This window comes from Haemaphysalis longicornis, unplaced genomic scaffold (assembly GCF_048455015.1).
Source record: "Haemaphysalis longicornis isolate Haplotype H1 unplaced genomic scaffold, Haemaphysalis longicornis Haplotype H1 scaffold_7, whole genome shotgun sequence".
Taxonomy (NCBI): domain Eukaryota; kingdom Metazoa; phylum Arthropoda; class Arachnida; order Ixodida; family Ixodidae; genus Haemaphysalis; species Haemaphysalis longicornis.
Window position 1 is genome coordinate 35,103,288 of NW_027526422.1, and position 144,179 is coordinate 35,247,466.

The window sequence follows — 144,179 nt, forward strand, 5'->3', positions numbered from 1 at the left end:
AATCGGTTGTCTGTCCCTTTAAGCAGCCATGGGTGTGTCTGACCCTTGTAGCCGAACTAAAAACACCTAATGATACGTATACTTTTTGGGAAGTAGACTGCGTGGAATTGAGGGGAAGGAGAGGAATGGGGGGTGGGGGTGGGGGTGGAAGGGGGGCTGTACAGGTGGTACGGGCTTGTATACTGTGGGGACGACGCGAGCTTATTAAAGCTACCAGACGAGCACAAATCTTCCACTAGACCTTTCTAATGAGTGATACATTAGATGCGTGCAAAAGCTACATTGCTTAGAAGGCTGTTAACGTATATATAAAAGACAAGACCAGGGAAAAGCAAGAGATGTCAAGATAATTAATTGACTCTCGCGAGTTTCGAGGTGCCTTTGTGGCTTGTCATTTAAATGTAGGCCAGTTTCTTTATTTCTTGAACACGCGCCTCATTCGCGCCTTTCACTCGGGAAAGGTAAAACTTACTAATGCCGAATAGAAATTCCCCACAAGTTCTTGATGACGTTGCCTACTGGGGAAAAAAGTGACATCCACGCAGAATCTAATTTTGTACCGAAACGTCGTGTTCACACTTATGTCATAATCAAACATTTTTCTACTAGCTTTCCCCCACGTGCTCCACTGTATCTCAAGAACAATGCGTTGAAACGAGAAGAGGCTAAACAAGTCCACACCTAGCACATCACTTACTATGCTGAGGGAAAGTTGCTAGTACGACGACAACGTAGCGCAACCAGCTACAAGTGAAGCGTGAACATGAAAGCCTGAATCAGCGTACAATATCCTGGAGACATCAAATTATGCCGACAAGTGCGATCATTGCACTTCGCGCATCAAAAAGAAGGAGGACGGGAGTAAAAAGAACATATCGGGGTTTGCTTTGACGCGGTGCCCCTGAATTGCCTGTGCTTGAGAAATGAGTAAAGAATTTGAAGAGTAAGCAGGTTCGACGAATACGGTGTGACTAAAAAAAATTACAGAAATTTTCAGATTATTCCGCTAATGCGCAAGTATTTTAACGGCGCCTCTCTGTTTCAGTAATTGGTGGCATTGAAGAAACACGTTTGGTCGCATCCGACCCCTTCAAAGCGATCGTATCAGCCATCTGATCGTCTCTTTCGTTTCTTTTCTCGAGGCGCAGTGCTCTTTTTTAACCTTTTTTTCGTTTTCTATTTTCCCCGTTTTGTTACGACCTTGACACAAAGATGGCGGCGTCACCTTTCTTTACCGCATACAGTCATATATTGTTACACAATTACCGTATCTACGGCTGAGTTATTTACGTACTCAGCAGCCCCACAGCAGGCTTCTTTGCACACAGACACGTACAGCGGGAAAGTGAGCTTTCAAGGTGCCTACTGATGATGATTGTATTTTTTTTTGCTTCAATTGTTCTTTATAGCTGGTAAAGCTGCCAATCGCCTATTTTTACACTATTTTATCTACTAAATGCGTGAACTTATCCGATTACGCAATTTTCTATAGATATAAGGCGTTACACTTTTCGCGTTACGGACAGATTTTTCTTGAATACTCCCTAAAGAATGGTTACGCATCAAAATCTGGTCTGCGCGGGGAAATCACGACACCCTAAGCATTGTGCCTGCAGTGCAGGAAGTCACTACGCAGAGCACGTTTCTAGAGTCAATTTTAATGTTGTGCCTTGACAGTGGTATTTTTATCATATGGATTATTGATTCAGGAGCGTTAATATTGCGAGCCAGTGTACTCGAGTCTTCATATTCTCCGAAGAAAGGAGCGAGTCTTAGCTTCCTTGCCCATTATAAACTGTCCAGCACAGTACAAAATTCCCAGAATAACTTCAGTATGTTTTTTTTACTTACGCAACTATTTTTGGTACCGAACAACAACAACGGCTTTTTTTTTTTTTTGCACAGTGGGTAAGGACTCCGCCTTAAAACTGTAACCGAGTCACGCCTCGTCTTTTTCTGTTGTTGTTGCGGCTGTGCTGTTTCTCGCGTTGCCGATATTCGTGAAGGGTTCACGTTTAACTGTTTTCTGTGATACGTTTCCGTCTGGCACATGCCACGATGAGATTTTACTGCGTATTACGCGCTGTCGAATCGGTGGATTGTGTCGGGAAAATGTTATCTCGGCGCGCATCCGGCACGCAGCGCAGTCATAGATTTCTTGTATGTCCGGATCCTCGCAATTCATTTTCGTTGCAACGGCAGCGGATGTAGCCTTTCCCCCCCTCAAGACAGGAAACGCATTGGGATCCGAAACTATGCAGCAAAAACACGCGCGCGTTTTTGCAGGACTTCGCATTCAACTTTAGCGCGACGCGTGGGCCTAGCCTAAAATTGTGTACGTATTGCCGCCATGGCAAATAAAAGCTGCGCTAAGAAGCTAGCTTTGCCGGTTGTAAAGACCCATTATCGATGTCACAAGTACGGTACTCTGCAAAAGAGCGTATCCTTCCCTCAGCTGTCTTTGACGATGGGGTTACCCTTTGATCTCCCTATTCTCCCGGTAGCAGCGCAGACAATGAGACAGAGCCTCGAATTCAACGGCGAAGCAATGCTTGTAATACACGACGGGCGAAATGCAAGGCAGAGTACAAGTCAAATACAATGAAGGTTAATTATAACTCTAGACTCGCACGGCTAGCTACGTCGCAAAATACCTTGCACAGTGAATGTCATCATATACAATTATGAATACAATCAGGGTTAACTAAAAGTTTCTGAGATGTTTTTTTGAGAAAACAAGTTTGGTACCCCGTGCCAAAAGGAGTAGGCAGGAGAGAGAAAAAGTCGGTTCGTGACGATTTTTTTCTTCATTTTACCGTGGGAGCTGTCAAGGTGTCCAAAGACCGAGAAACCGAACTGGATTTAGGGAAGGGTACTCAACAGTTGATCACATTCATGTCGCCGATCAGGTAATAGACGTATCTGCGGAGTATAATAAACACCTTTACATTGCATTTATAGATTACAAAAAAAAACACTTGATCATCTAAATTAACGTTCTTAATTTAGAGGCCGGTGCAGTATTGGAAGCACGGAAGGACCAGGGAATAGAGGAGGTGCACATGGGTCTATTGGAGGACCTACGCAGGGGATGCAGGGGTAGGGGATGTAACCCTCCACAAGAAGAGCGAGGAGTTGCCGATACGAGAGGCAGCCAGACAAGTAGACACAACGTCGGCAAAATTGCTTACAGCCTGTCGCGAGAGGGTATTTAGGAAGCTTGGAGGAGAGAAGGCGAGGGTACGAGCGGAAGTGAATGAAGATTACTTGAACCTCTTGAGATTTGCAGACGACGTTATCTTGTCCAGCGAATCAAGAAAATAACTGCAAAAATGCTTAATTAAGGCGCTGTACTCAAACAGCCCCCTAACAGGCCTAAACACGAACATAAAGAAATCACAAGCAATATTCATCAAAATCGAAAGTAGCTACCGAGGGACGGGACCAGACGTAGAGGAAGAGAAATAACCCGATAGAGGCGTGAGATAAGGAGATTTAGTGGCAGTTAACGGACTCAGGTATTACAAGATAGGAGTAGTCGGAAGTCTATGGAGGGAGGCCTTCGTCTAGTAGTGGACAGAAACAGACCGATGATTAGGACGACGATGACGATGAGGATGACAATAAATGAGTGAGTGAATGAATGAATGAATGAATGAATGAATGAATGAATGAATGAATGTGAATCAATCAATCAATCAATCCATGAATCTATCAATACTTCGTTACAGTGCCCATGAACAAGTAGGTGGCCCTGGCACTGGCCCACTTTAGTGATCAATCAATCAATCAATCAATCAATCAATCAATCAATCAATCAATCAATCAATCAATCAATCAATCAATCAATCAATCAATCAATCAATCAATCAATCAATCAATCATACTTATTTATTGTGCCCAGGAACAGCCGTGAGGCCTTAGTACTGTCGCACGGAGGGATTATAACTCCAGATTATAACTGTTGACTCTAGATTATAACTGTTATAGCTCTAGATTAATACTTCAGAAGATAAAAGCTCAAAAGATTGCAGTGTTAACGAAGACAAGACACCACAAGATAAAAGAGAAAACGATAAAGAGAGAAAAAAAAAACTACAACAGAACTTTGACAACGTATATAGATGACATAAAAAACATAAGTGTTACGAGGAAGGCACAACGAAGGGCGGTGTATTGACAGGTATTTACAGTAGGCGCCGCTTAAGTAGGAGGAGTCACAAGTCAGGCAAGGCGGCCGCTGTAAGAGCGAGACCGATTCCTCATCCTCCTGATCGTTTCCCGTAAGCGCTGAGTGCATAGGGGGCGGGGCCCAGGCACATAGCCCCATGGTATTTCATGCGTGCAGCATGTGGTTGCGCTGAATCTCCCCGTCTCTTGCCTCCAAGCGCCTCGGAACAACACTCCCGCGGCGAAAAGTGCTAGGAAGCAGGAAGAGCAGTGGGCGAGTGGTAGGGCTTAAAAGCCGCGCAAGATGAACTATGTCTGTTTGACGGCAACTTGGTGAATCTGTTGGCGGTACTGGAAAATCTCGTATGTCACATCTGTGACCTGGCGCAAAACACGGTACGGACCGGTGTAACATCAAAGTTTTTTAGGCAGCCCCAGTCGACCACTGGGGGCCCATAACAGAACGAGTTTTACAGGGGAATAGCTAACTCTCCCGTGGCAGTGATCGTAACGGATCTTTTGCGACGTTTGGGACGCCGATAGTTTTGCACGATCGACTTGCCGTGCCATATGTGGACCCGTGTGATGGCTTCGTTAGCGTATTCTGTTGCAGCTGGGCGGGAAGGAAGCACTGTGGCCATCGGCAATGTCGGCTCGCGCCTGTAAAGAAGATGAATAGGGGAAATACAGTCGTGTCATATGCCAAAAAAAAAAAAGCCTTGGCACTTTATATGAACGATGTACACAGTAGAAACACTACAAAACATTGGATGATATACGCTACACACAATGAATACAAGTAAAACTGTCATGATACAATAGAACAGAGAATTATAACCAGCAGAATAAAAAGAACGTTTTAATAACACAGATGGACATGTAAAGTTACACAATCTTCTTTAACATGAACAAAATAAAATTCTGTGGGCAGAATACTCTGCAGAGAGCACGGCAACATATGACGCAAGCAGTGTAATAAAGTCCAACTACACAAAAAAAAGATGAATTGCATGCTACGGAACAAAGAAATACGCAATAGGGTTCTATGTAGGAGATTAAATGTGAGTGTCTGAGTGAGTGATAGTTCCGCTAGTGCCTGAGCTGAACAGATGGAGTGAGCTGTTAAAAAATAGTATATAGATCAGCAGAATAGAAGTTGTATGTGCTCTGTAGCCGGAACAGCGCACAGTGCCTGTTACAGGCGCTGAGAGTACGAAAAGGATGACATTTTGTCGGGGGATTAAGAGGAACTGTTAGTTGTAGCTCAGAAAGAAGATCCGCACTATTAATTTGTCAATGTATAAGCTTAAAAAGGATTAAGAGGTCAGCTGTATCGCGCCTGTAGAATTCAGATCAGGCAGCACTCCCGAAGGGAAGATATATCCAAGTATACGGCAAAAAATTTAAACCCAGTTTCACGCCTATGAAACCTTCTGAAACAGCGTAACTGACTTCGGCAAGCTGGCGGCCTCCTCCCTCCTCTCACAATGCCGCTAACCGCGGTATGTACGCACTAGAGATATGAGCGGTTGAAAAAAAAAAAACTAGAAAAGAAACGTTTTTCTTTTCGTTTTTTTTTCTTCCATCCAGGGTAACGTTGAAGAAAACAAACAGAGCTTCTCCGGGGAAATCTGTTGTGAAATCTATAGGGAGGGAAACGCTTTGAGAAACGCTTTCTGAAATCAATGATTTGACGTGAAATCGGGCGCAGATTTTGAGAGCGGAAGCTCTGCCGGAACTTTTGCGATGCAGCATGAAACAATTTATATTCTTTTCAGTGTAAACGGGAAAATTCATCGGGTACTTCAGTTTTTTAAGTGATTTGAAGGTGAAAGCCAATTTATCCAAGGCTTCTTCACTGCTGCATCGTGTTTGCGGGGCCGTCACGTTCACCTGTAATGCGGCACAATAGGTGACCGGTAAAAAGCGCAGAGGCTCATGGCTACGTCGCCTGCTACGGCGACTTCCGGTTCGAGAGCTCTCCTGGCCTCCCGTACCTTTCACACGCGTGCACGCGTGTTTTGTGAAAGTCGCCCCCGGTTGCTCCCGGTTGCTCCCGCATTTTCACGTGCCGTTCCAGACAACGGAGGCATATTCCAACACGGGGCGACACACAGCGGAGTACAGTTTAAGGACGGATGTTGAGCAACGGAACTCTCTAGACATCCTACAAACCATGCCCAAGCGCCGGGGAGATCGCTGTTTGATGAATCTAACATAGGGTCTAAAGGTAAGCTGGCTGTCAAAGAGCACGTCGAGATCAGTTGTAGAAATTCCAGGCAAATGAACATCATGAACAGAGTACTGAAAAAGCAGGCAGTCTGTATACTTACGTGTGTAAGACAACACTTTGCGTTTCGCCGGGTTCACTATCAATTCGTTCTCCTTGCACCAATGAGCAAATGCGTCGAGGTCTCTTTGAAAAATCCCACAGTCGCCGAGACACAAAACTTCCTTAAAAATCTTGATGTCATGCGCGTAAAGTAAAAATGATGAATACTTTATAGCGGCCGAAATATCATTGAAAATAAAGATAACAAAAGAGGGCCCAGAACAGGCCCCTGCGGCACTCCACTCGAGGCACAGTAGCGATATGATTACTGACCGTTAATATTTACGTAGCAGGTTCGCCCACGCACATAACTGATTAACAGGTTAAGAAATGAGTTATCTATGCTCAGGAGGGGGAGTTTAGTAATTAACAAGTGGTGACTGACGACATCAAAAGCCTTGCTTAGGTAAAGTACACAGTGTCGAGCTGCCTTCCACAGTGAACCGCTTCGGACGCTTTCTGCCCAAAAGAAAGATGGTTAGTAGTTGTGGAGCGATCGGACATAAATACGTTCTGTCCGGAACGTAGTGTGTTTTTAACGCTTGACGACAAAACATCACGCGAAACAGTCTCAAAAAGCTTAGACCCCGCGCACAGAAACGAAATAGGCCGGTAGTTACTGGCATTAGCTTTATCGCCAGTGTCGAAGACCGGGACCACGCATGCTCTCTTCCGGGCTCCTGGAAAAGTAGCAGATTGAATTGAATGATTCAATATAGAAATGTGTAGAAAACAGGAGCCCGCCAATTTTTTTAGATATTACGGGTGGAATGCCGTCAGCGCTGCAGAAAAATGACGGTTTGAGGCTCTTGAGGGCTTTGCGAACGTAATCCTCAGTAATTGTGGGATCGCAGAAATTAGACGACGCAGAAGTTTAGTTGGACAAAAGGCCCACATGCCACTTCAGCAATGCAGAGCTGAATTGTTCTGCAAATGCATTCGCAATTTCTTCGCTCTGGTTTACATCGTCGTCTAAAAGATGCGCTGTTTCTGTCGCCTTGACGGCAGTTTGGGAGCGAACGTACTGCCAGAAACTTTTCCGGTCACGCGTAGCACTGACTTTTACCCTGGCTATGTGGTTGGACCGATTACGAGCCTACACAGCTATTTACAGACGGTTCTGTAATTCCTAAACTTCTATCTCGAAGCTTGAGATTGTGCGCCGCGAGTTTGTGGGCTGGTGAACGCGGGTTTTACGTTTTAGAGGCTTTCGCACTTCTGTAGTCAGGAAATTTTGATTTCTTGCCGGACTTTTTTGGTATGAGTATGCGCATTCCTTGCGGAGTAATTGAAGAAAATTTATGTAGAATTGTTCATCAATGGAGGGAAGTTTTACCAGGAGAGGCCAGCAAATGTTGCACAGATAGTTGTAAAAAAGGGAATGTAATCTCCAGCAAAGTTGTACGTAGGAGGGCCAGAATGGTCGTAACCTCTTTCAGAACCTCCCAGAAGGCCCCACTGGCCGCTCACATCCGCCATCCAAGGGATTACGTTTGCTTGGTATCCGCGTGCAAGCAAATTAAGATGTCTTCCGTGGCCTTCCTGTAGCTTATTAGTATTTCCCGATGCGAACGAGAGGAGCTTGCGTGAACGGCTGCGGATCATCACAGTTTGAGCCACGTCGCGTGCTTTCTGCCAGAGACCACCATTGGGCAACCTTGCCCGAGCCTATAAATGCATTCTCCGCGTGGTCGTGCGACTGCTTATTAACCGAAGCGAACAATACCGCATACAATTTTCCCGATGGTCGAGCCGCCGCGCGCTTTGCCTGGCCGCAGTAGCGACGAACGGCTGCAGGATCTGCGCAAGCGTGCGCAGCGACGATGACGTCACCTGGCAATGACAAGCAGCGCGCGTTGTTCCCATCGCCCTGTCAGCCGCGTCCCGTTGCGCCATCGTGTCTCGTTCCTTCTTGTTTATTATACACTTCCCGCATTCACCTCGTGGCCCCGTCTTTTCAAACGCGCGCGCGGATTTGTAGATTCGAAGACAAGAAGACGAGATGAAAGGAGTCAGGAAAGTGCGGTTGATAGCGAGAGAAATACAAGGCAAAAAACGGAAGAGATGGATAGGAGGAGAAAGGGGGCTTTCGGGGGTTTAGTACGCAGCTCAGCGCGCCTGCAGCCGTCGAGGCCGAGGCCAGCACCGTTTCCCTTTCAATATGCGCTGGACTGCCGCCGGTGACATCCGCCCGTAAGCTTGATGGGCGCCTGGAGATGAGCGGGAAAGTGTGTTGCCGCCATTATATAGCTGGGAGTGGACGGTATTCGCTTGCCCCCGCCCGAGGCAGAGTCACGGCCTTACGCGGCTGTAGTCGGAAGGTTGAGACGTCGCAGTTAGAAAAAAAAAGGGGGGGGGGGACACGTAAAGTACTTAAGAAATGAAAATATGTACCTAATGCATGTAATGCTGAGCGAGGATTATGTAATGCAGCAATTCGTGCTAAAAATCACTTAAAGGAAAGAAGCGATGCGGGCGATGGTAATGCCACGTAGAAATTTATGCTGACCATAAAGCAAACCTCGGCTTCTGTCTAACACACCGTTGGGAATGCGTGGAGATAAATCATGGGGTAAAATTGTTGATAGAACTTTGCTAGTTTTGAAATCTTCCAAGTGAAATGTGGCGATGAAAGCTACGCAGACGGGTGAATGATATTAGGTTGATGCCTTGGGCAGGAAACTTGTTCGTTTGATGTTCTGTGCGGAAAACGCCCTTTTAATACATTCCAACGTACGAGCAAGTGACACCATAGAGTTTCGCACTGGCGTACGCGGGAGGGGGAGGGGGTGGGGGGTGGAACGAAAGGCGAAGACAACTGTGCCTGACAACCAATAACGACTACTGATAATGGTTTTTGTGTGGATAAGCTGCGCACCAACCACATGCAGCTTCGATTTATGTTCTCACCCCGAAGGTCAGCCATTTTGCAGTCTCAGTTGGGGAACAAAATGAACAAAACAATCAGAAAGTTATATGAAGCTCGATGTCATATCGATATCGTTGTATTTTTGTACTTATGTAAATTCCTGTTTTTACTTTTTATTTTTTATTGTTTTGTTTACTTTTCCGCGTTTTATGTTTTCCCTTTCCTTTTTTGCTCCGTCTCCAGCGAAATTATATCCTGCGTATGCCACTGGAGTTTCTCATAACGCCCTTCGAAAGAAACTCCATGATGGGTTCTGCTGCGTTCTTGTATGCTGGGCGATGATGTTGCCCTAGGCCCGTTTTGGCCGGTACCCGAGGCCGCTGGTGTGGGGCAGTTCATGACACAGAATGGAAAGAAAGAGTGTACAACAAACATCCAAAGGAATAAAGTGATCCCCGTGATTTTATAGATGATCAACAGGACCCGCAATAAACTTTCGGCTGCAAAAGTCGGCGTCTTGGCGGTAACTCGATTACGTTCGAGGCAGCACGCTAGCGCCTCTGCTTGACCTTACTGCTCACTCATTTTGCGTGCGCAACGCCCTTCTCGAACGAATGCTATCTGGGTGTTTTCTGATGGCGGAGAACGATACACCAGCTCGCCAAGCGCAAAACCGAAAAAAGAAAGCGGAAGAGAAGGAGTTAATAGAGGCAAATAAGTACGGCTACACGATCTCGTGTAAGCCCTCTCCTCGAAGGGAGTGGAGAGAAAAAAAGGGGCGAGGAGGGCCCCGCGTAGAGGAAGGGTCAAGGGAAGAATGAGAGCGAAAGCGAAACCCAGCGCGCAGGGCGGAACAGCGTCGTCTGCTTTCGCCGCCTGCGCCGTTCTGTCGTCTGCTGCTCCGACACTACTTCGGCCGCTCGCCGGTGGCTGGCCGGTTGCTCCCGCAGCTTTTTCGCGCGTGGTTTCGGCGCTGCCAACGGAAACTTGAACGTCATCACACTTGGGACCGCGCTTCTACGAAAGTGTGGTGGAAGGAGTTTGACGGAAGAATAGTGGGCGCTCTGATAAAGCTCAAACCGGCGCCAGTATTCGCAACGCAACTCGCCCAGCGCGCGTGTCCAGTGGTGCCGCGACTGCAACGGACCGAAACCGGGGAGAGTGGTTCCTCGACATGGTGCGCCTGCCTTCCTTTTGACGGGTGAGTACTCTGAGAAGTTTTTCTTCTTTTCTTGTTGAGGGAGGAAAATGAAAACGAAAGTTACTTCCCTCTTTTCACGCGCGGCACAGTTTTTGAGCCGCGGCGTTATTGAAACGAAATAGGTGTGCTTGTTGTTGCGGGCGATGAAAGCAGACTAGCGCTTTTTGTTCGGACCAGCGGCTGCTCCTTAAGCGTCCGTTGCCTTTGAGGTTATTATATTCGTATTTTATGTGGGATTAGTTTCAAGTACATTGCAGTAGCTTATGCAGCGGGTCCTGCCACGGGGGAAAGATCTAAAACACAAATGGGAACACACGTGGCTGTTGTTTAGCCCGGAAAATAGCAACACGATGCTTAAACGGGGAAGCTTGCGTATGGAGCAGATTATAGTTGCACGCAAACAAATTTACGCCTCCACCGGTTTCAACGATTGATCTCAAATCTTAAGACCTTCCCTCCATGAGTATTTAAACAAGGAGTGCCCAAATTTTTTGATGCAATGTTACAAGTCTGAGAAAATATACTTTTTGTTTCTACGAACACAACAATTTGCTGTTATTTCAGCGTACGCGTAGAAAACATATACCGACAGTGTTCTTTAGCGTAGGGTAATTACGCGTATGTGTCAAAGTGAAGCTCTTGTACCTATTTGCCTTGTAGGTTACGTTCGGACGCCCATGGCATCATATGTGCCATTTGTTCTGATGCGAAAAACTGTAAAGAACATCTTTTTGCCGATATTTTTTATTTTCGGTGCAAATGTTACACGGGCTGGTTGCGTACACTTTAGGTACAGTTATCTTGAAATAATAGCTCAAACCAAGTATTAGAGCCTTATATAATAATAAAATAGCGGAACAAATGCGAAAGAACTCGGTAAATTGAAATATTAAATTAGTGGTTTTAGAGGGGCTTTGCAATTGTAAAACAAATGTTTCCGAAATTCGAAACTTTACAGAATTTAAAAATGTTGCTTTCCCACGTCATGTTTTATTGTGAACCGCGAGCACTATTAATTACATATATACATTGCAGCTATTAAAGCACTTAAAACGCGCAGAACTACGGCCAACGTTCAATCGCTCTCAACTAAAAAAAAAGAAACAATCTTTTTTTCTTTACCCGCAGTCGACATGTGACTCGAAGTAGAAAGACAAAGGCAAAGGAGCGCAGGACAGATGGCTACGTCCTGCGTGACAACTGTTTCTTAGTTATATTGCCTTCGACTCCTTCGGGCGACGATATTTTATTGAGATATTTATTGGGCTATTAGCGAGGGCACATTTTCACGTTAAGAAAAGAAAACAAAACGAAACGAGAAAACGGAACAAGAAATAGCACTTTTAATTTTTTTGCTCGAGTCGACCTTACAGCTCAAATCTACAGTAAGTTAATTGTCGTCTTGTTATGTGGGATATAACGTTGCAGGGTTGAAGTTATGAGTATTCCCCGTTTTATGCTTTGGGACAGTTTATTTTTAAAACGGGGGCCTAACGCAATCTTCTGACCATTTCTGGATTTCCGCATTCTATTCAAAATTATCCAAGTTTCATCGGATAGGATCGATGGCTGGCTAAAAAGTCTTTCCTTTTTGGGGGGAGGGGGGGAGTATCTGTGTGTATGGGCGCCGACAGTCATTGCAATGGAAGGAAGAAAGACACAAAACAAACAAAAAACCACAAGAAAACCCTTCGAAACACTGCCCACGTGGCCATCAGCGTAACAGTGTAGAGAAAAAAAGCTATATATATATATATATATATATATATATATATATATATATATATATATATATATATATATATATATATATATATATGAAGGTGAAAAATCCTCATCGTCCTATTTAATCGCGACGGCGAAACTTGTTTCATTCTGATACGAGCATCCATGAATTTTTCCCCTGTGTCTTAACAGGGGCAGAAGCAGGTGACAGGGTAAATCTTTCCCGGAAAAGAAAAAAAGTGACACAACTGACAGACTCTAAACTATACTTGTCAAGGCGTATATCTAGGGCAGCGACATAATTGCCTTTCTTCCTTTTTATTGTCCAACAAATGCCGCAGGTGGTACCGTAAGAGGAGTGTATTACACCGCACTGAAAGTGAATCTCGAAAGCATTTCCTTCTGACAGGCAGCTCGTTTTGCAGACACTTGTTATATGAACCAGATCGTATTTCTGAAACGGTAACCACCAGCTACTGTTGGCTTTTAAATATTCCCTCGTTGGAAGTGTCGTTGTCCTTGCTTGTTTTTATACCGAGATTTAGGGATCTGTAAAAAGGGAAACTGGCGCACACATTTTACGACTTGGCGACATGACAACACATTCGTCGTTATGTTTTAGGACCTTACAGCCAGGTATGGGACTTTATCGAAATATAAGTGTATTTTGTTATCGGCCACAAGGAATGTTGCCAATCTTGGGTAATTATAATGACGAATGCACAAAACAGAGAAGGTAACGTTGGAATGAGGTAGCAAGGGCAAAGTGATAAAAAAAATATCTCAAGAAAAAAAATCGCAAAGAAAAAAGAAAAAAATAACGTCGTAATATAAATGGGTGACTGCGCCATACACAAGAAGAAAAAAAAATGTGAATGAAAAAAGCAAGTGCAAACAATTTCAGAACAACAGCAAGAATGAGGCTTAATAAAGTTACTTTAAATTAACCCTTAATAAAGCGTTTAAAACGGGAACCAACCAATGTCTTAACGCATCCTTTGAAAGAGCCTACGTAATCACGTAAATATAACAGGCTGAAGTACGCAAAAAGAGGATCTGTCCTCTTGTTAGGAGGAAATTAAGGAAACTTGCTAGCCGTGGTTGTTCATGAAATAAGGAGTTTTAAACTAGCCACACGTTTTTTTGTAACTTCGCTGTTTACAACGCCTACTTCAAAGAAAATAACCCAGCACGAAGTCCTAGATATAAGTATTTTTCCCGGGTTTCCTTCACCACATCTGCACGCGAACGACCAATCACGACGCACGGTTTGACGCAAAAAAAAAACGTGATTTGCGCTGTAATGTCACGCAATACAAAGCGCATAGCGTAACGACACGCAGGGCAACATGTTTTTGAAAGAGTTTGCGTGCTAAAAGACCCGCCCTTGAGCCACTTTGCAGCTGATAGCTATGGCTGGTTATGTAGCTGCTTTAAGCTGAAGCCGACACACAAGTGTATTTCAAATGTACGACCGCCATTCCCTAGATGTCAACATTGTCAAAGCGAAGGCTTTATTAGCGGGACTGATTGCGTCCTTTCAGAAAACTAATGCATTTCCCCATAGACCGGTTGGTCGACCGAAAAGCTCCGTTGGGTTAATAGGGTTACTTGAAAATTGCGAAAAAGGAACGGTTCTAGACAAGACAATACACGCATCAATTATGAAAAAGGAGCGAAGTAGTATACTTTTATCTTGTAAACCACCTATCGGTATACATTTACATCGTTCGTAGATGCGTTCACTTAGTGCGCGACAAATCGTCGCATGGGTTCGTTCTTCGTTTGCAATTTGGGCCCTTAACCCTTTGTGGTCAGTTGTCGGGTCATTCCCGACAAGGTCGTTGATTTGATTATAAGGTTTAACGCGGCGACGCGACGCAGGCGATGAGGCGCGCTTTAGTGGAGGGCTCCGCAGTAATTTTGACCACCTGGGTATCTTTAACGTGCGCCGAAATCTCGTAGCCACGGGCGTTTTTGCTTTTCGCCTCCATCAGAACAGCGGCCGCCGCGGCCGGAATCGAACCCGCATCCTTGTGCTCAGCAGTACGACGCCTAAACCACTGAGCCACCGCAGCGGGTGCCACACGGTCGTACACGGCTACACTGCCGTAGCTGGCCGTTGTCGGGCTACGCCCGATTTGGGGGTTCAAGGTTAAATTTCGCGGTTTCTCTTTTTTTTTTTTCCTTCACAATTGGGAAATGGTCCGGCTGTTCCGGTCCGGGCTTTTACCCATTTTCCGAGCCGGAACGGCTGGAAAGTGGGTAAAAGGTTCGTTCCGGGAAGGGCGTTCGACTATCGATTGGACTTTTTGGCGCACTTTTAGCTTTCGCGCTTTTCTCAACTTTCGTCAGGAAGGGATGGTAAATTTTTCATTCATGAGACTTATAGCATTTGCATCGCCTCCGTTTTGCTTCAGGAGAAGCTAAGTCGACGACAAACTCTGGCACACCCTGTGCGCTTATCTCTGCTGACCGTTCCACGGCGGCAGCTAGGTACCTATAGGCCCCCATATACCGATTCCCCAGGGTACAACATGGAGAGGAGGGGGAACAAAACGCTCTCTTCAAGCAGCTGACCATGAATCGGCACATTCCTGTCCCAATAATTAAATTCTTAATTCGGGTTACGCACCTCTTCTGTCTGTTGGTCCCTGCGTCATAGTCTGGTAAACTGAATGTAAGAACTCTCGAGCACAGGGAACTTCTCTGGCGCCAGTCCGGCCCTGTATGCAGCTGTATACGCTCCCACCGTTTTGAGGTGACGGGCGGCAATGCTTGCCAACGGCTTAGTCACTACAGGAGATGTCGATATGCACGCGGATCGTCAGCCTCAGTGTTCGACTCTCCCTGGGTCCGTTTAAGCCTGAAGGGTTTTTGGCGCAATCGTACGTCGCGAAGCCTTTTTCTAAGCCGCCTATGAGTTTTAACGGCGGCGATGAATTCGGGCACTGTGACAGCCTCGTTTATAGAGTACTCGTTTGACAGTGCGAACTGTATATAGGACGGGGCAGGGGGCAGTGCACAGAGAAGGCCAGACAAGCGCCTGCCTCTGTCGCTGCGTGTCTCCACGAATGCCGAGTCTGTGTCTCCGAGAACGCACCAACTAGCTCGCACCGACGTGCTTCTAGGCCCGGTCACCCGTAAGTAACCCCGGAAGAAATACTGCCATAACCAACCGGACCTAAGGAACACGCCCGGCTCATTGCATAGCCGGCCCTGTCCACATCTCGCCAGGCGCACTATAGCTAAGCCCGTGCTCGTGGTTCATGGCGGCTGCATGCGGAGGAATCCCGCCGTACGTACGAGGTTTTCGCACGCGTTTACAAAGTCCTGTAGGTAGGGTTAATTAACCTTCCGTTGGGGGCCCATAATAGCTCAGTCGTCCCTTCGGCAGGTAAACCTTCGACTTGGCCATTTTTTTTTTCTGTACGCGGGGAATTTCCCAGTATGTACCAAAGACGTACACCACCTAGCGTATACCGCTGTATAACATTTCTTTGTTCCTTTCCTTCTCCTTTTTCTCCTCTCGCTCCCGTCTGCCGTACCCGTCCTCTTGATTTTTTCCATCATCCTTCTACTCCTCCTCCCCATTCCCCTGGTTCACGTGACCCACTGGTTCGACAGGTCACTGTAGGGAGTACCCGGTCGGTTCACTGGTAGAGATTAAACGTTTATTTGAAATTAAAGGTCTGGATTGAACTAGGGTAGGTTCCGTCCTTCCAGGGCCCCTGTTTCCTCTGCCCAGTCTTGGCCCTAAAGATTAGATACTTCTGAACCCCAGGGTCAGAGATGGCCAGAACTGCCTCCCATAGCTCATATAACTTGGTGTTGGTGTTTACTGAGGGCCATATAGTACGACAACCCCAGGATGCATGGAATAGGGTGGATATTTCACCGCACTTATTACATGCGTTTGAGAATTTCTCGGGGAACATCTTCGATAGCCTGAGGATGTTGGGATAGGTGTTCGTATTTTTCTGAGAGACTGATGCTCTGCAGCTGTTAAGCTTTTATCTGGTGGAGGAAAGAGAGCTCTGGCTTTTCTTTGTACTTTCACCCACTTATAGGTCACCGATGGCTGGGTGCTGGAGTTATCAGCAATGAATCTCGGGTGACCCACGGGACGCTCACTGATTGGTCACCACTGGCTAATAGGTCAGCCGTGACTCACCAATGCCGTAGCGAGCAGACTCAACAGAAATTTACTGGCTGCATCTGGCAACAGGCGGACCGATGGGCGGACGGACGGACGGACCTAGCCCAAGAAAGACTATATAGCTAGTGTCACTGGATCAGAGTATAGGCACTCTCTTCTATAGTTCTGTGCCGCCGCCGTGATCATTGGTCAGTTCGCATCGCGTGTCATTAGTTTAGAATAAAGCGGTTCATGAGTGCCACCAATTTGTTTTTTATGCGTTTTAGTCGTTCGACTGTTGTAGACGTAGCTTGTCTACCCTGCTCTGCGGCTGTGCGCGACTGACGATGTTGCAAACGCGAATCAAAGATAACGCGTGTAGCAACATTTCAGCAGCAAAAGTGTGTTCGAAGATGCCGTTTTGCTGCGTCTTCTGCAGTGTGGTTTACAAATGACCTCGTCAAAGTTAGCGGTGAGGCCGCAGAAGCGGCAATCTGGCAACACTGATAAAAACCAAAGCGGCCGCCGTTGCTCCTTTGTGTGCCCCTATGGTGTGCCCCAGTTACGGTCAGCACTGATACTCTGTATTTTATCTAGTGACACAAACTATAGCCGTTTTCGCTTCCGAGTGCGGCGCGCGCTCCTTCCGTACGCACACAAGGCCTGCCTCCTCGCGCAAGACGGTGCATCTTTCTGCGAGGCGGCGAGTTTTTTGATGGGGGCCGCGCGCTCGACCAGCAGCTGAATGCTCGCGACGGGAAACACCTGGCGAAGGACGTGCCGAAGGCTCGGGGGGCTGCGAACAAACGCGCGGTGTCGGGTTTGCAAACAGGCCACTGAGCTTCGGCGCCGTTTCTACGCGGAGGGGGGAACGTCGCCGCTGCGCCCAAAGTGTTTGCCGATGTTGGTCCCCGAAAAGCGAACCGGAAGCGATCGTTAAAATGGAACTGTGCTCGCCGGGCTATTTCGAAAAGGGCGTTTCATTCATGGTTCGGCCGAAATGGGGTAAGAAAGGAGCTACTGTCAAAAGCAGCCGAGCGGTTCAACGCCTCCTCGAACCTTTTGAAGGCGGCGACATTTGAGTAAGCACATCAAGGCCCACTTGAATAGACAGAAAGAGATATTTATTCTATTGGAAGGTTGACCCCTGTCCCATAAAGGCTAGTTAGAATATGTGAAATATTATGTAAGGAATGACATATCAATGCATTTAACGAAGTAATTAATAGTCCCGAAGACGGCGCCAAGTTTAGTGCTAGGTAAGATTTAGTGTATCATGTGTTCAAAAATAAATTAAAAAAAAAAGCATGCACCAATGTCATGCAAATTCATCCTACGTTAACTGGTTGACTCGAATGCCACAATCTCTGGTCGGGGTGCATTTTATAATTCAGCGTGGTTCTTCCAGAATTGTGCAATAGGACTGCGCAGTACCTCTATAGAACTAGAATTATCCAGACAATTAGCCGGGATCAAATCACATCAAAGTTTATTTCAACGTTGCTTACTTAATACGGTGGTCTCTCTGGCAAAAAAGCTGTAACAGCAGGTTGAAGGTGCTTGAAAGCCGTAATTAATGTTCGATCAAACAGCAACAGATGACGGCGCATTGAACTTATCATAAAGGGATTGCAGTACAACAGTCGAAGAATAAAAAAAAAAAACTGCATTCCGGTACGAAGAACAGATTCTGTGTTTCGCTTTCGTACAAGATAGCTGCCTGCGGCTTGAGCCGGCAACAAGCAGACTGTGCGACGTAACAAGACAAGAGTGCGTGATGAGGCAGCGGCAACAAAACACAAACCGTTAAAAAGACGATCTTCGCGGCAACGAACAAGGATACGTCTCCCACGCTCAAGAAAAAAACGCACAAAGAAAAATGTTGGTTAATTTTTTAGTTTAATCCATTCTGCGGCACACTAAAGGTAGCTCAACTGTTTTTTTTTTTTTTTTCTAGGCCTATCGTGGTGAATTCCATCGTTTACTTGTATATCTCATTTTAACGCTGCGAACACAATAGCGCGCACCTACTGCCCGCTAAAACGAAGTTTGGCGGGCAGTTGGTGCGCGCGGACCAAAAGAAAAAAAAATGAAACGCCTCGAAAACTCTAACCCCATGGCTTCCCTGCGCCTCTACTGAAACTCTGCCCTCTCTGGCGAAGTCTTCAATAATGAATACATCGCCAACGCGCGCTATACACCCCTAAAACTTTCGGACAACGGTACGCCCCTCTATCGACACCAAAATGCTCTCATTACTTCAATACCACCAAACTCGGTCTCCACCACCGCATATGGATCTGCCCCGAATTTACATGTTCTCGCGCGTTCAAACCGTCTACAAATGACCGCTAAGTTCACATCAGCCCTCAGACTGTCGATGAGCCTGCCCTCACTCACGTTGAATAGCAGTTTTGCACGAGTAGTCGAGAGCGGCGAGTCCGCTCCCCACGCCAGCATATAGCTCCGATAACTATAGTCCATTTGAACATCCATCGGCTCAAGTGGAATTCGGCGAAAACATGTTACGTGAGTGCGACGTGAATGGGTCACCATGTTTGTTGGTTCATACCACTACAGAGCCCCCCTTCCATCCCACCACCTCGTTCTCAAAATGGACCTAGGGCCATCCTTTACAACAAAAGTGATACCGTCCTGCTACCCCAGTTTTATTTTCTTTCAAGATTATTTTCTGCTTCCGTCTTTCTTCTAGCGCCATTGTTCTGCCCTCATGCCCTAAAATTGCCGCCTGTATATCTCCTCCAGGAACGAGCATGCGTTCAAGACCGTGTATAAGTGGGAGAAAGTTGTGATTCTTACTTCCCTCGCTCAACAATGCCCCCCTCCCTCCCTCCCGCCCTCCCCCTTTCTCTCTCTCTCTGCTTCTTGTAGAATAAACCCTTAAACTGCCTTAAAAGAATAAAACCGAAGACTCTGGGAACAATACCGGCAGGAATGCTTTTGCACGGACAACATTTTTTGTTTGTTTCAGTGAAGTCCTCGAAAGCAAAACTTCTTTTCATTCCCCCTGCCCTTTTAAATAAGCCTCCTAGTGGTTTTAAGCGCAATTGAAACAAATGTTCACTGAGAGAAATACAGTTGGATGCTCTCGAATGCAACTCCGAATTCAGCGGACAAGAATAGAGGAATGCCAGAGCTTAAAAAGAACGTCGCTCCCATCATCCGACAACAGCGCCGTTTTCTCCCCGCAGCGGCATTGTTACTCTATGCGCTCCAGCTATCAGGGCTACCGCGACAACCAGGTCGATGCTCGCACCAGAGCGCGGTCAATGTAATGTCGGGTGCAATAACCAGACCGACCCCGGTTTGGCCAGCGAATTACAGTGCGTGCGACGATCGACTGGCTCCCGTCATTCTTCCCCGCGCCTCTGTCACGATCAACGCGAGCACCCCGATTCTTCTGCGGCGATAGCGGAACTTTGCATTGTTGTAGAGACAGCGCAGGGGAGAGCTGTCGAGCGACCCGTCATTCGCGATTGCGAGCGCCTCGAGAGAGAACCGCTTCGCCTCATTTATCGTGAATTGTGGCTGCGGCGCTGGGCACGGACGACGTGCGGGCCGATCGAACTGTCATTGAATGACAATGCCGCGAATACACGCCTCATATACCATCCACTAACAGGGGTTGGGAGTGTTCAAATGGGGCGATAAATGTGCCTGGCGTATGTTTAGGGGTGTGCGAACGGAACACACCCAGTGGGCACGGTGTGTCCGAATTTCATAGCGTTCTGTATACTTTTAACTTATACGTGCACGGATAATATTTGAGACCGCTAAACTACGCGACAATTTTCCTAAATATTGACACTTTTGTATGTTATTACCTCTCTATATAACGGTTGTGCACCCAAGTTTTCTTCGGCAATTATATACTTATGTCGTTCCCCGTTGTTCGTTCCAACCAGCCGCCGCGCAGAACATGCTCTTCATAAAAGTTTATTTATAAAATTTGCCGCATGTTTCGTGCTTACATCGAACAAGCAGATAGGGTGAGTGGTACGCACTTCAAAAAAGCTAGATCAGCAGATGCAGCAGGGGGTTGATACGTGAACAAGTCGTAGTTTTTGTCCTTTTACAAATTTCTTGAGAAGCAATCGCCGTCGACGAATCTGGACCCCCGATGGTGTGTTTTGGCGTGATGCAGTCATTTATTTTCCGCCCGTGTGTCGGTCCCAGATGAAGTTTCTAGTCATCGCTAATGCATATAAAGCGCCCGCATCTGCATCAGTTTGTGAAATTCACCGCTTGGTCCTGCTCCCTGTTCGGAAATGTTGAAAACGGGTGGCACTAACACATACACATACACATACATACGTAGTATGTATGTAGTATGTGTGTACATGCATGCATACATACACATACATGCACACACATACACATATACATGAATACATACATATGTACGTACATGCATACACATACATACATACACACATACATATATACATGCATGCATACATGCGTACATACATGTATACATATATACACATATACACGCATACATACATACGCACATACATACACACATACATACTACATACATACATGCATGCATACACACACATATACATGCATACATACGTACATACATGCATACACACATACATACATATATACACACATACATGCATACATAAATACCAACTTTTCCTCTTTTTTTCCTCTCTCTTTTTTGCCCATTTCCCCTTTCCCACGTGCAGGATAGCAAACTAGGCTCTAGCCAGGTTAACTTTCCTGCCTTTCTTCTACATTCTTCCTTCCTTCCTTACACACATACATATAGACATGCATGCATACATGCGTACATACATGCATACATACATACATACGCACATACATACACACATACATACGTACATACATACATGCATGCATACATACATACATGCATGCATACGTACATACATGCATACATACGTACATACATGCATACATACATACATACATACATACATACATACATACATACATACATACATACATACATACATACATACATACATACATACATACATACATACATACATACATACATACATACACACAAACATACGCACGTACATACATACGCACATGCACGCATACATACATGCATACATACACGCAAGCATGCATGCATGCATGCATACATGCATGCATACATCGGCCCTCCAATTTCTCCTGAATTTACAAGACAACGTGTGAAGCGGGTTTCGCCAGTTGAATGGCAGTGTTCCTGCTTATTGCCACAATGCTACCCAACTTTGTCAAAATAACACCGGCGGTGCGTGACGCCGTGGCTTCGTCACCTGCTTCCCCCAAAGCCGCGGCGAGCGCCGCGAGCTTCGCGTGGGCGTTGTCCTTCGCGCGCGTAAAACCCCAGGGAGGTGCTCGCCGGCACGTGACCGGCTCGCCTGCCTCGAGAGTCGGGCACTGGAGCCAAGTGGGGGGTCATTGACCTCGAGCTGCCGCTGGCTCGATTCACGATGAAGGCATGGTCAACGTTACTTGCACGGAAGCCAATCTCAAAAGCGTTCCGCTTCGGAGACGATCGCAGCTTATATCAAAAACACCATACGGCAATTGCTCTGCGTGCGGTCGTGGGAAAAATAAATACGAGGACAGACTTTTTTTTTTTTGAGGGGGGATAGATTACTGTCAGCAAAGTCCCTTGCATGCATGCAAGGGACTTTTTGCAAATGAAGCGCGGAGCCTAGTGAAAGCTTAAACCACAGGGAAATTGCAGACCCTTTAGGGCCATTTTAAAGGCCGCAATCTCACCCACCTCCTTGCAGTGAGAGAATACAGTACTGGTAGACAATGAAGCGAACATTGTCATGTTAATTTCATCAACTTTCGTCATCATCAACTCATACCCCCTTATCTCTGCCCTGTGGTAAAATAAACGCTATAAAAATGCGGGGATAAGCTATAATTAGTATCGGTGATAAATTACAAGAGCTGTATATGCCCGCTCTGACTGATAAGAACGTAAGCTATCGCTGGCAGGTACACTTAGAGCTGAAGCTTGACTTCGGTGCCTGTGTTAGTGCCCATTGGACAGGCTTCCAAGCTGAACAAGGACAATAAATTAGTAAAAAATTGCCGTAACTCTCGTTTTATTGCGAAGGAATCCCGTGGTGCATTACCGTTTCTTTCGCAAAATTCAACCAGCGTTCGTCTTGGAAGTATTGGGTGATTTTAATATGGCCTCTGCGAATGTCGGTGAAGCAGTGATGTTGATTGAACGGTCTTAGTCTTGATTAAGTGGTTTTATTGTTTGTTTATGCCTGATTCACATTAGCAACGCCTCATCAAAAAAATAATCCTACCGCTAACAGGAACGAAAGCCACACCTTTGGGGAGGCGATTTAGTGTGGACGATTTGTGTGATGCCACGGTTTCTCACACACACACGATTTATCATGCACACACACGCACGAACACACGCACAAACACAGGGATACACATGCGCGCGCACACACACAGGTACGCACACGCACGCACGCACGCGCACAGAGAGAGACAGAGAGCGAGTTAAGAGAGTTCTATAAACGTCGTATGTACGCACCTACGTGCCGCACCACAGCCACGCACTCCCGCTCCCGACGCAAACACATCGGTTACCTTGAGGCCAGCCGCCCCGCTCAGCGTGGCCAGGTGCGCGGCGCGAGTGCGCCGTGTCGATGGCGAGACCGAACAACGTGGGCTACTCGTCGACTGTATTTATAAGCCACTTGCAATGAAATTTGAATAGGGTTGTTCGTTTTCGGACAAAACCCGATTTCACTCCATTTTTACACCCCGAAAATGTTTCAGGAGATTCAGGTTAAACCTGACTTCTCCCCGAATAGACCTTTTCTAAGTATCGATCTGCACAATCGTGCGCTGGTGGTCCGCCGTTCTCAACCAGTATACTGGCTGCAAGCAAGCCCCACAAACACAGCTGTCAAACTCATTGAGTATCTCTATACCGCTCACTACCTCAGGCCGGCAAATACTGCACAGAGATTGTTGTGCTACAGCTAACGGAAGCTGTGATGTCGAGAGAACTTTCTCCCGGTCGAGATACGGTTAACGATTGGACAGGTCTCGAATGAAGACCGACATGTTGCGAATGTAAACAAAGATGTGTAAAATATCGATGACCAGTTGTTCGAGAATAAAATGTTTCATTGCTTAGAAGTTATCAATGACCTGCTCCCCGTAAAAAAAAAACATTCGTTTATCCGTGCAGAGAAGTGTGCACAGGACGGGAACTGTAGAAGACGAAGCCGTCACAGAGGCGTTGAGAGCGGAAGATAACGAAGGAGCGAAGAACCACGTGTTCCATTCTTCAAGAACAGTTGCGGCAGGAAGAAGATGAAATGAGTGCGGGGGGGGGGGGGGGTACAAAAAGTGTCCAAATATAATAGAAACAAGGGCATTTCCATGCGTTTTTGGACACAAAGAAATTCTCGTTTCATTCTCTTTTGGTAGGAAGCGATGACCGCTGATTATTCCCGGCGATGATGAGACATTTGCCGCTTCAAAGAACCCGGATGTTTGGCCCGAGGGCTTCATTTTTCGTTAATTCTTGGAAAAACTTGATAAGTGTCCTGTTTGTGAAACCAAGAACGACGGTTGGGGTCTAAAACTAAATAAGCATAAATATGCTTATTACCAAAATGTCAGACAGAGGCTTACACAAGACGGCTTATTGCTTTTTTCTGGTGCTGTGGCTTTTTCTTTCTTGATATGACAAGCCACCCGCCGCGGTGACTCAGCGGATAAGGCGCTGTACTGCTGAGCACGAGGTCGCGGGTTCGATTCTTGGCATGCGGCGGCCGCTTTTCTGACGGATGCAAAAGCGAGAACGCCCGTGCGCTCGAGATGTCGGCGCACGTTAAAGATCCTCAGGAGGTAAAAATTAATCATGAGCCCTCCATTACGGCGCGCCTCATTGTCTGTGTAGCGTCGGCGCGTTAAACCCTACAATCAATCATATAAACTGCCAAACAGAGACGCGGATTTGCCAGGATCCAGGCGCACACCGCCACGCGACCCCTCTGGTTTCTTATGTAGAAGTAAGGTAGTAAGAATCTCTCAAAGGCGTCTTACAGAGTTCATCATGAATTATTTGCGGGCAACTTAAGATTCACTGACTCATGTTGGGCGCTTTATAAAATGTTGTACAGTTACTTATCACTGCGGCGGCCGCTTTTCTGATGGAGGCGAAAAGCAAAAACGCCCGTGTGTACGAGATTTCGGCGCACGTTAAAGATCCCCAGGTGGTCAAAATTAATCCGGAGCCCTCCACTACGGCGCGCCTCATCGCCTGCGTTGCGTCGGCGCGTTAAACCCCCACAATCAATCAATCAATACTTATCACTGCGCCAAAATTACGCGCGTGTTTATAATTCGTTTTCCTTACCTTTCGTTTCTACCACAGGAGTGTCACTGGGGTCAGTCACTATTAGTTGTTGTTTCTTCACTGATGTTGAAAACTGCATGAAGTTCGGGAAGGTGCTTTTATTGTCGGATAGCGTGCAGTTGTTTCCTAAATTGAATCATTAGAGCAGCACAACAATCTTTAGAAGGTAATTTTACCACCTTGCAGAGGTGTGTAGAAAACTAGTTCAGCTCGTCTAAAACGAAGATAACTACACTTTCAAGGCAAATTTGTATTTTCGTTGACGTTATCCAGGAGTTAGTTCTGCGCATTAGTTGCCACATTTGCCTCTAACCACACGCTACGTCACTTCGCAACAGTGGTTCTAACTTAGCTACTGAAATAATTTCGCGTTTCACTCGTTAAATTCCTTGATGCTGTGATTAGCCAGATTTTTCTTGGTATTATCTCGTCTATAATTTGGTTCCGTTGGCAGGAATCAGCTCCCAAATACTTGCAGTCTGCTGTTACTCCAACCCACTAAAAAAAATTTGGTTCGAATTATCTACGACAGGCATTTTGCACGAAAAGTGTATTGTGGCTACAACTCTATTATATGTAATAAGCTTTGGCAGCATAAATGGTGCCAAATATATTCCTTGATTTATGGGAAAGTGTTAATTTACAGGCCCCTTAGCGATTTCCAAACCACTGAGCCCTATTTGTCTCTAATATGTTGCTTTGCATATTGCCTTCATACCGTTTACAAGTTTCGGGCAATATGTACGTTTTTGGAGATTGATTTTTTTACGCGTCCTTGTGCTTCTTATCGTGAAGCGAATAAGTTATGCTTCTGAATGCTTCATTTTCGTCAGACAAGCATGTTTAACCTTTTTAATAATATGTGCTAATGGTTACTATACGTACTTCAGTGAATTGTAATCACATGCCCCATGTATTGATTGATAAAGACATTTTATTGTTTCTAAAATTGGGTCAATGCAAAGCCCTGGCGATTTTGCACGCACAATAAACGCCATCGAATTAACACCGTTCCTCGTGCTCCCCATTAATGCGATTGGCGTGGTGACCCCCCCCCCCCCTTCCGCGCTGCTTGAGAGAAGCGGCAGATACAATTCATGACGTAACTTTGCTATGAATGTGCGGGAGGGGCGAGTCATAAAGATGTTGATTTGGAGATGCCCTGACGTACGCACACACGTGCTTAGTAGTGCAAATATTCGCTGAGAAGGGTGCGTGTGCGCGCGTGTGTGCGTACGTGTGCGCGTGCGTGAGTGCGTGTGCGCGTGTGTGCGTGTGCATGTGTGTGTATGTGCTTGTGTGCGTGCGTGCGTACGTGCGTACGTGCGCGCGTTCCCGTGTGCGTGTGTGCGTGTGAAAAACGTTTATTAAAACAAAACCACGACCCTACGGTTCCCCGTTAGAGGGGACGGAGCGGTTCAGTCTTCCAGCCCATCTGACCGGGCGAAGGAAAGCAAGAATTTTATTCTGGTGCAAAAGGTATCCCTCTGAAACAACTAAACATCAGCACCCACAGACGGGATGGAATAGTCTGGTATTTGTCGAAGCTGCGCACTGGATAGGCGCTCGGTTAGGGCTGAAAATACCCCCAGCAAGCAATTTTTCTCAACCAAGTTCCGCCAGAGCTATGACAGCAGTTGGGACCACCTGCTTGTGGGGTTGCACATGCTGCGGCGAACGACTGTGCCGGTACAAGATAAACACGCATTGTAGACCACGGCAATTAGGCTCCCGTGGATTCTCGTTCAAACAACAAACAGCCACATGTGCGGAAGCTATATTCGAAGCCGACATCACCGAAAACTCAGCGGAAAGTGGACTTCGTTTCACAAACAAAACGAAATCAGCGACGACTGCGTAAAGGAACGTCCCGAACACAACCCCTCCAGCACGTGTCCTCACAGCTCAGCTCAGAGAAAGACATCGGGGCTTTACAATATATCTTTTACGCAGTACTTGGGTTAGGAAAGGTTGGTGACAGAAGTTATTCGCGTGGCAGCTGTTGTGCAGCGGCGTGGTGTGGCACACATTCCAGTCGCATTGTTGCAGCAGTTGCGACGGAAAATAATCCAATCTTAACCGACTGCAGGCTGATTAGCACCGGTGTATTCCGTGCGTGATGTACGGGTCTTATCTTATAGCTATCTTTATTTCAATATACCAAAAGTATGTTATTACGTGCACTCACATTCGTATCTTTTTTTTTTCGGGTATCTAAACATTTTGTTCACCTTGCGATTTTGTGCATTTCTGTTAATAGAAGTGTTGCTGCCCATTTATTTCCTTAATGGGCCCTTGGGGTGCCAAAGTATATAAATAAAATAAATTAATAGTGTAATTCACTCATGATCGGACTTTCTAGGAGGCGACTGCTTCGTGTGTCAGCGCTTGTCTAACAGTCTGAACGCTCTTTTACTCGAACTACAGTGTCCCTGGAGATCCGGCAGAGTCTGCGCCGACTGCCACTACCACGCAGGAGTCCATCCGAAGCTACCGACATCTCTTTGGACGGAAAAGCCTACGTGGACCATTGCTCCGCTTGTTGGCTACTCTGTTTTACCCACAACCCACACAACGTCCATCATTGCCGATATCCGCAGGTATGTGCGCCCAAAGCGACTTTTATTGGATATGTGCGGCGCTTTCAGAGCACCGAGCAGATACTGACACTGTTAGTAGCAACAATGAGGCTGGTATCAACCGATACGGCCGCTTGAATTTTAACCATCAGTGGTTAAAGGGGCCTTAAACACAAAATACAGCTCTATTTAGAATGAAACAACTAGTATTTCATAGCTCACTCCGCTCCAGTACAGCCAGAAAAGACGTTTTTTAACCGAGAAAACGCAAGGAATGTTCAAAAACTTTCGTATTTCTTTCTGCGGATAAGTATTATGAGCGTGATTACGCTGCTGCGCACGTGGTCCCGGGTTCGATTCCCGGCCGACGCGCCTCATCGCCTGCGTTGCGGCGGCTCGTTAAGCCCTGCAATCAATCAATCAATCAATCAATCAATCAATCAATCAATCAATCAATCAATCAATCAATCAATCAATCAATCAATCAATCAATCAATCAATCAATCAATCAATCAATCAATCAATCTTATGAGCTGGAGTGACGCAGTAGAGGCCAGCCCTAAAAATGCTTATCAGTTTGTTAACTGCCCGTTAGTACCCAAGTGGTGCGATCAATCGTGTCTAGACGCCCCGGTGAAATCGCCGAGTCACGTTTCGCGGTGGCCACTTCCGTCAGAGACCGCCAATCGCGCAAACAAGATTCCGTGACGTCATGCGACGTCACTGGAAAGTGCCTGGGGAGTCGCCACTGCTTCATATGTTTTCCTTAGTATCTCGGTTACTTGTTTGAAGTTTGTAATAAAATTGGCGCCATTGATATCGAAACAAAGCAGTCTTTTTAACGAAACAAACCGGTATTTCGTCTTCATGAGCAATTGGTGTGCCAACTCCATGCTAGCATTCAAATGGTGCCTTCAAACGGAACCACAGGTCCCAACTGCAATCATAAAACCGGGTTTGTGGGCGGTTGCTTTTGTCGGCTGCCACCAATCGCACAACGCAGTGCCTGCGACGTCACAAGGACAGTGCGACGGAGTGGGTGATACGGATGAGTTTCCACCATTTTATCTGTTTTCTTTGTGATCTATGTTAATTGCTCGAAGTTTGTGTTAAACCTGGCACTACTGTTTTTTTATCTGGCAATATATTTCATATAGAGACTTGTATGTTATCTTTATGGTTACAGAAAACCTCGATTGTACTGCGGACCCACCGCAGTGGCTCAGACCTCCTATTGTAGAAATGTTGGAAATTTCAACAATGTACTCTCGAATTTATGCATGAATACGAAAAGGTATTGTTCATGTCCATTTTTAGACATGTTACGCTGGCTTAAGTAAAGCCAGCGCTTTTATTTTATGTGCCGTTGTTTTGGGATGATGTGTGAAACTGGCCATAAAGAAAAAAAAAAGCGGAGGCTCAAAGTTAGAGCGTTGCGCTGATGAGTACAGGCACGCCGGTTAGATCCTGGTGACGGCGGCCTTTGCATTTTTAACAGATGCCTCCCCCCCCCCCCCCCCCTCCGAAGAAAAATTAGCAGTGGCTTAGCTCGGCTATGCCAGGATATACGTAGCGTGTGCTAAGGTTCAGCTGGTTATTCTTAGGTTTTCTGGTTGTTTAGGATTAGCTGATTATCATGCTTACTGCTGCTAAAGCGATTTCCCATCCAATCCAATCGAATCTAATCCAGCCCAATCCAATTAAATCCAGTCCAGTCCAATTCAATTCAATTCAATTCAGTCCAATCCAATCCAATCCAATCCAATCCAATCCAATCCAATCCAATCCAGTCCAGTCCAGTCCAGTCCAGTCCAGTCGCGGCAGCATGCGCGGCGGCAATGGCTCCGGCACGCCAGCTGTGCTCCGTAAGACGTTACGTTACTGCTCCTCGCGCATGCGCAGCACGGCTCTCCAGAAGCCACGCGAAACTGCTCAACATCGGCCAGTGTAGCTCACGCTACAAAACGCCCCTGTGTCGAGATTTCCGCGCACGTTGAGATGACCACGTGGTCGTTATTTATCCGCAGCCCTCCACTATATTGTGCGCCTAGCTTAGGCGCATAAAGGGAACAAACCCAAAAAGGTATCGTACGTCTCCTCGATGACCACGGATGAATAATTTTATGACTCGATAATGTCTACGAGAATACTTGCTTGCGGTAGAAATGAACTCTTCGATGTCCCATTACCACTAGGATGACCATAATAATCAATCAGCTTCGTGAGTGAGTAAGTGAGTGAATAAACTTTATTTAGACGAGTAAAAGAAAAACCATTCATGCCAAATCATTGTTGCGAAGTCAAGTTATGGCGTCCGTAAGGTCTATATGTGAGTCTGTATGGCTTTAAACCTACGAGTTGTACAAAGCAAAACTCATTAAAGGTCCGCGACGTCGACTGACTTACACTCGTCTCACGACGCATTGCGATGCAAAGGAGTGGACGCTGTGCATAGCCGCAATTGAACATATCCCCCCACCCTTTCCCCGTAGGGTCAAGCTGCTGGTATAAACTGTAACGCTACGCCGACGAAACCGTGCATCCTGGCGTGGAAGGCCGGCTAGACCAACACAATGCGCTTAATGCGCGTCCAGGAACTCGGGCGGCTGGCGGCGCTGCCAACATTGACGTACGGCGACAAGGTGACCGTAACTCAACGCGTGAGAACCGATTCACATTGCAGGCGTCGGCGTCGGCGTCGGCGCGCGTGCAACCATGTTATGATATGAGTAACCACAGCGGAGAGGAGAACACCGAAAAGAAAGATGGCACGTCAAGCCCTTGCTTCCGGCTAAAAAATTAACAAGATGAATTAACAAAAATACCGAACATCAAAGCCAACAACGCAAATGAAGGGGCCATGACGACAAACCACAACTTTGTTGAGTTTGAAAGAACTAGCCTTTGGTAACTCACTCAGCTTCATTTCAGCCATGAAAGAACTTTATTTAATAAAAAAAAATGCAAGAAACATGGAAAGAACTGTGGTTGATTCCTCTCTCATAGGAATCGGTAAAACACGAAAGTGAAAGGTGCAGCGAAATCTGCACCTGATGATTTGCGGGTCGGCGGCTGTCTTGTGGGTGTGCTTGGCGAGCGACGTCCTGCTGGCGGGTCGCTTCGGCAAAGGTGTACTGGCGTCATTTCTGTGACGGATATGACGTCAGCGAAATCTTGGTGCACCCCGGCATAAAACACTTTCGTGTTAAAATGTAAAACCCGAAAACGAACAAACTTAAGTAACACGTAGTCTTTAGCACATAAGGTTGCTTCTCCGCAAGAATACCCTGTGTGCAGGGGTGACCCTTTACAGGCAGCTTGCTTCGTTGTACTGGCGTCATTTTCGTGACGGATATGACGTCAGTGAAATCTTCGTGAATCCCGGAATAGAACACTTTAGTGTTAAAAAACTTTCAAATTTAGCGGCTACAGTGAAATGTTATGGGCATGTGTGACCTAATGTGGGCCAGCACTAAAACATAATTATAAATGTGTTAACTGCACGGTAGCATTCAAGCACGTTAGCATTCAAACGCAACCAGAGGCTCGCCTGCAGTCGCCCATTAAGGCTTCTCGGCGGTTGCTTAGGCCGGCGGCAGCATAGAGTTTCATACTAATACATACTAGAGGGAAATCTGGCGCCACTGCCTAGGGGAGGCGCGCTTCAGCGAGCGTTCATCATGTCCGGCAGGGACGTTCTACTTGTCCTTGGCATGACTCAACAACAGGCTGAAAACTTGGCTTTGGCTGCCAAAAAGCAACAATGTTACTACAGAATATTAATCGAATTTGTTTTGTTATTATAAAATAAAGCTCCAGAAAGATTTCTTTTTCAGGGATTATTTCGCAGCTTCATGCAAGATGAACAAGAAAAAAATGTTACCCTTTTTTGTTCATTTCGGCTTCGAGACAAAAAAGAAGCCATGTGGTTAGCCATGTCAAGTAAGCGAGGAACGTCGCTAGCTGCAATGGCGCCGCCCACGGCTGCCCGCGACTGCAGCGCCAGATTTCCCTCTCGTATATATTAGTATGAAACTCTATGGGCGGCAGCCAATAGTACAAACAAGATTCTGTGACGTCATAGAAAAACCGCTGGAAAGTGGCTGCGGAGTCACCACTGCTTCATATGTTTTCTTTAATATCTCAGGTATTTGACTGAAGTTTGCGGTACAAATGGCATCATTATTATCTGGAGAAAACAGTATTTTTAAGGAGGCAAACTTGTATTTTGTCTTCACGGCCCCTTTAAAGATACCGATGCTTACGTCATACTTTTTTAGCAACGAAGCTGCTTAGCAAATCGTAATTTTTCGTGTCTGCAGTTAAAAATACCGAGAAATTTGCGAGCGCGCGCACGTCGATGTGTTCCTCACGGTTACCTCCTAGCGTTTCCGGCGCATCATTGCCAAGCCAAGCATATTCACTCAGGTAGATCGAACAAGATTGGAAAAAAAAAAAAAAACTCCAGCGTTCGCCGTAATCGGGGCAACAGTTGCCCGGAACGAAAAAGACACGTCATAGCATACACCCCTCCAAGGTGATGTCCAATGATTAAAAATAAAAAAAAAGCTCACACTTATACCCGTGCCACACGTACACGAAAAATGACATTAAGTGCTCAATGCCTGAAGTTTTAATGCCATTAGTTCGATGCTGCACGTAAAAATGTAATGTCATTCGCTCTAATGTCATTTTTGGTTTAAGGAGCTCCGCACAACTCATTCGCCCTCACGAACGCCTTAAATATGCCTATTCTCGAACGTGATGAGCACCAAAGGAAACCAATGAAACTCTCAGCACCAGTGTGGACACGGAAACGTAGCTACTTCAAAATAAGATGATTTTAGGGGCGAAGCACCTTAGGACCCCGCTTTGTCCGTAGCTTGTCCCTTGGCGTCCGTGTACACAGTGTTACGCATGCGCGAGGAGTATTGGATTGGATTGGATTGGATTAAATTGAATTGTATCGGATTGGATTGGATGGGAATCGTATAATATTGTACACACGCGTTGTTACTCATTTACATGCGGGAGTGGGCAATGCCGCGGGTGATTTACGGTAAGAACGATCCCCAGTGCTTCGCCCACTCGTCATGATTCACTTCGTGGAGGTGCGTGATGTTTTTTTTTTGTGCCCTCTTCGTGGCGAAGTTCTGAAGAAGACGAAGTTCACTAAAACAGCCGCAAAAGGTAGAACTTCATGTAACTTGTTTTGAATATGAAGGATTTGGCTAGCGCTGGCAGGTGACGGAACTGCTGAAGCCACTTTTTGAAACGGCTCACACCATTGTTTAGACAGCACTCTTTTTCTTTCACACACACACACACACACACACACACACACACACACACACACACACACACACACACACACACACACACACACACACACACACACACACACACACACGCACACGCACACGCACACACACACACACACACACACACACACACGCACACGCACACGCACACGCACGCACGCACGCACGCACACGCACACGCACACGCACACGCACACGCACACGCACACACACACACGCACACACACACACGCACACGCACACGCACGCACGCACGCACGCACACGCACACGCACACAAACACAAACACACACACACACACACACGCACGTACGCACACGCAAAACATTTTTAACCCTTCCAAAAAGTTTTTCTCCGCTTTAAATACTACTAAACTATGAGTGCATTTCTCAGTTTTGGTGATTATCACCATCATGCGTAACACTTTTAATGCCTTTACGTTTTGGCGTGTAGAACGGAACACCGAAATAGTAATTCGGTTTCTTAAGGCCTTAAGCACTTAATGTCATTTTTCGTGCACGTGTGGCACGGGTATTACAGCAACAATCATAGAGTAAAGGTCGTTGCGGCAGCGAAGAAGAAGTAAATCGGCTGCTATCGTGGATGGTCGTGAAGGTTGCGCACAGCTTCGGTATACCTTCCAGACTTACTCGTGTGAGCTTCCTTCATTTTTTATTTGTCGCTCATGACGCGTCGCCCGTGCTGAACGGTAATTTTAAGTTTTTTTGGTGAGACCACATCTTGCTGACTCACATTTCGCGTAAACTAGACATTTCACGCGCTTCTATACACCTTTGCAATCAAATCCATTCGGAAACCGCAATTTCGGGCTGTCTCACGCGTGCGCATAAAAATGCGCTACTAAAGTGACTTCGCAAATCATGTGCGCATGCTCTTTACAGTCCAGAAAGGAGCCGACTGGGCTCTGCTTGTCTGACATAGAAACGTGTATATAGTAACGGGTGGTTTGATTGATGGTCCGTTACGATGCATGTATAAAGCTGCGCTTTTCACTGGCGTGGCTTACAATGGAACGTCAGAGAGTCCGAACGAGCGGCGGTTGCAAGAGGGTGACAAATATATATCCGGAGTGGAAATGACGGTATTTTTTATCCCATCTAAATTCAATGCATTTTTTTATGGCCTCACAGCATATTTTCTTTTGGATGTCAAGGCTTCTCTCTCCTTTCACCGTTTTTCTTGTTATCGTTTTGACGTACCAATTCTTCAAACTGCATATCCTACCCATGGTGACTTTTTGGAATGGCACAGACAGCGGAAGTTTTTTTTATACGGAACTTGTTTGCCCGTGTACACAAGGCGGCTTCTTTTACGGCGAAGCTGTGTGTGGCGAGGGTTCCTCTGAGCGTAGACCAACAATTTTCGACGAACAAAAAAAAATCTCATAAATTAATCAAAAGGCCCTAGGGCCTCCGAATTTGGATATAAGACCGCTTTTATTGCCCTGAAAATTTTGTTCCCTGCAATGCATCTGTGTTTTGATATGAAGCCGACTTTAAAGTGATCGGTGTTCCAGAACAGGTCACAGGGCGCATGGACTCAAACGAGAACGCAGCTCGACACACCTATTATCACGTTGGTGGCCTGTCTGCTGCGACTTGTTGCAAAAAAAAAAATAAAAGAAAGGCTTACACAAGATCTCAAATCTCTATAAAATTCCCAGCACGTGTGAGTATGGTGGGACCAATAACTCTTTTCGAGTATCGGTCCCGGAATCACCGGGAACTGCCCGATGCAATCTTATATTAGTTTTTCTCGTATATTTCTACGCCAAGTAGAGCCCTTTATCTACCCGCGGCCTCTCGGCGGTGATTCATCATCATCATTAGCATCAGCCCTGGTAGCACCTCTCTTCCACCCTCTCTTCCCCTTTCCATCACGTACTTCTAACTATGATGTCCGTGATGTCTGAATACATTGTGATGTCTGAATTCATTCTGTACTGTGATGTCTGAATCCATTCATTGGCCCCCAAACTTTCTTATTTCACCCCTCTACTGAGTTGATTTCTTTCTCCTGCATTTAGTCCCGCCTCAAGGTGGTGACCATGGTATCCGAACGGGTAACATAGTTATCAGTTTTCGGCCATAGCAGTTTTCAGCCTTGTATGCTATAGCAGTTTTCAGCCTTGTATGTCCGGTACAACTCTACTTTTATCTCTTCACTTGACCTTGGATGTGTTCTACTCGAGTCACATAATTCGAGGCGGCCGTTTCTTATCTATTTTTGTTACTCCTATCATCCATATTTCATCAACTTCCGTGGGGCTCACCTAAGATTTATTTCAAGAGTGTTTTGTAAGGAGCCAAGTTCCTGCCCCGAAGTCATCACTAACAGCATTGGTAGTACACTGCTATTTTCAACGACACGTTTAACCTGCTGCTCATTACTCGAGAGCAGTTGCGGAATGTAACCCAGTCCATTTTAGGCCCCGAATTAATTTTCCGTTGTTTGGAACGGCATGGCAACTTGTCCGAGGCAATTATGCCCATCCTCACCTTCAAGAATTCCATTACCTATATGTTAAACGTCATGCTTTCTACGTGTCTGTTTAACTTTCGATTGCTTTGAATGCATGTTCAACCTTACGACGGAGCTTTCAGAAGCTCAATTCCTGGGAAATGTTTTGAAAGGTTTTTCAGACTCCCTGAACAAAACAATACCGTCCACAAATCTCGGGTGGCGACTCGTTTTCAATAACGCCACGCTTTTATTCACGGCTAATCGACCCGCTTAAAAGACGGAGGACAATAGTTACAGCCAACATGCATAACGAATGAACCCATTTGTGGATCTCGTTCACGTATACAGTCGGGTTAATTGCGCGAATAAATACACTTCTTACAGCGTGAATTAATGACAACAATTGGCGAAAAGGACTGTTTCCATCCCCGCCTAATCGCGACGTTGCGCCAATCGTGCCGACACAAAACCGACACGAACCAAGAACTATTCTCTTCATTCAACGATTCTCCGAAAAACAAGAAAATCAAAAAAATAACTTGGCTCCAATCCACTCTATGAAGGCGGTTGGACTGGGAAGGTGTAAAATACACCCACAACGATTACCCATGCAGCGCCACCTGGATACACACGTGGCTCTACAAAGAGTGATGCCAGAGACTCTGCCAGCCGTTACGTGGGATTCGCGGGGGCGGAGTCTCTAACGCAGCCGCGTCGGCAGAAAGAAAACGGAGAGCAGCGTCTTTTGAATGGTCTCTCACTTCCTCCCCCTTACTCTTGTTTCATGTGTCGCCTCCAAAAAGAGCCTTCCCCTTTCCCAGACGCCGAATCCAAACAACCGTTTGTCGCCCCGTGTCCACATGTGGGCGTAGCCAGAGTCACTCAATGAGGGACTCTGGTGTAGCTTAGTCGGCAAGATGACGAGCTCTCGCTCCGCTTCTTTTCAGGCCCAGGTTGGCTCCCTGGCGGTGCCAGTATGTATGTGTAGTCTGGGTGTAGCCAGTAGCCAGTAGTAGCCTGGGAGTTTCCTGCTGACACGGACAGGAAAATTTCCTTGGCTGGTTAGAAGTATAGGTTGCATTCACTGGCGATACACGCATGCAGGCAACCATGTGAGTGCGCCGTCACTGGTTACGTCGGGCTTCGCGGGATGGCGGTACTTGTCCGTGTTAAGCCCAAGATGTGTGTTGGACGTTACTGACTCTACCCCACCGGACGCAAAGTAATGCCTCGAGTCCAATGTGAGCGCGATTAATAACACCTCTGTTGACACCACCGTTGAGAATAGGGTTGAAACGGAGCAGACGACGCACGCCGGGATTTTTTTTCTTCTGTGGCGTGCGGCCGCAGTGGCACAAGCCGCGCCATGTCTGTGGCGCTTCGGCCATGTCTGTGGCCGTTTCCAGTGTTCCCAAGTGAAGAAATTGACAGCTAAACTTTTTAGTTAATACCATATATACTGCTTGGCAGTAAAAATCGAAAGCCAAATACCACTTAAGAAGCCAGCTCACAGCTGTGCTAGCGGATGCCGCTTATAGCTTCTCTAGCAGTAATTGCACTCTAATTGGCAATGGTTCTGGGAACGCCCATCAAACAGCGGATCAATGCCTTCACCGCGCACTTTTTACTCACCTCAAACTAAGAGTGTCAGAGCAAGGTCACCGTGAATGGCGCTTGAAATGACTCGCGTGATTTTGAAACGCGCAAAGGCCGCAGCTGTGCGACGCGCCTTTTTAGCGCGTTTGAGGCGAGCTGCTTTGAGTGAACGCAGCCGTAAAGCCTGCAGGCGCACGCACCGGTCATTCGTACCGACCGTGCGGCCCGTCGTTTCCCTGAGCGCCAAAGGGCTCTTGGCCTTTTTACGCCTCGGTGTTTCTTGTTTCTGTTTCCTCTACGTACGCGCACTGGCGTCCTACTCGAAGGCGTTGTGGGTGCAGGAAGAATGCGCCGCACGAGCCATTCCAACAGGAAAGCACCGCGAAGAAAACGACAGGTAAGGAAGGATACGCGTAATTGTCCTCCCAGCCGTACTATGTAGTTCAAGTGGAGCGGTCGTGGTATTGGTGCACTCAACAAACTTCTGGCGATTTAGTATCTACGCACTGCACCCAAAAGACCGGTGACTGCGATCAAAGCGGCGAAGTAGGTTAACGACGACGCCAAGCTCAAGTTTTGACTCTAAAAATGCGGTTTGCACTGTGAAATGAACTGGTTGATCGATTTGCATCGCGCTACGAAATAATGACGTTTTGCATTGCTTGACGCATCTAAAAAAAAAAAAAAAACTGCGTGCAAATTAACGGAGACAAGAACACATGAAGACAGCACAAGCACAGCGCTGTCCTCATTACCATAATGATGCAGTGCTGCATCATTACCAATTCGCCCAACTTTCAACCCTTTTGCATTGCCTGACGTCACCGGGCAGATCCCACTTTTGACTCTGGCGAAGCGATTGGTCATTCAAGAATTAAGATTGTGATAAAAGAGACACAAGGAGATTTTTTAAAGAGTCTGATACAGGCGCAGCTGCAATATGACTAAGTAATTGAACACTAGTTAATTTACAATTTGTTTTAGTGTTTGTCACGTGCTGTTTGTAATCTGGAAAATTCGAAGTTATTTACTTATTTGTCGCATTAAAGCTATTCCTTTACTCGTATACTCTAAAATGATTGTCCCTTAAGGGTGTAAATAGGTGTATAAATAACACCTTTACACTTAGCAAAAACAAACAAACAAAGGAAAATATTTTTAAGCGTGTTTTGTCCTGCGAGAAGCAAGAAAAAAAAATGGAGCGAACCAATCCGGGCTTTGCGATCTGATGTCATCCACTGATGTCAGCCCGGATATCCATTTGACATCACGTGAACGGGAGCGCCAGCAGGAGCGCTCCCCAACCCTATAAACACGAGGAACAGCATTGCAAGGGCTCGCAATACGCTAAAAAAAAAAAAAAGAAAGAAACACGCCACACCGCCACTTCGTCCGTACACCGACAAGCCAGGGAAACGCGAATCAGTAAGGAAAAATACCTTACGTTGTAAGATTTGACAATCGAGTTAATAACGCGAGAAGCAGTACGAGCGGCCGTATCCGGCCAAAAAACACGCCACACACGTTTGCACAATCTGCTTCGGGCCAGAAGGACACCACGTAGGCCTACGCTCAACATCGGGTGCAGCCTATGTCCGCAGGAAACGAGAACGCTTGCAACTTGTCACCGCTACTGCCGTATCCGAAAGGAAATCGGATGATTTCCTCATAGAGGTTGCGTCACACCCAGTGGCGTAAATCCAGAAAAATCACAAGGGGGGACACACATCTTGCCAAGACGGCCATTTTGTTTTGTGCTTTATTAGCTAGAAGTAGCTAAAAAATCCGGCAAGGAGCTAAAAGTAGCTAAATATTTTCAAGTGCTTCTTTAACATATTCTGGGTGTTTAAAGTATTTATTGGCAGCTGTATTTTCTTAAAGGGACAGACAACCGATTTTTGTCGCGTATATGTTCTCTAGCTCATATGAAAGCCAGCGTTTTATATAGCCCGGTAACCGCAAGCAATTTCAAAACAAATTGGCGGAAATAATTTTAATTTATTTCGGCGAACCACAGCGGAAACAGGTTTTACCTGCTTTCAGTGATTCCGCTTGCACCTTGTGCACGTCGCCGATTGTGGAAAACGAACCTTCTTTTTATTTAGCGGGAACGGGATGGTTATTTCAGCTCGTGCAGTACTTATTAGTGACAAAAACAACAGTTGTTTTAGCTTTCAAAGGTAAATGAAAGATGAATGTCAAGGGGGGGACACTTGCAAGGGGTGTCCCCCCCAGCCCGAACACAAGGGGGGTCAGGACCCCCCTGACCCCCCCATGATTTACGCCACTGGGACTCACACCGACACAATTTCTACAATCACTCCAGCAACAGATGCAGCTTCGGCGCTACGATGTTATCAGATTGAGTTCGGTGACGACGTTCCGCATAAAAACGGCCCACCACGATTTCCTCCCGCACAAACCATGACGCGGCAAGACACACACGGGACAGACGACGATACGCGGCTTCTTGGTGCACTATAGCACATTCGTAACACAAATCGCATTCAGAGGTGTTGGTTCTCGGCAGCCTTGTTGTCGCTGGGCGACGCAGCAGCGGTCGGCAAGCGAGCGCGGACATATTGGAAGTAGTTCTCCTCTCAAACGCAAGTCGCAGACGTCACACAAACGGTAAGACGCCATTGGTTGAGGATGAACACAAAATCTCTTTGATGTCGAAAAAGCCGCTGCAGAGTTAAGCTGTCACCAACTATAAGATCCACCACTTGGGTCCATTCTCGTTTGCAGGTACTCGTACCCTCGGCTACGCCGAGAGTTGTAACTAGTTGCCCCATTTTATGTATATACCGTAAATTTAGTTTGTAAAGAAGTTCTGCCTACAAAATTAGAGTTCTACCGAACTCAAGCCTTCGTCTCGTTGTTGCCGGAGACCATCAACCATCGAACCCTTCGACTCCTCGACGCCAGCCTCTGGCGGCTCAACAGATCTACGGCCGCATCTGCGGGGCTCTCGTCTGAACCTCAGTGGTTGACGACGGCACCAGCGGATCCACCTTGGGAGAGGAAATCGGAAGCAAACTTTACTAAGATATTTTTCGATAAAATTAACACGCAAGCAGCCTGACAAAACTTTAAAGTTAGCGTCCTGAACGTGTGATGCAGGTAATCTGTTTTACCATTTTCATACTTGGAAAATGGGCGCAGACATTCTCGGCGTTCATACGGTCCCTGTGTAAAAGCACGAGTTGAGTTACATTCTAGAAAAGCCGAATGTAGCTCATTTTGAAACTCCAGCATCGTTGCATCATAAATCAGAGAAAAGAGTTCACAACATAAAATAAATAATAAATAGGTAACAACAACAACAACAACAACAACAACAACAACAACAACAACAACAACAACAACAACAACAACAACAACAACAACAACAACAACAGCAACAACACTTAACCATGGCCCACCACTACCGCACGTGTTCCTTATACCATCTCGCGCTGCAGTTCTCCCTCTGTTGCGCGCCTGCCCCCTTTTTGCGGCACTACGTACAAATTACCATTGGCGCAACAAACACGTGTTCGCACTTAAGCCGAGGCAGCGGGGCACGCCGACTTTCTCCCGTGTCATGCCACGCGTACACCTCGAGGGACCTTTCCTGACCTCCGGCACGGCGTTGAATGTCTGGGTGGCGCTTCGAGCAACGCGATGCTCATTGAGAGGAAGGTGGCGGCCAGAGCTGGCCTTTTGCTGGCCGCGCCAATCGACGCTGCTCTACACGCAATCGTCGCGCGCTCAACGACGTCTTGAGGCACGCGTGGCCTTGCCTTCCCTCTCCCACTGCATACAACATTGATGGCTCCGGACGAGGCGCGGGAGGGGCCGCCGGGAAGCACCGGACACGGGCTCGCCCCGTCTGGTCTTCTTTTCTCCGAGCTCTTCGATCGGGGCTGGCCGCGGGCGGAGGCCCACGTGCTGCCGCTGTCACCGCCACAGACTGCCGGCCAGACGGCGACGACGTTGCGCGAGCCGTTTTTGTGACAGGGGCTGCAAGAAAAGAGGAAGGTGTCGTCGGGTCCGCTCCGTATTGTCACTCGTGTGCGCACGCATTCAGGTTTCAAGTTGCGCCTCGTATGACGAAAACGTGACATTTCAAAGCTAATCTCGGCGTCATTCGAGACGGTGCGCTGCACACACCGGTGTTATGAAATGTTACTCAGCCTTGTTTGAACAACAGCGCCAAAGGCGGAGGGGCCGCCGGAAACACCAGGTGGAACGGACAGGACAAGCGCGGGCTGTGTGAACTCAATGTCGATTGAGCTCACAGTCACACGCAGGAATGTATGCTTGTTTTGTGTGTGTGTGTGTGTGTGTGTGTGTGTGTGTGTGTGTGTGTGTGTGTGCGTGCGTGCGTGCGTGCGTGCGTGAAAGCGTGCTCAATCAATTTTGAGCGGCGCTAACAACACTGCCTTGCACACAGCAAAATTTTGAGAATGAAATCATTTAAGCTCACATTCTTCGCACTTCGGCTGTGTTTCGCTTTTGTGTACTACATAGGGCCGAAATCGGGAGGCGTATTACAGGTGAAATCACTTGTTTAACATACGTGCAGGGGTGGATTCAAGTTTTGGGGGTGGATTCATGGGGGGGTCAGCTTCTATCAGTAATGATGATGATAACGATGGTGTTGGTGTTGATGAGGAGGAGATTCGTAGCTCTTTTTGTTCACTTAAATTTCGAAAAACCACAAATACAAGAAACAGAAAAGAAAATCATCAACTAGGCTTTTTCTACGACCTGAGAGGTCATCTTCTTTGGGGTATAAATTCAAAAATTAAGGGGTGTGGGTCAGGACCAAGGAGGTTGTACAACCTCCTTGGTCAGGACATCCGGACCCCCCCCCCCCCCCCTTCCCTCTTCCGCAGTTTCACAGAATCCGTCAATGCATACGTGTTACCCGTGACATACGTTGGCGGAAAATTGATTTTAGTGATAGGTTACCGAGGCACAGTGGTTTATAACTCGTCCCGTCTACCTGTGTCGGGCTTGAGGTCGAGAGATTCAGGCTGGACAGAAAAAATGCGGCTAGCAAGAACGTGTTTGCTGTTTTCAACGTAGTCGTCTCCTGCGTCCTGGCTTGCCAAATTTATCATGTTCGAAGTGTTTAGACAGTTACGATTGAAAGACGTGATGTATCTGATAGACACGTATGCCCACACCGGCGTAAGCATAAAATGCTGAATTATATTGAGAGCTCCCAGTTTGTTTGAAATTGTCGTTCATAAACATTCTTCCTCATGCCATGACTCCTTTCTAGCGTCGAAGACGATAATGTACGAGTGCTTTTACAGTGTTGCGCACTGCTAAATTTTGTTGTGATCGTGTCCACAGGTGAGCAAAAAATTAACTTTCTTGTGACGTCACGACTTGTTCAACTGTTTCAACTGCTTTCTGTACAAATTTCACAGCAAGCCTTTGAAACCAGCGCGACCGAATATGCGAACACGAACACGGGGCTCGTCTCCTAAAACTGCAGCTGATTTCTACGCCCCCGCCCCCTTACCCATTCTGTAGCAATTGACATTTCTCAGGGGTATCTTGAGTACCTTAGGGATAATAAACCTCAGTCCCTTATAAATGCGTGGCTTGTGGGAGCGCGTCCAGCCTCTATATATTGATCCCTAAAATTCGAGACTGCTTATTCGACAGCTAAGAAGGTGTCGACACGTCAAGCGCTCTGCCAAATTCTAATATTTTTTAAAACACGTTTAGCAGACTTAATCGGTATCATAATGGTTAAAATAACGCTAATACCCCTGCTACACTAGCGTCCGAATGTCATTTGAACCAGTGTCATTTGAACTCAAATGCAAAGTTGTGCTGCTCCACTGGGCTTTGAAATGCCATTCGGCTCAAATGACATTCGAGCCAAATGAGCACCCAGAGAGACATTTGGCGCTCTCAAAGGCCATTTCTAGCACTCTCGCGCACAGCGTTCCAAGTCAGCAGAAACAAATACATTACCAGCGTGCTTAAAACAAACAAAACATACTTAATTGTGGCACTTCGTTTCCTTCTCGTTCGCTTAAATCATGATTTCAAGATGTAATAATTCTATACTCTCAGCACCCCTGCGAGCAAGCGATAAACCAGTGTGGCCGGACAGCAGAAAAAACCTCGATTGCGATTCAGGATTAAGGAAAAACCGCTTCAAAGCTTGCGTTATTGATGATTTGATATCATTTTAATGCAAGAGACTGCCGCTAAATTTGATTGTTGCATTATTGTGTAAAAACAGAACTCGACAGCAGCAGCGCCATGCAGCACGGCGAGCGATTGTTAAATAAAGCTTTCAAATGCCATCGAAATTGTAGTGGAGCACGGCGGATTCTGAATGGCATTCGAAGCACCCGATTTGAGTCAAATGACATTTAGTTTAAATGGCATTCGGACCCTAGTATAGCCGGGGTGTAAGATTGGCTTTTCTAGTCAAATAGAACTCCGAACCAGAGAACTCGTTTCTGTGCCGTAAACCGCATAGCAAACGTCCGCGCGCTACGATGCCGAGCGGGTTGATGTTGGGAGCGTACATTCGTCCGGGGCTCGCAAATTCCTTTGTGGTTTTGTTGATGGCTTGCTACAGAACCATTCGAACAACATTGAACCTTGTCACCGCTTTCACCGCTGGATATAGCTGGAAACAGGTGCTTCGGCGGCGGATGATGTAACAAGCGTACTTGGATAACACGTATACAGCTGGCACTGCCGACGCAGCCTAGCCTGTAAAAAACATCGCAATCGGGGCACGGTTGATGTTGTTTGCCCCACTAACAATAAGGCCATAATACCTGAACACAGCTGGAAACGGGTGCTCCGGCGGCGGCCGATGCATCAAGCGGATGCGGATAGTATACAGCTGACAGGGCCGCCGCAGCCTAGCCTACAAGTGTGTAATCGTAGCACTTGTTGGCGCTGTTAGCCATATTAACAAAGATGCCTTAATTCTGCTACGCACCCAACCGGTTGCCTTGCGCGCTTCACTTTTGTTGAGCACAACGTTTGTCGTCTCAGTCAGGGTCAATTGCAGAGAAAGCGGGCACATTGGGTGGCGTGTTGTCAGCACAGCCGAACATGTTCCGCTGCAGCTGGTCAAGGGCATTCGCTTCTCCAACGTTATTTTGTTAACACCCAAAAGCTGCGTTGCGCAGAGCCGCACTCAGTATTTCACTAAGTGCGCTAATCGGTCCCCTTTCTTACAGCAGCACTCAGAGCCCCTACTACTATATGGGTCCTCAAAGTAGTTGGAGAGACACACATTTCCAGGAAAATGTATGTGAATGTGAAGCTTTATGAGGCCGCGATCTACATGAACACTGTCCTGAGAGATCAAACTAATTGTTAAGGCGTAGCAGCTATGGATCCCTGTGTACACATGCATCAGCGGTTAAAAAAAAGGGCCATCTCCACTAACGTGAAACCTGGGAAAGGGCGAAGCATGCAGTGTATAAGTGTATTCTTGGCACCTTGGCGTTTTGCCAACGGAGGTGAAACCGTTGGGAGGTAGAGGCATACAGCTTTGCTGTAAAAGTGTCGTGGCTTTGAAGCACGAAGTTCTCTAGCGCGAGGCGTTGGAAAAAGAGTGTCCCGGTGTTTTTTTAGAACGCGTTACGTTTTAGCGCGAGGCGTAAACGAGTTTCCCCGCTGTTTTAGTACCGTGACTACATGAAACGATGGTTACGACGACGACGGCGACGACGGGAGATGCCAACAGCCCCAGCCCCCAAAGGGCTTCACCCCTAAAAGAACACAGGCAAAAAAAAGTACATGAGTTGATATGCGTGCTCTGTAGATTTCAAAATATTCGACAATATATGAAATGTAGGTGACCTATGGCGTTAAAATACTGAGCCGCGATCCATAAACCCGAACTATCGAGATAATCAGTCGGCTGCGAAATCAACAAAGTGCATGTTCTTTTAAAACTTTATGCGTTTATTTATGCACAAGTGGATCGAAATTGAGGGGAAAACCATGCCTGTAGATCCGGGCCGATGAATAGATGTATATGCGGACAAAATTTTGGCATTTTGGCCTCTAAAAATATTCGTTGAATTTACTGCCAAATGTTCTTTTTTGTTTCTAGCTAGGTCTGCATTAAAAAGTATTTCAAAAAGCGAGAGGCTCTGTGAACAATGTAGACTGTTCCTTTTTGATTCCAGATAGGATAGCCCTTACCCCAAGGCTTGCAAAGATAAGTAGAAGCACTTTGCGTGTGATGCCACCTGTAGGTGAAATCGAGCAGAACTGGACACTAATAAAACCCGATGCAATGCATGCATGAAGCGCGCGGATGATTATCTCAATAGGCCTGACAACGACGAGTTTCGCACGAAATGAATATCGCTCGCCAATTTGGGCAGAAAATAAAATGTCGCCGAACGGAGAAAAAAAAAAAAACCATCGTCACTCATTTGCTATATGGTGGGAGAAAAAAAGCGCGAATACCATGGGAATCAAGTAACAAAGACATTTGAAAAAAGTGTTGTTGAAGAGAAGGAGGAGGAATGCCTTTATTATCAGAGGGGCATGAATGCCCTCTTGGGGAAGGGGAAATAATTTAGTGCGTGATGTAGAACAATATTCTGTATTCTGACCTCGCCATAATGCAAAAGAGTCTACTCGCAGGTAAAAAAAAAACCAAGGTAAAGAAATACACGCCAGCAAAATCTGGGCTACGGGAAAGCAATATGAAGACGTGAAACAGACGCACCCGCGATTTTCCGCTGTGTGGTCTGCTCTGTTTCAGCATCGCATTTGCACAGCCATCGCTCGCTGCTGCTTACCGCTGAGCGGTACGAAAAGCAAACGCATGCTAATTAAAGCTCTTTCAAACACGATAGTCTTTCTTGGGCTACTTAAACCCAGAAATTTTGGTCGGTCTGTATGTCTGTCTGTCTGCCTGTCTGTGACTCGATTCAGCCACCCGGCCAAAGTGAAACGAAGTCTGCGCAGTAGTCTTATATACTCACAGCCAGATCTAAACGTCAAAGTCCGCTGTCAGTGTTCATACTTGTCAACATTGTTGAACAAGAACAATACATTACGCAAATATGAGAAAAAATGAATAAATAAGTGATATTTACAATGTTCCTTTATAAAAGAATTCATAGATAATTGATTTTTGCGAAATAAAATACTACATCTACTGCAGAAAAAAAAAATCACACTGTCGCTTGCTCGCCCGCGCCACCATATATCTTCTGGTGGCATTTTAAGAATTCAAGCGGAAACAGTTACGAAAGGTTCCACTAGATAGGTTCCACGTTCTGCTTGGAACGCACGTGGAGTAGGGCAACGTGGTTGTATAAACGTTGAAATAGTGCGCCTCGATTCACGCGCGTCTCAGTCGTACGGCAGCGCTGGCATCGAGGCACCCGGCACCCGGCCTGGAGCAGTGGAACGCGGTAAATTTAAATTGAGTTGAGCAAACCTTTAGCGTGTTTACCAATTGGGAGGAGCGCAACGCAAGATGAACGACATGAGAGGTGAGCGGGAAAGCGAAGGGGGGCATTTACTTGGCAAATGTCGACAAAGACTGTCGTCTTTCGTCGACATTTGCGACGAAAGGAGCAGATACGCGGCCAATTCTTTGTGTTTTAAAACTGCTGCTAATCTAGGAGAATGCGCAGAATCCCGATACAGCTGATTCCGGTGCTTCACGGGACCCTGAACGCATCGATTGTACAATAATCGCTCAGTGCGTCTGCTTTCTTTTCCAACTGGTGAATGGTGGCTGCAGGCTCTTTATCATAAAACTTGTTAGATTGAGGAAAGAGCGCTCAGCTCAAACTGCTTCATGTGACCACCGGTGCACATGATAGCGAGAGATCCCTGTCACTGCTGATGCCGTTTCCCTGATGCTTTAAACTAATCCGTGCACCAAATTAGTTTTTTCCTCCAAATTAAGCGCGCAAAATTATGCAAGGACAACCAAGCACTTTTGGCGGGTTTCGAATTAGGAAGCATTGGCGCTTTTCTTCCGCCTTGCGTTGGTCCTCCAACTGCTTGAGACGCTTTGCTTCGCGATCCGCTTCCACCTCAGCGCTTTTGAGTGGCTTCGATCTGCCTCCTACGCCTTGCGCCGCTGCTCTTTCTACCTGCCGTATGTATTGGGAGAATTGACGACGAAGTGGATTTTGCTGCCTGTCTGTTCGTCAGTCGAGCTGCGTTCCTTCGCCGGTGCACTGAGGTGGGGACCACCTTTAGCACCGCCGATTTTAAAGAGACCCTGCAACAGAATTTTCAACTTTTTTTGAAATCTTAAATGCTTGCAGAACGTAAACACAACACACCGAGTACTTAGATTAGGGGGTGGTCGCGAAGTACCTCAGCCAAAAATTACTGCTCTATGCCCATCAGATAACTTGGAAACTCGCTCAAAAGATTTTTCCCTCTTTCGCGGTCTTGACGTTCTTCGATGGCTCGAATTACGTCACTAAAGGCCATGTAGCGGCTGTTGGCCGGCTTTCCTTCAGTTGCAGCAAGGAACGCTTTTCGATAGCAACTTAAAACAAAAGCCACAAAAACAAAGTAGAAACGGAAGGCGTAATTGGTGCGACGAGCAAATCATGCAGCGCCGCACCGTGCTAGTGATAACTATAGCTTTAGCAGTGGTTCAGACGCGAAGGAAAGAGTGAATGCGCTTATCGAAACTGTTGCAGGGTCCCTTTAAGTTCGCGCCACGGGACGCACCTCGCTTTGGAACGCAAGCACGTGGGTTAAGAGCCGTTTCATGACTCCGACGCCGGGCTGTTTTAAGGTTTTCGCAATAACAGATCTGCCACCCCTGTGATAAGCTGGAGCCCATGCGGTAAGAACATCGAAAGCGCCGCCATCATGAGCGTTGCTCAACATACTAACCAGGGGGTCGTTCGGCCTCCTTCCCTGTAGCGCCACCTAAACAGCGCAGTGGGATTCTGAAAGCTTGGCTCTGAGCGGGAACTCTACACAGGACCAGGCCAGAGAGGCTGTGCTCACGAAGCAACGCCTCCGCCTCTGGGAGCAGCACTGCCGGCACGCTGACGCCGACAAACTCTGCGACGCAGCAGCTAACCAGCAACGAGCGGCCACAAGCCCCAGAGACTGCAGTGCCGATTAGACCAGCGAGGATACACACTACACAGTGACAGTGTCTTCGATGAACATCGGAACTTTTGGCACACTCGTACGCGAAAGCAAGCCACACGCACTACGAAGGTCAGCTGACCGAATTGACACCGCCGCCGACTCGAGATGGCTCGGAGCGGATTGGGAGCGGAGAACACCGACCGGGCAAAAAAGAAAACTTGAATGCGACGAACAAACTGTAAACTGAAACTCTTTCCTGTGGCGCTACCTAGCGCCTGCCCCGCATCAAAGGGGACTAGGAACTTTTACTTTACTTTACTTACTTACTATGTACTGAAGTATTCGGGTAATGCGGCCAGCACTTGGCAGCGTGCTATAGGCGCCGACGTCCTTACAGAATCAGTGCGACTCGAGCAGCGCGTCCAAGAAAGAGTATGAAAACGAGCTACTCGACGAAGCGTAGCCCCCGCGAAGGTGAAAGACGATAAACTATAGAAGGCCAGAAAGGCGACGGCAACTTCCTCGTTGCCGCGTGCGCGATACGTGTGCGGCTTTAGCTTCCTCTCTCCGTTCCCCCGACTTGAGTTTTCTTTCTTTTTTCCCCCGCGACGATAGAGTTAACGGTATGAATGAGACGGACTTCTTCCCGTTCGCCTTCCTTTCACCCACGTCTGCGCCGCTTCTCGCTGGTACAAAAAAAAAAAAAAAAAAAGCACGCGTCACTTGTTCGCGTCCTGGGTCTTTTTGATCCCGCCGCATATCGCAAAACGCGCCCTGCACTATGTGCTATGCAGCCTAAAAGGAAGAGTGTGAACTAAGAAAAGAGCGAGAAAAGCAGAGAATGGACTAATATGATAGCCCTATTTTTTAAAGGAATTCTGATATCCTGAATAGTCAGCTTCCTCTGTCACTCCAAAAGCTGGTGTATAACCAATGCATTCTTCCAGTAATGACGGACGAGGCAGATTCTTGGGGGTCTCACTAAACGACTTGAAAGGAAACATAGATCGGCGCAACGAGCTTATAGTAAGAAGAATGCTACAGGTCACGGTTAGGGCATGAAAACAGCCGCCTGGATTAGAGACCAAACGGGTGTGGGAGGCATTCTATCTCAAATTAAGCGAAGGAAATTGGCATGGATGGGTCACGCCACGCGCAAGAGGGACAACGCATGGGCCATCCATGTAGTGGCTGCCAAAAGACCGTAAACGCAATAAGGGTCGGCCAAAGACTCGACGGAGGGTTGAGCTACGAAAATTCGGAGGCAAAGGGTGGACTCAGCTAGTCCTTTCTTTCTTTCTACCCATTATCTCATTTACGCTAATATAACAATTATAGGTGGGACTTCCGCAAAATGTGCATTATTGGGGAAATGCAGGTCGTTAGATTTCATTTCCGTATTTTTTCATATTTTCGTTATTTATTATTTTTCAAAATTTCGTTCAACCAATCAATCATCTCCATTTACGCTATTATAACGATTACAGGCGAAACTTTCCCGAAATCTGCATTATTGCGGAAATGCAGGGCGTTACACGGTCCTGGCGTTGAGGGTATTCGGCAAAGGGTGCTACGCATTAAAAAAAAAAAAAATCACGCATTTCCTCGAAGTCTCTTGATATTTGGATTTCTTTTTCTTGACTAGGTATGGTCAGGTATATTTGTGTTGTTTTGCTGCCTTATATATTTGCGTTGTGCATTTCTCATCGAGGGTCCCGTTACAGTCGTCAGACTCTGGGACCCTCGCCTGTATAATAATTTGCTGGTATGTTTCCGTACAAATAAAAAAAATGAATTTGAATTTGAATTTGAATTTGAAGCGAATCATGACGAGTGGGCGAAGCACTGGGGATCGTTCTTACCGTAAATCACCCGTGGCATTGCGCACTCGCGCATGTAAACGAGTGACAACTCGTGTGTACAGTATATACAATTCCAATCCAATCCAATCCGATACAATTCAATTTATTCCAATCCATTTCAATCCAATCCCATCCAATCCAATCTAATGCTCCTCGCGCATGCGCAACACTGTGTACACGGACGCCAAGCCCCGGACAACGCGAGGCCCTAAGGTGCTTCGACCCTAAAAATCACGGGCGTTTTGCCTTGAGGAGCGTTTTGAGTCTTGTCGATGTTGTCCTGTTTTGTTTACTTAAATTCTTGTTCAACTGTTTTATTACAAGGGTACAAAAAGCACCTCCTATGCGATTAATTTCAGCTTCTTCCATCGAAATGTATGCGCATTATTTTTTGTGCGAGAGAAGCGTGCCGGCAGCTCTCAATGGGAGCGCGCTGAGACGAATGGTCTATTATACAGTGCGCATAAAGACTCCCGCCATCTCTTGTTACCGCGTGCCAGCGCGACGTGCTTTGCGAGACAGGGAGAGTGTTATCTATGGCTCCTTTTCACTCTCTGACACCATGTTAGGAGCAAGTCATACGGCGAGTGCGAGCAAATGCCTCAGGCATGACCGCCGACACACGAGACGGCAGCGCTCTAATGTTGTCGCGAGACTTAACAAATGCATTTTTTCCCTCTCTCTCTCTCTCTCTCTGCTGCGAGCGAGCTGGTTCCTCGAAGGCAATTTTCTTTGTGTCTAAAAATGATCTTCTGTGGTTTCCCCCCTTTGTCGGAGTCTCGTGACGTGAATAATTTATGCCAGGCTCGTGCTTCGGGCATGCGATTGCTTACAGATTGCATTTGTGCTGGTACAAATATGCAGTTACTCCCCTTTGACGAATGATGTTCAGCTAGTAATCCTTCATTGAATATTACACAGCATCTTGAGCTTTAGCAAACTTGATGGGTATCGATCAGGCGTAGTTCGTGTCCACGGTGCATGGACCTTCCAACTGATGTGCTCGGCAGAAGCGCGGAACCGTTGCGGGAGTACCATAAAGCGATCGTTTCGTCGTGCAGCTTTTAGATTACTAGCTACAGTTTCTTCCCGGCACGCAGTCTTGGTCAGCACTTGGTGCTGAATGGCTCGTCTTCCGCCGCTAATACCGACACCGTGTATGCAAAAGTCGGCCCGCGCTGAGTCGGCAACAATCCCTTATGAAAATGCATTTCGAGTTTCAATTCAGTTCCTGTTGAGTTTTTATAGAGTCAATAGAAACTTAATTCAAATTCAGCGGTTGTTGAGCTTTGTCATCTGGAAGTCAAAAGGGTTTATCATTTGGGAGGCGCAACACAAAATTCGATACACCAGTCTAATGAAACTCTTTCAAGCACTCATTGACAAAACTGATCAGGCTGCGACATATATATATATATATATATATATATATATATATATATATATATATATATATATATATATATATATATATATATATATTGTAACGGTGAAAGTGAGCACTGGGGTTTGTAGCAATAAAGAAAAGCACTTTATTTAGAGGGCGAACTTGTGCCCGTAAGTCTGCTGTCACCGCTAGCTACAGCGTCCACCGAAACTGCTCCTTCGTCTTTCTCTTCGCCTTTTTCTCAGCTGCTGGCTTCAACGTCCTCACATCGAATACTGGGTGTGGGCCGCTGGGTCTGTCTGGCAATGATGATAATAATGCCGTGGCATTACTCCCCCTCCCGGAAACGGCATCGACCCGATGCCGGATGGTTGTTCCTTGCTATTCCAGCCTAACCAGTCTGGGAAACGTACTAGCTGAAAAGCGCCGTCTCAGTGTGCAAATACGTAAAGGCAACCAGACACGTTCAGTCAGGCTGGACTTCGTCTGAGCGAAAGTAATAGGGCTTCATGCGTGCCACATGTACGATCTCTGGGGTAGGCCGCCGTCTCGATGAGCACGCTGCTGTTGCCTTGGGTTCTACCTCGTAGTTGACATCAGATACGCGACGAAGGACTTCATAAGGGCCGAAGTATCGGCGGAGAAGCTTTTCCGAAAGCCCACGGCGACGGACGGGTGTCCACACCCAAACAAGGTCTCCAGCTAGATATTCAGGATTGCGTCGTCCCTGGTTGTATCTTTGGGCATCGACTGTTTGTTGCCTTAGAATGCGGAGTCGGGCAAGCTGACGAGCTTCTTCAGCGCGCTGCGTGATATCTTCAACAGCATTGTCGGCAACGTCGGTGTGATCTACGGGAAGCATAGCGTCCAGTGTAGTGGTCACCGGGCGTCCGTAAACAAGTTGAAACGGGGTGAGTCGAGTTGTTTCGTGCGTAGCCGTATTATAAGCGAATGTAGCGTAAGGTAGAATTTCGTCCCAATTCCTGTGTTCTAAATCGACGTACATGGACAACATATCAGTGATGGTCCTGTTGAGGCGCTCCGTGAGCCCGTTAGTTTGAGGGTGATATGCCGTGCTTTTACGATGCTCGCAGTTAGTTAGCCTAAGGACGTTTTCCGTGAAGGAAGCAGTGAAGGCGGTGCCCCGATCCGTAATTACAGTGGTAGGTGCGCCGTGTCGCAGAACGATGTTCTCTACGAAGAATTTGGCGACTTCTACGGCGGTTCCCCGAGAGAGAGCCTTTGTTTCGGCATATCGTGTTAAGTAGTCAGTGGCTACAATAATCCATTTGTTTCCCAGAGATGATGTTGGAAATGGCCCGAGTAGATCCATTCCAACCTTCCTGAATGGCGCGTCGGAGGGATCAACTGGGTGAAGCATTCCGGGTGGTTTTACGGGAGGTGTCTTCCTGCGCTGGCAATCGCGGCACGTCCTTACGTAATGTCTTACCGATTGAAGAAGGTTCGGCCAAAAGTACCTCTGGTGGATCCGCGCAAATGTGCGACACACGCCGAGATGGCCGGCTGAAGGCTCATCGTGACACGCTTGCAGGATTTCCGCCCGTAGCACAGTTGGCACGACAAGAAGAAATTTCTCCTGGCTATCATAGCTCCGTTTGTACAGCACATTGTTCCGCAGGCAGTACGCGGCTACATTCCTAAGGAAGGGACGCGGCACGGTGGAGTTCCTGCCGCGCAGATGCTCGATGAGTGGCCGTAGCTCGGCGTCCTGCATCTGGTAGTCAGCCATGTCAGTGGTGCGGAGCACTCCGAGAAACGGGATGTCCTCTTCTGATTCACGTGTGTCGGATGAAATCGGCGCCCGCGATAAACAGTCTGCATCGGTATGTTTCCTTCCCGACTTGTATACGACAGTAATGTCATACTCTTGGAGGCGTAGGCTCCAACGAGCGAGTCGTCCAGATGGGTCCTTTAAGTTGGCCAGCCAACATAAGGAGTGGTGATCGCTTACCGCCCTGAAAGGGCGACCGTACAGGTAGGGGCGGAATTTGGTTATGGCCCAGATCACCGCTAGGCATTCCTTTTCCGTTGCAGAGTAATTCGTCTCGGCTTTTGAAAGCGTGCGACTGGCGTATGCGATAACTTTTTCTGTCCCCTGCTGCCATTGCACTAGGATTGCGCCAATTCCAACATTGCTGGCATCAGTTCGGATTTCTGTCTCGCTAGAGTCGTCGAAGTGGGCCAAGATGGGTGCGTCCTGAAGGCGGGTACGTAGCTCATCGAATGCCGCTTGCTGCTCCCCTGTCCAAATGAATGGCACATCGTTTTTGGTAAGGCGCGTTAATGGTTCGGCAATCTTGGAGAAGCCTTCCACGAAACGTCTGTAATACGCGCAAAGGCCTAAGAAGCGCCGTATCGCCTTCTTGTCGGTGGGCAGTGGAAAGCAGCGCACAGCAGCTGTTTTGTCGGGATCGGGTCCGACGCCTTCAGCGCTGACAACGTGTCCAAGAAATTTTAGTTCTTTGAATCCGAGATGGCATTTTTCAGGCTTGATAGTTAGATCTGCAGAGCGGAGAGCTTCCAGAACGCATCTCAGTCGCAGAAGGTGCTCCTCAAATGAACTGGAAAAAACGACCACGTCGTCTAAGTAAACCAGACACGTCTGCCACTTAAGCCCCGCGAGTACAGTGTCCATCATCCGTTGGAAGGTTGCAGGGGCGGAACACAAGCCAAACGGGAGGACTTTAAACTCGTAGAGGCCGTCAGGTGTTACGAACGCCGTCTTTTCGCGATCTCGCTCATCTACCTCTATTTGCCAATAACCAGATTTCAAATCTAAGGACGAGAAGAATTTAGCATCACGGAGGCGGTCTAGCGTGTCGTCAATTCGAGGAAGCGGGTAGACGTCTCGTTTGGTCACGCTGTTCAATTTGCGGTAGTCAACGCAAAACCGAAGCGTATTGTCTTTTTTCTTTACTAGAACTACGGGAGAAGCCCACGCGCTCTTAGACGGTTGAATAACATCATCATCGAGCATCTGCTTCACCTGACTCTTGATGATTTCCCTTTCCCTTGGCGCCACCCTGTAAGGTTGCTGGCGCACTGGCCTGACAGATTCATCCGTGAAGATGCGATGCTTCGCGATGGATGTCCGGCGCACTTTAGATGACGTGGCAAAGCAGTCGGAGAATTCTTGGACGAGGGACTTCAAGGCCTCCTTTTGGGCGGTCGAGAGTTCGGGGTTGATCTCAACGGGTATGCACAGAGTCGCTGCCAGTGTATCAGATCGCGTCGTTTCCAGAGCGCTCACGTGCGTTACGTCAGCGATCTCTTCAATGAACCCGATGGCGGTGCCTTTTGCGAGGTGCCGACGCTCGTTGGCAAAATTAGTGAGCAAGACAGGCGTACATCCGCGTTGTAGCCTCACTAATCCTCTTGCTATGCAGATGCCTTTCTCTATGAGCAACCGGATGTTACCTTCGGCAATAGCAGCACAATCGTGGAATGCATCGCTTTTAACATTCACGAGCACGCTAGTGCGAGCTGGTAGCGTGACATCGTCGTCAACGATGCGCAACGCCTTGTCACGCTCGTCTTCCACATGACTGGCAATAGCTCCTTTGGTAGAAAAGCTAATTTTAGATTTCTCCAAGTCGATAATTGCTCCGTTGGTCAACAGGAAGTCCATGCCTAGAATTAGGTCTCTCGAACACTCCGGAAGAACAATGAATGCATTGACATAGGTGAAGCCGTGAATCTTGATTCGGGCAGTGCACCTACCGACGGGAGTAATCAAGTGGCCTCCAGCTGTACGAATTTGAAGGCCAGACCAGGGGGTCAGGACTTTCTTTAAAGTAGCGGCGAGAGTTTGACTTATAACCGAATGGTCCGCGCCAGTGTCAGCCAAGGCAGTCGTCTCGCGGCCGTCGATGTCCACTCGTACGTCACACGATACCGGTTCGGCGTAACAGCGACTGGGACTAAGATGACCATTTTCTTGTCGTCGTCGTCGTGGTCTTCGCAGTGGAGGATGTTGGCGGTTAGCGACGTCAGCGGCCTCACCTCCGGAAGTCGCTGCCCTCAGTTTCCCCGGTTCTCGGGGCTACCAGGGCGACGGCTGGTAGAACCTGGCGCGACACGTGGACTCAGGGATCTGCGTCGGATGGGAGGAGACGGTGACCGGGACTCACGGCGTATGGGAGGAAACATGTTCTGACGTCCGGCGATGTACTCCTCGATCTCCCGGGGTCGTTCTCCGTATTTTGGGCACGGTGCGTTCGGCGAAAATCCCCGCAATCCAGCCCGACGGTACGCACAGGTGCGGTAGACGTGCCCTGCTTCCCCACAGTGGAAGCAGAGAGGCCTGCGGTCGGGGGCACGCCATACGTCGCTCTTCCGGGGTGTTACATCCATCTGGTAAGGCACGTCGCGGGGTCCCAAATGTACCTTAGGCTGCGGCGAGACGGGGACGATTGCGGGCGGAGAGCAGTAGGCAGGGTTCCTCAAGGTAGCCGCGTACGAAATGCGTGGCTCCTGTCGCGCCATGTCTGCTTGCTCCGATGTCCTCACAGCTTGGCTGATTTCTTCTCTGACAATTTCGGCGATGGACACCGAAGCAGGTGACGCGTTTCCCAGTTGAAGGCGGTGGAGCTCCTCTCTGACTATTTGCCTCACGATCTCGCGGAGCCCAGGCATTCCGAGCTGAGCTACGTTTGACACGGTGGCTCCTTCGCGGTGGTATTGCCGGGCCCGTTGCCGAAGCGCCCTCTCGATCGCCGTAGCCTCCTTAATAAATTCGGAAACGGTTAATGGCGGATTCCGTACTAGACCGGCAAAGATTTCTTCCTTGACCCCTCGCATGAGGTGCCGCACCTTCTTGTCCTCAGCCATGTCGGGGTCTGCCCGCCTGAACAGACGAGACATGTCTTCGGCGTATGTCGTGACGCTCTCATTAGGACGCTGACTCCTGGCTTGGAGCGCAGCCTCCGCCGTTTCTTTGCGGTCACCGGTCACGTAAGCCGCAAGTATCCGCAGGCGAAACTCCTCCCAGGACGTCATCTTGGCCTCGTAGTTCTCAAACCACGTTCGTGCGCCTTCCTCCAGAGCGTAGTACACATTATGTAGCTTGCGCTCCTCGTTCCATTCGTTGAACGCGGCGACGCGCTCGAACTGCTCCAGCCAGTCCTCCACATCTTCAAAGCTCTCCCCATAGAAGATCTTCGGCGTCCGTGGCTGATGAACCACGTACTGAATGGAAGGGGTAGGTGGAGGAGGTGCATCCACGACGCCGGTGTTTCGCCCCGTCATCTTCCGATTCCGGTCAGCCAAGGGCCCGCACTCCGCAGGCAATCCGCGTAGGCGTCGGCTGATCCGCTCGTGAACTGGTGTAATTTCGGTACCTGGCGGCCTTGTAGTCGGCGTCCTGGTAGGACCGGGTATCATGTACCCCGCAACTCCACCACTTGTAACGGTGAAAGTGAGCACTGGGGTTTGTAGCAATAAAGAAAAGCACTTTATTTAGAGGGCGAACTTGTGCCCGTAAGTCTGCTGTCACCGCTAGCTACAGCGTCCACCGAAACTGCTCCTTCGTCTTTCTCTTCGCCTTTTTCTCAGCTGCTGGCTTCAACGTCCTCACATCGAATACTGGGTGTGGGCCGCTGGGTCTGTCTGGCAATGATGATAATAATGCCGTGGCAATATATATATATATATATATATATATATATATATATATATATATATATATAGAACAGAGACGTACGGGACGAGGGATTCCGTAAGGACACATATCAAAGTTGCAGTCCTTATTGCCAGTGCTGTTTTGGGGTTTTAACAGTGTTTTTTTATAGTACCAAATGAGGTATGATTGCCTTTTTTTTATGCAGGAATAAATAATTGAAAATTCAAGTCGAGAAAAAATGCGCCGAGGGGCGGCGCTAGTTGACCGGGCTCTGAGCAGTCGTAAATACAAAACCCCGCGGTATAGTCGAGAAGGTAGTCGCCGCGGAACTAGCTCAATGGTAGAGCACCGCACGTGTTATGCGGAGGTTGTGGGTTCGATTCCCGCTTCCGGAAAAAACGGCGCATTTTTTCTCGACTTGAATTTTCAATTATTTATTCCTGCATAAAAAAAAAGGCAATCATACCTCATTTGGCACTATAAAAAAAAAACACTGTTAAAACGCCGAAACAGCACTGGCAATAAGGACTGCAACTTTGATATATATATATATGTAAATTGGTCATAAAGAGAAGGACAACCAACTTGAATGGCCGAAATGCTGAAAAAAAAAAGGGTGGTCCCAGCATTTAGACCGTTCCTGAATCAATATACCATGGCCGCTTTGGAAATTTTCGCATCCACTTTTCTTGTTTCTGTATCATTTTGATTGTCATACCTCAGATATTCTACCACTCTGCTTATACCTTGCCGGCCGATGTACCTTTGTGATCTGCAAGCAGCTAATTTAAACCAAGAAAGGCTTTGAAATAAAAATCAATACAGATTGTTCGCTTCTGGCTTGCGTGTTTGCGATACATTTCTTACTTCAACTTTTCATACTTAAGGCTATTGTAGGTATTGATTTTTTTTGTTCAACTACGGGCGAGGCGAACGGTGTGAAGATTGCTTTTATGCATCGCGGGTCCATTGGTAACATACCTCGAGGTTTCTGGTTCATCGATACACTTATTCCCGTCCAGTGTTGCTGAGATAGCTGATAAGCTCACCCTAACAGCCATAAGCGCAACCTAACCACCAGCATCGCCTTCACGATGCATAATCACTAATAATCCTCGAATTAAAGTTTAATTTCTCTCTCTTCTCGTGGTGATGATCAACGCGGTTAGAAGGGCCCTCTCAAATGTCGGAGCTGTGACGTCAAGTTCTTGCAAAATGACATTTGCCAGCTCAGAAAAAAAGAATTTCCATAGTAAGGACAGTATTAGATTACCATATACCTGAAGAGAGAGCACGTGAGCGAGTGCATAATGCCCCCCTTCGATATGCACAGGGTTGTGGAAACCACCAGGAACTCACCGGGAAGCGTAAGTCAGAGCGTATCATTCGACATGCGTGCCGGATACTCTGTTGCGTCACCGATTCTCCCGCTCTCAGCCGCTTCCCTTATTATTTTGGGCCTATATGATTGTGCAGCGTGCGAGTCGTGCCGACGTGCATAGGGCGGCGAGATATGTGGCTTCGGCCTCACGCTTCCGGATGTCCTTGTGAGTCACTTGCTCATTCAAACCAAGCGACGAGCGGAAGAGAAAGAAAGCGTACGCGATGCGATGCAGATAGCCATTTGTTCTGAGTACTGCGTTATGCGGGTCTGTAATCGCTACCCGGCGGAGAAGCTTTTGTATACATATATGTATATAATCATCTTTTTAGGGATTGCAAAGTTCCGCTCGTTGAGACAGAGGTGGCTGTAAAAGTCAACAAAAAGCTAATTCGGATTGTTCTCCAGAAATACATCTTGGGATTAGTATACATATCACAGCCTATACGGCTACAGAAAGAACGCTGAATGAAGAAATGCGTTTCAGAGTGTTTGGAGCATGATGAAATCTCGCACAGAAAAACATTTAGTCCCGCGTAACTTCTTTATCTTCGACCGAATGGTAGGTACTGAATGCCCAACGATACACTACCAGAAAATAATTTATGTAGTTTTAAGCGTAAGAAGGAACGTGGCATCGCCAGTATATAAGTTGCTTACGAAGCCATATTTGTGAGGTCTGTTTACGATAGGACCTCCTTGACAATCTCTAGATTGCAAACATAAACGAAATTAGCTTGCGCCCGTTGTAGGTCGGCTCAAAGATCCATGTGAAGAGGATGACACGAGTGATACTTAGAGATTTACACGTGAGTGCCACGCATTTGCTATGGTTTCGCAGAAGACGTCCTAGCTCAGATTATGAGAAGTAAGTATGAATGGGGCGACCAAGTGGAACAACAGAGACAGAAAACTCTGTGGAGCGTTGAAAATTCGGGGGAAACGAGTGGTTTAAAATGGCGCAGGATAGGTGCTATGTTAAGAGCCTGGGGGGCTTCCGTCCTGATTTGGTATCAGTGCGCTGATGATGATGGTGTTGTTGCTATTGTGGATGATGATTATTACGCTGACCACGATGAGACTGCTCTTTGCAGCGAATTACTGATGTACCTGTTTGAAACGCAAGGTATTATGCATGTACACTTACAAAAGTTCATTTTCTTTCGGCGTACTGTACTTCTGTTTATTGCTCATTTCACGTTCCGGCTTTTTTTTTTTTTTTTTTTTTTTTGTCTCGAGACATCTGATTTGTACCGTCAGAAAGGAGCCGTATTTCTTTATATCCGTCTTCATAACGGAGCCGAGGGCTTCTTTTTTTCTTTTTTATAAGGCCTATTTTCCTCTTGTCTCTTGAAGGGAATAAATCTCGCGGCGCCGTCGCTTTGACTGCGAAGAAGCGGAGGAAGCCTTTGTTGAAGTACTAATTTGCTAGCTCGACTCCTGCAAACAATTAGCGCTCGGCGTCGTTGACTCGCTTCCCGGCGCGAGCTGCTCACCGCAGGGGCAGCGCAGCTGCAGGGTGCCAAAGATAAGAGACTTACTTTTTAAACATGAAATGCTTTTGGCAAATACGTTACAGTTTTTCTTTGCATGTGTGTTAGGAAATTTACAGCGCATATGTTCAGGCAAAACAAACCCACTAAAATTGGCAAAACAAGCAACAGTAAAACGGAAAAACTGCTATCGATCACTTAAAGCGCATAGTAAACGATCTACCTTTAAAATTCAAATTATGGGTGTTTTGCGCGTGGAGGCTACACCTAGGTTATGAAGCGCCCCATGGTGGAGGTCCGTGCACCACCTGGGGATTTTCGACGCACGCTGAACTATCGACACACGGGCGATTCTGCTTTTCGCCCCCACCTGCGATGGCCACTGCGGCCGGGATTTAACCGGCTCCTTTGGGTTCAGCAGCACAACGCCTTATCCACCAAGCCACAGCGGTGATTTATGTACCTTTCATACAAAATTATGAAAGCGATAAAGCCACGTGATTCGTTTTTATTTCATTGTGAAGGAGCTTCGTGCAGGCATTTTACTTTTTGCCATTGTGGGACAAATCAGTAGACAGAATTGGGTGATACGCACCTTCTAATACAACGCGATATCAAGATCACATTTCCAGCGAATCGCCACTCCTTGTGTGCGTAGCTAGTGCTTTAGTTTTAGGCTACGGGTAATTTTGGACCGTTCGGCAGAGTTCATTTGCCGACGCTCACTTGCGACGAATGATCGACCCTGTTTTGGCGCAGAGTTATCGATGTTCGTGGTCAGCCTGCAAAATGCCGACGTGTTCAGGGGCCTCACGTGTTCAGGGCCTCAGGGTGAGGCAGTCGGCGTCTCCTGTTGTCGTCGTCCTAATCGTCTCTCATGTGGTCGTGGTACTAAAACACCGCGAAACTCGTTGAAGTCTCGCGCTGAAACGTAACGCGTACTAAAAAAAAAAATTAAAGCCGTTCCACTCAATGTGAAAGCTGTCGGAAGTGCACAACTGTGATTTGCCATAATGGGCTGCAGCGCCATTATCCGCTCACTGCTTCCACCCAATGCATTTCAAATTTACCACCTTCGCAGTGCTCACGCGCCTCCTGCCTGAAACTGCGCCAGCGGGAGTTGTTCTTTTTGTGCTTGCTCTACTTTCGTATGCTGGAGATGTTTTGCGTAATTTCGAATGCGTAATTTTTTTCTTGCGTGGCTGGAGCCTTTCTGCGGCATTTCAAACGTGCCATTTTTTCTTGCGCGGCTGGCGCCTTTCTGCGTCATTTCGAATTCGCAATTTTTTTCTTGCGCGGCGGATTTTTTCGCTTATCATCGTAAAAGCCGACCCAACAAGAGTTCCTAACTAAATGAACGCGGGGGCTGCCGGTTATATACACAGATTTTAGATGCGACTGCATCTCATTCACTCGCCTTGTCCCTCCATACGGCGTTGTTGTTGTCCGTCCACACCCCTCCCCCATTCTCCTCGCCGCGCGAGCTGCGCTCTCCGCCGCTCACCCCCGCTCCTCTCCGATAGCGAACACTCTCTCGCGAGGGGCATTGGATTGGATTGGCTTTGGATTGGATTGGATTGAAGTGGATTGTGTTGGAATTGTGTTGCGTCATAGCCGCGCCACGTTGCGTCATAGCCGCGGCAGGGGGTTCACGGCACGTTTCACGCGATGGTAGAATCAACCTAACGGAAACAACAACGGAACCCCTATGCGTCGCATCTAGACAGGGGTTCCCGCGAGGGGAGGTGGGAGAAATTTTGCCTGAAATGTACCTGCAGTTTTCTTTGCGCCAAACAATGGGGAGATGTATGACAAGCGCCAGCGGTTCAGCAGGTTCGAACGGTTATGACTAAACCGCGTAGTTTTCGAAGCCTCAGCGTGACCCCCTGACGATAGTACATCAGGGTCTAGTTGGGTCCGTTATCTCGCTGCGCCGCCTACTGACTCCGGCCGTCGCATCGACCATTAGCGAGCTACGACGACAAGGCGAGCCCATAAGGTGCTCTGCACTTAAAAATACCGGCACACTCGTTTACGCCTCGCGCTGGAGCGCTTCGTAACGCGTACTAAAAGAAAACAAAAAAACACGGGGACACTCGTTTACGCCTCGCGCAAGAGAGCGCTGTGCTTCAAAGACTTACAGCAGAGCTGTTACTTCCTCCAACGGTTTCATCTCCGTTGGCAATAACGTCAAGGCACCAAGAATACATACACTGCATGGTTCGCCCCTTTCCCAGGTTTCACGTAAGTGGATATGTCCCGGGATTTTTATCAAGACAACCCGCCCATGCCTTCCGGCGTTCCAAGGGACGTGTACGTTCTCCGCAAGGCACACGCAGGAGTTTTTCATGCCCGACATCCGCAGCCGGATGTTCTGATAGACATTTGGAGAAAGACAACGCCTCCGCGAAGCCTCTGCCACCAACACTTAAGCCCTCTGCATCAAAGCTACCAATCCCCTTCTCCCCCAGGAGTGTTATGCGTTGTCACAAACAAGAGCGCGCTCAATTAAAGCCGCCTGCAATTAGTTTTTTTTTTTAAATCGCGGGACAGATGTTTTTATTGAGTTAACAAAACTTGTTGCTTACCTAGCAGCTTCATCCCTTTCGGAAAAACAGATACTTCGTGCGCTGAAAACACGACGGCGAAGTGATGCACCAAACGACATATGAGACACAAAGTGACAAAACGAAGCTTTTTGCGTACAAATTTACCCCGCTCGCCCTAACGGTGGATACGCAGTCTATCTGTCACTCTTACCACTGTGGTATTACAATAACAACACAATAGGAAACGCAAAAACCTTGAGATGAGAGGGAAGAAATCGGATCAAACGTTTGATGCTTTAACCATGGAGGTGCCACTGACAAGTCTGACCAACGTTTCGACACCTATCAATCGTTACGTTACATGCGTAACGTATTTGCCAAGGGTGCCGTGTCAGCCTCTGCGGCTTGTTTTAGGCAAGCTCTTGAATGAACAATGAACAATGAAATTTATTGGTATCATATGCAACGTTCACGATGCCGGAGGCCGCCAGAAAAAGCTGCCTCAAAGGACAGCTTGACAGAGCTGCGGGCCCCCGTAGGGCACCAGAATGAGGTGCAGTTAAGCGGCAAACATATGAATGATGCCTATTTGCACTGCATGCTGACCTTTCCTTCTAAATAAACGACCAAGGCAAGTTACATTTAGCATGAATGATATTGGGACCACTAAAAGAGACATCGCGTCCTGCAGAAGTGGATGGCCAGCGAAGCCGTTAGGTGTGTCAAACCAAAGGAGCGATAAAATCAGTCGGAAAAAAAAAACTAAAAACAAAACTACACCCAGTTCTACCCAGTGTGAAATCTGCTGAAATAGCGAAGCTGCGGTTCCCTTGTTTCGTTCGAGCGTCAATCAACCGCGCTAATTCTACGGGCGAGCGCCCACCGCGCCAATTCTACGGTTCGAGCAAAAGAATCGGAAGCTAAACGGCAGTGGCAAGAGGCCCCCTCCCCTCTCCAGGAGAGGAACCCGCCCCTGCGAGACTGCTGCGCCCTCTGTGGGTTGGTCTATGAACCGGTTTCTGCGAGGCGTGGCCTCCGCAATCGGCTGCCGGCGGCGCGCCGCCGGCAGCCGATCGCGGAGGCCACGTGCGAGGCCACTGGCGGCCTCGCAGAGTCTGAGTTTAATTTTGTTCAGAGAGGATGAAATCACAAAGCGCGATTAAGTTGAAATAATACTAAGCAAGTTATTTCGGCACCCCTTTCATTCTGTGTTTTGAATAGGCGTTTTAAATGCTGAAGCAGCACCTCACTATGTTCTATGTGACGTGCCGTTTAGGGGGGTGGGGGGGATAATTTATTTCCCAGTCACCGACCTAGGCCTAGGTCAGCTAGAAGATAGAGGCTGAGGTATCACTGTCTTTATAAAAGGCCAGAATGTCCTCTAAATCTTGTGGACATGAAGGCGGACAGCCTCCTGGATGGCCCGAGCGTCTATTCCGGGCGGGGGAGCCAGCGAAGTCTCCCCTGAGGTGATGCGGGAGAGGGAGGGGGAAGGTTCGCGGGGTGGCAGTCTCAGTAGGAGTGTGGAATAGATGGGCATGCGCCGCAACAGGCTCGGCACCGCAGCTTTGCTGGCCATCCCTCTTCACGGGGTGGAAGGGCTCTGAATTTTTTTGTTGTTGTGGCTTTAATGAATTTAGCGAATGAATGAACAATACTAACGGTAACAGGAATGTTTCAATGAAAAGTGAGCTTAGGCTTTATAGCATGGCATAATTTTCAGGAGGACCAGAAGGGGGGACAAGCGTGCTGCACGATTCATGCAATCGCTTCCAGCTCTTCGAAGAACGCCTTCTCAGTACTTTCACGCGAAAGATCGCCGTTTCTTTACAGCTCATTCTGCGTTCCGGTGAAGGGTTAACGCCGACCAAGGTCTCGCCTATAGTGCGGCGCGTTCACGTCTTGGGAGTCCTTGGCGCAATATCTTCAGAGATTGCACCCCAGCGCGTGGTATGACAGCATGCAGTTAAATCCCGCGAGTACAAGTGCCAAGAAGGCGGCGGCGGCACCGCGGTCACGGGATGTCAGGGAAGTTGACGCCGTTGGCACGCTATATGAAATCTCTCAAGCGGGGAACGTGCGTTTGAAGCGACGCGGAACCGCGTGGCGGTGTCCTGTTTTATCTGCACTTGCGTGGTCGTTATACGTCGCTAGCACAGAGTGTGCGCCGGACAGCTAGGTTCTGGTTTTCTTTTACTTTTGCGTGACGTGGACGCGAAGTTCTCCGAAAGGAAGCTTCCAAATAAAAGGGAAACGCGCCCTTGATTGAGGCGTCATTCAACCGCTCGTCAACGTCGGGTTGATGGCTGCCACTAGCGGACCCTCCGACTGGTTAACTCACATGCAACGAACGTTTTGCGAAACACCTAGTTGTCAGTATCACACGGAATGGAAAAAGCGCTATGACGAGGAGGAAGCAGTGACAAACGCGTCGATGTTGCCCCCTCTTATTGGCGGGCTGTTTATATGACGGTTGCGTTTAGCCAAGTTTACCACCATTGTTTTGATTGATTGATTGTAGGGTTTAACGCTCCGACGCTACACAGGCGACGAGGCGCATCGTAGTGGAGGGCTCAGGATCAATTTTGACCACCTGGGGATCTTTAACGTGTGCCGAAATCTCGAGCACACGGGCCCACCCTTGTTTTCGCATACTAACTTCTGCCGACAGTTTCTTGGCAAGGGGGCCACTGTGATGTTTCGGCGTAGTTCCCCAGGGATATCTTCCGTGGATTCAGGAGGGCGATCAGGGATGTTCATTTCCAGTCTCAGTAGAAGAGCCCTACCCGCATCCGTCCTTGATAGCCGGTAGCGCTGACTGAGCAGGTAGCCCTAAATCAGCTCGTCCACAGTGTTGTGCAGCCCAAGCTTGAGGTGATGGTCGCTGGAGGTGTAGGGTGGCAAACACAGCGCTTGCTTGTACACCTTTCTCAAGAGCGTATCCAACTTTTTATTCTCGGCCTTATTTAGTAAAGCATAGGTGAACCTTGAGACGACGAACGCCTGGACAAGTATGAGTGTGTCCGCCTCCTTCATGCCTCTTCCTTTGACCGTGATGCGACGAAGCATGTGAGCAATCTGTCCACTCGTGCTTTCCAAATTCCTTATCATCGTGGTGTTTGAGCAATCTGCTTGGAAAATCATGCCTAGAATTTTGATTTGCCGAAACGGGCTGATAGTGGCACCGTCCAGCATGATCTGCATTGAAGGTACATTGGCTCGCCTACTATCTTTACTGCGCACTAGGAGCAGTTCTGATTTTTCTGGGGCGCACGAGAGTCCACACTTCACGGCATCAGCCGCCATTTGGAGGCGGTCTTGCATCTCCCCGACCGAGCCCTTACCGGTCCTCACCGTGTTATCATCGGCATAAAGACCGTGGTGTAAGTCGGGAATTCATACCAGTTGTTAAACAGGCCGATGTGGGCAACGTTGAATAGGAAAGGTGATAGGACCGCTCCTTGTGGCATGCCGCATCCGCTGGTGAGTCTGAGAATGGGTTGTGTTTGGAAGTCTCAAATGTCGAGGGTGGCTTGGTATCAAGAGAGAAAGTCTCTGACGCAGGTGTACGCACGGGTTCCACATCCGAGTTCATTGAGATTAGTGAGTACGGCTTCGTGAGTGACGTTGTCAAAGGCCCCTTTTAAATTAAGAGCCAGGATGGCTGAGTGTCTGTTGGCGCGATCTATGGTATCCTCCTTCAGTTGCAGCAATACGTCTTGCGTCGACAGGTGCTGTCGGAACGCGTACATGGTTGGTGGCAACTGTTTCGTGTCTTCGAGGAAGTTGTGCAACCGGTTGTGCACGACGTGTTCGAGCTGCTTCCCGATACACGACGCGAAAGATATTGGCCGTAGGTTTTTGTTGCCTGTGTCCTTGTTTGGTTTATGTATTAGGCGGACTTCAGCGGATTTCCGTTCGAATATGGCCAGGAGATCGTCCTATAGGTGGCGCCGCTTAAGTTAGGGGGCGCCACGGTCAAATTTCTATAGAGGGGAAACAAACGACAAAAATACATGAGTTTCTATAGGGAACTTGTCGGTCAAACAAGATTCCTTTAATGTACGGGGAAATTATGCGCAGTGGGGCAGTTGAAATCTACGAAATACACATCAGGCATTAGCCTGCAATGCTTTCCGCAGGCGGAAACCCAACGCAAGCTCGATATCAAAGCTGAAATTTTGAAGGAACGTTGGACTCGGTCTGTATTGAACTTCAGCACAGAGTGTTTCAGGCAGCACATCTCAGACGGAAATGAAAATAACAGCGCAGAAATCACCACAGACACGAAAAGCCGACCCAAAAGGCTTTACAATCATTCGCGGCAGTGAGAAGACAGTGGGTTTTTTAAAAGAACAGCTGTTTCGTTGGACAATTTACCCGTGGTGAACACGACAAGCCGCCGAAAGTTTCAAGTTTTTCAATAATTCCCATTGAACGGGCGAGCTGACACGCAGACAGTGATGAAACAAGCACAGGTAATTCAAGGCAGACCACGAGATGTACACAGTTTCACAACTGCATGGGACACACTGCACACCGACACAGACGAGCTAACGCAACGAGCGATAAGCTCCCATTTCCCGCCCTGCCTTAGCACGTCGAGAAAACCAGTACGTTTGAAACCGAAGCTGTCGCCGCGACACGAACACTCATTGGTGTAAACAATCGCGCGACCCATGGCTGTCTGCAAATAAATGCCTACAAAGAAAGAAATGTTGACGTTGAGGCAGACGATACGGAGGAGGAATCTGGCCGCCGCCCCCCCCCCCCCCCCCCCCCTTTCTATTCTTTCCCCAGTACTCTGCGCTTATTGGGTGGTCGGAATCAATACAAACACACAAAAATGCCGGAGGTCACTGCTCTTTCTGTTCCCCTCTCCTGAACGACAGCATGCGAAGGAAGCGCGGGCAGCCGTTAGGGCAGTTCGGTGGCTGAGCGAAGCTTTTCATGCGAATATAACCACGTCAGTGTCGCGCGTATTTGCACGTGTATAGTGTGTGAAAGCCTGTGAAGGTATTATAACTCTGCCGCCTTCAGCGTCTACTGTGTGGGACTGTGTTCAGTGGGGGAGACAAATTTTTGCACCTGTCGGGGAACGAGTACACCGACGCGAATGCTGTTTCTTTTCAAACTGGAATTTCATTCGAACACCGAGAACTAAACAACGTTGGCGCCGCTAGGGGCGCCACTCTAAAATCTCCTCTAGAGTTCCTGTATATGCTCCCTACGGGAGCATATACAGGAACATATACAGGAACTCTAACCTCCTCCCCAATAGTTCCGCGCTCCAACCAGCGATTGTAGTAGCACGTGAGAAAAGCGATAGAGAGAGAGAGAGAGAAAAGACTTTATAGAAAACATCCGGCGTGCGGGAGGTCCCCGGCCACGCAGGGCGCGGATACTCCCTATCTATAGACTATGGTAATGGTCCAGAGGCTTCATCGAGGTTGGTCGATGCTTTGTTTGTGATTTGGTCCTGACCTGGCGTGGTGTTTCGGCGGATCTTTTGAAGCGCTGCTGTCACTTCAGCCGGGGTAATGGACGCATCCAACTGCGGGTTTGGCTGTCCCGTGCAATCAGGGGCTGCGTAAGGGGTGTGCGTTTGAAGGTATTTTCTGCTGCAGTTTGCCGAGCAGATCTTATTGCGATCACTGGAACAGGTGTTTAACGATCTGAATTATTTTGCAAGTACCGTTTTTGCCTTTTGCATGATCAATGAGGTATCTCAGCAGTTTTCAGGTTATGGATGCGCTGAGGGTCCCCCGGAGCCCGCCAAAGAGCTGGAGCCAGTTTTGATTGCAGAGATCCGCTGCGTATTTTGAGGCCTGCTCAGACAATGCGGCTATTCTCTTCTTAAGTTTCTTGTTGTGGCGCTGCTGCTTCCATCTCCTAATGAGGCTGCGGCGGGTCTCCCACATCTGTAACAAGTTGGGGTCGACACTTGGAGTATTAACCGTAGTCTTGATTTCTTGCGTTACTCATTTAATATTTTTTCGCATTGATGAAGCGCAATCGCTAATGTTCTCGATTTCTGAGACACATGGATCGCCCGCTGCCACCGAAACGTTGTCCAGTGTACGCGATTCGGGCTATACCAAAATGTACTCCCCTTCTAACTGCGTGGTGTTTTCCCACGTGGCTCGAGAGACGTCTCGCCCAAACGTGAGATCCGGGCACGTGTCTCTGGACACACTATTCCCTAGTCTGTGCGGTCCAGTCGGTGAGGAGCGTACGCTCTTGAACGGAAGCCATGAGTTCGTTTCCTCGCCTATTGAGTTCGTCTATTTGAGTAGAGGTATCACCATACCGGGTGGGCTGCGTTCACGTCGCCTAAAATATACTCGGAAGCACGTTAAGAACGGCAATAGCTCATGGTCGCTATCACTCCGCCTAAGCGACGTACCCGGATGTCAACGGGGGCGCGCGTTTTGAAATGTGATTGCTATGGATGCATGGTGTCGTCTGACTTTTCTCAGTTTGTTTGTCGTCACTGCAGAAGTTTATAAGCGTATTAAGTCCAATAAATCACGAAAACGGCTGGTGCCGTGTTCAAAATATTCCTAGTAACGCGCCAGTAGCGCAACGCGGAGTAACATCCGGCTGCGGTGATGAGGCACAGCGGCAACTTCCTTTGCCGTTCTTAAGTTGTACCCGGGTATGGCGAGGGGCAGGCGTCAGCCATCTGTACTGCTTGCTGTATCATATTCCAGCGTTTAGACGGCTTCCTCTTTGGCCTGCAGTGGAGGTTAAGAATCAAAATGCTCTTTCCTTTCCCGGGTTTACGAGGTATCAGCTCTGTGGGGGTTAATTCCCTCCGTTTCGTATTACCGCGGAGCGTGCGTTGCACTGCCCTTACTCTCTTGCTGACAAGCGTGTTAGTGCCACCCCGTTACAGGTCACCGTGTGTGATTTAGCCAGGGTGCCGGGCATAAGAGTTGACTTCCTGCAGTGCCATTACGTCCGGTTTGTCCATGCGCGAATCAATGTACTGTGATAGTGATACGTTTTCCTTTGATGCTTCTCACGTTCCATTGCCATACTATACGTTTTTGCCCTTGCCTCCCCCTGCGGCTAGCCATGACTAGCTCGGTTGAAGTCTGCCCGGTCGTGGGTATCTTGCGAGGACGGTCGGAGATATGGCTTATCCCTACGTGACGTTCGCACAGCGGACGCACTTTGGCTTTCCAGTGCGTCTAGTCTGCCTAACATAAGGCCGATGGAATGTTGGAGTTCAGCTATGCCATCCGTCATGGTTTGCGCCACTTCATTTAGCTTTTCGGTCTGCTTCTCCTCTACCTCTATTGTCTGCATCTCTGGCGTCTCACTCCGTTTTGGCGTGTCATTCTGCTCGTTGACATCTATCTTGCGCCGCAATCCATTGCTCCGCTCGTTTGCGGAGGGGTTGGTTTAGCCTGCGAGGAAACTTGCACGATTTTAGATCCGAGGGTAGTCATTTCTTTTTTAAGGTCTTCTATTTGTGACTGTAGCTTATTGCATTCCTCACATTATGGTTTAGGGACGGAGAGAGGAGGAACGGAGAGAGGCGTGAGTTAGAGCCCTGGAGAATAAATATGGCTCCAACGATAATGTGTACTACACAGACGCCGCTGATTATGCAAGACGCGGAGCCATGATGGCGACCGTAACGAAGAAAGAGAGCCACGTCAAGAGCCTGACTCTCACAACAGTCACGACGCTACAGACCGAAGAGGTAGCAATTGCACTGGAAATAACGCCAACTCCTGCGGAAGTAATAATCACAGATTCTCAGTCAGCGTGTAGGAGCTACCTCCAAGGCCGCATCTCCCACACCGCTATGAAGATTTCGAGCAGAACCCTCCGAAGGAAAGGGTATCGATTGTCTGGACACTGGCTCCCACTTCTCTGTGTGGTAATGTATTTGCCCACGAGACTGCTTGAGGTCTAACCAGCCGAGCGCAGCGAGAGATTTGGTTACAGACGACGATTACCTTAACATAGCTTAGTTTGGGTTTGGGCTAGTTGATAGCGGTAGTCCATGACTTGTGTAGCGAAAAAAAAAAAAAACAGACAAAGACAGAGGGAGGTGACGGGCACAAGCGCTTCCCCTGTCCTTGTCCGTTTTTTTTGTTTTTTGCGCTACACGAAGCCATGGATTTCCCTTAACATAATTCCAGGAGGTGACGCAATACTGCAGGCTAGCCCGGTGTACGCTCTCCCGAGACACTCCTCTCAGCAAGAAGAGCAGTGTTATTGGCGTCTCCTGCAAACGAACACGTTTCCTCATCCGACCAAACTGCACTTCATCTGGCCTATGCAATACGACTCACAGTGTCGATTCTGCAAAGCGCCCTGCCCTCTCTATGACATCGTGTGGGAGTGCCAGCTCAACCCTCCACTTTCCGCAATTTCTAATCCCTCGGTTGAGCAGTGGGAGGGAGAACTGACCAGCTCGAGCGTCGAAGATCAGCTTCAGCTGATCCACCGGGCTGAGATGACTGGACGCTCCAACGGGGTACCGAACTGACTGAGAAAACCGATTACATGGCTCCTTTCATTTATTGAAATTTGTTCTCTCTCTCTCTCTCTCTCTCTCTCTCTCTCTCTCTCTCTCTCTCTCTCTCTCTCTCTCTCTCTCTCTCTCTCTCTCTGCCGACAGTTTCCGCCTCAGCCTTCCTGATACCGTATATACTCCATAGCAACGCGCAGGTAAGCTTACGTAGGAAAATTGGAAAAATAATTTGACGCTGATTCTACCACGCAGATGTAAAAGACACATGACACTACATATCTGGTAGAGGACATGTTGTTGGACGCATGCTACTGTGGCATAATTGTGCTTCATAAACCTGCTTGCCCATCTCCTGCTGGCATTACAACTGGAGCGGGCAACATTGAAAAGGTGATTTTAAGTGTCTTGACCATTGGAATTTTAGGCTTGACGGACCGTTTGTTCAGTCGCTGAATATGACCGAACTTTTTGAGCAGTACACAACCCATCGTCAAATTGTGCGTGCGTGCATGCGCGGACAAATTTGACAGATATCTGAGAACTGACGTACTTTCGTCCGTTTGCAGTGGTGAATTTCACTGGTCGACCTGGATTGGGCACCCAAATCAATTTTGCTATACTAGCGGTGCCCTATCACTAAAAAAAGGGAGGGCACTTACACTCCGCCTTCACGCATGGAACGCGATAGCATTATCTGGCCCCGTGCACATCGCATGGAAGCTTTCCGAGCGGTGAAAACTTTCCGTTCCTGCTCGCACGCTTTGGGGCAGCACCTTGCGATCTCGGGAGGTGGTTAGTGAGCGCCTCAGGGCGGCACTGCGTTGTGCAGCGTTATGCTCACGCCTATGTTTCGCTCATGGTCAACGCCGCCGACGACGCCGACCTTTCTGCGTCCCGTTAAAACGCTATATAGTTAGCGTTCAGCGCTAATTTGGCTTCCCAGTACCTAAAGTAACGTTGACGCGCCCTCATATGTAGTTCCAGTCGAACTGGACTCATCGGACTGGATCAAGACTGGCGCTCCATCGCGGAGGGACTTGATCCAAATCGACTTGCGGAGCGTACAGTCCAGATCGACCAGCGAACCACGTGTTTTCCTTAGACGAGCGAGAAAACCCGGTGAAGCAGCGGAACTCACCAAACCGTGGCAGGCTAGTTCGCAGTCTTATCGCATTCGTATTGAGAGTCTCATTCGCTGCATCGAATGAGACTCTCAATACGAATACGACATGTCGTATACGTCTTAGACATGTCTCAATAATACATGTCTTATACGTTTCCAGAAAGCGTCTAGTAGCCTAGGCGAAGTTTAGACGCCGAAGTAGGGTGCCAATAAGATTAGACTGTCAATAAGTCTGTCTTATTGGGTTTCGAGCAAGCGGGCCCAGGTTTGGGCATTGCCCGAACCTACTCTCTTTGTACACCGTTACACCGTGATGAGAGTAGCAGCCTCGATTGTCGTGCACCTTAAGTCATGGAGCAAAATCCCACTCTCCATTCTCTTCACACGCGGATGAGCGGGGTTCAGCTAGTGACGAGGGGTTCACACTGATTACGGGATAATTGTAAATTATTTATTAACTAATGTGGACCCAACGAGTAAATCCGTCTGGCCGTTTTGATGTGTCGCGGCTTATGAAATCGCCAATAATAAAAGGCTCTATAGCCTTCATATTTTGAGATCACTGCTTATATTTCCCTTAGAATACGTCGACCCAGCAATAAATTGGTGCCTAGCAGTGAAGCCGACTTTAAAAAAGCTCAGTGTATAGCGCTACATGGATTTTTATATAGAGGTACTGCATAAAAGACCGTGGGGATTTTCCTTCTTTGATATCAAACTGCTTATGCAGTTACTAAAAAAAACATCTTTCCAGCAGTGCATGTGAGTGAAGTAGGGAGCCCGTTTTCAGACGGGCTCTGTGTATATCAGAACTCACCTGTGAAATAACATTCCTATGTGAGTTACTACTTCATGCCCAACGGGCTTAGAAAGCATCGGGTACCAATACAAAAAAAAAGTTTTACAAATCGATAGAAACGTTCCTGATCGCCTAGTTTCCTTATTTTAGAAATATATCGCTTCTTCAATGAAAGAACAAATAAACAAGAAACGCATTTTGGTTTACTTAGTTTTCACTAGATGGCGCTAGCTGTCTAGCAAGTGAGAGTTTTCCTTATTTATTTCAGTACAGAAGTCACATATTTCTAGAATAAAAAAAAAAAACCAGGCCGTTGTAAACATTTGTAGGTATTTGTACAACATTTTGTGTTCTTGCACATTGGTTTTTAAGCCCGCAGGTTATGAAGTTGCAAATTCCCATAGGAATGCTAACAGAGTCCCCCTTAAAGGGACCCTGCAACACTCTTTAAGCAGTGCAAGTAAACCTGCGCGACGTTTAGGTTACACTGCCAGGAATACCTGAGCCAAATATTACACGTGCATGTGAAGCGTGAAGCGGTGAGCGCGCAAATCGATGCGAAAGACGCGGAAAAACCAACCGCTCTCTCTTCAGTTGTCCTCATTATGCAACCCCTGGCATGGCCTAAGGGACGTCACATAGGCCATGGCTGCCCGATCGGCTGTCACTGGTCAACTTCGTGGCCAGATTCTCCTATTTCCGTCGTCTTCATCGCTGTGTACGAACCTCTTCTATGCATGAACCTGTAGGCACAGTTTTGCCGTTTCTTTTGTGTTTTGAGTGCGCGCGGAGTTTGAGTGATGAGCTCAATACTTCCCTTTCAACGGGACCACTCGACTACAAACGTTTATTGCTTCAAAAACGCCCTACCAGCCCGAGCGCGCACTTGAGAGCAGGCACCCATGCCTGCTTTTTTGTGGCACCAGACCGGAAACAGGCCCCTCCGCGTTGCGGAGAAAAGGAGAAAACCACCCGGCATGTGATATATCGAAGGCCGCCGAAGAGAACGCCGCGAGCGGCCCCCCTCTCTGGGAGAGAGCGCGCAGCTTCCGTCGCGTTGTCCGCGGTCGAGTTGAGAGGGAACGATTATGCGCGATTTCTCATCGCGCGTAGTTTCGTTAATTGTAAACGGATTTTCATAATTCTTGCGTGAGGAGATTTCTGGGACAATAGACTTTATCCCAAAATACATTAATAGTAGTCGATGGCAAGTGTTGCAGGGTCCCTTTAAGCATTTGACTTTTCCCACTTGGGAGCTTCAGCAGTTTTTTTTAGCCTGTAGCTTGCAATGCATCAAGCGTTGTGGTGCAAAAATTGGCATAGCTTAAGCTGAGCTTCAGGAATAATTAACAAGATGAAGCCTTGTAATGGTGGATGACCAGTGAAGCTTTTTACCACACCTCATGGATTTCACAAAGAATTTAGGTGATAGGTACGAGCAAGTTTTATTTATTTATAGTTTACATACATACGTGCACACTCTTTTATTTTGACTCTGCTGACCTTGAAAATTGTGACTTTTCATAACTAATATACTCAAAATGCGTTTCCAAGTGATGGAACGTATGGGGTTGAGGTCCAAATCAATGAACCAATGTTTTTAACAGCGTGCCACTTTGGTGGTGACTACGTGTTAATAGCACACACCATGGGACGATTGTTTCCCAACGGCGCACTCTATGGGAACCTCGCGCTTCGACCACACGCGGCACCATGAGAGTTCTTGGTTTGGAAACATTAAAAACACACGGAACCATAGCCATATAAGCGTCATTTATAAGCAATGAACACATTTCCAGCAGTCCGCGTTAAAAAAAAAAAGGAAGTGTTCCGCTGCTTCAGCTATTTGACGGACTTCTCTCTCTCTCTCTCTCTCTCTCTCTCTCTCTCTCTCTCTCTCTCTCTCTCTCTCTCTCTCTCTCTCTCTCTCTCTCTCTCTTTTGATTACGGCACCGAGCCTCGTGCAGCGTTCATTGTCGTTCCGTATCAAAACACCATTCTTTGCTGGGCGCACGCATCGCGCTAATGACCGCCAGAAGGGGGAGCAGAGGTGGAACTCAATGCGTAAGTAATGAACATTAATGAATCCGACGCCCAACGGGATTCTGCGAGGCTCGATCTCTTTACACATGCTTGCGTTCCGTCAGGCCGCGGTCACGTACCGGTGTGTAGGGACGTGCACCACTATCTCGTCTCTTCACACTTTCTATATTTTACGTGATAGGCGCACGACTCGCTCAATCGCGCTCGTTATCTTAGTGGAGCAGCGCAGGCGACGAATGTAACGCGGCTTTTCGCGCCAATCTAGGTCATCGACGCAAAGGGGCTGGAAAGAAAATAGGGAATAAGATTATCGGAATGGATGCGCCAGTTATGAAGGATTACGGGTGACGCAGGTGGCAATTAATCAGCCCATTGATCGCCAAGTTCATTGAGGTGGTTATTAAGAAAGCGACGAACAGTGGTTGTTTTTGTTTTCAACCTCGGGTTTCATTCTGTTTTCGCGTTCATTCTCCCGCTATCTCTGTGCTCAAGCAAACGGTTCTTGAAAGAGTAGCTGATCGTTAGAAAGCGGGTTGTGTTGCTTGTGTGATGCCGAGTGCCCGAGAGTTGACCCACCGGGCAAGGTTCGGCGAGCAGTGGCAGGTCTGCCCCCTCTTGTCGTTCCACGAAATCACTCAGCATTACCGTCTGGAACGAACACTATATCCTCCTGCGCACAAAAACCTCACTAAAGAACAAGAGCGCCACCTCCGAGGCATCCATTGATTGATTGTAGGGTTTAACGCGCCGACGCAACACAGGCGATGAGGCGCGCCGTAGTGGAGGGCTCCGGATTAATTTTGACCACCTGGGGATCTTTAACGTGCGCCGAAATCTCGTACACACGGGCGTTTTTGCTTTTCGCCTCCATCAGAAAAGCGGCCGCCGCGGCCGGGAATCGAACCCGTGACCTCTGTTGTGCCAGAGCGCCTGGCCCAAAGGCGTTGCACGAGGCGACGCGCCGACAGCGAGGCTGAGTCACGCCTCTCCCTTTGTCGCTGCGGCGCGGCCGACTCCTGCATCTCGAAACGCTGCGGCGCGGCCGACTCCTGCATCTCGAAACACTGCGGTGCGGCCGAATCCCTCAGCGGAGAACGTCTCAAACAAGGGCATGTCGCTACGCCCGGAGGCGAGGTCACGGAGACGGCGGCGGCATCGCTCTCCCTTTCCCCATTGGCGACGCAGCTGACTCACCGCTTCGCTACCATTCGTCGGAATTCGAACTTCAGGCAGCGAGAGCCCTGATTGGAGCTTTTCGAACTTCTCGGGGCCCCAACGAACTTCCCGGGCTATAAAAGAAGCTCGGAGGCTCTCATCGTCGGCTTTCTTCGGCGGCTTCTCTCCGGCACCAGTCTCTTCGGAAGCACCGAGTGAAAGGGGTGCTGTCGCCTTTGTGCGAGTTATGTAACGTTCGCTTACCTTGTACATACTGTATATAAATGTTACTTTGAGTTTTCGTCGGCTCGAGAACTTCGCTCTGCTCTGCGCCGCGTCGATAGCGGACGGAGCGAGGCAACGTCGCTACACCGGTGACTGCGCTCGGATGGCCAGTCGCAACAGCGGATGTAGCGGTGGGATGGCCGATTCCCAACGTCTGTGACGAGCTGGATGCGAGTCACAACCTTGGCGACCGCCCTGGGATCCCCATTCCCAACAGTGGATGGCAGCTGCGGGATCGACCGGCAACGGCTACTACCTGGTGTGGTAAGCGCTCGACGTTTTCTCTCAGTTCACCAGACTTCTCTAGCACAGGTTATGGTAGTTTAGAGAAGGGCTGGGTGAAGCACTGTGTATAGCTTTGATTGTTTCATGCCTAGAGAGTGTGTTGAAACCAGAGCTAGTGCCGAGAGGTAAACAAAGGAGCGTAGAGAATTACTTGCGCGGGCCTTACTAGTAGCTCGATAGTATAGGAGCGGCAAGGGAATTCTAACGCGGGTAAGCAGCAAGAGGCCAGTGCAAACGATGGAGGACCTTAAAGTGAAGGAACTCATCGAAATTTGCGAGGAGCTGAGCCTTGACTTAGGCCGTGCGAAACGGAAGCATGCGATCCTTGAGATCATGCGGAAGGAGAACGTAACGGCTGAGGAAGTCAATGAGGCCAGGGCTGAAATCAAAGAGCGCCGTGAGCGCGAGGAAGCCGAAAAGAAAGAGCGCCGTGAGCGCGAGGAGGCCGAAAGGCAGGAACGAGAAGCCAAAAGGCAGGAACGGGAAGCCAAAAGGCAGCTCGAGTGGCTCGAGTTGATGAGGCTAGAGTCGGAGCTCCGGCAGGGTTCGCTGGCGCCTAGCGTGACTTGTCCAACGATTCAGGCGAGCGGTCCGAGAAGTCAGGACCAACGGCCGCCGTTCGTAGTTGAGAGGTCAGGGCCCGAAGACGGAGCGTCCCAGGCCAAACGCGAAGCGACCGCACTCGTATTCTTGGACAGAGAAGCGAACCAGGAAGGCGAGAACGGCGCGGAGGCAGAGAAGCCGCTTCGAAATAAAGATTTCGAAACGCGCGCACAGGCCGCGAGCAGTGGCCAGTGCATGGCACAGGGCATGGCACTTTCGAGTTCGCAAGCGGGGAAGCTCTCGGAGAAACTTGACTCTTCCCCGGCGAGCGAGACGCGAAAGGACGCCGAGCAACGTAACTCGCACTGCGAGCCGACCGAGAACTCTCGCTGTAGGCTAGTGGAACCGCCAGCAGCAGAACGGGGTTGCGTGAAACTTTTCGGTGGAAAAACGGAGCCGGGCGACACGAAGAGTACGTTGTCACCGTTTTCCGATGAGCCGTTACGCGAAAACGGGCTCAAGGTCGAAGCGCTGCCGGGCCCGTCAGAGAAATCCGGTGGGCTCGTAGCGAGTGACGTTGACAGAGACTGTACCGCCGTCTCGGAGAGCAATGGCGTACCTGAAGTAGATAACGCACTTGCTGAGACGTCCGATAGAGGGCCGTATGGGTCCGCTGATGGCGTTCATGTGTCGGTCTCGGGTTCAACGATCTCGGCAGAACGCTCAGAATCGGAGGAGGCCTCAGAGACGGCTTCCAAAAGGATCGCGCAAAGTGCGCGAGATAGCGAGGTTTCACGGGAAACTTTGGACAGCGAGGCTAGCCAGACGAAGCCGCTAGAGCCCCCGGAACCAGGTGTTCCTTCGGGTGCGAGCTCTAACTCGGGCGATGTTGTGGCTAAGCCTGCGAGCGGGACACGAGAGACGCGCGAGCAACGAAGCCTGAGCGGCGAGCGGACCGAAAGCTCTGGTAGTAGCTTAGCGGAGCCGCCGACGGCCGAAACGGGTTGCCTCATCCCCATCGGCAGGGAAACCCAGGTGGCCGAGCGTTGCGAGGCGAACTCGATGTTGTCCCCAGTTCGCGATGACTTGCTTGAAAGCAAGGTGGGGCACTTTCACCCGCATTTCAAGCCAGTGGAGCGAAGACGCTCAGTGCGAAAGCGAAAGTTCAGAGCTTTCTGCTATGAGCGGAAACGCGATTGGGAGGCATGCGTGCCGGCCGCTATGTTGGCCTTGAAGTCAGCTCCGCGCGAGATTACGGGCGTCAGCTTTGCGAGGCTTGTATATGACCGGGGAAAGAGAACGCGTTTCGAATAACGAAACTAGCCTGTGGGGAAGAGCTAGTTCTAAGGCTGCGTTCTTAGTTTCCCCGTTCGGACAGTCCGTCCCGTCATGAGCTTCGGTATCAAACGCGCGCCGTGTGGCCTTTTGAGTCGAAACTAATGGATCGGTGTTTCGTGGCCTGTCAGAGTACGCGCTGGGTAGGAGCATGTCGTCTTAGAGTCGTGCTGAGCAGGCTCAAAGAAGCAGGACTATCAGTCAAACAGTCAGTGTCACATAGGTTGCGCCAAAGTGACGTAACTAAGGCAGGTGGTTGTGGTAGCGCGGCCGACGAAGGCCGTCAGTCGTAAAGTGGCCGCAGTCGTAAGCTATCGCCGACCAACGACTAAGTCTGAGATAAGGACTTTTTCGGGTTTGACTGGATATGGCTAAGCGTATGTGAGAGATTACTCCACACTGGCTAGTCCTTTGACTGACGCTCTCAGAAGAGCCAGTTAAGGTGGAAAGGGCACAGAAACGAGCCTTGAGCGAGGAGCCAGTTCTAACGGTCCCCGACTTTTCGAAAGGTTCGTTGTTCAGTTCGATCGAGCGATCGTGGCATGGAAGTTGTACTATGCCCAGAGGATGCGAACGGCCGGGAACGACCAGTTTGTAAGTCGCAAGCCAACTTGTCGGGAAGAGGCTTACAGTACTTCCGTAAAGCAATGTGGCTGCGTCGTGTCGGCAGTGCACAAGTTTGCGTGCTATGTAGCCGGTAACTCAGACGCACTAAGCCGTGCGTTCTAAGTAAGGCTGCGTTCGTCGTCCCCGTGTCTTTCGTTTTGTCTCTTCGTGAGTAGATTTTAGCGTAGCAGGTAGGTGGGAGCAAAATTATTGCCCTCATTTGCTGCCTCAGTTGATTATTTCCGCACCGCGTGATTTCAAGTAATCAACCTTAGTTATCATTTAAGTTCGTGTGTTACGTTTGACACTTAGTGTGAGTTCTTCTTTTAAGAGTTTTACGTCCCGCATGGGCCTCTTGGTGTAGAGGGTCCAAATTTGGGATAGATACTTAGCTAGGAGAGTTTGTCACGCTTTAGAGTCTGGTGTTCTGACAGAGGACAGAGGGTGCTTGCTTGCGCTGGGTGTTGCCTGTTGTCGGTCGGTTCTTTGTAAGCTCCAGAACGATGAGCAACCGGTGCTGAGGACAGACCGAAGGAGCCGGACGAAACTGGTCGAGACACCTGGGCAGCACGGCGAGGTACCTGTGATCCGGACCTGGCAGCTGGTACCTGCTCAAGGAGAGGAACTTGGTGGAGCCGCCCTTTCCCGGAGCACTGGAGGTGTACCTGGATGAGCCTGGCGAACGAGCGCGCCCAGCATCCGAGCCACGTGGAGGCAGCTCGTCTTCACGGCGCATTGTCTGGCGGCGGGGGTGCTGTTGTGCCAGAGCGCCTGGCCCAAAGGCGTTGCACGAGGCGACGCGCCGACAGCGAGGCTGAGTCACGCCTCTCCCTTTGTCGCTGCGGCGCGGCCGACTCCTGCATCTCGAAACGCTGCGGCGCGGCCGACTCCTGCATCTCGAAACACTGCGGTGCGGCCGAATCCCTCAGCGGAGAACGTCCCAAACAAGGGCATGTCGCTACGCCCGGAGGCGAGGTCACGGAGACGGCGGCGGCATCGCTCTCCCTTTCCCCATTGGCGGCGCAGCTGACTCACCGCTTCGCTACCATTCGTCGGAATTCGAACTTCAGGCAGCGAGAGCCCTGATTGGAGCTTTTCGAACTTCTCGGGGCCCCAACGAACTTCCCGGGCTATAAAAGAAGCTCGGAGGCTCTCATCGTCGGCTTTCTTCGGCGGCTTCTCTCCGGCACCAGTCTCTTCGGAAGCACCGAGTGAAAGGGGTGCTGTCGCCTTTGTGCGAGTTATGTAACGTTCGCTTACCTTGTACATACTGTATATAAATGTTACTTTGAGTTTTCGTCGGCTCGAGAACTTCGCTCTGCTCTGCGCCGCGTCGATAGCGGACGGAGCGAGGCAACGTCGCTACACCGGTGACTGCGCTCGGATGGCCAGTCGCAACAGCGGATGTAGCGGTGGGATGGCCGATTCCCAACGTCTGTGACGAGCTGGATGCGAGTCACAACCTTGGCGACCGCCCTGGGATCCCCATTCCCAACACCTCGTGCTCAGCAGCGCAACGCCTTAGCCACTGAGCCACCGCGGCGGGTTCCGAGGCATCCAAGCAAACACATTTCCCCACCCCAATAGATCCCACATTCTGGCCCTGTACTTCCGCAATGCCGCTTCTTTGAGGCTCTGGGCACCTTCTACCATATTATGTGAGGCTGAGAAAAGAACTCCAACCTACCCACTCCCCTACCTTACCCCTTCCCTGAGCACTGGGAGAGAGAACTGTCCAGCTCTTACCCTGACGACCAGCTTTGGCTGGGGAAGAGAGCCTAAGAAGCCGGACGAACTCAAGGGGTCCTGGAATGAGGATTCTTCCCGAGGGCTGACTACTTTAGAGACACGTTCTTTCCTCACTCACTCACTCACTCACTCACTCACTCACTCACTCACTCACTCACTCACTCACTCACTCACTCACTCACTCACTCACTCACTCACTCACTCACTCACTCACTCACTCACTCACTCACTCACTAACAAAGAGGAGGGCCATTATCCACATGTGGACTTCCGCAACTACCGTGGGGATACTTAACATGATGCAGAAGCCCTCACCGCCTTCACCGACTTTCCTATCACTTATTATACCCCGAGTCCTCCGTCCATCCAATTCGCTTACACCACATGTTTCCCACTCAATTTCCCGAACATGCACTTTTTGCTCTAAGTCTGGCACACTTGTCCACATTTTATTAGTGTACGCATAACCCTGACCTCCCACCCTTTCCTTCCCCCCTCCCCCTCCATGAGCTGTGGGAGAACCTGATTACCAGCGACCACCTGGACGTCCAGCAACATGGCATCTTGGGCATCGGTCGCCCGGTCATCACTTGGATTCTCGGACTAGGGAACCACTCCTACTTTATGGCTCATTAAAGTTTCGTACTACTACTAATACTAACACCCCTTCTTAGTAAAGAATTAAATTACTAATAATAATCTACATGGCACATACATTCTCTGTTACAACTCCTTCTTGCCTATATTATTCAGTGAGTGAGTAAAGACTTTATTGAATCGCCTGCTGTGGTGTCCCTAATGGAGCAGTAAAACATAAGGAGATGTCTGCTCTTTTTACCGAATCGCTCGTCTTTTATCAGTAGGGTGCCTGAAAAGCTATCCTTTTGGCGCCAAGAAACCGCATTCAGTGATAATAATAGTGTAGCGGAATCATCATCATCACCATTGCATCGTCCATTATCATCATCACCTGCACTCCACCACCATCATTATTCATGGCGCTGGTATCGGGAAATCGAGCCCTGAGCTCAGAATAAATTAGGCACCCGTTGCGGCAAGACGTGTGGCGCCGTCTCTCTCTTGCATGGCATGCGCCCTAAAACAGTAAATATAACAAAAATAAAACAACAGAAAAAGGGAACCACATAGTCAGCCTTACTGCGATGCACGGGTGAGCAACGCAGCAAAGAGCAGTCGCAACGACCTTGGCCCGAGGCTAAACGGCAGGGGTGGCCGACTACAAAGCTGAAAAGTTCAAAATGTTAGCCAACGAAACATTGAACAGCAATCGATTATTCGTTACGGAGGCCAAGGTCGTCTGCTGTAGTACACCGTATGAGCGCAAAAAAGACCCCGCGCTCCGCGCAGCAAGAAGAGAAAGCCCTTGTAGCGTGTTCGTGTTCACCGGGTCTCTTAGGCAGTCGAAGGTTTACGTCCCGGGCGCCCTACCCCGGCCTACACACAACGGATCGAACGTTATTCCGCCATATTTTCGCCACGTTTCGGCACGCTATGCATTTCCGAACGCCGTTTACTTCTTTTAGTTGTTTCGCGCAACCAATATAGTGTTCCTTATTTGCTCTTTGAATCGACTAGACCTTCGATTTGGAGAGGAAAAAAGTAATTATAGCCGCTGCCTGCAGCACGGCACGAAGCGGTCAAGGACTGAAAGGCGACGCTCTTGGGCGAGCGCACCGATACAAACCAAGATGGCATGAACCCGTCTAATATATTCTTCGCACGCATTATTAAACCGAAAGTATCAAATGGCCGATCGCGGAAAACAGCCGGCATCCGGCGTCGCCATTGGCGTCGGAGATATAAAAATGGCTTCTTTAATAGCGTTCCAAAGCACGAGGCATTCCGGGCTGTATAGCACGATCTTCGCAATAGCCCTTTGCGACAGTAGCCGTCAGAAAAATTTGGAACTGCCTGTGTATGCTTTTGATAACCGAAATTTCACTTAAAAACCATAAACAACTCGATCTCATAAGTAGTTAATAAATTAGGTCGTGTCCTAATCGTAAACACGCTATCGTAAACGTGACCCCCGTTTCCTAACCATTGCTACAATAGAAAACGTATATACATTATTTTGATCTGTAGCCCTTATATAACCGTTTCAGTTTTGCTTTAATAAGCGTTTTAACTAGATAGAAAACGTAAAACCAAGAACACCTACTTGACCCGCCGAGCATTTTGCGTGTCAAATAGGTGTTCTTGAACCACTCAGTAGGTGTTCTTTCAGCCAGCATTCGCTTTTGCCGTCGTATAGAGCGAAATTCGAATACTGGCTGAGCGGTTCAAGTGGGGGTGACGACGATTGCAACTCACAAAAATGCTCATAGAAGTCGCGTGCACAATTTTGCGCGCCGTGTCGCAAAGGGATAGAATAAAAAAATCAGAGCCCTTCCACCCTTTGAAGAAGGAAGTCCAGCGGAGCTGGCCCTCCGTTGAGGTTTGCCATGTTGGATTATAAAGACAGTGGCGCTATCTTCACGTCACAGACTGAGGTACAATGACGTCTGCTGTGTGCCGCACAGGTGGCCGCCGAAGAGCGCGCGGCATTGCTCAATGCCAGCGGAGAGAGAGACGCCGAGCGTGGAGAGGCGGCGGCGGCGGAGAGAAGTATGAAGTGGAGCTGTAACCATACTCCCTCCGTAGATGGCCATGTTTCACAGTGCAACACAGAATGCTGGAAAGCCAGCTTACAAAAAAGCTGTGGCTGATTCCTCTGTCATAGGAATCAGTAAAACACGAAAGTGAAATGTGCAGCGAAATCTACAGCTACGCATGATTTGCGGGTCGGCGGCTGTCTTGTGGGTGTGCTTGGCGAGCGACGTCATGCTGGTGGGTCGCTTCGGCAAAGGCGTACTGGCGTCAGTTAAATCTTGGTGTATCCCGGTATAAAACACTATCGTGTTAAAATATAAAACCCAAAAACGAACAACCCTAAGTATAACGTAGAAGGATGAAAAGTTGGGCTAGTTGGTCCATCGTGACCATATCGAACAAACAGCGCAAAAGGAACGGGCAAAAGAAGAATGAACGACGATACAGCGCTGAAACGCTGAAACTCAGCGCTGTGTCGTCGTTCATTCTTATTTTATGCCGTTCCTTTTGCGCTGCTTGTTCGATATGGTCACTAAGTATAACGCACTCTTTAGTACTAAAGGTTGCTTCCCCGCAAGAACACCCTGTGTGCAGGGGTGCACCCTTTACAGGCCCCTTGCTCCGTTGCCTGGCGTCACTTTTGTGTCGGATATGACATGAGCGAAATCTTTGTGCGTCCCGGAATAAAACACTTTTGTCTTAAAAACCAGCTTACACCAACTCCTTTGCGGTTGGCTCCAACCCTAATTACAACCGCATTGCTGGGAAGACATTCTTCCAGGGGTAATCTGAACCGTCTTGCCTACAAAGTGGGTACATTTCCATTCAACGTTAAAGCTGTCGGAAGTGCGGTGGAGCAGTGATCCGCTGGTGTTTCCCTACCGTTATTGTTGTGAGTACCTTGTGTTTATCTTCTGTTTATGTGTGTTTTGATTTTGTTTTCTGCCGTTTCGCTTGAGCTTCCTGAACTTTAACCGCAGGGTTGGCTTTCCTTCGCTGTTGTTGAGCCTTGACTGCTGCCTGTCGAAGCTGGGGATTTTCCTCTCTTCGTTGACGCTTGGCTTTTGCTTCCGGTTGCCGCACAAACAAATCGGCCCTCCGGCTCGCTGCCACTCGATTCGTGCCAACTGTTCGGCGTCCATGGCGGGAAACATTGGGTCTTCGTTCGCAGGGTCTATTCCGCGAGGCTGTGGCGCCCCCTCTTGACTAGTTTCGCTATCATCCTGGGTGCTGTAGATCTCTCTCTTGACTAGTTTTGGTATCAGCCTGGGTGCGTGGCGTCCAACGACATCGGATGAAAGACATCCCGGGCCGCCGAAGTGCTTTGCACTTAATACGGAGACCCTAGGTGCTTTGCTAATTTTATGGCATCACGTTGAGTGGAACTGCAGCCATTCTTTTCCATACGCTGAACAAATTGCTGGCCTGCGCATGGCCTATCACCGTAGACGATCTACTCGATCCCAGCCATAGACAGCATCGCTGTAAAACAGAAGGACCACGCTGCTATGTGACGTAGAGCCACGTGGAAAGCAGAGAGATGCGGCTGCGGCTACGTGTGCCGTGTTCAACGGCCCCGAACGAATGACCCGCAAATGCATGTGGTAATAAAATCCCAAAACGACTATGCACGTCTGGTGAGTTGTCAATGCGAAAGCATCGATGCCTAATTGCACTCTGCGTGCCCCGCTGACTTGGCACAGCGGCGTAGCAGTCACAATTACTCGCATCTCAAAACTTTAAAGGGGCCATGCAGACAAAACACAAGTTTGTTTCATTGGAAAGACCGCCTCCTTAGAATCATACTGACACCACTTTTAACACACACTTCGCTCAAATGAGCTATATATTTAGGAAAGAAGGGAATGGCCATTCGACCCCCTAGCTCATTTTCCGCAACAGAACCTGTGATGTCATATGCGCCCAGCTGCGCCATCGGCTGAGGCCAGCAAAAGGAAACTCAAATTATGCGTGTCTTACAAGCTTGCCGAACAAGCTATTTCCGCCTAATTGTGATGCTTATTCATTTTACAGCAGTAAGAATGGTGAGGAAAACAATTAAAGTTACGAAAATACACGTAAGCATATAGGTACCGATGCGCACTGCTGTTGCTATTGAGTGCACTATGCTTGTTTTAGCTGCATGACAACTGTCCGCCGCTTTGGAGTTGTCTTACACGACAGTGGTCGATTGGCGTAAGCGACGTGGTCTTACGGGACCCTGTCTGTCGAGGATACCCTATGTTTCACGAAACGATTACTTTCTACAGTAACAAAAACAAGCCAAGTGCAAATACGGTCAAAAACACAGCAATGGCGGACAACGGTCCGTGAATGGATATGGTAGCGCCATCTGGGAGGACAGACGGCAAGCAAGGCTGCAGAGCCGAATGGTGCAGTGTAAGCTCGTTTGAATACGCGCACTTATGACTTTATTGCTGACGTCCCGAAAACACACGATTTGGCGGGAGAATAAAAATTTTAACCTAAATTGATCAATTTCTCAGTGAATACGGCATCATTTTCTGCCGGACAACCGCTAGGGGCACCATAAAACACGAAATATTTTAAATAAAACAAACGTACTTTGTCCGCATGGCCCCTTTAAGGAGGACTCAGCGGCGTTCAAGTAGACATTCACATTCACTACTCACCAGAAGTACTTAGGTGTTCTCGGTCTTTTTTACGACATGCATTGGTGTTCTATTCATACGGGGCCTTTGTTTTAAAGGTCGCTAGTGACTTTTCTTTTAAGAAACAGTTTTGAACGGCTGTATCGAACGCTCCCGTATGTAGCGCCCTCAGTATAAAAACCCATAAACGGCCTGGCTACTAAACCCGTCACGTCGATAGCACTTCGAAATGAGAACGTAACACCATCCTGCGTTTGACTCTCATGAACTCTCTCTGCATGGGCTACGCTTAACGCTATTTAATACAGGTGTACGAAATGAATCAGACCACATGTAAGGTTTCTCTACGCGCGCGGATTTCTTGCATATTCAGTGGTTTTCATGTACCGCCTCTGCGCCTGCGAATCCAGCCTCCGAAATCTCGCCAGCGAAGTTGAATCAGCCATTTTCGTTCGAGATTTCATTTCATTGCGTCAGTTGAAAATATCGCGGAGCTATCGCACGGTTCGATGAAACGAACACCAAGAGTCGATCTAGAACGCCGTCTGCCTGAAAAGAAACAGCTCGGCTTCCGTGTTGATTGGAGCTATTTGTTTTCGCTTACGAGGCCAGCAGAGAAAGGCGAGAAAAAAAGGAGAGGAAGAAAAAGTTTGTGAAAAGACTGCTTTGCGGGATTTAAATATACACGTGTCGCTTTGTTCATTCTCACTGAAAGCGATCGCGAACGTAGCCTCCGTTTTGTTAAATCCACCCGCGTGAAGCTCGCTAGTGCCGCTAGGTGCTTTGATGTCCGTGGGCCGCTGTTTGGACAACTGCTTCGGACGCGTTGTAAGCGTGCGGGCCCATTCAGAGCGCTAACTCACACGCGCTTACAAGATTAGGTCACCTGCGGAGCAGGTGCGCAGAATGCTTCTCAAAACAAGTGGAAAAAAAAAAAAACATTACATGGCGGGGAGACAAAAGCGAGAAAAATGCAGAAAAAGAAAACGACTTTGCACTTCGGGGTGATGGCGGCATGACAAACGGCAATCACGGTTTCTGGTGAGGGCGTCAAGGTTGCGACGAATACGTGTAAATGCATCTGCACAACAAAACGGGCCGGGTTATAATAAAGGGTTGAATGGGGCTCGGCTCGCTGGGCAAACGCCCCTTGTTGAAAGGAACGTGCTCGCGGACACGGAATTCGGTGCCTAAAAGCGTGTTCTTGTTTTCTGGCATCGGGCTCGAGCCTGCTGCCGCCATTCATCTCTTATTCTCTGCTGCAGCGGGGCTTATAAAGAGGTGCGGGGATGTCAATGCGTGTGTGAGTAGCTGTTGCTTGCGTTAGTAGCTGTGGCATGTGTTAGTAGCTGCTGCACGCCGACACGTTTGCAAGCCTGCGGAAGCCGTGTTCCTTCTTGTATGCTGCACAGCTGCTGAATAAACAACTGGTCATTGAGTAAGCAATTCTCGCTACTGCAACGCCTTCTAGATAAGTAAAGGCATGTTACGACACCATCTATTCAACTCTTCCCCATGCTGTGATTGGTTACTGGTACTTCACCTTCTTAAGCTACGCTTTTTTGTGTTTTCTTTCAAAACCCATACAAAAATATCCCATGGTCGGCTATGGAAAACCATTTTTATGGTTGGGTTTAGCTATTTGGCCAAATAGACTATAACCATTTCTATGGCTGCCATTATCTATTAGTATCGACATTTCTATGAGTGTCTTTAGCTTCTTGTGTAGCCGTTTCTATGGCTGTTTCTAGCTCGGTGTCCTTAGCTTCTGTTATGGTTATGTCACTGTTTTAGCTATAGCCGTTTTTATGGATGTATTTACCCCTTATCGCAACCCTGTGGGCGCTTTTAGCGTCTTCTATGGTCCTATCAGTGTCTATAATAACTTTTTTCTATGGATGGCTGAAGACATTTTTACGGCACGCCCTTTAGTCTTGTTTAGACCTCAGGCCGTAGCCCTGTCCATATAATCTTACGGATCTCTAGAGCTTCTACTGTGGTACTTTTTCGGTTGTTTGCCTATCTGCATCCTGTAATAGATGATCCATTAGGAATTAAAGGAGGAGGGAAAGGTGATGATTGGAAACACTCCGCCGAAGCTTGTAGGGCAGCTGGTTGGCACACACACAACTCAGAATGTATGTGCCTGTCCTGTTTGCGTCACTTTTGTTTGCAAAATTGTTTTCGCGTCGCGTGTGATTTTCTTCTTTCGTGATTGATATTGCTTTAGGCTAATTCAAAAATGCACTCATGGAAAGTAATAACGAGGAGTTTATTCATCCACATTACATAAAGGGAAGCTCTCTACGCCACTTCGCCGCCAGTCTACGGATGCTCACATACGTCGATGGAAACGCACGGAACACGCATTCCAACACTCCAGCTCACGATTTCGTCACCCACTAGACAGCCAAACTACGCCGCACACTCTTCGCGGGCACCCGCGAAGACACAAATACTTACAGGTGCTGGGTACCTCGCAAAAAAAAAAGGCCACTTAGAAGGCTTTTGAAACACTCAATACTTAGCGCGCAAAGCCGCAAGCACGGCTGCTAAGATGGATTTGCACTCTTAATAAATTAATGAAGACAGACTACACTCAAGTAGTTCCTTGTAACCGCCGAAATCTGTGACACCGAACAGCGGCACATCTGCTTCACGTCACAGCGTCTACACGAAGACTACGTTCCAATTCGGAATTCCCAGCTCATGGCTACAACACGCGCAATGCCCTTTTATGCCCTTTTATGGGTGGCCATAGGGGCCCATAGGGTGGCGATAGCTCACCATAAATTTCAACAGCGGAGCTGCTTTTTTTGGGCGTAATGTCTGCGGTGTGCGACGACATAAGAAAACCTGGGTATAGTTACTGTCGACGTTTACCGCGCTCGTGAGCACGCGTTTTACGACGAGCGTCCGGTGTCGTCCAGGCTTGCGCATGGCGCTCGCAAAAAATATCAAGAAAACAGTTGACGTGCGTCCTCGGCTCAAGGGGGGAGCACAAGACAGCTCGCGCTACAGATACCCAGTTCGCCAAACCGGTTGCCACTGGTTCTAGCGCGTGCTGACGCATTCCACTTACGGAGAAATATGAAAGCCTGCGCACAAAACGATCCGGGCCCGCCAGTCATGCATGAGGAAGACAACGATATAGGTGGCATACCCTGAGAAGTTTAGCGGGTTATTTATTTGATTGGCAACACTAAATCCCGCCATGACCATGGCCACTGTGACGCTTATTTATCACTGCATCAAAATAAAAAAAGACGAACAAACGTCATTGGGCACTATAAAATCTTCCAGTAATCAGCCGAATAGCACTGGCAATAAGGACTGCAACGAGCACGACGATTAGGCATAGATGCTCTTAGGAGGTGTATTGAATAAAGCTCAGCCTCAGTTGTCATTGTGCATTGCGTGATTACTATCAGGTTTCACGTTTTTTACCTTTTCGTCACGTTTTGGCAAGGGACGTCTGATTTTTTCCCGTAATTTAAGCAAATGCCCGTAGTTCAATTTTCGAGCACGCGAGCGGTTAAACTGTACGCTTCCAACGAAGATGTGCGATAAGAAAGGTGCGCTAGTGGTGCTGGACGCATGCGAGTATAGCCGTATTCGCTAGAGAACTCAGTCCGGTATAGGGTGGCGCGTTTTCCGACGCATTTCACCTGAAGCATAACGGCGCTGCGATGGCGTCTCCGACCGCCAAATATGGCATACGTATGTCAAGCTAACGTGAGCAATAGCTACACTTTTCGATACGCCTAGACTTAGGAAATCCTCATGTCTCATGTTAGATGGATGGGTAAAATAATTAGCATTGCAGGAGCATCTCAGAATGGGCGGTATATATTCCACGTATCAACGCACGACGCATTACTCACCCCCCTATACTCGCTCGCTCTCACTCACTCACTCACTCACTCACTCACTCACTCACTCACTCACTCACTCACTCACTTTTCCTCTTACTAGGCTCATTCTGGGACCCGTTTACGGAAAAAACCACAGTAGCACACCTTTCCGTTGCCCGCAGACGCCCTGTTCAACTTTCAAGGTGAAAGCTTTGCGCGGAGACGTATAATCCCGCGACCCCCGAAGGCCGTCATCGGGGCCCCGTCGACGGCGGGAAGCGCAAACATTCTGAGCACGGCGCCCCCCGCAACTGGGCGCTGATCGAGGACCCCGGTTTCGGGAGCGCCCAGGGCTGGGCACCTTTCCTCGCACGTCGGCGACCGGGCGCCGCCCGGGAATAATTTTATCTCCTTTTAATGTCGTACGCGCCTCACATTGATGTATGATGCCGGCGGCTCATTCGAGTCACTCCAGCAACTGATCTGTCCCCAGCCGAGAGTGAAATGCTCGTAGCGGGGAGCTATAAATCGTATGCTGCCGCACTGCCCCTGAGTGCTTCTCCGCACAAGCGTGTGCCTGAGTTGCGGGCGTCGACGGTGGGCAAAATTTCCGATTTCCTTGCGCTCGCCCGGGGTACCATTAAGTGTCAGCGAGGCCCGTCTCGCGTGCCATCCATTCTGCCATCGCGCAACGCTGCGGAATACCAATATCGTCGAGAGCGCTGTACTGCCAACAGGAAAAATGTGTTCCAAAGTTACCTATATATGTGCGGAACAGCGGCTGACGGGAGGGTCAGATCTTTCGATTGATGTCCTTTAAGAGACGCCGAGTGAATCGAAAATGTCCAGTGTTGTTCAGAGTTCTTGGTGTAGGCTGTGCTTCGGATGGTGTTACCCGTATACGATTTATAATCGAAGGAGTGTCGGTGTGCTACGTATCACCAGCACGCATCTTAAAACCGTACAGACGAGTAGCTGTTCATGGCGACGCCGTCCCGGCGGCGACATTCCGTTCATCGATGGGTTTACAGAAGCGGCACACCGTGTGTGGTAAGAGCTTTCATTAAACGTAGAAATAGGCGGCGCCCTATACTACCTCAACCGACTCAGAAGATGCCAAAGGTCCTTATTTACGAAAAAAAGGGTGTACGATTGATCTACGTGATCATTTCTACATACAACAAATCACGGGACCTAAACGAACAGACAACCGATTTCTTTTTAGTATACGCTACCTATGAAATGAAACGGTATCATTTAAAACACTTTAAACCGAAACGATTTTCACCATAGGACCTTAGAACGTTTGAAAGCGGAATTTTGAAAGCTATTGACTTTACGTATGCTGCCAAAACGAATTAATCGGGCAGCTATGACAGTGAGTCGTACGGCAACAAACTTTTAACTGTACGTGCAATAAAAACAGGTATTTCAAAAAAACTTTTTCCAAGTTAAAACAACAATTAAATGCAATCTTTCCTGTCCCTTATGCGATTTTGAAATCACAAATTAAAACTGACGGAGCTGTTTGTCATCGTGTCACGTTTCAGCACTACGTGACGCCACCATTTAAATTTAAGGAAGTTTAGTACCAAATTGAAATTATTTCCGCCAATTTATTTTTAAATTTCTTCTGGTTACTCCACTATATAAAACGCTGGCTTTGATGTGAGTTAGAGGACATGCACTCCACACAAATCGGCTGTCTCTTCCTCTAACAAAGGTTAATGGAAGGTAGAGCCAAGGCCGCCAGTGTCAGAACCGCATGCTCTAACTCTAAGCCACGGGGGCGAACGGTTAGCTCCCTTAAGTAGCTCAAAAGAATACCCGAAGGGTTTGAGGTTAACCAGTATATGAAGCCAGGTGTATACGCACAAAAAACGAATTGGCTCCAATCCACGCTGTGAAGGTGGTTGGAAAGCAAAGCTGTGAACGACCCCCACAACAATTGACCTTGCGACGTCACTTGAATTCACACTCGTGGTCCTACAAAGAGTGAAACCAGAGATTCGGCCAGCCGTTAACTGGAATTCGCGGGGGCGGCGTCCCGAACGCCGCAGCGGCGTCGGCCACGGCCGGGCTAGAGCGGCGGACGCCGCCGCTGTACCCGGCCGTGAGTCGCGAGAAAGAAAACGGAAAGGAGCGTCTTTCGAAGGGTGAGACAGCGGAACCTAGCTATCCTGATGTGCTAGCTTGGGGCTACACCACCGCGCGACACAAGCGCACACACCGAAACAATTCGGCATGTGAGCTTAGTGATTCCCATTTATACCGGTTTAAACTAGTTAGGTTAGTAAGTTTGAGAATGGCGAAAAAGCCGAGGGGACTTTTATAATCGCTATTGATCAGAGCCAGTTGCTCCTTTCGCCTTTTGTTATATTTGTTAAAACACAACCGAATTGGTATTCAGCAATTTAGAAAACGCAGTCCCATTCGTGACAAGCAGTGCGCAACAGGTGCTGTTTCTCTAGTGTCCAGATGTCTGTAAGTGGTCTCTACATTTTATTTTCCCGCTCTGCAAATCAATCCTTAACGTAATACTTAACGTAAGCCGTACAACCACTCAATTCCGTTGGGTCCGGGTTACCCAGGAGATGCTGTCGAACGAGTTAATCAAGCCGTGCTAAGTAAGCCCGCAATGGACGCGAGGCCGCGCGGAAACAGGCCCAACACCGTCGCTAAAGCAGACGACAAAGCCGACGGAAGGGTCCCGCCGACGCACCTGCCTGGGTGAGCACGGGGAACGCTGGGCAATAGCGCCCTATCGCCGCGCCATCTACACTGCGCTCCGTGAGTGAAAAGCGCCGTACATCTCCCCAGACGCTTTGGGAGTTTCTTGTCCCGCACGCCCCGAAAGAACCGTTGGCTGGTAGAGGTAGAAAGCTTTGCTTTAAAAGTTGCACTCTTGGGGCCGCCCAATTCCATAGAGGGATTTCACGCGTGCAAGCCGGGTTCTCAAGCCTTGTATTCCCGCTCAAGGGCCGAGTGCCAGGTCGGGGAGTCGCTTGTACCTATTTTACCGGTAGGTGCCCGGCGCCTCCAAGGCGCACTATGCACATGGTGACTTCCACAGCCACGGTGGACGCTCAACCCGTAGCCGCCTGTGGCAGGACATGCCGCCAGACGCTTTTACCCCCGGCAATGCGGTGTTGTAGAACGGCGGGGGCCCCGCCAGATATACAAGGGTCGGGGGCCCTTAGAAAGGGTAAAGGTAGCTTTCCAGGTGTGAATTCCCATTTCAAGGGTCCGCACTCGACCAGGGACGCCTGAACCCATTAATAAAACCACTGGGTGCTCGGCGGTACGCGGATTCGAACCCGGTACCTCCCGTATACGAGGTGAGCCAGCGAGGTAACCAGGGGCTCCAGGGGAATCTACCCCGTCTTCCGCAGTGGTGGTGCGTGTCCAAGCCCTTTATCGGCTTCCGAGACAGGGGTCACGTCTCGGACTGGTGGGTGCCCAGCTGGTGGGTGCCCAGCTTTTTGACTGGTGGGTGCCCAGCGGTTCCAGACCCCGCCCGAAGGTGTTCGAGGGACCTACCACATGGTCTCCCACAGCTGCTTGTGGTAAAGCTTCAAGCGTTTGCTCCTACGTCGAGACGAGCTACGCTAAGGGGACGCTTGTACATCTGTCTCGACAGGGGATGCAGGCCTTAGACACGCGCTACCACTGCGGAAGGCGTGGTGGGTGACTCGGGGAGCCGCTGGGCACCCACCAGAATAAAAATGGGTAGAGGTCTGTACCCCTCCCCCCTCCGGTGTACTGGCAACCGTTAAACCACGTCGGCTTGTACCGTGGGGTATGTAGTACAAAACGAATGTGGGAGGCATTCGGTACCGCTGGGAACCAGCCAGTAAAAATTGCTGCAAGAACCCTCTGTACAGGGGATCTCGTGCTTGTGAAGTTACCCGACATGGTGGTGTGGGGCGCAATTTTTCGTTGGAAAAATCGCGTTCCTATCGCTGCTCCTAGCTGTCCATAAAATCTGAGCGCGCTGCTTAAGTTACCGACAGCAACTTTTTATATCACGGGTCAAATCGCCGACCTACACAAAGAGAAAGCATCTATTATGTATAGGATAACAACGTGATAACGAAAGACGCGATAGGATAACGGTTTGTTCAGTGGCGAAGATCACACGACATCAGTCGCGAATTTCGTATCCAGCCAATGCGGTTGGAAATAAAGAAAGGACAGGAGGCAACAATGCACCCGTCACAAAATTTTCCCGAGGGACTAAAGCTTGCTTCCCGGCTTTGAAAAGGGAAACCTGGCGTACTATTCTGGCGGGCACCTTCTATATATGATCTCTTCGACGTGGCCTGCGCTTTCTTAGTTCAGAGCGGGTGCCGCCATACGGAACCGGTCCTGCAATTTTCTCGCCTCCTTCTGCACCTCCTTTCTTAGGAGTGCAGGGAAAGTCGTGAACTCGTCCCCTGCACTGTCTGCACCGTCGGGAAATAGCAGGGAATAGTGCAGGGGCCGCACACTGAACTCCAAAGTAGAGGAGGCGAGTGCTGCACTGTCAGTGAGTTCAGCAAAATCGAAGAGGCCTATATACACGTCCACCCTTCGACACAGCATCCACGCTATTTTACGGCCATTAATCTGTCTGAATTATTATTAATCCATCTTACTAACCATACTATTGACAACTAAGCTTTGGTAATCCTTATTCATCTATTATACACGGCTGGCACGCTTTGGCTGGAAGCTTCCCTGTTTTTTTTTCGTTTTGTTGTAAAATTTGTATGAATGCCGGGGTCATTCATGAGACATATATCATGAGACATATAAAGCTTAAGGCTTTCGCCTCTGATGGATACGACTCCCTCGCTAGAGGGAACACTAGTCAGTAACTCCAAGAAAAACTAATGCATTACAATGCTACTTTAACGAGGTAAATGTGAAAAAGGAGAAGCAGTCCTCGATAAGAGTTTTTGACTGTACTAAGGTAAATAATTCGCTGCGTTTGTGCGTTTCAAACAGCTAACAGTTGGCATCATTATAGTGAAGTCAAGTGTGGGTGTAACCATAACCGGGAATTGGCGCAAGCAAAAGTTTCTATACTCGGTGACAACTTAAGAACGGCACCGGAAGTTGCCGCTGTGCCTTATCACTTGTAGCCGGAAGTTTCTCCGCGTGGCGCAAGTAGGGCGTTACTGGGAATATTTTGAACATGGCGGGAGCCGTTCCCGCGATTTTTTGGACTTAATATGCTCATAAACGACTCCAGTGACGACAAACAAATTGCGTGAGACAAGGCAGACGATATCACGCATTCATAGCAAACCCCTTTCAAAACGCGCGCGCACTGACGTCACGGGTCCGGCGATTTGGCGGAATGATACACTACATGAGGTGGTGCCGATCTTGAGTTGTAACCGAGTATAGCAAAAGTGATGCGAAGTACATGAGTACCTTTGAGCTCAAGGCGTTGTCAAAACAAGGCCACACACGAGTCCAAGAAACTAACACCCTTCGAGAGAGCTGATATAACTGTCGCTGATAACTGTCGATTCGCGAACTGTATACTCTGCGCTCGCACCCTTCTCTAACAGAATTTACTTTCACAGACTTCCAAAACGTGTGGCCTATTGAGGGATGTTAAAGCTAGAGGTTCTGCTATTAATGTTTGTTTTGGCAACCATGGCTTGATATTCCATTAAGTAAAGTAACACGAGCCGCTAGAACGCAAGTAGGAAGTGCTTACATGACACGTTCCCTTTTTCATGCAGGTCACCCCATGCGCCGTCTCGGTTAAATGATCAGGCCGGAAAGACCTGCCTTCCGCGCCTTGGTCCTGGGATTTGTTGTGCTCGGAACCTACTATTGCATCCACAAGGGCATCATCGCCGACCTCAAAGAGACCCGAGTATCCTACTACACGGTCGGCTCACCCCAACATAAGCTCACCTCCACCACAGCAGACAAGAACAAGAGTCATGCGACCACGACGATGGTACCACTTACCACATCTGCGGCCGTTACTACTACGGCCGCGCCAAGAACTGAGCGATACATCGTGGACACCCCCGGCTGTAAGATCCCAAACTTCAACCTCTTCGACGAGAGCCTCCGAAAGTACTACAAAAAGGTGGGCCGGTACAACTGCAAGGGTAAGCCATCGTTTATTCGCTTCATCAACGTAACAGTTCCTCTGATCGACGAAGCGGCACTTCAGAAGACATTCAAGTACAAGCCGAAGGACGTGCTATGTACGTACACGGAAATATATCGAAATGAGTCGATCAAGGTTCCGGACGACAGTTTCTTCTTTAAGCCCGCGATCACGCTGAAGTTCGGCGAGCCACTCAAAGTGGAGTACACGCACGTGGAGTGCTACGCCGCCAAGAAGATGTTCCACGAGGAGTACCTCCTTATGCCGCTGCTCAAGAAGGACGTGGAGGAACGGTGCGAAAAGGCACGCAAGGCTGCAGAGGACAAAGGTAGTGGCCTGAACATTCTCGTCCTCGGTCTCGACTCTGTGTCCAGGCTAAACTTCCACCGTCACTTTAATAAAACCGGCGCCTACGTGCGAAATGTCCTCAAGGCTTACGAGCTGATGGGCTACAACAAGGTTGGCCTCAATTCTTACCCAAATCAAACGCCAATCCTGACAGGTCTCAGCGGTGACGAGGCGAGGAAACTGACGGGAGGCAAGTTTTTTGACAGCCTCGACTTCCTATGGAAGAAGTACGCGAAGAAAGGTTACCGCACGATCTTCTACGAAGAACAGCCCAAGTATGGCCTTTACAGCTACGTTGGCGATGGACTGAAGCACGCGCCAACCGACTACTACATGCGGCACGCCATTATGGCCATAGACAAGTCTAAGCTCAAGAAGAACTCGTACTGCCTCGGCCCCAGGCCCCCGCTCGAACTATACCTGGATTACATGTTGAACTTGCTGAAGACGCTGGGCCAGCGGCCATTCTTCGCCTACATCTGGATGAGCGAGCTGGCCCACGACTATCTAAACATGGCCGGCCACTGCGACGCTCCTTTCAGGGACGCCCTCGGCAAGCTCTACGACAGCGGCATTCTCAACAACACCGTCCTGGCCTTCATGAGCGACCACGGATTGAGGTTCGGCTCGCTGCGTCAAACCTACATCGGGCGCTTCGAAGACAGTCTTCCTTACGCGTTCCTCGTCTTCCCTCCGTGGTTCCTGCGACAGCATCCGGACTTCGCCAGGTCGCTCGAGGTAAACCAGAGGCGGCTCTCGACGCACTTCGACATGCACGCTACACTCCTGCAGCTTTTGGACTCGGGGCTTCCAAAGACGGTGACGAAGCACGGACAGAGCCTCTTCTACGAGCTTCCAGAGACGAGGACGTGCGCGAACGCTTCCATTCCCGCGCAGTTCTGCGCGTGCGTGGAGACCGAGACGTTTCCCGTCAACCACCCGCTGGCGTTGAGGGTGGCGTTATTCGTGATCGCCAGTGTGAACACAGTGGTGCAGAAGGAGTTTAAGGGGAAATGCGTGCCATGGGTGCTCAAGTCGGTGCAGGGGGTCCGCTACTACCCGTACGGAAACAGCACGGGGGCCTCCGTCGCCGCGTCGGGCAAGGGAAACACGACGGACAGCAACTACTGGGTCAAGATTTCCGCCACGCCCAACGACGCCCTCTTCGAAGCCACCGTGAAGCACTCCGTCGACTGGAAGACATCCACCTTCTCCATCGTGCAGCAGGCCGACAGGCTGGACTGGTACAGTTCCCACTCCCAGTGCGCACGTGGGAACCGATGGGAGAAGTACTGTCACTGCAAGAAATAGTGCCGCGCTTTCTTCGCTGCACGACCACGTGTTCGTGCACGTATACGTGAGGCTTTTGCGATTGCTGTGATATCTTCAATACGTCCTCTGCCCAAGTTTTCCTCGCTGTTTGACGCGAATCGAGGGACCAAAAAAAGTACAAGCAAAACGTAGTGACGTGAATTTTGGGACGCGCTGTGTTTGCCTGCGCAAAGTATGGTTCCTTTTTCTCCCCGCATATAGTGCGCACAAGTTATTATTAACGTTTCCTTACGGAACACGCCTTTTGAGCAAAATGCTGTGCCACCTGGGCGTTGTACCGCAGGTATGTAATGATGTCTCCTCCACTTCCCAGCTCTTGTTTCAAACTGGTCTGATGTCCCTTGTTTGCTGTTTCGTACAACGAATGCGTCGACAAGAACGATAACGGCAATTGTGATCTGCCGGGACAGGCTTGCTGGCCAGGCCCTATGGCGTGCAACTTAAGCGGGACAGAACATTTTTACAACGTCAGTGTAAAGTAAGCACACCGAAACATGTTTATGTTTCCTTAAAGGTACCCTGCAACACTTTCGATAAACGCTTTCACTCTTTCCTTCGCGTCTGGAAGCAGTGCGAAGGCTAAAGTTATCGCCAGCGCGTAGCGGCACTGCGTGATTTGCTCGTCGCACCAGATACACGTTCCGTTTCTGCTTTGTTTTTGTGGCTTTATTTTTAAAGTTGCTATCGAATGAGTTCATTGCTGCAACTGATAGAAAAGCAAGCTGCCAACAGCCGCTACATAACTTTAATGACGTAACTCGAGCCGTCGAAAGAACGGCAAGACCGGGAAAGAAAGAAAAATCTTTTGAGCGAGTTTTTCCAGGTTATCTGATGAGCATAGAGCCGTAATGTTTGGCTCAGGTACTTTGCGACCCCCTAATATAAGTGCTGGGTGTGTTGGATGACTACGTTCTGCAAGCATTTAAGATTTAAAAAAAAGTTGAAAAAAGGGTTGCAGGGTCCCTTTAAAGACAATGTGTCGTCGCCAGCGTATTATAGTCGCCGGTGAGCATGTTTCGTCGTTATATGTATTCATATGATTACGTGCTTACATGAGTCGTTGTGCGGGAACCACCGCGAAGTTTTAATAAATCATGAAATTTTGTTTTGTTTTCTTGTCACTGCTTTCGTTGTCTTTCGTTGTGGTTAAACAGAGTCGTTGTAAGCGTACTCAGATAGCACATAATCGGCAGCCGTGGTATAAAAAATAAATGTAGAAAATGTGAAATTAACAAAACCGGGAATGTGTACTTTGTAACTCTATGAGCGGGGAACCGAAGCAGCTGCTGAGTTACTCAACTGTGGTGTTACTAAACTGTGTTAATTAACTCAGTTACTCAACTGTACAGTAACGTCGACAGTGAGGGCAGTTATGACAGCATGAATTGTAGCATTTTCGACAGCTGAAGTAATGCCCAATTTCGCACTACCATTTCGTAATTACGACGTTGCAAAACATTTTAACTACGAGATATTAATGGCCAAACAATATAGGGCAACAATTTTGTCCCCATTAGATGCTGGCGTAGAGTAGACGAAAAAAACAACTTCGCAACCGCTGCGGTTAATATGGGTACGTTGCAAAATTGTAATTCCAGGTGTTTCAAATTTAGTTATTCTTGATGCCATTGAAGAAACGAATGAATTGTAACTCTACTCAGTGATACGTGGCTTGATTCATTTTATTTTATATGTAATCTTTAAAATTGCGTCTTAAAAATTTCGTTAATTTAGGTTTAGCGAAGATTTGCCTTTCGCGCTTGAACGTATTCCGTTTGAGGTGCCAGAGCAGACGTCGGCCTATCGGCCTAAACCGCCGTGCCAAAGCTTAACAGAGTTTGAATTTTGCTGTACATGTGTCAAGCATTTTCAGCGCGAGATCAAGTCCTACATTAATGCGTGCGCAAATATCTCACATTCAAGTGTCTTGACGACGGACTCCATTCAAGGGAACGGGCTCCTATTTCATGTGAGTTATTGAAGTTGTGATGATACACGACTAACTGCGTTTAAACAACCTATTGGAGGATACAAAAAACCAATGTTACGGCGTACAAGCAATTTGAAATACACTTTTGTTCAGGATCCGAACCAGATTTCACAAATACTGTTTTATATTTACTTCACTGTAGAAGTTCTGTACATATCAATGCATCGCCTCAAACACGTGATCCGCTATCTAGAGGTGATTATTTTGTCGGATTCCTTTGGTTCTCTTGCTATCCCGTGCTTGGCTGACTTTCACCACCTTTCCGCGCGCGAAAGTTACGAAAAATCTCGACCAACGAGAGGCTAACAGCTTCGCTCTAAAGGCCCGGTCCATCGTACCAGATAGCTACGCATCACAACCGCCTAGTAATTTACAGTGCATTTTTATTTCAGTTTGTCCAAGCCTTTGGTATATGTGCGCCGTGGTAGCCAGAAATCAAATTTTTCCAGGACACTTTAAGTTGTGTGACAACCACTCAACGAAAGGGTATGAAAACCTTTGGGAGATGCGAGGTAGGAAGGGAGAAGTGACGTTCTTTTTAAAATCTAAAAACACCTGCTCTAGGCAACTACGTTTCAATTTAGTCGTCGAGAACAACCAGCAGCTGCCTTTCTTTGCCTTAGAAATTTGACTCTTCCGCTGACTAATTTACTCACGACTGTTCCAGCCATTTTCGAAAGAAGCGGGGTTACGGCCGGCACCTAGCACAAACGGTTTCGTTCCCACTCGGTCACGACACACATCACGCTGGGACATATTTAGGACGACCTAAATTTTTTAATTTCTTTCGCGCCGCCAAGGCGTGACTGTGAAACATGTTTACAGTGCTCTCATCTATCAAGTCGAGGACTGTCGCGCACGTATCGCGCACGTCAAAAGAGCCACGCGCGAGAAAGATATGAACAGCGGATCGTGATCCCATACGTCTTCCTGCTCTAAGCTTGGCGAAGTGGAGTCACCACCGGATAGTGAGGAGCAAGTAATGGTAATGACGATGGCGACACTTTTTGACTTGTGAGTGTACGAATGTGGGAACAGAGAAATTTGTACCCGCATCCGGGCATACATAATGCGAAAACACTCCGAGCATAGCTTAAAGCTTTATATACCAGGAATTCTAGATAGATAGATAGATAGATAGATAGATAGATAGATAGATAGATAGATAGATAGATAGATAGATAGATAGATAGATAGATAGATAGATAGATAGATAGATAGATAGATAGATAGATAGATAGATAGATAGATAGATAGGGGGGGAGAGAGAGAGAGAGAGAGAGAGAGAGAGAGAATTGCTTTATTGAGGTAAGGAGGCCAGATGCCCTGGGGGGAGAGAGGTAAAAAGGTAGGGGAAAGAGCAGTTCAGCCGGTGCTCACTGTTGTCACAGTTCTCTTCATATTCATGCAAAGGCTCGCTATTCATATGTAATTCACAGTTCAATCGTTCTTTTTTTCACCTCATTTTTCGCACAAAGTTTAACGGGGCAAATGGAGCATGCGTGGCACACTCTAGGGGAGTCGGACAAGCTGCTACACCATTTTGAAGAGACCACTCTCAAGAGCGCATTCCGTTATCATTTCAAGGGTTGGTGGATCTTCCCGCACGCGGCGTATGGGTTCGGATTCGGATGTAGGTACCGGGCCAATGGCTAAAAGCTGCGCACGGCATCTGTAGAAGGCGGGACAGAGCCAAATTAGATGAAGCAAATTTGGTGTGCCATCGCAGAGAAGGCTTTTTATTAGAGGAACGCAGACAGGCCTGCCTGCATGCGGGGATTGAGAGGAAGGAATTAAGGCCCTAAACAAGGTAGGCCAGTACAGTGAGGAAGCGGGGAAAAAAAGCGTTAACGATTACTACACTCCCTAATGCGAAATTTGTTCTCAGCGCGAACTGCAGTCTTCTCGGTCACGGCACATATCTGCTGCGTCCCAGTGTGACCGCGTGATCAGCGAACGCACGGTGGTGCGCGCTACTCTGCCGTTTTCTCGCAGCGTGTTGCCGCCGTCGGTAAGCGCGTTGTTGCAAATCGTGTTTGAATCCCCAGCGCAAATGTCAGGGAATTCGCATGAGCCACGAACGGAGAGCAGCGTCTTGCGCAAGTGTGAGGGGGAGGGCGCTCATCGGTGGCGACGCATGGCGAAAATGTGAAGGGAGGCAGTGAGGGAAATTACGCCATTGCAGCGCGTGCCACCCTCCCCCTCACACTTTCGCCAGGAGCACCATCTCTGTTTTCTTTCTGCGTTCGTTGCCTTGTTCGTTCGCTCGCTCGCTTACGCGGATATCGACGCCGCGTCCGCCAAAACAAAGTACCGGGCGCCAAAGTGCGGCGCACTAAAAAGTGGTAAATAAAAAATGTAACTAGCGTGTAACATTAATTCGGTGACTTTAAGTCCAGATGCTCTGAAGGGATGAGGACAGGGTCGTAAATTATACCCGCCGCGGTGGCTCGGCGGCTAAGGCGTTGCGCTGCTGAGCACGAGGATGCGGGTTCGATTCCCGGCCGCGGCGGCCGCTTTTCTGATGGAGGCGAAAAGCAAAAACGCCCGTGTGTACGAGATTTGGGCGCACGTCAAACATCCCCAGGTGGTCAAAATTTATCCAGAGCCCTCCACTACGGCGCGCCTCATCGCCTTCGTTGCGTCGGCGCGTTGAATCAATCAATGGTCGTAAATTATCTCAGCGGCCCCAATCTCCCGCAAGAAATCAAACAATGCGATTAGCATTTTCCGCAGAGATAAAAGAGGCGGCCATGGTGGAAGTAGGGCTTTTAATGTAACGAATATTTGTTACAGCACTCAACATTCTGCGCGACGTGGTTGATCTCTTGGTTGGTTATATGAGGAACACTCCAGCAGGATGTGCCCATAAGTTTCCAGTGATTGGCCGTTGTCAAAGTAAGGGTTCGAGGTTCGGCCAAGAACCTGGATCCCTTCCCTATCCGAACCTATCGGTAAATTTTCGAGAGCTGCTATGAGACGTAACCGATGGTACTAAGTCTCCAGAAGACGCGGAATTCGCTCCGGCAGCCTTATTGTCAGAGCAGCATGTTCATGGTACTGGAAGGTTTGTATAGGCTTTCCGGGAGAGACCAGACGTCTTCTCTCTAGCTTTGGCGTCTGGCTCTGGCTTTGACGTCTGGCTCTCGCTGAAAGCCAGAGCAGACGTCTGGCTTTCTCTCAAAACCAGCTGCCTTGCTAGAGTCAGGACATTGTGCTTTGGGAAGAGAATCACCCTCACGTTCCGCAGTAGTAATCGTCCCAGAGCAGCCTCGTCGACATTTTCATTGCCAATAACATCACCGTGCGCACGCATCCACTCTGGAGCCACGCAGTGTCCTGCGACGCAAGGTAGATGGACAGCCTTCCATTTGGCAGCGAGTTATGGGTGTAAAAATGGCAAGGAGATAGCTTAACTTTTGGCGACGAGTTATGGCGATGAAAGTGGCAAGGGTCTTACCATTGGCAGCCAGTTAGGGCAATGGAAATGGCAAGGATATATAACCTTACCTTCGGCTGGGGATTGCGGTGATGAAAATCGCACGGATATAGGTTTGCCTCTGGCGGCGAGTTATGGCGATGAAATTGCAACTGTATATATGGCCTTACCTTTGGCGCCGAGTTATGGCCGTGATAGTGGTAGGGGTAGAGCCTCAACTTCGGCGCCGAAATATGTCAATGAAAGTGCAAGGGTACAGCCTTAATTTTGGCAGCCAGTTATTACGATTATAATTACGGCGAAAAAACCTTACTATCGGAAGCGAGTAGGGGCGGTAAAAATGGTAAGGATGTAGCCTTACCGCCGACGGCGACTTATGGCAATGAAAATCGCAAAGGTATTATATCCTTACCTTCGGAAGCGATTCATTGCGATGAAAATGCCAAGCGTGCCTTACCTTCGGCGGCGAGTTATGGCATAGGGCAAGAGTATAGCCTTAGCTTTGGCGGCGCGTTAAATGATGAAAATGGCAAGGGTATAGACTTCCCTGCGGCGGCCAGGATATGAGGAATAAAATAACAAAGGTAGGGCCTTACCTTCGGTGGTAAGTTTACGATTTCACCAAAATTGGGTGATTTTACGAAGAAATATTTACAAGTTAATAACTTTTGCGGTTCACGAGAAACCACCTCGCAAAATCGTAATTCTAAGTGTTCCCGATTCGGGGACTCTAGGGGTTTACTAAAAATATATGTGAGCTTACTCAATGCTTACTCCTTTGGTTCAATGTAGATATCGTCACCTTTGAAACTGCGAACAATTCCAGTCGAACAGCTTACGGTTTCTGAAGGTTTGTACTTCGCGTCTAAACGTTATATAAGAGGTGCCAGTGCGGGCACTGACTTAAAGCTTCCTTTCAATGCTAGGTGACAGTAAAGGCGTTATACAGGTTATATTTTGCTGTACATGCGTGTCATTAGTGTCTTCTGGGCTAGATGAAGTCGTAAGTTAATAAGTGCGCACATTTTTTGATGTTGAGGTGTCCTGACAACAGACTCCATCCAAGGGAACGTGTTCCTTCAACACGGCAGTTCTTGAAGTTCTGATAATGCCCTACTATCTGCGCTTAAACGAACTTTTAGACGATGCGAAAATGTTGTCCTTTCTTTTACTTTAGATCAGGATTTCTGCGTAACGGTTATTAACAATCCGCTTGTGTGAAGACACAAAGCGGATTGTGCAGATATATTTTATTTGCTTCAATGTAGAGCTTATGCACTTATCAAGTGCCGCCTCAAACAGAAAACCACCGCAAGGAACACCCACTCCTGTTTAAAACAAGATAATAGGTCTCCCCTGCATAAAGCAAGAGAATAATTCTCCCCTGCATATAAAAGGAATGAATGCGAGGATGAACACACTAGTTCTTTTATTCCCCTTTTAACGTTAAACGTATTTAAAGGCAACAGCAATTTCTAGGCTACTTAAACACTAAAATATTGATATGTCTGTATGTCTGTCTGTGCCTCGACGTAGCCATACGGCCGAAAGTTGAAAGAACTCGTAATCTAGGTGTTTGTATACAGGCAAAATCTTTACGAACCACTGAATCTGGAAGCATACTTCATACATGTCAACTTCGTTTAGCAAAAAGAATGTTTGAGGCAAAACATCAATGCACAAGTGGTACACGCAGTGTTATTTTAATTCAAAATAAACGGGTGCCTGATATTTGCAATAGTATATTAAAAATACTGGTTTAAACGAAATACAGTAGCCGACCGATTTTTCGGATTTGGCGGGGAACAAAAAATAGTCCGAATAAAACAGCAGTCCGAAAAATGGGCGAGTCGCAAACACGAACTTTATTTCTTTTAAGTAGGCCTGAAGAAGTCGCGAATGGTTCCCTGCCTTAAATTCCTCCTTCGTGTACGAACGTCCGCTTGCATCTGTGCAAGCGTCACGTTTTCTTTGTAAACATTGGAAAACAACGCCCAAGCGTTGGCAATGCCTTGCGTTGACGGTTGCGGGCGGTCGGGAATGTCGCTTTGCGGCAGCGCGGTCACTTGGCGCACGATCTCCTCGTCCGTTAGCTCCGCGCACAGCACTATGTTGCTGTCGACTGCAGCAAACTCTCGAAATGTCACGAAAGATCAAAGTTGGTTACCACGGCGGGAGTCAAGCCAATCCCCATCCAATCCGAACCTAGCCAGGTGGTTAGGATTCAAAATGGCGTCGTCCTGGAGTCGCACCATGGAGGAAGAAAAAGTTCTACTAATATGTCCTTAACACACACACACACACACACACACACACACACACACACACACACACACACACACACGCACACACTCTCTCTCTCTCTCTCTCTCTCTCTCTCTATATATATATATATATATATATATATATATATATATATATATATATATAGCGAATCAGAATAGGAAATGAGGGGCTCGTTGAAAATAACACAGAAATAAGGGTTGGCAGTCGAGAAAACCTCGGAAAGCAAAGGGGAGGATGTGGTAGATCATTGAAACAGATTAAGAATTTGGAAAGAAAGAAAGAAAGTGAAGAAAAAATGCCCGCCAGGTGGGATCCGAACCCACTGGAGGTCTTCTGGAGGTCGTGGGTTCGGATCCCACCTGGCGGGCATTTTTTCTTCACTTTCTTTCTTTCTTTCCAAATTCTTAATCTGTTTCAATGATCTACCACATCCTCCCCTTTGCTTTCCGAGGTTTTCTCGACTGCCAACCCTTATTTCTGTGTTATATATATATATATATATATATATATATATATATATATATATATCCTTAACACGCGTTTGTTCCCTGGCCCACTCCGCTTTCTTCTTGTCCCTTAATGTTACACCCATCATCTTCCATTCCATTGCTGGCTGAATCGTCCTCAATTTAAGTTGAACCCTCTTAGTGAGCCTCCAAGTTTCTGCCACATAGGTGAGTGCCGGTAAGATGCAGCTGTGATACACTCTCTTCTTCAGGGACAATGGTATTGATGTCCTGCCTCAAATAGGCCTGGTTTTCTTTTTGTTTAACATGTTGACAAGCATGAGCTGTGTTTGCAGATTGAGTCATTTGGAAAAGTTTTGGTAATAGAGAAACAGAGAGAGAGATATATGAGGCGTCTCCTGTTTTCCTTGACTCCACTAGTATAAAGCGAACAACTGTAACGTTAACCTACTAGAATTAAGCGACCAGCTTTAGGCTAAGCGCCTCGATTAGCCCTCAAATGAGTGTAGAAGATGTGCAGTGACCTAAACACGAAGTAATCATCACGACTTGGCTTCTGCAATTTCCAGAACATTCAACATCTCTTTTGTTCACACAAACGATATCTCGGGCGGAGAGGCAAAATGAATATTAACTCTGCCTGACACATTCTCGTCCGTTTTCTTCTTGGTTTTCGCCTCACTCCTTCGCCCTAGCGCTGTAATTCCATCTGTGTAAACTTAATCGGTACTGATGTATTGATTAATTTGCCGATTTTTATTTATTTATTTATTTATTTATTTATTTATTTATTTATTTATTTATTTATTTATTTATTTATTTATTTATTTATTTGTAATGAATGACTCAGACCCGCCGCGGTGGCTCCGTGGCTAAGGCGCTGCGCTGCTGAGCACAAGGTCGCGGGTTCCATTCCCGGCCGCGGCGGCCGCTTTTCTGATGGAGGCGAAAAGCAGAAACGCCCGTGCGTACGAGATTTCGGGGCACGTTAAAGATCCCCACGTGGTCAAAATTAACCCGGAGCACTCCATTACGGCGCGCCTCATCGCCTGCGTTGCGTCGGCGCGTTAAACCCTACAATTAATCAATCAATGAATGGCTCTGGTTGGGGGGCGAACACAATAGATACTGCTGGATCGCCAAATATGGTTTTGCAGATAACTTTCCCATCAAGTTTGTAGGTCGACGTAGCGTCGTTGATACAGCGTAAGCACAGCCTCCATATAAAAAAAAATATCATTGCCTATGCAAATCGCATGGTTCTCAATTTCTAAGCGACAGCCGGCATCTCGAGCTGTAGGCGCTAATGAGGGACGCCGTGGGTAGAGGCTTCCGCTTTTAAAATAGGACACCCCCAAGTCACCAGAGTTGCCGGAAGCACGTTGTTTGCCACCGTGCCGACTGGAAAGGAAGACACCGAATCGAGGTCGCGGAATAATATCAGGAAGCAATGCGATTGTGCAGGCGTGAAAGAGGCGAGGCGGCGCTTGTCAGAGCCGTTTTGCGAAGGCTGGTGCGGATATGCCAATTACCTTGAGCGTGTGGCGAGCACAAAGCGAGGGCGAATAAGAGATACGTTGCTAGCGTGCACAGATTATTCGTATACGTTGCATGATTCTGTGGTATTTTTTAGCGGCCAAGCTTGATGTAAGTTTTAAAAAGCACGTGCGTCAGAGAAAGACAGCTCGGGCTGTTTTGACACCCTCCGTGGACGTCTTCCGGCAGCAAGCCAGAAGCGAAGCATGAAAGCCGTTTTCCAACTATAGGCCCTTACACTGTTAATTTGAAATGAAACTTTGCGTATTTACTAATTCACCGTAGCATCGAAGCGCGATGCGCTTTATTTACCAACTGTACTGGACGAGAACAGGAGCTACACACAGTCATATGCACTAAAGCTGTAAGGGCCGAATGAGGCCAACTTACACCTTTACCTTTTCACAAGTTCACGCGGCGGCTGGCTTCGGAATGCGTATCACACTTATCAGCTGTGTCCACAACGATTGAGATGCTTGTTTGCAAATACTCGGGAGCCTATGCCAACTGTACACCTTGCGAAATCAAGTAATGTCCGAGTCATCGTATGGTCTCAGGACGGAACGGACATGCTACTGAGATGGGGCTGTGGTAACCTCTTCTGTTTTGGCCTTTCCGTGCTTTGGGGTCAGCGTTTTGAGCGCGGTTTTGGACTTGTATGCAAGAAGGCGTGAATTGAGTTGGTCATTGAAGCACTGGCTGCCGTCTGCAGAGCGAAGGGAACGCTCTGTTAACCGTGATATGTAAGTGGTATATCCCATATACTACGACCTCGGCGCCTCCTGTGGACGCCTCCGGCGCCTACGGTATATACACCCGAAACCGTTGCGCAGTTGACAGACGCACCGGCGATGTTAGCAATTATCTCGATCGTTTTTGCCCATCCGTGGTGCTACAAAACTTGTTGTGGTGTTGTCTGAAAGAAAAGATTCCCCGGGAAGTTAAGTCTGCTGCGTGCTTTGAAGACAAAAGATGCCAAAGGAATATCAAAAAATATCTGCGGCTTAGTTCCGCCAACCTTGGATATGCAAAGCAAAAGCTTGGCTTGTCTGGTTGAGTCTCGGTTTCGCTTGGTTAACCTTTGAATTCCGACCACGCCTCAAAGCCGTTCGGTTCTGTGCAACGCTCACAGAAGGAGGCCGTGCGAAAGCGGCGTTCGCCGGGGCGAACGCGCCGTTCATTCTAGGCGAACGCACCGTTCCTCTTCGCCGGGTGCGAAACGAGTCACGCTGCCCGAAACGACCTAGCGCCGCATGCATGGGAGGCTGCGGGGGTGGTTGGCTGCCTCGGCCGCCGTGGCGGTGGCGACCGCTGTTGCGGTCGGCGCCCGCAGGCGCCAACAGTGGGCCCGGCGAATCACGCAATGCGCTTCGAGGCGTGTGTCGCCGGTGGTGTGTCTCCGGTCAAAGGTCATTTGCGCATCCTCCACGAAATAGCTGGACAAAAGTAGTAAAGCTTTGCTTTAAAACTTGCTTACTGCTACATCGTGTTTCAGTTTATTTCTTCGCTGTCGTTTCCTCGTCTTTTGACGCGGGCTACTCCGACAGCCAGACTGGCCGCAGCTTAAGCGGCAGCCAGTCAGCTCTCCTCCGCGTGCATCTGTGTTGGTCACGTGGCGTCACGTTCACCTGTCACGTGGTACGCGCCAGGCTAATTATTCTCGGCTTCCCCCGTGGCAGGAAGCCGAGTAAGCGCAGCGATGACGCACTCGGTTCCTGCTGTGGCCCCCGGGTTCAAATCCCGGGTGAACCCGAATATGCTTATATATTTTTTTTTTCATCGGCAAAGATATCGGTACTATTCGTGTTGACGCTGACGACAACAAAGAAGACGGTCACTTTTTGCGTTTGACGAGACATCTAAGGCTCTTATGCATTTAGAACACGTCAGAGGAGAACTGTCGCTTTTGGTAGGGTGCTCGAGAGGCAACAAAAATGGCTGTGGGTTAGCTAAGCTAAACATGGGTATGCAAAGCGAAAGCTTGGCTTAGCCTGGTAAAGTCTTCGTTCCACTTGGTTAATACTTGATTTAGCTGTAATTATTATACTATTCGCCCAAACCCTGCCTTTGTCTACGGTTGTGATCCTGCTTCCGGCGCTTTCCGTGCCGAATGGCTCGCCGGGTGATATCCGCGTTGTGGTAAGACGCCGCTTGGCGACGACGGCTCAAAGCCTCCAGTTCCCAAGCAACGTTTTGAGAAGGCAGCCCAAGATCGCTCTCACTCATGGATAAGCTCGCATTCGCATGCACGCGGCGAGTCACGTGGTCAGGCGCGAACCAGCTGTGGAGAGCATATGCACCAAGCCGGCAGCGGCGAACGCGGCCCTCGGCTGACCGCGGCCTGGCGAGTCACGTGACGCATTACCAAGGGTACGGCACAGCGGCAGTCAAATGAAGGTCAAATTTACAGCTACCGCGAAACCGTTCCACGAGAATAGTAAAGCGTTGCTATAAAACTCGCCGGCTGCGCGGTTCTCCGCGTATCCTGGCCCGTCCGCACGAGCGTCAGCCGTGACAAAAGCTCGTCACCGCCGTCCGACGCCATAAGCGAAAACGTTATATTGTCTCGTGTAGACATGATAACTGAGTGGAAGTTCCGGTACTGTGGCAGGTTGGCGCAGCCTGACAACACGAATGCTCTGAAGTCGTGACGATTGAGGCTTCGTTTAACAGGTAAACGTCGTAGAAAACCACATTGTAGCTATGAGATGACCTATTAGCTTGCAGGCGCCTGGGAATCATCCGTGAATGTGGGACCATATAGCCCACATTTACGGAAGATTCTCAGGCGCCTGCAAGCTAATAGGTCATCTCGAATACGTAGTGCAAGCCTAATACGTTATACGCAGTGCAAGCCTCTGCAACGCTAAATATGTGTCTACAGAGTTCACTATACGGCAATAACCAACGAAAGTTGGGAAGCCACATCCCTACTGTCGTAACAAAATTACAAAGTACACCGCTGATTATTTTTTGACCACACCCCTTCACAAAAACCCCCGTTTACTGCGGAGATTTTTAACTGATACAGTTTTGCTTGTCAACAGTGTGAAGCTTCTTTCCCAGCCAGCTCCGTAAAGTGGTGGTTGAGCACCACTAGCGCACAACACCAGGAATCATCATCATCATCAACAGCAGCAACAACCTACTTAGGTCTACTGCACCACGGATGTCCCTGCCATTGACTTCCAACCCCTCCTGCCCTCTGCGGCTGGAGTCCACTTTCCCCTAAATTTTTTATTTCACCCATCCGTCGAGTTATTGGCCTTCCCGTCCTTCTAGTCCCGTCGCTGCAACATTGGGGATTCGCCGGATTTAGTTTGTAATACTTGGCCAGCCCAAGTTTATTTCTTTGAGGCAGTTTTTTGGCAGTCATGGTAAGCGTATGGGCTACATATTCGCGGTTGGCGGTTGCGATGACGTCCTCGGAGTGCTGCTCCCGTAACTTGGCAGAGCCAAGGAACGCCTTGACGTCATCGTGCCCGCCGGCCGGCTGCTGTGAGTGCAGCGGCCCCGTCTACGCCCGCGCTTATCGGGCCGAATTTACGGCCGCCACGGGCCGTCAGTCATTGCTTCAACAATCGTGCGGGAAGAGTTCGCCGCCTGCGCACTTACTCCGCAGTGAATGCTGGCCTGGAGCAGAGAGATTCTTTGCCAATCGAAAGGCCGTGTCTCGCCCACGTGTTTGCTGACGATTGCACTGACCCGGACAAATACGTTTTGGGAGACAAACCCAGAGCTTTCTGTTAGCCGCGCGCCGGTGTAACCGGCACAAATTCTATGTCAAACGGTTGCCTATAGCCAGAAATCGGGATATGTGGCATGCAAGCTATTGAGGGCAATTTCTATAAAGAAGAATGGGAGGCGTTCATATAATTACGATACAAGAGCGCTGCTAGAAAGTAGGCACAAGGCTCTGGTACTCCATATATCAAGTGTGGCATCGCAAAGGCGCCAATGAAAAAAAAAAGAAGATTAGCGCTACATCTCTAAGGGAAACGAACCCGCCGCGGTGGCTCAGTGGCTATGGTGTTGCGCTGCTGAGCACGAGGTCGCGGGTTCGATTCCCGGCCGCGGCGGCCGCTTTTCTGATGGAGGCGAAAAGCAAAAACGCCCGTGTGTACGAGATTTCGGCGCACGTTAAAGACCCCCAGGTGGTCAAAATTAATCCGGAGCCCTCCACTACGGCGCGCCTCATCGCCTGCGTTGCGTCGGCGCGTTAAACCCTACATTCAATTCAATCTAAGGGAAACGAGACGATACACAAATAAAAAAAAAAGCTCAGCTCATATAAACCGCGCAACAGGCTTGAAATAACCCTCCGTATTTGTTAAGGCAGTCTAAGTAGCACTGACCCGTGGGCAAATCCTTAGCGGTTGTGGTGTCATCGTTACGTGTGGACGCAAGCAACCACACGCAGTGATTTGGCTGAGCATTGCAGGCACTGCATTTGCACTCCATCTGGTTTCTAAAAAAATTGAAGCGACTACCCACTCGTAACAAACAGGGAAAGAGAGATATTAAAGCAAAGCTTTAATACTTTCGTCCAACGATTTCGTGGAGGATGCGCAAATGACCTTTTCACCGGCGACACACCCCTCGAAGCGCATCGCGTGATTCGCCGGGCCCACAGCGCCGACAGCGGTCGCCACCGCCGCTGCGGCCGAGGCAGCCAACCACCCCCGCAGCCTCCCATGCATGCGGCGCTGGGTTGTTTCGGGCAACGTGACTAGTCTCGCGCCCGGTGAAGAGGAACGGTGCGTTCGCCATGAATAAACGCCGCGTTCTCCCGGCCTCCTCCTGTGAGCGTTTTACGGAACCGAACGGCTTTGAGACGTGGTCGGCAATACAGCTAAATCAAAGGCTAGCCAAGCGGAACCAAGACTCAACCAGACTAAGCCAAGCTTTTGATTTTCATCTCCAAGGTTAGAGGAGCTAAGCCGCAGCCATTTTTTTTAGCCTTTGCTATGCCAGAACCTCGGCAGAACCATGGCGTCAGCGTACCTGTACAGTGGTTGGCGGGAACCACGCCTTAGAATTTGACCTGGCCGTGAAGACAGTGACAGCTCACATCCGGAATATTGGGAGTACGCCATGGGTGCCCTCGCTTTACCTTGCGAGCCTGCTCGAAAAGAAAGGTCTCTTCATCCCCTTAAAGGGGCCATGAAGACAAAACACAAGTTTGGTTCATTCAAGAGATTGCCTCGTTAGAATTGTCGCGAACGCGACAGAGAGATGAGCCGAGACACGTCCGAACGCTATGCCGTGCACCCAAAAAACTGAGGCCCCGTTTTATTCCAGGCTCGTGGCGTTCGTGGCTGCTTGCGCATCGGCACCGCGTGGCCCGCAATCATTGCTTTTCACTCAGCCTTAGCGCTATCGCCGCTGGTGCGCCGCCACAGTATCATACTGACACCACTTTTAACGTAAACGTCGCTCAAATAAGATACATAATTAGGAAAAAAAGTGAATAGCCGTGTGACCCGCTAGCTCATTTCCCGCAACAGAACCTATGATGTCATACCAGCCAGCTCTGCTATTGGCGGAGGCCGGAACAAGCAAACACAAAGTAGGCAGAGCTCGCCGATCGAGCGAGCTATTTGCCCTTAGATTTGGGGCACATTATTATTAAAGCAGTAAGACTGGTGGGACAAACAGTGGAAGTTACGAAAGCACGTGTAAACATGGAAGTACCGATGCATACTGCTGTTGGTACGCGCGCACTATTCTCGGTTTAGCTGCACAGCACTGCAGGGCTTTCGGGTTGTCTTAGACGACACTGGCCGACTGACGCAAGCAACGGTGTCTTACGTGACCGTATTTGTCGAGCGAGCACTCTGTTTCACGAAAAGATTTTTTCCCTGTCCAAAAACAAGCCAGGTTTAAATACGGTCAAAAACAAACCAAAAGCATAAAATGGCTTGCCGCAGTATGGTGGCGCCATCTAGGTTCACTAACGGTAAACAAGGCTTCGCAATAGGCTGCAGAGCGGTCGGTTCCTGTGATGTCATTGCAGAGCATGAAAACACACGATTTAGCGGGAAAATAAAAGTTTTAACTTAAAAAGATTGATTTCTCAGTGAATAAAGCACGTTTGCATCCGGACAAGCGCTGGGGGCATTATAAAACACGAAATCTTTCGAATAAAACAAACGTATTTTGTTTGCATGGCCCCTTTAAGAAACGGCACAGCGGCCATATCCCCCGACCAGCGACACGGCGATCGCTCCCATTATGGTCGCCTAAGTCTTCTCTCACAGCTATAGGAATGCAGTGGGGAATAGGGGTCGTCCGATCTCGAACAGCCAAGCTTGCTGAACATTACAGCGACTGCACGCATGTCTACATTCGTGCTTTGTGATCTACACTCGTGGTTTGTGTGATTCGTGGTCTCCAGTTCTGTCGGCGCTATGTTTAATCTGCTGAACCAGCAACGCCTCGGTTTCAAGATTTCCAACTTGAAAACATCAACAACTGCGTTTTTGTTTTCAGTCATAACCGGCGCTCTCCAATACATCAGCTAAACTGCTCTTTTATGTGCGTGCTCCTCCAAGACAGCCCAGCGAAATATGTATGCTGTGCTTATGCACCGCCTATGAAACCGACAGCGCCAAGCATAAATATAGTGCCCCTCCAAAAATTCACAATTGATTCCTATACCGTTAATATAGCTTTGACAGCGGAATACGATAACAGGTGACGGCTGACTTTCGAAAGCACACTGCTCTCCAATCCGCTCCTTATTGACCGGAACAGCAGATTAGGAAAGAGGTGGATAACGATTCTGCTCGTCGTCCGGCCAGATGATGCAGTCACTAAATATTACACAAAATGTGCCTACTGCTCGACGCTAACCTCTTTGTACTACATAACATGCATGGAAATGCAGAAACCCTCCATTTCTCGACTCCATCCCTTTTCCCGACGTCGAGCAGTATGATGGCGCACTGACCAGCTCCAGCCTTCCGGCTGGAGGAACAGAAGTCTTTGGTCTCTGTAGCCCGGACAGCGGCCTCGTCCCAGGGATATTAAAGACATGGGCTACTTAAACGCAGAAATTTTAGTCTGTCTGTCTGTCTGTGACTCAATTCAGCCACCCGGCCAAAGTGAACCAGAAACTGCGCAATAGTCTTATATACCCACAGTCAAATCTAAACGTCGAAGTCCGATGTTAATGTTCATACTTGTCGACATTGTTGAACAAGAACAAGACATTGCGCAAATATAAGGCAGAAAATCAATACGTGAGTGATATTTGCAGTGTTACTTTATTAATGATTTAGGCGTACAGTGCGCGTCAGGCTTGTCTAGGGCAAGCGAGCGCGCGGCCTGGGAGCGTGCTGGCGACATCTGCTGATAGCGGCTGGGTTGGAGAGAGAGAGAGAGAAAACTTTATTTTTTGTCTATTATCGCAGTGGTTGGGGTGGCATCCGTCAGCCGCCTCCGTCCAGGCAGCTGCTGGTAGCACTTCGGATGAAGGCCACCAGGTCCCGTTGATCTTGGTGATTGCAGGCGGTAGCCAGCCACTCCTTAGTGTGATGTGTTCTGAGTGCTGAGGTGTTGGTGCATTCCCACAATATATGTTCTTGGTTAAGTGTGGCGTTGCAGTGGCTGCACTGGGGGGGTGGGCTGGTGGTGCCATGCCTTAGGCGGTGTAACCATGCCGGAGTTTGTAGTGTGTGTGTTTGTGCTTGTCTGAGTAGTGTTTGTTCTTCTCTGTCCAACAAAGGATGTGGGGGTGGATACTCCATCCTCTCGTGGAGGTACTGTCTCATTTTGATACGACGTTGGGGGTGAGATTTCAGGGTACATACATGGTCAGCGGGAGCCCGGATGAGTGCTTCACGGGCGAGTTGATTGGCTCGTTCGTTCCCAGCTAATCCCATGTGCCCAGGTACCCAGTGAATTCTGGCCTGTCCTCTTCCTGTGGCTAAAAGTTGCAGTGCAGATGGAAAGGTGATTCCGCTTGCAAGTAGGTGACATGCCTTCTTGGAGTCCGTGTAAATATTTGTAAGTGTTGTGGGTGTCGTCGTTTGGCCAATTGCGAGTGCTATGGCTAGCATTTCAGCTTCTTCCGGAGTGGTGCAGCTGGTGTGCATCGAGCATTCGTCTTCTTTGAGGTTCGTATAGGCTATTCCACACATAGGTCCTCTCTTGGCTGCATCCGTGAATATGTGTTTTTGGTGGGGATCTCTGACAACCTTCTTTGAATAAAATGCCGCTCTAATTTGTCGTCGAGATGGATTCCTTTCTTTGTCCATGTGCCGTGGGATGGGTGCCACCTGTATGTGCTTGAGGATGTCTTGCTTGATGGGGGTTGTAGTGACCTGGGTGGGGCTTGGTTGGTATCCGAGTTCTGTGAGTATAGCTCGTCCCGAGTGAGTGCTGTTTAGCCGTATTAGTTGGTTGTGACGATGCATGGTTATAATTTCTTCGGTGGTATGGAGAGTCCCTGTGCTGAGAAGCTTCGTTGTGCTGGCGCTGAAGGGAATTCCTAGGGAAAGTTTTGTTGCTTTCCTGATTAGTGTATCCAGCCGATTTTCTAATGTTTTGGTGAGGTTTATGTAAGGGGCTTGGTATCTGATGCGGGTGGTAATGAGGGCGTCCCTGAGGCGGATTAAGTCTCCTTCCTTGAGCCCTTTATTTCTGTTTGACACTCTTCTCATCATGTGTAAGGTCTGCTCACACTGCTGTATGATTTGGCTCACCGCTCTGTGTCCTCCACCGTCACTTTGTATGTGGAGGCCCAGAATTTTTATGGAGGGCTTGGGGTATATGTCGTGGTTTTCGTGGCTTAGGTATATGGTGGGGGGCTTCCATCGAGGATTGTGGACTACTAAGAGTTCCGTTTTCTCTGCAGAGCATTCTAGTCCTATGTTGTGGGCTGCTCTTCCTACTGCATTCAGGGCCAATTGCAGGGTGTCTTGGATGTGACCTGGACTTCCCTTATTGATCCAAAGTGTGATATCATCTGCGTAAAGGGAGAATTTTATGTCCGTAATCTTGCATAATTCTCTGTGAACCTTCAGCATGGCAAGATTAAATAGTGTTGGTGAAAGGACAGACCCTTGGGGTATGCCTCTTTGTGGGTGAGAGAAGGGAGCAGTGAGATGGTCGCCAATGCCGATGGTGAGTTGCCTGTCTTGTAGGAAGTTTCTTACATAGTTGTACATTCTGCTTCCACAATTAGTGTTTCCCAGTTCTTCGAGCATAGCGTCGTGGTCAATGTGGTCAAACGCCTTCTTCAGGTCAATGGCTAAGATTGCTTTTAGTTGTGCTAGACTCGGTTCTTTGTGTATATCTTCGTAGATGCGAAGTAAAGCATCTTGGGTGGAGAGGTTGCTCCTGAAGCCGACCATGTTAGGAGGTAGCATCTCTTGATCTTCAAGATACTGTTGGAGTCTTTTTAATGCCATCCTTTCCATTACCTTCCCGACATTGGACGTCAGGGTGATTGGTCTTAGGTTGCTGAGTTTAAGGGGTTTGCCTGGTTTGGGGATGAATATCATGTGTCCCAACTTCCATTTTGTGTAAAGTGGGTTTCCACTCCATATGTAGTTGATTTCTGTGAGCAGGAATTCCATATCACTTTCCGCCAGGTTTCTTAGGTGGGCTGTAGTAATCTGGTCAGGGCCTGGCGCTTTGTGTCCTGTGCACTTCTTGATTGCTATTTTAAGTTCGTCCATGGTAAAGTCCTTATCAAGATCTTCGTTGTTGGCTCCCGAGTAGTTCCGGTAGTCAGGTTGGGTCGCGGAGGGGATATACAGGTTTTGTAAGTCTTTTAGCATTTTTTGCGGATTTTCGTGCTCATCAATTAGCGTTTGCATTTTGTTCCTAGTCATGGTCTTGGTGGCCTCTGGATCGATGAGGGATTTCAAGATACGCCATGTCTTACTTGTGCTTAGGGTTCCCTGAAGTTGTTCGCACGCCATCTGCCATTGTTCTCTTCTGAGTTTATCTGAGTAGGTCTGGATATGTTGGTTTAGCTTGGCTATCCTTGCTCTGAGCTTGCGATTTGTTTTGCATTTTTTCCAGCGCTTCATAAGCGCGTTTCTTGCCTCCCAGCAATGGGCTAGGTGCTTGTCCACGCAAGGTCCTCCTTCTTGGTTTGTGTAGGTCTTGGTATGCTTCATTTTTGTGTTGATAATATCATTTGTCCAAGCGTCAAGATCAGGAGGGTTTTGCCCTTCTCTTCCTTTTCTATACATGTCCCATTCAGTGATTTGTTGTTTTTTCCATTTCAATCTTCTTGGTTTGGTGTGGATAGAAAGGGCGATAATTGCGTGATCGCTTCCCATGTATTCTTGGGTATGGGTCCAACTGATGTTTGTCCTTGATGTGGCCATAGTAAGGTCTGGGTTCGTGTTCCGTTCTACAGAGTTTCCCAATCTAGTAAATTCCATTGTGTCATTGTGGATTGTGTATCCTGCTTCCTGTAGTGCATAAAGCAGTTTGCGTCCCTTCTTGCTGTCTTTGCTGTACCCCCAGGCTCGGTGAGGGGCGTTGAAGTCCCCAGCTAGAAGGTGTTCGTATGCACTTCGCGTGGTCTTGGGTCTTAATATTTCTTTAAGTTCCGGCAGGTTGTCTTTCGGCGGGCTGTACACATTTGTTATGTGCAGCGGTCCTTCGGTCGTTTGGATTGATATAGTGATGCTGTTATCTGTGTCATGTTCCAGGTTGGCGGGAAGTTCCTTGAGAATGAGGAGTGCAAATTGGTCTCTGGTTTGGAAGGTAGAGTAACCTGGTAGGGTTGGATGCTTTCCAGTTTCCTGTAGAAGAAGTATGTCTGGTTTCCTAGGTAAGTTTTGGATCCACTGATGCAGGGCGTTTCTTTTGTTTTTGAAACCCCTGCAGTTCCACTGGATGAGGCTTAGCTCTCTAGCCATGTTGTGGTTGATCTGCGAGGGTGGTTAGGTGGCCTGCTGTTTTGAGTAGGTGGTCGAAGCGCTGCTCGAAACGGTGGAGTAGTATGTCGGTGAGGTGTGCCAGCCTTCTCTCAAGGAGGGCATCGAACACTTTGTCCATCATAGCTGCTATTCTTTCTTCCAGTGTTGTGAGGAGGGTGTCCACCTTTGCCTCTACTTCTTGGAGCCTTTGAGAGTGTATCTGGAGGTCAAAGTCGCTGTGAGCCGACGGTGGCATTCCTCCACCATCAGGGGTTCCTTCATCATCTGTTCTGCTGCGTTTCGGGCCCGGTGTAGAGCGATTTATTGCGACGTTAGATTCAGTGTCCATGTCGCTTTGGATGTCTGGTGTAGTGACCGTAACTGGTGGTGAGTGGTTTGGAGGAAGGGAGCTTTGTTGTGCGAGTGTTTGTGGCCGGGGTAGCATCTGTTCTCGTCGGGCATGTGTTTGCGTCCTAACTGCATCTCTGTAGGACTTATTAGCTTGTTTGGCTGTGCGTATGTGTGTTGATTTAAGGAGTGACTGGCTCGCCTGTGGTTGACCGGCGTTTTCTGGCGATTGTTGCTTGATCAGGTCCTGGGATCGGGATGGTGCTCCAGGCCTCGATGAGCTTCGTTGCCGTGAGGAGCTCTTCGATCGCGATCGGATGCCGTTGTGGGTCTCGTGTTCGGCGAAGCGTGTGTGGCTTCTTCCACGTTGTTGGGCTTCTTGCTTGGATTGCTGTGAGTTTTGCTCGGTGTTGAGGTTCCTACGGCGGATTATTCGTTTGTGGTAGGCTTGGTACCGTACTGCGCTGTCCGCAGCTTGTCTCTTCTCGCAGGTTTTGTCATCCGCGCTGTGGTTGCCTCCGCAGTTAATGCATTGTGTCAGGCAGTTTTGGTGGTCTTCTTCTTGTCCGCCTTTGCCGCATTTCGGGCAGAGTGCTTCGCTGGTTTTGGTACATACGTCAGCCCTGTGCCCGATTGCGAGACATTTTCGGCAGAATTGTGCTCGGGGTCGGTGTGGACGGCAGCGGTATTCGCCTCCGGCGTAGATCACGTCACGGGGGATATAGGTGCCCATAAAGGTGATAATTGCTGTGCCTGTTTTGCCCATCATGCGTGCCGAGGTGATAGTGTAACCTGGGGCGGATAGGTGCTTCAAGAGGTAATCTGAGTCCGTTCCTGGTTGGATGTTGTGAACTACTCCCTTGCAGGTGTCGTGCGCGGCCGATATGTAGATGGATACTCGGCCCGTTGCTGAGTGTGTGCTTATCGACGAAATACTTCCGATCTTCTCGGCTGTCGGTTTGTCTCGGCAGTTCAGGAAGGCTAGGTTTTTGCTCGGGTCGACACGTACAGTGAAGGTAGTTGCCTCGTTAGGTGAGAGTCTCGCGGTTTGGCATAGCTGGTGGTGTAGTTCACTTGGATTGGCGAAGGCAAGGTTGAGCCCGTCGGCGGGTCGTAAAATGAGCTTGATCAGTTCTTTCGGACTCACCGGGCGTTGCGATATAGGATGCCTCCAGCCGTCTTCGTCCTGGTAGAACTTGGGAGCCATGCTTGAGTGGTTGGCGCGGCGGCGCCGGCTTGTCGGTGTCGGTGGTTTGTGGAACACGCCCTAAGCCTAGTAGGCCTAGCACGCACTCACATGCCGGTCGGGACAAAATCACTGGTATTGTCCGTTTCGTTGAAGGTAGGGATACAAAATTTGTTGAGAATGGTCCTGATCGGTTCCGGTATGCGTTCCGCTGGTCCGGTGAGGTCGACGAGTGGAACTTCTTCGAAAAAGCGAAGAAACTTGCGGAGCCGTGGTGTCCTGCTGCCTTTAGCTGCGGCCGCCAGCAGCGCCCCCCGGCTGGGTTGGAGATAGCTTGCCATTGCGCGTGCGCCGATCTCGGACAGGGTCAGGCCGGTCGTCGTTTCGCATATGCCGCTCGAATTTTCAGACGCCACCACCCTCACGGGGCGCTTGTCTTTCACAGTGGCAGCCGGGAGCGTTGACAGCCCGCCAGATAGACGCGTCGTTCGACGCGGTGCAATAACTCATCAGGCGGTTACGCAATGCTAGAAAACGACCTCCGCTAATCTTCTGAATTTAACGTTTAGCAAACGAAAACACGCAACAAGAACGCACTGCAATGCTTTCCATCGAAACCTTTGTGTGATTAAGTAACGGCTGCACTGACAATGCATCGCGTAAAATTACGCGGTTACCCCGTGTCACCACCTATGGTTGGCTCTGCAGAATAAAAGCGCCCCTTGCGGGGCGTGGCGTCCCATAGTTTGAGGGGTCCATGCTAGAAAATGACCTACCCGAGCCTGTCCGAGATCCACGCACGCGCAATGGCAAGCTATCTCCAACCCAGCCACTTTCAGCAGATGTCGCCAGCATGCTCGGAAGCCGCGCGCTCGCTTGCCCTAGACAAGCCTGACGCGCACTGTACTTTATTTTTGCACTATACTACATCAACTGCAGAAAACCGTCGCCTGCTGTTTTTTCCGCGTAACCTGGCGGCATTTAAAATAAACAAACGGCAACAGCAACGAAAGGTTCCACTAGATAGGTACCGCGTTCCACTTGGAACGCTCGTGAAGCAGGGCAACGTGGTTTTATAAACGCTGTAGCAGGGTGCCTTGATTCACGCGCATCTCCACCGTACGGCGGCGCTGGCATCGAGGCACCCGACGTGGAAAAGTGTAACGCGGTAAATTTAAATTGACTTGAGCAAACCTGTAGCGTGTTATCTAGGGAGGAACGAGACGGTAGAGGAACAGCATGAGAGGTGAGCGGGAAAGAGAAGGGAGACATTTACTTGCCAGGGGCTCCAGTCGATTATCGTCTTCCGTCGACATTTGCAACGAAAGGAGCAGATACGCGGCCATTTTTGGACCGGGGTACTCCACCCACCGGAGAAACGGCTCTAACTGCTCCAACCACCATACCGTTTGCTTAATAAAGTTTACGGGCGAAGCACTTAGGGGGTCGGACTGTCGGCGTCTCCTGTCGTCGTCGTCTCATGTATTCACGGTACTAAAACACCGGGACACTCGTTTTTCAACGCCTCGCGCCAGAACGCAACGCGCACTAAAAGAAAAGTGTATAATGAATAAAGCCGGTTCAAAATAAAATAGCATGATTTAAAGATTTGTGGAGCGCTCCCTGCCCGCCTCAGCAATCGTCAAGCACAAGCACAAGCTATTTGTAGACGGGTTATAATTTGTGTTACACTCAAGTACCCACCGCCTCTCGACGCTAGGCCTGATCGAGTCGGGTGGTCGGTCGAAGCAAGAAAAGGCATACTGGACTGGTGCCGGGGACTTGTCGATCACCACCTGGTGTCGGAGTGTCGCCGGTCAACGAAGAAGAAGAAGAAGAGCTGCAGCTCCCAGTCGGCCTCTCCTTCGCCAGCTTCCCTTCTTGTTTTATTTCTCTACGTACTTTTCATGTTTTCTTTCCTTTATTTTTTTATTTTATTTTATGTTGGTTTCAACACTTCCTGATGCTACGTCTCATGTTTGAGCAGTTTTTTTTCTGTATATATTTCCCTAATATTTTATTTACCTCCTTAAATGTCTTTCTTTAATTACTTTGTAATTTCTCTCTGTGAGCGCCCCTTTCCTGGCCAATCCCCCTGAGTGGGTATGAGCCATCTCTTTTGGCACCACCACCACCACCAGGTGCAGTGGCCTCGTGGAAACCCGAGTTCGACTTCGACTTCGACGCTGATTGAGTCAAGGACTTCATTTTCCTGTGGGGCGGCCCTACGTTTGTACGTTGGGGTGGCCCCTCCTTCTGGACGTCATATACCCTGCCGCCGACTGGACCGCCTCTTGGGCATTTAAGGACACGTCATCATGGCGTCTTGGGAGGCTGTTCAGCCACCACCCAAGGCCCATGTCTTCTACTTCACGGCCCCGAAGGACGTCACCGTGGATGACCTGGTGAACAGCCTCGAGGAAATCGTAGGCCGTTATGGCCTGGACACCCTGATGCACCTGGGTGGATTTAAGTTCTGCGCAGTGGCTGCTTCGGCTGCTGCTGCTCGCAAGATCGCCGAAAAAGGAGCCGTCCTTGTGAACGGCGTTTCGTGTCCTATGGCCTGCATGGGCCCACAGGTCGTCTATGTGACGGTGTACCGCTTGAACCCCGTCGTTAGCCACGCGGAACTCGCGGCAGCACTGAGACCGTATGGAAAGGTCCTCAACGTCAGCCAGCCGGCGTGGAGGAGTCTTCAGCACATCAAGACCGGCATGCGACTCGTGAAGATGGAGATGGACAAGGCCGTGCCTAACTTCATGAAGATACGAGGGTTCAAGGCCCAGTTTGAGTATAAAGGTGTTCGACGGGTATGCGCCCGTTGCGGTCAGAGCGGCCACCAAGTTAGCAACTGCAAGACCCCGTGGTGCGGCCGCTGCTCGGAGTACGGCCACGACGAAGCCGACTGTAACGCCAAGTGTCGGCGCTGCAAGGGCAACCATGCAACCGCCGACTGCCTGCGGCCCCAGTCCTATGCGGACGCTGCAAGATATTTCTCCGCGACGCCTAGTGCGTCCCCCAGTCAGCAGGCTCTCGAGAGCGCAAGTGAATTTCCTGAACTACCCTGCGCCCTCTCCGGCCAGCCAGAAGAGGCGTCAAGCGGGAATATTGAGGCTCTCGGAAGCGCAAGCGAATTTCCAGAACTACACCGGGCCTCCTCAGGCCAGCCGGCAGAGGCGTCAAGCGGGAGCACTGCTCTGGGTGACAGCACGGCGATTGAGGAATCTACGAGCGACAGCCAAGAAATGGACCTCGAGGGCTACACGTCGCCTTCGGAGGAGGCGATTGCACCTGCTGGGGAGGCCACGTCATCGTCTTCGACGGACACTTCCATCTTCACGAGTCTCAGCTCTACCGAGAGCAGCGACACCGCAGAGCAGCCTCAGCGCGAGCAAGGGCATGCGCCGGTCAAAAACACCGTTCTTTCTGGAACCTCCAGCGGCTCGCGCAGCAGCCGACGAAAGGAGAAAAACAAGCCCGGAACCAGTGCCAAGACAGCACTCGCGTCAAAGCCCTCTGCCGCGGGCCTTCTTACGCCCAGCACCAGTGTTCTGTTTCCGCCCAAGATCAAGGACCCCCGCCTAGTCAATCCTGTCAGCCAGGTCGCTGACCTACTGCGCTCCCCATCCATCCTGGATTGGCCCGACGCGTCCAAACGGACCCTGCCTTCCTCCGCGGACTCAGGTGACGCGGATGACACTAAGAAATTGTGTGTTGAAGTGTCCTCTGAGGACAGCGAAATGTAGGAGGGAGCGTCAACATTAACTAGCGCATTAATACCATCATGCTGGTACATTTTCTTTCCCTGAATGCCCAAGGTTTTCGAAGCTTTGACAAACAGAGAGAGATAATGCATTATGCACGTGCGCAAAACGTTGACGTTCTCTTCCTGCAGGAATGTAATTTCCGCTCGCCGCGCGATGTGTTGGCTTTTCGCGAGCGGTTTTCAGTGGAGGCGTTTTTTGCATTGAATGATCGGGTAGCTTCGGGGGTAGGAGTTGTTTTCTTGCGCGAGAGCCTTCGTCGCAAGGCTCACTGCACGTTTGGCTTTGACGGGCGCGTGCTTGCAGTAGATTTTCTGCTCCTAGATCGTCGCGTGCGTGCCGTGGTTGTTTATGCACCGGCGCGACACTCCGATTCATCGGCGTTTTTCGCATCTCTAGATGCATTCATGTTGGAGCCCTACCCCACCTTTTAGTGGGGGACTTTAACTGTGTTCTCGATCCCCAGCGAGATGTGTGCGGTCCTGGACAGGGTAAACCTTATGCCGGCGCGCGGGCACTAAAGGATCTTGTAAGCCAGTTCCAACTCCGCGACGCATGGGTGCAGCTGCATGGTGAAAGGTTTGCCGCCACGTGGGAAAGGGGACGATCGGGCAGCCGGTTGGGTAAGTTCTACTTCCCGCCGGAGCTCAGCCATTATCTTGAGCGCTGTGACGTTCTTTCTTTTCCTGCGGGCACTCCGCGTATCTCCGATCACAAGCCAGTCTTAGCAACTCTAAACCTTGGCGACTGTATGCCACGTCAGCAGTTGTGGCGGATGGACGAGAGTTTGCTGACAGATGAGGTCAGTGTAGCCGCGTTAAGGGATGCGCTTCGTCCACTGCGCCGCGACTCGACGAACCCACTACCGTGGGATGAGTTAAAGTCCGGCTGGCGCGAGGTGTTGGTCCGGGAGGGGAGAGCGCGTAAAGGCCGCATCACGGCCGCGCTCAACGATACACTGTGGAGGCTTCGGATCGTCAAAAGGGGTGGCGCTTTAACCTTCACCATGCGTGACTACGTCAATGTATTGAGAGCGCGATATGAACATCTGCTACGGCAGTCCTCTCGCGCTGCTAGTCGTGCCCAGTTTCTAGGCCGGCCAGTTTCAGACCCATCCGTGTTACGGTACGTCAAATCAGGCTCCCTTGACGGACCAGGATTGGCTCAAGTGCCAGAGGTTATGTTGCCGGATGGCTCAAAAAGTGCTAATAGCGACGACATTTTTGAGGTGTTCACGGCACATTTTTCTCGCCTTCTCACCTCAGAGAATACGTTGCGGGATGCATTCTTTGAGGAACGCCTAGCGTCTTTTTGTGGAGCGCTGCCACAGGTACCCCATGACATGGCGAGCAGGCTTTGTGCGCCGGTTTCGCAAGAGGAGCTGCACGATTGCGTCAGACGCCTAAACGGCGCATCAGCGGCGGGCCCTGACGGCATCCCTGCAAGGTTCTACAAGACCTTTTTTCTGTTGTTGGGGGCGCGCTTCTCGCCATGGTGAACGGCTTTCTTCTTCATGGAGAGCGGCCGGAATCCTTTCGCGAGGGTCGTGTCGTACTGATAGCGAAGCCAGGAGGGAGCCCTTCGGACCCAGGTGCCTACAGGCCTATCACGCTCCTCAACACTGATTATAAGATTGTTGCGTCCATTTTAGCCCGCCGAATGAGCCATGTACTCCCGTACATACTAAGCTGCGCGCAAACGTGCAGCGTGCCGGGCCGGTCAATTTTTTCATCCTTAGCCCTGACCCGCGACCTATTTGACTTCGCATCGAGAACCGGCATTTCCGGTTGTTTCATATCGGTCGATCAGGCGAAAGCTTTCGACAGAGTGGAGCACCGGTACATGCTCGGTGTCTTAGGTCTCTACGGTTTCCCGTCGGAGTATATATCTTGCCTTCGGCTAGCTTACTCGAACGTGACCGCCCGGCTGCTTGTCAATGGCCGCCTCAGTGAGCGCTTCACAGTTACGCGCGGGATCAGGCAGGGTTGTCCCTGGTCCCCCTCACTCTTTGCCCTATGCCTGGACCCCCTTCTGCGTCGCGTGGCAGCGTGTCCTTCCATCCGCGGCTTCCCGCTGCCCGGTCAAGGTCAGATTAAGGTCTCTGCATATGCGGACGATGTGTCCCTTTTTCTCCGGGATGAGGACAGCTACCGAGCGTTTACACGGCTTTTTTTGGAGTATGGTGAGCTGTCTGGATCCCGGCTGAATAAGGGCAAAAGCAGAGCGCTACGATTTGGGTCGCTTGCCAGTGACCTTGCTGGAGACGTACAGTGGGTGAGGAAAGTCTGGGTGCTAGGTGTAGTCTTCCATGGCTCTGGAGAAGTTGCTCGTGAGACGTGGAAGGGTTTGTTAGACACGGCTGACAAACGTATAAACATAGCGTCGACTTTCAAGCTGTCTCTCTCTGAGAGGAGCTATATCATTAAGTCGTGCGTGTCAGCGGCGTTCTTTTACGTGGCGAGGGTAGCTCGACCACCTCGTGATATAACTCGTCGGCTGGCCACAAAATTCGGGTCATTTTTCTGGGCTAGCAAGACCGAGTCAGTTGCGCGCGCTTTGCTGCGTCTGCCCCGCAGCATGGGGGGTTTTAGCTTGCCATGCCTGAACACTATGTCAAGTGTTCTAGCGTTACGCGGTGTATGGGAACTAGTAGATGATGATGAGTACCCGGGGCAGGCTCTGCTTCGCTACTTCTTGGGTACTGCTCGCTTGTTGTTTTTTGATGAACCCATTCACGGACCTACAGCCGTGCAGCCGCCAGCTTTCTACAGGTACGTTGCTAAAACACTTAGAGGCTTTCAGTCGGCCAACCCAGATTTGGATATTAGAGCTTCATCTGCGACTGATATATGCGAGAAATTGGCTATTGGGCAACTGAATGATCGGCAAAAAGAGAAGTCTCGCGGGGCCCGCTGGCAACAGTTAACGTCAGCGGTGCTTCCTGCAGACGTTCGTGATTTCGGGTGGCTGCGGGGCTGGAGGGCCCTGCTGACATGTGACCGCCTTGCAGCATTTGGTGTGGTTCGCTCTTCCCGGTGCCCGCAATGCGGACGCACTGAGACGCTAGAGCATGCTCTTTTTGAGTGTCGTGTGGCCGCCACATTCTGGGTTTTACTCAGCAGAATGTTTGAGCTTAGGCTGGGAGCCCACACGAAATCGAAAGACCCATTTGTCAGCTTTCTGCTGTGTGTGGGTGCCTTTGTTGTGTGGCGCCAGCGAGGTGTAGCCGCCTTGCAGGCACGACCACAGCGTGCCATGTATCCCCTGTTGTGGCGTGTTCGAAAAATGGCCATAGAGCATCTGCAGCATGAGCTGGTGGCGCTGGGTGAAGAATCTTTTCTCGTGCGTTGGTCTACTCGCTTCATCAAGGTTGCCAATAACACCGTGCAATGGTGTGTCGCGCCTTATTAATAAGGTGAAACTTGCGTGCTGAAAGGAGTTGTATGTTTGAGGCCAAGGCGCACTTTAGGCAGCCTGGCTGCGCATGCATCTCTGTACGGACATAGAACGGATGTGTGTGAACTGCTGTGGTTTTTATGTTCACTCCCACGCGTGAACTATGGTGTCTGAGTTTCGTGCCTCGGACATTATTGTAAAGGACCTTCGGTGCGGTGTACTAGTTGTTTTGTGAACTTCCGTGATCTTCACTTCCTTTTCCTCTGTGGCACACTACGTAAATCCTGTGCTCTGTCGACCCGTGTAGTAGCTAACTACAGCGGGTCCTAGCTGTAACCTGTGTTTAATAAATTCTCTTTATGAGGAAGGGGCAATTCAGCCCTCTCGGCGCAACACGGACGCTCAAGGAGGCGCTAACGCCGTCCCGTGTCTTTCCATACCCATCCTGTATACATGTGTCACGAATAAATATTTCCGCCCGAGTCCCCGGAGCGAGGCGCGGGAATTGCACTGCGGTCGCATTGACCCCTGCCACTACCCAAAACTGGGGCAGATGGGGCATGAAAACTGCTTAAATACGGTTCAACGCAAGGGAGGGCGCCACCACCTCAGCAAGCGCGTGGTTGCTCCTCCCACCGGCGCTTCTCCGGCGCCCAATCAGCGCGCGCTGTGTGGCAAGAGAGAGATTTACAGTTTTTGAATACACTTATGCACTGCATGCTTCTCCCATCCCCAGGTTTCATGTTAGTGGAGATGGCTCATTTTAACACGAAAGTTTTTTATGCCGGGGTCCACCAAGATCTAACTTATGTCATATCCGTCACGGAAATGACATTGCCAGAAAAACTTTGATTCACGCGGCGGCACAGGGATTCGAGGCACGAACTCTTTTGCCGCAACGAGAGCTACGAAACGGGCTCCAGACTGCGCTGTGAACAGACGCGTGAATAGAATGACAAACGCGCCTTATAGCCTTCCTTTCAGATGGTGCTGCCATCTAAAAGAGGCCAAGCAAGTAGTGCGTCATGACGCTAAAGAGCGCCGACAGTCGGTGCCTCGGTGCCAGCGCCTACGTGTACGGGGGACGCGCAGCGTAAGCTGTGGAGAAGCCGACTTGCGGATATCGCACTCGTGACACGGTCCGCTGCTCCTTTCGCTGCAGCGGACCGTGCGTTCACCGAACGATTCGCTGACAACCCGTTTGGTTTCGTTCGCACGGACGGTTTGTGAGCGCCTGTGGTTTCAGTCGGATTTACGCAATGCTCCGACGCGTGCAATCCAGTGTCTAAGGTTGATGCGTCTCACGGTGTCATACCGACTAAATATAAATAGCTACGTGCAAGTTCATGTTTCGTGTTTTACCGGTTCCTATGGAAGAGGAAACAACCACATTTTTTTTCCCTCCTTGACGAAATTTATTCTGCTCCTTGAAGGGAAGCAGTGTCGGACCAGACGGAATACTTTCTGCGGATGAGGGAGAACGATAGGAAAGTGCATAACAATAATGGTCAGGTGGGCGGAGGTAGAAAGCACGCACCGAAGCATTTCGAGACTCCGCTGAACTATTTTCATACACTGTGTTAAAGTATCACTGTATCAAAGCATAGAATTCGCAGGCCATGCTCCGAGTTTTTCGAACCAATTTACCAACATTTTTTTTTTCAAGTCTAAGGATTGGCGTTCGAAAACTTCGTCTGCCGGGGCCTCTTTCCGTCCTCCCTGCCAATTGACTGACATTGGCCATGACAGAACACTGGCAAGTCATTGGGGATAAATTTAGGGGGCGGGCAAGCACGTCTAAACGGTACTACCTGCGCGTGTGGAAAAAAAGAGACGACATTAACCATAAAATCGGTAAAAGAAATCATATTTGAAAGGCTGAGATAGATGGCACAGCAATGTAGATCAGCGTGACGTCATTACGGTGGTTGGTGATGTCATCGCAGCAGTTGGTGCATTTTGTACGCGCAAAGTAATACGCTCTGTGTTAACTGTCATTTTTGTGTGTGTATATGTGTTCCTGTGCGTTAAATTTTCAGTTGTTTAAGAACACCCTCCCCATTTTTCTGACTGCGCTGTCTTTGTACTGTTCGCACACTATGATACAGCGAACGGCGCATTGTGTTTTCTTTTCTGCCGCCCTTTACAGATGAGCTAAGGCGCTAGACGTCCGCCAAATAGTCACACAATGAATTACACGAGGTAAACTTCACAACGAAGCCATGAATAAGACTTGGACTGATTCACGCGGTTGTCGCTCTAAGGGAGGGAGACATGTCTCGTACGCAAGCTGGCCCGCCACGCCAGGAACGGGTTGTAATCGGTAGTGAGGGACGGATCGTGATGAAGATACATCACGTACGTACGAACGCACAGATTCTTTCTTGGGAAGCCACGTATACAACATATTTCATACCAATACAGATGCTAAACTGCGTTTACAAGTCAGCAACGAGCACCCTTTACTCTCAACAAGCATTTTATTGCAGACGCATTGGTGGCCGCGCGGAAAGGGTAGCGCCTCCACGAAGGGGCTTTAAAGCAATTTCTGGCAAAACCACAGCACTCCCTGAACAATCTTGCCAACGGTGCTGATCACGTGTGACACCGTTACCTTCCGCAACAGTTCGCCAGTCGTCTCCGCAGTCACACTTTGACGCTGATGCTCCATCGTTGTTGCCAGGTCTCGTCCTGCAGTGATCTGAGGGTCCAAGTCGGGTACGTAGACGTCCCTGTATTTATCGTGGGTGTTGGCCGGGGGCGCTGGGCTGGGCTGCTTGCGCTGCGTATGGGTTTTCGCCATTGCCACCAGTGGCGGGAAGATGTCCACGTCGCTGCTCCTCAGGGACCGTTCAGAGTTCTTGACCAGCGGCTTGCTGTCTTGTGGCTTCGATTCCCCGTTTCTGACGGCCGGCTTCTTGTCCTTGATTCTGTTGCGGCCGACGACGGCGGCCTTAGCGGTGGTGAAGTCGACCTTGTTTGCGTGCTTGTACTTGGCTATCCGGATGGCCTCCCTCCACTTGGGACAGGCGTTGGAGCACGAGTCGTGATTCTGGCCGCAATTGACGCACGACTGCGGCGCTAAACACACGGAACGCCCGTGGGAGCGGCCGCAACGCCTGCACGTCGGCGGGTTTGTGCACGCGACGTCCACGTGACCGATGCGGCCGCAGCGGTGGCAGCGCGGCGGCCGGTCCACGTGCTGGTGAACCTTGTGCTCGACCAGGCCGACGAGCACGTGGTGAGGCAGCTCCGGCGAGGCGAAGGTGACCACGGCGGGGCCCGGAGGTTTGGGGATGCGAACCGAGACCACGGGAGCCTTGGAGCGGATAAACTCCTTGAGCTGGCTCTCGGTGACGCCCGGAGGGATGCCGTGGAGGACGCCCACCGAGCCGTATGAGCCGTGCGGCTCGCGGACCTGCACGGGCACGCCGCAGAGCTTTTTGAGGGAGAGCAACTTGCCAGTGGACTCGATGTCGTTCGTGTCCACGGCGAGCAGGTTGAGGCGCAGGTTGAGGCGCACCTTCCGAATGCCGTCCGGCACAAGCGCCTGCAGCTCTTGCGACACCTTCAGAGCGTCCATCAGCTTGACCTGGGTTACGCCGTCCCAGGGCGTGATGATGGCCACCCTGCCCACGGGTGCTGTCCATGCCTGGGGGCTCACGTCCCGGCTCGAGCAGCGCCGTGTTCGCGAGTGGCACAGCTGGAAGCCGTCGTTTTCATCTGTCGTGTTTTTCCCGTTTTTTGTTTCATCTCCAAGAGTACCGTTGAGGCAGTCCTGTGGCGAAGCCTGAACTGCCACAGACGTGGCTGGGTCTTTTTTCTTGGCAGGTTCGTCGTCGTCTGGTTTCGAGTCCTCTAGCGGGTGTGGCGATGCGCTCGGTGCGTCGGAACCGCTGTCAGGCGGCTCTGCTGGCACGTCGACCGGTGAGTCCAGTGCGCTTTTCGGATCGTCGACTTGATTGTCGCTTTTATTCTGCGTTGGTGCGGGAGATTGGACACCCGCCATCTTGATTTTCTTCAGCTTGCGCCTCAGGGAACCGCACTGTTTTCGTACCATGGCGGGGGTTTAAAGCTGTATGACGAGAGCGTGCAGGATTGCTAGGGCCGCACACGCGTGCGACGGGAACTAATACGACCGTGACAAGGAAGGCGAATAAAGCGTCTGAGCACAGCCCGGTGAGAACTCAGTCACAGCTGGTTCATGCAAACGCGCAGTCTTTCTTTCGTGCGGTTCGAGGCAATATTTTAACGCTTTCACCCAGTGTATGATGAGTGCTCTCACTTGCTCGTAAATATCTTATTCAGTAAGGTTATTGTTGTACGATTTATTCAGTAGGGCAATTCCTAGTTAAAGATAGAGAGACATTTACGCAGCCAATTAGGCTTTCAGCATTTAAGTTAGCATCTGCTGGCAGGGGTAAATAAAGGACGTATTTCAAATATTATATTAATGCGTAGAACACATTGCCGAACACCCCCACAGGCAGGAGCGCGTAATTCCCTATATTTCCACAAAAACGCAAATTCGGCGGAAATAACAACTGTAATCGTACTAATACCATAAATGGAGATGATTGGTCGAACAGAATATTAAAAAATAAGAAAAATAGAAAGTACAAAATTTTTTCAAAACGATCGGACAAAATAAGAAATATGCATCTTATACGTCTCTCCCACAACCCCAAGAATAAACAAGAAAAGTCCGCAAAGAAACATTCAAAGTACAAATAAAAATTGCGAAAATGGTGAAAAACCATGAAAAGCCCTGAATTTCCCCTGAAATGTAGATTTGGCGAAAAGAATGCGAGTAATCATTACAATAACGTAAATGGCGAAAATTGTTAGAACGAAACTTTAAAAAGCGAAAAAATAGGAAAAATAGAAAAAAAAATGAAATTTCCCAAATGTTATCTGACAAATAAAAAAATGGGCCCATCTCCCCGCGAGGGGGACTCGAGTAAATGCGTCGCATAGGGGGTGGGTGTATTGCGTTAACGTTTAGTGTTTGGGGGGTTGGTGCTATCACGTGTACACCACGCAGCTATCACGCCGCTGAGTCGCCAACGCACGCCGCTGACGACGTAGTTTGAATGAGTCAAGGATATAAGGCGCGTTCGTAGCCTTTGATTCTGTGTCGGTTTTGTGGCGCAGTGGGAAGAGCAAGCACCATGTACCTCGCGTTCCGCCCACAGGTAGTGAATGCGTTGCATCAGCAGCTTCTTGACGTAGTTTGAATGAGTCAAGGATATAAGGCGCGTTCGTAGCCTTTCATTCTGTGTCGGCTTTGTGGCGCAGTGGGTAGAGCACCATCTACCTTGCGTTCCGCCCGCGGGGTCGTGGGATCGAAACCAGATGCCGGTAACTGTTATTTCTTTTTATAGTGTAGGGGGAGGCTGGCTGCTGCGGACGCCGACGCACGGGTGACATCGTGAGCTATACAAATGCTCTGCATTTAATATGCATCTTATACATCTCCCCCGCAAACCCAAGAATAAACTAAAAAGTCCGCAAAGAAAACGCTCAAAATACGAATAAAAAAAATTAGTAGTGGCTTAGCTCTGCGGATAGCCGCCAGGGGGCTATGGAGTCATAAGCTGCTCCACACGAGCTCTCGCTTTTGCGACTTTTCATGCGGAAAAAGGCCATTCACCTTTCCCAGTTGTGCATCAAGAACACCGGCAAGTCACAAGGAATCTCCCGTTGCCACGTTTGCCGCGGTGAGTGCATTTTACGCCAAGATTCCAAGCAGTTAAAATATCGCATCAGGCTAAGCCTCACGAGAGCAACGTTCCAAGGCCGGCGGAGGAGAGCGCCTCGAGGAGCCAGTGGCACATGCCCGCACCACGCGCATGAGCAGCAGCACGAGCTCTCCCCGGCAAGCTGCGGCTGGACAAGAGCTCCACGAGCCGGTCCAGCCGCAGCTGCTCGTCGCTGACGCAAGCTCCCACTACCCCACGATGAACCAAGCACCCGACGCGGCGATGCACGCGCAAAGCAAGGAACAAAACGAGGAAGACAACGCTATGCACACCGACCCCACCGAAGAAAGCTGCTCGCCAGCGAAGTGGACATACGATGAAAACAGCGGCAGAACTATCGATTTGCAGCATCAATGGAAAGTGACCGAAAGGAAACGAAACAAGACCGCCGCCACTCATGGAGCACCACCAGCCGCACAACCCACCTCCCAGCACTCGGCCCCGGATACGGCGCAGCAGAAACGTTCCCGGATGCCACCATTGCCCGTAGACGACACGAAAATCATTTATCGCCCACAAGCCGGCCTTCAACTCTCCAAATGGTCCCTCGCAGAAATTACTAACGCCATCGGAAGGGCAAGCAAAATCACGCAGAAGGAATTCTACGACAATGTTCGCATTCAAGTGCAGCGCATCGAAAACCTCGTCATTGCAAGTACTCCAAGGAAAGATCTGGCTTTCGACTTTCTGGGAGAAATCAGCAGCATACAACTAGGACGAGACATATTCACCGTGCGAGCCCATGTGAAAACACCAGAATGGATCAGCAGGGGAGTCATCAACGGCGTTCCACCGAATACCAGTACCGGAGAACTCATGGACGGACTCCGCGTGCCAGAGAGATATACGGTTGTTGCAGCACGAATGCTGGGAAAATCGTCTGCAGCCGTGATCTACTTTAACGGCCCCCATGTACCGTTCATCATGACATATCAGAGTGGGGACTATCGTTGCCGGCCCTATCGCAAGACAGTACAGTACTGCCGTTCCTGCGGGGAGCTGGGTCACCGCCAAGACATATGCCCGCATCCAGCTCAAAACTTCTGCCACAAATGCGGCCAGACAAATCAACTACCTGACCACGAGTGCCGGCCTTACTGCAAAATCTGCAAACAACCGCATGAGACGGCAGGAACAGACTGTAGGCAGAAGCTGAAGCCAGGACCACCCCCCCACAAGGTTCGGCAGCAATGGGAAGTAAAGAGCCAAGATCCACGGAGCGGATGGCGGCCCCGCACAGAAGACTTCCCGGATCTACAAGCAGCCAACAGCACCACTTCAAATAGCAGCAATAACAGAAGAAGCAGAGACAGATCCAGAGCGCATTCGCAATCTCGATCCGGCTCGCGAGCTCCATCCCAAAAGAGAGTAAGCTACGCCAATGTGGCAAGCGAATCTGGAAGAAGCTCCGAAGATGAAGCTGCCATCAAAGCCTTAGAGATGAAGATCCAAAGCCAGCAAACACTCATTGATAAGCTGCTCCAGCGCTGTCGAGAGCAAGAAGCTGCTAAACGCCCTCCACAACAAGTACTACTCACAGAGGAGCGAGTCATTCAGCTAACTGAAGACAGAATAGCCGCACTTGAACAGAGGATCATGGCAAACATACAGCAGGTCGTCGCGGCAGAAATCCAGAAAGCCATAGCGCCTTTTGCGGAGCAAGCATCCCACAACACGGTAATCTTTGACAACTTCGTCGCATACGCCAGGAAGAACTACATCACCAAAACGACGCTCGACTCAATCCTCAGCCCTATAGTTGCGGCGCGGAAAAAGGCACGAAAAGATAGCCATGACGCTTCCCGTTCTTGCTCATTAAGTCGAGAAGAGCTCTCTGACATTGAATCTATCGAAGATGACAGTCCAAACTAACGGCACCACAGACGTCTTTCAAACCAAAATCTGGCAATGGAACTGTAGATCTATCAGGCGCAAAATCCCTAACCTCCTAGAACTCACTAAACAAGATGAACCAGATGCGATAGCCCTCCAGGAAACGTACAGCACTAACATTCGCCTTCAAGGATATAACGCCTTCAGCAGAACAGAGCGCACCGCAGTCCTGACTAAAAAGACCCTTACCGCCCAATTGCACGAAATCATGGACACCAACGTGGACCATACACTTGTCGAAATCTTACCTGGCAGAAAGACTCAGCAAAGCCTCTTCATTTTAAGCGTCTACAGCCCCCCTCGAGACCAACTGGCGAACTTCGAGCAATTTATAAGGAAAATCAGGAACATCACGAAAGGGCACAAAGTCGTGATCGCGGGTGATTTTAATGCTCCTCACACGGTGTGGGGGTACCCGTCAACAACTAAGAAAGGGACCCGCATACATGACGCCGCCCAATCTCACAATTTAAGTCTCTGGAACGATCCGCTGCAACCAACCCGAGTAGGCAACAGCGTCTCCAGAGACACTAATCCCGACCTCACCTTTACCCACGGCATCCACCAGGCAGAGTGGACCCGACTGGAGGAGACGTTAGGAAGTGATCATCACATCCTACAACTCGAGATAAGCCACCGAAAAAGAACCATTCGGTCCGGGACAGCAAAGATCACAGATTGGAAAGCCTTCCGTACCGACGTCAATCCTGGAAACATCGAAGAAATTGACAAATGGCTTTCTAAGATACTTGAAAAAGCGGAGGAGCACACAAAAATAATTCAACTGAACACAGATATTCCCGCTGTTGACCTACACCTTTCCCACCTTTGGGAAGCAAGAAGAAGCCTCCTCAAACGGTGGAAAAGACAAAAGCACAACAGAAAACTCAAGCTGAAAATCGCCGCCATCACTAAGAAAGCCGAAGAATATGGCGCCCTGCTCTACCGGCAAAATTGGGACAAGGCATGTGACCAACTTCAGGGCACCCTCAGCACAAAAAGGACCTGGCATATTTTACGAGGCCTTCTGGCGACTACACGGACAAAAATGCAGCAAAAGCAAGACCTTCAAAAAATCGTCCATTCATACGCAGGCACCCAACAAGACATACTAGATGAGATTCAACGCAAGTTTGCCGGTGACATCCCATCGAGTCCGACAAGTACTGATCCGTACCGTGGCCAACATAATCCCGACCTCGATAGACCCTTCACAAAAGCTGAAATGGAGGCAGCCCTGGCCAAACTCACAAGGAATACTTCGCCCGGCAAAGACAAGATTACCAATAAGCTCCTCCGTAACCTACCTCCAAACGCAACAGAAGCGCTCCTAGAGTATTTTAACGTATGTTGGGAAACAGGCGAACTACCGGCAACGTGGAAGCACTCGGATGTGACAATGATTTCTAAGCCAAACAAGCCTCTACGTATTGAGAATCTTCGCCCTATATCACTGACTTCCTGCGCGGGTAAACTTCTTGAGCACATGGTCCACGATCGGCTCACGCCATATCTCGAGGACAACGGGTATATACCGGACACAATGTTTGGGTTCCGACAGCATTTGTCTACCCAAGACATCCTTCTGCTTCTGAAGGAGGACATCATAGACCGCTTGGATCGCCATCACAAGTCCTGTATACTTGCTATCGACGTCAAGGGCGCTTTTGACAATGTCAAGCATGAAAAGATCCTCGAAAATCTGCAAAGTACCAATTGCGGCCCCAAAGCTTACAATTATGTTCAAAACTTTCTCACGAATCGCACGGCAACGGTGGGCATCGGCAACCTTCGAGGCGCAAAATTCCACCTACCAAACAAAGGCACGCCTCAAGGTTCAGTGGTCTCCCCGCTGCTTTTTAACATCGCCATGCTGCACCTGCCAAAGAAACTTCAAACTATCGAAGGACTGAGGCATGCTCTTTACGCAGACCACCTTACGCTGTGGATGAGAGCGCCTACAACTGGAAGACAACAGGACGCCCTGCAGGAGGCTATCGACGTGATAGTAAACTACTTGGACTCTTGCGGTCTCCAGTGTGCTCCGGAGAAATCCGAACTTCTCGTGTTGAAGGCTCGAACTCGAGGACGACCACCTAAACTTCTTGATCCGGATCCCAGCGTCACTCTTTATGGAGTGGAAATTCCCAGGGTGAACTCCCTTCGTGTACTAGGTCTGACCATACACAAGGATGGATCGGGTGCAGCTCATCTTCCCAAGCTACAACAAACTGTGACACAAGTCACCCACCTCGTTAAAAGAATCGCGAATCAACGAAGGGGGCTTAAAGAACAAGACACCTTGCGGATCATTCAAGCATTAATAACCAGTAGGATCACGTATGGCACCCCATACTTAGCCTTAAAAAACGCTGAAATAAACAAATTGGACATAATTATTAGGAAAGCAACCAAGACTGCTCTAGGCCTTCCTTTCATGGCATCCACCGACAAGCTCCTTAAATTAGGCGTACATAATACGTGGGAGGAGATGGTCGAAGCCCACAAAGCCAGCCAACTCGAACGCCTCAAGCTCACTCCTACAGGCAGAGCAGTACTCCGTTTCCTCAACTACAGTGAAACCTACATCGCGGACACCGACCAAAAAGCGAGGCTACCATCGGAACTCCGGGAGACCATCTGTATAGCACGCATACCACGTAACATGCATCCCACTTACCACAAAGAAAGAAGACAAGCAAGATCGAAGGCACTCCTCCGAAAATATGAAAAGGATCCTAACACCAGATACACAGACGCTGCTCGATATCCAGACCACACTGCTTTCGCAATAAGCGTCACGGACCCACGAGGCAGGGAATTGACGTCGGCAACAATACCGGCTCGTAACCCCGAAACTGCAGAAGAAGCAGCCATCGCCTTGGCAATGACGACCTGCAGCGACCGAGCACTGATATTCACCGACTCCCAAGCGGCATGTCGGAACTTTCAGAAAGGACGCGTGTCCGCGACGGCTCTTAATATCTTAAAGACGCGCCCCCAACTTCCTGACACCTACGTCACCTGGATCCCGGGGCATGAAGGGATGGCGGGAAACGAAGCAGCGCACGCTGCAGCCCGAGAGCACGCCAGCCGGGCCTTCCTGCCACCCAACATCCGTGCTGCAACGGGCGCAGCAGACGTACCCATCACCTACAGGGCCATACTTCAGCACTACCGACTTGAGCGGAGGAGATATCCCCCACCACACCCCGACCTCACCAAGGAAGAGAGCGTAATCTTTCGTCGGCTCCAAACAAACACGTACACACACGGAATAATCATGAACCGCATCTACCCCACGCAATTTTCATATCTCTGCCCTTACTGCGACAAACCCGACACCTTGGCACACATGATCCTGGAGTGCCCTTGCGATGACCGCCGTCCAGACCCACCTGTGGATAGCCGAGCATCCTCAACAACCCTGACTGCCGCACCACAAGATATTGCAAGCGCCCATACCACCGGTGACCACGACATCGCTGAAAAGTGGGAGGCACTGCTCGTCTACGAGGATCCGGAGAACCAGAAGAATCTGGTGAACCGGGCGAAGACGGCAGCCACCGCCAGAGGTTTCCTGGACTGAGGAGACCTACCACCTCGGACCGGCAAGGATCAAGTCCTGGCTAGTCTTTTCAGCAAATAAACGTTTATTTCTCTCTCTCTCTGGCTTAGCTCTGCTATGCCAGGATATACGTAGCGTGAGCTAAGGTTCAGCAATCCAGCTCAATCCAGTGCAGTCCAGTCCAGTCCAATTCAGACTAATCCAGTCCAGTTCGATCCAGTCCGGTCCAGTCGTGTCCAGTCACTGCTCCTCGCGCATGTTCAGCACGGCTCTTAACGAGCCACGCGAAACGGCTATCAAGCGGCTCCGGTGCAGCGTCAGACTTGGCTACAGCGCAATTGAAGCGCACACCTGGGCACGCGCCGGCGCCAGTGCGCCTGCCATGGCTATGACGCAACACAATCCACCTTAATCCAATCCAATCCAAATCCAAGCCAAGCCAAGCCAATTCAATCCAATCCAATGTCCCTCGCCCTTGCGCAGAACGGCCCTTCACGGCACACGCGAAACTGCTCAACCTCGGCCAGTGTAGCTTACGCTACAAAATCACATGACGATTACTCATCACCAGCCTATCTACGCCCACTGCAGGGCAAAGGCCTCTCCCATTATTCTCCAATTATCTCGGTCCTGTGCCAGCTGTGACCAATTTATCCCCGCAGACTTCTTGATCTCATCTGCCCATCTAACTTTCTGCCGCCCCCTGCAACGCTTGCCTTCTCTAGGGATCCACTCTGTTGCCCTTAATGATTAGCGGTTATCTTGCCTTCGCATTACATGCCCTGCCCACGTCCATTTCGTCTTCTTAATTTCTACTAATATGTCTTTAACACCAGTTTGCTCCCTGACCCACTCCGCTCTCTTCTTGTCCCTTAATGTTACACCTATCATTTTCCGCTCCATTGTCCACTGAGTCGTTCTCAATTTAAATTGAACTCTCTTAGTGAGCCTCCAAGTTTCTGCCCCGTAGGTGAGTACCGGTAAGCTGCAGCTGTCATACACTTTCTTCTTCAGCGACAATGATAGGCTGCTATTCATTATCTGAGAATGTCTGCCATATGCACCCCACCCCATTCTAATCCTTCTAATTATCTCTGCCTCATGGTTGGGATCTGGGGTCACAACTTGGCCTAAGTAGATATATTCGCTTACCACTTCCACTGCCTCGCCACCTATCTCAAACTGCTGTGCTGTCCCGAGGTTATTGATCATTACTTTAGTTTTCTGCATATTAATTTTCAGGCCTACGGTTCTACACTGTTCGCGCAGTGCGGAAAGCATGCTTTGCAATTCGTCCCCCGAGTTACTTAGCAAGGCAACGTCATCAGCAAATCTGAGGTTACTGAGGTATTCTCCATTAACCCTTACTCCCACCTGTTCCCAATCCAACGTTCTGAATACTTCTTGTAAGCATGCTGTGAATAACATTGGAGAGATTGTGTCTCCTTGTCTGGCACCCTTCCTTGTAGCTATTTTACTGCTCTATGGAGGATGATGGTAGCTGTAGACCCATTGTAGATATCATCTAGTATTCTTACATAATGCTAATCTACCCCCTGGTTCCGTAATGCCTGAATGACTGCTAGGGTTTCAACCGATTCAAATGCTTTCTCATAATCTATGAAGGCTATATATAGGGGTTCAGTATACTCAGCGCACTTTTCTATCACCTGATTGATCGTGTGAATATGGTCCATTGTTGAATAACCTTTACGGAGCCCTGCTTGTTCTTTAGGTTGACAGAAATCTAAGGTTGCAAAGATTCGGTTAGCGATTACCTTGGTAAATACTACCTTGGACGATTACTATGTACTCCCTAATGCGAAATTTGTGAGCAGTGGGAACTGAGCACTGTCTTTTCGGTCGCGGCGCATATCTGCTGCGTCTCAAAAAGTGATCGCGTGAACAGCGAACGCATGGCGGCGTTCGCTACTCTGCTTTATCTATCAGCGCTAGCTTCGCTGCTGCCGAGCATGTTGTTGCAAATCGTGTTTGAACCTCCCGCGCCAATGTCACGTCGTTCGCATGAGACACAAATGGCGGAGGAGCGCCTTGCGAAAGTGTGAGGGGGACGTTCCAGATGCTCCGGAACCATGACATCCCCCAGCTAGAGCCGCCTCTGCAGCTCGTCAACCGGCTGTGCAGTGAGAGTAACCTTCCGCGTTCTTGGCGGGCGGCACTTGTCAGGCCAATGCTGAAGGTCGGTAAACCGCCCACCGAGCCATCATCGTACCGGCCGGTTTCCTTGACATCCGCAGCGGGGGAGCTGATGGAAAGCACAGCCCTAACCCGCTTCCAGTGGATTGCTGATCAACGGGGCATCTTCCAGGAGCAGCAAAGCGTCTTCAGACACCACCGCTGCATGGCTGACTCCCTGGGGAATGTGGTTTCTATGCTTGAGCAGGCCCGCCATGACAAGGAGGTGGCCTTCTTTGTCCTACTGACATGGAGTCGGCCTTCGCCTCCGTCCGCCACATGGCCATCATAGAGGCCCTGGACAACCTGGGCATTCTGGGGAACCTCCAGAGAGACGTGAGGGCGTTCGTGGCCAACCGGACCGTTCGAGTCAAGGTGAGCCGAGAAAAGAGCAGCCCAAGAGACGTGGGCTCTGGGGTTCCCCAGGGGAGTGTGCCCAGCCCATTTCTCTCCAACCTCGTCCTGGCTCCACTCCCGGACTGCATCCCAGCTGAGCTTGCATTTCCAGTGGGGATGACAGTCTTTGCCGACGACGTCGCCATCTGGGCACACGGACCAACGAGACTACTATCCAGGTGAAGGCGTGCTTCCAGGGTGTGCTGTGAGCAGTCGCCGCCTTCCTGACAAGCCGCAGCCTGCAGCTCTCCGAGTTGAAAGCGCAGGCCTTAGTCTTCCACCACAGTGGCTACAGGGCACGCAAGGCGACACCGCCGCTCACCTTGTGGGATTCTACATTTCACACACCAGTTATTCCCCACCCAGCAGACATCCGCGCTCAGCAAAGCATACCTTGCGAGCGCCGGGTGCGGACAGGTCCGTTGTTTGCGGAGACAGACAAAGGCAGGAGGCGACAAGGACAAAACACCAATGGCAGCATTTATTGCAATGTGCACATCAAATACACTGGATATAGACTGACCGTAGGCCATAACGGTAACAGTGGGAGCGAGGCATTAAACAACGCTAGAGATAGAGATGGTTCGACTCACCGATGGAATACCGGAGCAGCGGGGCGCCGCGCGTGCGAGCGAGGGTGCTGCCTCCGAGCTCACCCGGATGCGTCCCCTTGTGGCTCGTTCCCCAGGTTCGCACCAGCGCGCGAAACGTCCGCGCGCTACCGCATCCCCAAGACAAGAGAGCGTCCTCTCGTCATGCGACAACCCACCAGACCTCGCCATTTTGTGGCGCTAGCTGGGAGGAAGAACTGGTTCTCGGGTAAGGCAGAAGGGAAAAGGATCCCCTCTACCCCTGCGACAACAAATCCTCCGGTCGCTGGCGCCTTCCCGTATGGCTCCCGTCGCGTTGTGCAACTCCGTTGTGCGCGTTGGGAAGCTAGCGTTGTGCAAATCCGTTAGGCGCGTTGTGCAACTCCGGCCGCGATGGGAAGCTAGCCAAAAAAGGAGTTCGCGTGAAAGTCGCGATGCCCACAACATTGAATGTCTCTTTCGTGGTGCACCAGCGCCAAGTATCTGGGCCCCTGGTTGACTGCCAGTTGTCCTGGACACCTGCAGTGAGGGCGCTCCGGCAACGCACAACGAGGGTCCACCAGGGTGTGCGGAGATTGCTGGCGCGTGGTCAGGGCTGCAAACACACCGTGGCCCGGCGGGTGTGCCACGGGATGGCGTCGTCCGCCGTCCTCTGTGCTCTGCCTGTGGTGCAACTCAAGCCGCATCAGTGAGTGGAGCTGGAGGTGGATCAGCACTGGACCATCCGCCTTCGCCTGGGTCTTTCGAGCACATCTCCGGTGGCGGCGACGTACACGGAGGCAGGCTCCTGGCCTACCCAGATGTGAGGCCTGCAGGTGGGGCTCCCCCACATCCACCGCCTGCAGGGCACAGCGGACGGTGCGGCACCCCTGCAGCGCTACCGCAGCCGGCCCAACTCTCGGATGGGTATGCTGCTCAGTATTTAGGAGAGCCATATGGCGTTGCCGCATCCCCGCGTGGTGCCACCACACCCATGCACGGGGCAGGCTCTACGCATCGCCACCACATTGCCAGGGGTCCGTATCAAAGGTCCACTCCACCCCAGGCCATGCACCAAGAGGTGACCGCCCTGCTCCAGGCCGACGCTGCCGGACTTTTCCAGGTGTACATGGATGGCGCCATGCAACAGTCGACGGGCACAGCCGGAGCCGCCTGCGCGGCCCTGAAACTCGGCACCGGCCAAGCGTGCAGCCTGCCCTTCACGGCCTCATCCACCCTCGCAGAGCTGGCTGGACTCCACTTAACCGCAGATCTTCTAGACCAGGGCATCCGGGTCCGGGGGGCTATCATCCTGACGTACTCCCGGTCTGCCCTCCTCCATCTGCGCGCCGCCGACCAGCCAGCCAGTTCCAGCGGCCACGTAGAGTGGTCGCGAGCAGCCAAGTTTCATGCGGTGGAGGCCCAGTGGTGTCCACTGCGACTTCACTGGCTGCCATCACACGTGGTCATCATGGGCAACGAGGTTGCAGACGCCCTGCCCAAGGGTGCTACTCGCCAGGCAGGGTTTCCAGCCTCCCGGGATGTGGTGTCATTCGACGCTTCAAGGACTATCCTGGCCCGAGTGGTGGAGGCCATGCATCCAGACGCCCGAGTGGTCAGTGGTCGAACCCCACAGGTCCTGCCCGGACGCATCAGCAGAGACGCCCGGTCGCTCCTGCTTCGCCTGCGGCTTAATTGCTGCAACGTGGGAGTCCGCCTGCACCAAGAGGGCCGCCGGGCGTCCCCCACCTGCGCCGACTGCCCAGAGTAAGGCGCTCGAGCACTTCCTATGCGCTTGCCGCCAGCATGACACTGCGAGGGAGGAATTCCGGGCCGCTGCTCCAGCGACTAGGTGCACTGGTTCACAAGCTGGAAGACTTCCTGTTCTCCACGGGACCGGGCTCCATCCGACGGGAGGTGTTCCAGCACCTACTCAACTTCCTGGATGTGACAGGACTATACGCCTCGAGCGCGGCCTGTAGGGGCGCCACTGAAATCCCCCTAGCGGCCCGTTTCGAAAGCAGGCGCGGGAGTCCCCGGCCCGCTCCCGCCTGTCGCCGTTGCTTTTGGGGCTCGTTCAAGACAGCGATTTACCGTTTGTCCGCGTTCGAAATACCGAATAACGTGGAGCAGGCACTCTGTTTGCAAGCGTGGTATGTTCACGAGAGTATAAACGTTTATGACGCGCTCTTAGTGAGATCTATATGAGCGCCGGGCGTGCGTCCCAGGCCGGCGTCCTGAAGCCAGCATTTGCATGCAGCTGATTGTAATTCCGCTGCCCTGTAATTTAGTGACAGTGTCTCCGTAAGCAGTGTTTCCTCCGATGGTCATGTTGCGGCCATACACACGATGATGTAAATCGACTTTGTGCACTTACAAAATCCAGAGGAGCACTCATACCTGACAGCACGCAAGTTACGCCTGCCAATATCGCATATCAGATATTGATCAGTACCATGACAAGCCAATGCGGCATAAATTTCACAAACATCGTACCAAAGAAGTACGATGGATAATGCAAAATTACACTCCGGAGTCAGCACGCGATGACAAATTTAATGCTGGGTCGTCTTGTCCCGAGGTGAGCGCTCGCAAAGATTCACGTGTTACATTTATCCTCCACGAGAAGCGCGAAGATGGGCTTATAGAGTAATCCGCGTCCGTGACCAAACTCTTCTTCGAAACATCGTCATATGAGTCATGACACAGGGAGACTGCAGAATCTAGCATAAACCGAAATCAGAGACCCTTATCAGATACGACACTCTTCCAACGAGCCCGTGTGTACGAGATTTCGGCGCACGTTAAAAATCTCCAGGTGGTCAAAATTAATCCGGAGCCCTCCACTACGGCGTGCCTCATCGTCTCCGTTGCGTCGGCGCGTTAAACCCTGCAATCAATCAATCAACTTTTCCAACGACACCTCGTATCGCTTGTGAACTGCCTAGCCTGT

At 49.4% G+C, this 144,179-nt stretch overlaps 2 protein-coding genes across 2 annotated transcripts; both read left to right on the plus strand.

Moving 5' to 3' along the window:
- The first annotated feature begins 10,202 nt into the window (after window positions 1-10,202).
- Window positions 10,203-98,665, plus strand: LOC144145184 (uncharacterized). Its single transcript, XM_077676705.1, has 3 exons — window positions 10,203-10,572; window positions 27,276-27,448; window positions 95,482-98,665. Exon 3 carries the CDS (start codon window positions 95,508-95,510, stop codon window positions 97,521-97,523), a length of 2,016 nt encoding a protein of 671 aa, XP_077532831.1. The 5' UTR covers window positions 10,203-10,572; window positions 27,276-27,448; window positions 95,482-95,507; the 3' UTR covers window positions 97,524-98,665.
- Window positions 98,666-136,790: 38,125 nt separating this feature from the next.
- LOC144147399 (uncharacterized) lies at window positions 136,791-138,158 on the plus strand. Its single transcript, XM_077679523.1, has one exon. It carries the CDS (start codon window positions 136,935-136,937, stop codon window positions 138,084-138,086), a length of 1,152 nt encoding a protein of 383 aa, XP_077535649.1. The 5' UTR covers window positions 136,791-136,934; the 3' UTR covers window positions 138,087-138,158.
- Window positions 138,159-144,179: the final 6,021 nt, after the last annotated feature.

What these genes read in the sequence shown, in the direction of transcription:
- LOC144145184 (XM_077676705.1), top strand. Translation starts at nt 95,508, where the DNA reads ATGATCAGGCCGGAAAGACCTGCCTTCCGCGCCTTGGTCCTGGGATTT.
- LOC144147399 (XM_077679523.1), top strand. Translation starts at nt 136,935, where the DNA reads ATGGCATCCACCGACAAGCTCCTTAAATTAGGCGTACATAATACGTGG.